We start from the raw sequence: 131,952 nt of genomic DNA, 5'->3' as shown, positions 1-131,952 counted from the left end.
CCCATTAGATTGGCAGAAATTTTAAATTAGTACTGTCTTAGGATTTTGGGATATGGAATTTATTTCTGGTGGAGGGATTTATTGGTACATCACTTAGAAGAATATATAATATTTAATAAAATTGAAGATACACATGTCCTGTGACTCAGCAATTCCTAATGATAATAAGAGTTGATATTCATTGAGATTTAACATGTGTCAGGCACTTTTTAAGGTTCCTTACATATTTCAACTCATTTAATCCTACTAACAATACCATGAAAAGTTACTTTATTACTTTCATTTTATAATTCAGGAAACAGACACAGACAATTTAAGTAATGTGACCAGAGTGACAGAACTAGTAAGTTATGGTGCCCAGAATTCAATCTCCAGTAGCATGCTCCAAAATCTGCCTTTTTTTTTTTTTTTTTCAGGTAGGGGTAGGAGAGAGAATCTCTCAGGCATGGAGCCCAATGAGCTTGATCTCATGACCACGAGATGATTACCTGAGCCAAAATTAAGAGTCCATTGCTTAACTGACTGAGCCACCCAGGGGCCCCCAGAATCTGACCTTTTAACCACTATGTTGCTGATGTTCACTGAAACACTATTATAATAACAAAATACCAGAAACAGCCTAAATGCTCAACACTGGAGAGATGGATAAACAAATTATGGTATATTCACACTCGGAAATATACAGCCAGTAAACGAATGAATGAAAGCTTCATATATTAGCATAGTAAACTGCATTTACCAACATTGATTGATTAGCATCTGTTGTGTGCTGAGCACTTTCCCAGGCAATAGAGATTCAGAGAACAACATATTCTAATGGACAAATGTGACTAAATATTGATGGGTTAGATCTAGGTAGTGGCTGCATGGTTTTCTACAACATTCTCTGTACTTTTTTTGGCATCTTTATAATATAAATAATTAGGTTTTAAAAAAGACAGGATTGAGTGGAGAGAAGGTCAGTCTATCTGTAGTGTGGTTAGAGACAGGGAAGATGGTGGAGACGAAATTGGAGAAGGGGAAAGGGCCAGATAATATAGGATTTTATAGCTCAAGGCAAGCAGTGGGGATTTAAAGTATGACAGGGGCGCCTGGGTGATCTGTTGGTTAAGCACCTGACTCTTGATTTCAGTTCAGGTCATGATCTCAGGGTTGTGAGATCTCGCCCCATGTCCTGGCTCCTCGCTCAGCAGGGAGACTGCTGGAGATCCCCTCTCCCTCTGCCCCCCCTCCTCTTGCTCTCTCTCTCAAATAAATACATCAATCATATAAAGTGTGACAGGTAACCACTGGAAGTGTTCAGTGGTTGTATGATATCTGATTTACACCCTTGCTGCCACCATATGCAGAATAGGTGGTGGGAGGCAAGAATGAAGCTATTATAGCAGTCCCAATAGTGAAGGTAAACAGATTAAGGAAACATTTTGGAAGCAGAACCAACAGGCCAATGGATTGGTTATGAGGAGTGAGGGAAAGAGAGGAATCCGAAATGGCTGCATGGGTTTTCGGTTGAATGGTTGGCAATGATGCTTACTGAGAAAAATGAAGAATTAGGAAAGAACAGTTTGGGGGAAAAGGGAGAGAGAACCAAGAGCTCTGGTTGGGACAGGTACAGGTTAATTTTAATTTTCCCACGAGACATCCAAATGGATGCACTTGGACACATGTCTTTGGAACTTCAGGGAGGGTAGGGCTGGAGATGCAGAGCCATCAGAGCATGTTCCCGCTCTAAGACGACAACAACAGAGAAAACCACAAACCTTCTTTGACTCCACCACATCCTCCTCTAGTTTCCGTCCCATTTCTCTGCTCTCTTTTATAGAAAAAGTTCTATAAAGAGCTGGCCAAACCCTCTGTTTGTACTTTCTTCTTATTCTCTCTTGAACACTTTTCACCCAGGCTTTCATCCCCACTCCTAACTGAAACTGCTTTTTTAATTTTTATTTTATTTCTTTTAAGATGTTATTTATTTGTCAGACAGAGAACAAGCAGGGGGAGCATCAGGCAGAGGGAGAAGCAGGACCCTGGGATCATGACCTGAGCCGAAGGCAGGCATTTAACCAACTGAGCCACTGAGGCGTTCCTGAAACTGCTTTTTAAAAAATGTTACCAGTAATTTCCATTTTTGTTGAATCAAATGGCAAATTATCAGTCCTTTATCTAGTCTCTTGGCAGCGTTCGGGCTTGTTGATCATTCCCAACATTGGATTTCACTTGGCTTTCAAGTCTCCACACTCTCCTGGTGTTTCTTCTTGGTTTCTTTTCTTGCTCTCCCTTCTCTTTCTGATTTCTAAATGTCTCAAGCACAGCCCTTCAAACTCTTTTTTTTTAAGATTTTATTTATTTATTTGAGAGAGAGACTGCGACTGGCAGGGGGAGGGAGAGGAGCAGAGGGACAGGGACAAACAGACTCCACGCTGAGCTCAGAGCCCAACACAGGGCTTGATCCCAGGACCCTGAGATCATGACCTGAGCCAAAATCAAGAGTTGGACACTTAACTGACTGAGCCGCCCAGGCACCCCAATCTCTTTTCTATCTGCATTCATTGCTATACTCACCCAGTTCTAATACCATTTACATATTTATGCCCATTAATACCATCCAAAGGCACTCTGCCCAGACAAAAATCTCTGTCTCTCTCTGTACACACACACACACACACACACACACACACACACACACTCTAACTATATTAAAGAACACAAGTTTCTCTATCTTTCAAGATCTAGCACTCACCACAAAGTACAACCCTAAATATTTGCTTTTGTAACTACCACTATTCAAGCTCCGGAACATCTTTTCCATATCTTTTGTTCTATGTCCTCAACTGAAAGGCACCAAAAGAATTGAAAGCAAGGATTTGAGCAGATATCGGTATACTCGTGTTCACAACAATATTATTCATAATCACCAGAAGGTGGAAACAACCTGAGCATTCACAGAGAGATGAATGGATAAACAAAATTTGGCATATATATATATAAACTCATGTACGGCATCCCGTATTGAGTATTAAGTTAGGAAGATAAAGAAGTTCTGGAGATGGATGTTGGTGATGGTGGCACAACAATGTGAATATACTTAATGCCACTGAACTGTACACTTAAGAATGGTTAAGTGGTGGGTGCCTGGATGGTGCAGTCAGCTGAGTGTGTGACTCTTCCTTTCCACTCGGCCTGATCCCAGGGTCATGAGATCAAGCCATGTGTCCGGCTCACGGCTTAGCACAGGTCTGCTTGGATTTCTCTCTCCCTCTGCCCCTCCTCCCCTCAAATAAATAAATCTTTTTTAAAAAATGGTTAAATGGAAAAATTTACCTTATGCGTATTTTATCACAATATAAAAAAACTGAGGGGTGCCTGGGCTGCTCAGTCGGTTAAGCGTCTGCCTTCAGCTCAGGTCATGATCCCAGGGTCCTGGGGTTGGGTTCCCTGCTCAGCAGGTAGCGGGCTTCTCCCTCTCCTCTGCCCCTCCCCCCTGCTTATGCTCTCTCCTTTTCTCTCTCTCTCAAATAAATAAATACAATCTTTAAAAAAAAAACTGAAAGGCAAATACATCCTAATACCTTTACAGTTTTGGGTGGAACCACTTAAGAGAAACAGGCACCGCTTTGCAGAACCAAGAGAATTTGAACAGCAGAAGTACTTAGGTAAGAGAAAACACAAATTAACTTGTCATACTCTTCCTCCTAGATAGCAAAAACGCAACATATTCTTGCATAACCAAGTATTATTTCCCAGTAGTAGTGAATGTTCCTTTTTAAAAATTGCCTCTTTTCCTGTTCAAAGTCATTTGAACTTTTGATGAGAAACAATTGATGAATTAGCACAATTTCCCATAGTGGCTGAAGAAAATTTTGCAATACTAAACAATTCTTTTGACCCTTAAATTTTACATTCATATGTATATTTGTCTACTGTAACATGGGTGGGGAGACTGAGTCTTTACATTGTCAATAGATAAACAATGAATTGGGAATGTATTGGGAATAACTTTATTTGTATAAAAATATTTAATAAGGCAATTTGGTTTTTAAAGGTTAACTTTCTATTTCCAGCATTGTTTATGTAACTTTGATTTGAAATTCTGATATTTTGGGAGGCACCTGGCTGGCTCAGTCAACAGAGCATGCAATTCTTGATCTCAGGGTTGTGAGTTCAAGCCCCACATTGGGTGTAGAGATGACTTACATAAATAAATCTTCAAAATTCTGATATTTTTGTATTTTATTTTGCATTTTAATAGATAATTTGAATGTTTTAAGACAAAAATAACATTTAAAAACAAAAAACAATTTTTGGCAGTTTATATATATGTATATTTTAAGATTTTACTTATTTATTTATTTATTTATTTATTTGACGGAGAAAGAGAGAGAAAGAGCACACAAGCAGGGGGAGCAGCAGAAGCAGGCTCTCCGCTGAGCAGGGAGCCTGATGCGGGACTCGATCCCAGAACCCTGGGGCCATGACCTGAGCCGAAGACAGACACTAACTGACTGAGCCACCCAGGCGCCCCCAGTTGTAACTTCTAAATAGCTAGACGTATGGCATGCGGACCACCGTTTGTGCTCTTGTTCCCGACCTGACAAAAAGAGTGAAACTGCCAACTATCGCCACTGTCCTGACAGTCTGACCCTGCCTTCTGTCCCCTCTATGTATCTAGCAGGCACGTCACACAAAACGTGCCCCAAACTTCTGCTTTCCCAGTAAATGACAGTGTATTCCTTCAGCTGCTTAAGCCAAAGACTTTGTGGAGTCATGCTTGTCTCCATTCTCTCACACACTCCATGCCCTAGGTTGAAAATATATTCTCAAATCAAGTCCATTCTCACCTGCTCAGCTCTACCCCCCCAGACCTCTTTACTAATTACCCCCCTCAATGCTGTATGGTGCACTGGGTGTTATACGCAAGGAATGAATCGTGGAATTTTACAACAAAAACTAGGGATGTACTGTATGGTGACCAACATAACATAATAAAAAATTATTATAGGGGCGCCTGGGTAGCACAGTCGTTAAGCATCTGCCTTCGGCTCAGGGCGTGATTCCGGCGTTCCGGGATCGAGTCCCACATCAGGCTCCTCCGCTGGGAGCCTGCTTCTTCCTCTCCCACTCCCCCTGCCTGTGTTCCCTCTCTCACTGGCTGTCTGTCAAATAAATAAATAAAATATTTTTTTAAAATTATTATAAAAAAAAGAAAGAAGAAACTTTAAAAGCTTAAATGGAATTGAAGGAGCTCTCCTAGGAAAAGTGTGAATCAAGCGTCACAAACTCATATTCTTTTTTTTTTTAAAGATTTTATTTGTTAATTTATTTGTCAGAGAGAGACAGAGAGAGCACAAGCGGGGGAGCAGCAGACAGAGGGAGAAGAAGGCTCCCTGCTGAGCAAGGAGCCTGATGTGGGACTCGATCCCAGCACTCTGGGATTGTGAACTGAGCCGAAGGCAGATGCTTAACCAACTGAGCCCCCCAGGTGCCCCCCAACAAACTCCTAGTCTTAAACACCTAAATGACCTAATGAATGAAGCAGGCTGGATAGCAGATGTTTGAAATAGTAAACTGATAAAGAAATGACCCAGGCACCAGGTACTCAGCTCCAGCAAATTATTGCTACAGGAAAATGTAGATTCCATTTTCTTAGAGCTTTGAATTCTCCCAGAGAAATTGGAAATCTAGGTTTTTAAACACAATTCCCCATTTTTAAAGCTGCAGGCCATATAATGTCCACCTATGCATTCAGTTTGGATGATGAACCAATAATTTGTGACCTCAAACATAAAAATGGAGAAGGGCCCATGATCACCCCAACACTGACACACAACAGTAGGATCTAACCAGCAAAAATGTTGAGAAGGAGCCACCAAAGAGGCGGAGGGCAAACCAGAAGGGTGGAATAGTCCCAAAGACAAAAGAAGAAGGTGGCAGGAAGGGAATAGTCAGGTGTGTAGACTGCTAACAAGAGTCTGGGTAAGATGAGGGCAGAAAAGTGACCGTTTGCTATGACATCACAGGTATTGTTAACAGCCTTGACTAGAGAAGTTTCTGTGGATCTCTGGTAGGGAAGCCTAACTGGAGAGGGCTGAAGAATTAACTGGAGGTAAGGAAGTGAAAAAGGTAGGATGGGGAGGAGAGGAAGTTTACACATTTGAGAAGTTTTTTTCTGTGAAAGAACATAAAAATGAGGCTGTGCTATAAGGGGATGTGAGATTTCGGAAGGAATTCTTAAAGATAAGGAAATTCTTATCTTACTTCAAAACAGTATGGTTGTACGCATATGGAAATGATACAAGAAAACAGGAAAACTTGTGATGTCGAAAAGAGGACAGGGGCACCTGGGTGGCTCAGTCAGTTAAGCATCTGCCCTCAGCGCAGGTCATGATCCCAGGGTCCTGCACTGGGCTCCCTGCTCAGTGGAGAGCCTGCTTCTTCCTTGCCCTCTGCCCCTCCCCCCACGCGTTTTCTCTCCCTCCCTCTCTCTCTCTCTCTCTCTCTTTTTAAAGATTTTATTTCTTTATTTGACAGAGAGAGAGAGAGAGAGACAGCCAGCGAGAGAGGGAACACAAGCAGGGGGAGAGGGAGAGGAAGAAGCAGGCTTCCAGCGGAGGAGCCTGATGTGGGACTTGATCCCAGAACGCTGGGATCACGCCCTGAGCCGAAGGCAGAAGCTTAATGACCGAGCCACCCAGGCGCGCCCCCCCTTTCTCTCTCTTTCAAATAAACTAATAAAATCTTACCAAAAAAAAAAAAAAAAAAGGTAGGGGGGACAAACTGAAAGAGAAAAGTCCTTGAAAAGGCAAGAGGAGACGGCATCCAGAATACAGGAAAAGGTTTGGTCTAGGGTAGAAATCAGAGACACGTTTTTATTTTAACAGGAGGGACGCTGGCAAAGATGGGTATGGATGCGGGGAGGTGTGGCAGTGCGGCAGTGGGAGGCTCTGGAGTCGTGGCCTGAATGCTTCCTCCTCCATGAAGTACAAGATGAAGTGCTGAGCTGACACTAAGGAGGTGGGGACAAGCAATATTGAACGTTGGAGGAGAGAAGAAACTTTAGTTAGAGCTGTTAGAGCAAGACAGGAGAGAATACTAACTAAATGTGTGCATGGAGACCGAAGGGCAGTGTTGGGGGGCATCCTTCATTTGTTTAACAAATACTCATGGCTGGTCTGCCGTTTCGGGTACTGTCCTGGGGCAGAAACAGGTCAGTAAACAGGGGCACCTGGCTGGCTCAGCCAGTAAAGCATGTGACTCCTGATCTCAGGGGCATGAGTTCAAGCCCCACACTGGGTGAGGAGCCTACTTTTAAAAAGAAGAAGCGTCATGAATAAAGGACGTCCCTGGGTTTCGTATTGCTTTTTTTCTTCCCAGAAGTTACAATGCAGTTAACTTATTTGCAACTTTCTTGAATCACACTCTGGTTCTACAGATACTCCCAGTTCTCCTTGATGAAGCTGGGTATTTCTCAATACACCACCAGCAAGACATCTGCAGTGAGGATTTAGGGTAGTTTCATTTTGCAGATTCATCTTTTCAGATTCAAAAAGCACTGTGGCCATCTACCGCAGTGGTGATAACTTCTTTTCAAAACAGGTGAAAAGCAGAGGGTTCTGGAGTTCAGTTTGCTGGGTCTGAACCCCAGCTCCGCTGCGTGTTCATTGTGAGCCTTCAGCTCATTTACTTTCTTTGAGCCTCAGGTTCTTTATCTTAGGTCGGACATAATATTAGCATGTGTCTACAGAGCTGTCATTAGGGGCGCCTGGGTGGCTCAGTTGGTGAAGCATCTCACTCTTGATTGTGTGACCTGATTCTCAGGTTGTGAGACTGAACCCTGCGTTGAGCTCCACACTCGGTGTGAGCCTTCTGAAGATTTTCCCTCACCCTCCGCCCCTCCCCACCTCTTAAACGGTAATAGTAAAATAAAATTTAAAAAAAGACAGAGATATCTTTAAAGTGACCAGAAGAGGGCTGGACACATAATAAGTGCTCAATAAATATGATTACTATTGTATCTATGAGGTTGAGTCTCAGAGAATAACGTTTGCTTCCCTTATGGTAGACTCCCACACATAGTGACTATGGAAACAGTCTATTTTCATGACTGTTGTGTGAGACACAAAATGATCAGAGGACAGACCTATATTGTGGATCATTAAAGTTGCTGATTAGGCTAGAATTTCCGATTTGCAAATTCAAGAACTTGACTCTATCATTTCACCTAGGTGGTGATTAAGTCACAAGAGCCCAATTTACTAATTCACCCTAAGAAATATAATGGTGTCCCTATAGAAAAGTCGACTTGGGAAACAAAATTAGCATCAGAAGGTTGCTTACGGCTGGTACCATGGGTATAAAGGGAGCTAAAAGATCTTGAATTCCCCTGTTCCACACCCAGGCTTCTTCATAATTATTTTTTATGTTTTAATTTTTATTTATTTATTTTATTTATTGTTTAAGATTTCGTTTATTTTAGGGAGAGGGAGAGAGAGAGGAGACAGAGAGAGAGAGAATGCAAGCTTGAGCAGGGGGAGGGACAGAGGGAGAAGCAGACTCCCCACTGAGCAGGGAGCCGCTTAACCTACTGAGCCACCCAGGCACCCCCATAATTATGTTCTATTCTCTCTTTTTCCTTTCACTAAGATCTAACCAGGTTAGATTCCAAATCCTATCCATTTGTCCTCAGGAAACTTTCTTCCATCCGTCTTTTCTCTGACCCATTCCCACTTATCCATGCCTGGGAACACATACAAGCACAGCATAATGTCCTCTAAAGGTCTAGGAAGAGCTGGCAGGGGGAGAGTAGCTACAAGGTGAGGGAGCAGTGTCTATACTCCAGAACCTCCTTTGAATGCTTAGCCCCCATGACTGTCACCACACCCTCCCATTCTCTCTCATTTGGACTCCTCACCTCCCTGGGATCCCAGGAGCCTAGCGTTCCATTCTGGGAGGCTTTGTTGCTGTGTTTTGATGAAGGGTTGGGGGTCCCAAAGGCAGAGAACCCTCAGAGGAGATGCAAACTCGAAAACCTCACAGATGCTGTTTCAGTCTTCCTTCCTACCAGAGATTCCCCCCCAGAGAACTATTCTTTGCTCTTCCTTTTGGGGGATTTTACATTCGTTGGATTTATGGAAGGACCGACTCCTTCCCTGTACCGACACCACTAAATAAGTCCTACTTTTCTTTCGCTTGAGCTATTGCAAGGGTATCCCAACAGTTATCCCTGCTTCTAGGTCACCCCACTTGTTCCCTGAAATTCATCTTCCTAAATTCACCTCCATGGCTTAAAAATGTTCAGCCCCTTCTTGCATCAAATAGAATCAAAATCTTCAGCCTGGGTTTTAAATCCAACCACTCACCACTTCCTATTCCTAAGAGCACAGGATTCTTGGCTAGCTCCCCAAACATGTCACCATCCCCCCTTATACAGTTTCCTACCTTTGTGTCTTTCCTCAATTTGTCACCTCTTCCTGGAACTCCCTGCCACTTAGACTAAACGGTATAAAGAGATAGTATTATTCAGTCACGGTAGACTGGCCCTTCCTTCAGCCCCTCAAACCCCAATCTTTTTCTTACCTCAAGGGCTTCCTATTTGCTGTTCTGTCTGGAATGTTCTTTACCTAACCAGCTCCTTCTCAATCTTCAGGGTTCTTCTCTTGAAGTAGGTCCCTTTCTTCTACCAACCTGTTCTGTTTTTCTTCCTAGTACTTACCAAAATCTGTAATCATGCATGTAAGTATTAGTTTATTTGTCTAAGACACCCTACCACCACCTCTCTAGATCATGAACGAGCTCTATTTCAGTGCCTAACACAGAGGCCATGGCAAGCATGAACATTTGCTGGATTGCCTGAGCGACCGAATGGGTTATAATGCATGGAACCCAGGGTCTATCATCAGCAAAACCGCCTGTATTCTCAGTCTCTTCTCCGCTTTAATTTACACCTGGGTCTCCCCTCCCTTCAAGCACTGTCTTTCCTCTTTCGTTTCCTTCATGGATTGGGGCGTGGCACAGAGTTGTTATTTAATTGCTTTTTGCTCTGTCCTTTCCCCCTCAGTCTAATGAATGGTCAGGAAGGATAGCCGGACAGAGTGAAAAGCCGTTAACTGTTTTGAAGTCAGATAGACTGAGATCTCATCCCAATCTTGCTACTGACCCGCGGGCAATCTTGACCACATGACTGACCTTCTTTGGGCCTCCAATCCTATGTAACAGAATTCTAACGTGGGCCCAGGTACCTTGTTAGGTTGGGCCAAGGTGTTAAGCTACACTGCCCCCTAGAGGGCTTTTGTTTCTGGAAAAGTGGACGCAGAATCCCAGGAATGTTGGAAGGTCTTGGCCAGCTACCCTGACCCCCTGCAGAGAGAGGAGAGCCCCAGGGCAGCCTTGCGGGAGTTGGCTCGCGCATAGACGCATAGACAGTGGGGCACAGATGAAAAGTTCAGTGGCCTGGAAGAGGGCAGCAATCCTTGAACAGCAGGGTGACAGTGGTAGTTCTACTAATTATTTTTGAGAATTGGGGAGGAGACCTGGTTGAAATACCAGATTTACTACCGCTTAAGCATTTAATGGGCTGCTTAGAGCTTAGAAATTTGGGTTATTGCTACATGTGCTAACCTATGATTAGATGAGGTTATGGGAATTTCTGAGCCACACATTAAATGAAGACAATAATAAATACCCACCTTTCAGGGTTGTTGTGAGGATCAAATGAGAAGATGGATTTGTGTAAAATGTGACTATGGTGCCTGGTACATAATAGATGCTCAATAATTGGCAACTTGTACTATCGTTCTTAGAAAATAGACAGACTTTCCACTTTTCTTTCTTATGCTAAATGGCAAATTCATTCTCTAAAAATAAAGAGAGAATCAGAAAAAATGGATTAAAACAAAAATACGGTCGGGGTGCCTGGGTGGCTCAGTCAGTTAACGTCTGCTCAGGTCATGATGCCAGGGTCCTGGGATCGAGCCCCATGTCGGGCTCCCTGCTCAGCGGGGGGCCTGCTTCTCCCTCTGCCTCTGCCCCTCTCCCCTGCTCGTTCTCTCTCTCTCTCTCTGTCAAATAAATAAATAAAATCTTTAAAAAAAAAAAAGAAAAACAAGAGTAAGCGCGCCTGGGTGGCTCAGTCGTGAAGCAGCTGCCTTCAGCTCAGGATGTGATCCCAGAGTTCTGGGATCCAGCCCCTCATCGGGCCCCCTGCTCCGCTGGGAGCCTGCTTCCTCCTCTCCCACTCCCCCTGCTTGTGTTCCCTCTCTCGCTGGCTGTCTCTCTCTCTGTCAAATAAATAAATAAAATCTTAGAAAAAAAACAAGAATAGGGTCAAACTATGTATTTTTTTGTAGGCTGTACTTTGCTTTTTGGTTTAATAAGAAAACATAGACATTCTGTTAAGTGTGTGTAATTAAATATATTTAAAATCCATTAATGGATGTAATATTAAGTAGTTGTCAGTGGCCAGGGATAGGGAATAGAAATCCGCTGAGAAGGGGCAAACAGAACCTTTTGGGGTGACAAAAACGTTCTGTATCTTGACTGTGATCATTGTTACATGTGTACATACATTTCCAAAGTTCATTGAACTGTACATTTATGTGGTTATTTTACTGTATGTTAGTTATACCTCAATAGAGCTAATTCTTTTTAAAAATCCAATCCTTTCAGGGCGCCTGGGTGGCTCAGTTGGTCCAGTGTCTGCCTTCGGCTGAGGTCATGATCCCAGGGTCCTGGGATGGAGCCCCACGTCCAGCTCCCTGCTCAGTGGGGAGTCCGCCTCTCCCTCTGCCCCCCCTCCATGCTCACACACTCTCTCTCTCTCAAATAAATAAATAAAATCTTTAAAAAAAAAGAAAAATTCAATCCTTTCCTAGGTTTTATTATTTTAATACTTCTTTTATTTATATTGATTCAAGTAGTATTTGAATTTGAAATTATTTTTACTATTCATTAACTTCTGCTTGACATTAAATAATTTAATAAATATTAATTTATCTTAATATCACGATAATATCATACTATCAGTAATAGTAATGGAAATGAATCAGCAGGAGGAAATGCTGTTTTTATTATACATACGAACAGGCTAGATGACGAGTCTGACCTGGATACGGTGCTGGGCTTGGCATACAAATTGAAATAGACATGGTCCCCCACTTCAAGCAGCAGCTTACTGTGTAGTGAGGGACCCACACATAAATAGATAATTTCTCTTTCGAAAAACTAAATACTTTTGCATAATTTAAATATGCCCTTGTTTTTTAAAAAATCTACACAGAAAAATAGGTAGTAAAAATAAGTCTCCCTGTGAGCCCTGTCTCAGTCCCCCAGTGTCAATATGGTATATGTATATGGTAGCTTTGCTCTCTCTTTATTCTGGTTCTTCTCCTTGCCTTTTTTTTTTTAAAGATTTTATTTATTTATTTGAGAGAGAGAGAGATAGCAAGACAGAGATAGCAGGAGCAAGGGGGAGAAGGAGAAGCAGGTTTCCCGCTGAGCAGGGAGCCCGATGTCCGGCTCAATCCTAGGACCCGGGAATCATGACCTGAGCTAAAGGCAGACGACCAACTGACTGAGTCACCCAGGCTCCCGCCTTTATTTTTTTAACTTAACACCTCTCCTCCGGAGATAATTCCATAACCAAACATATCAAACAGACATTTTTCGTTCTTTCTTTTCTTCCCCCATCCACCCACTCCAAACAGATAGTTTTCAATATAAGGAGGTAAAGATCATGATAGAGGGATGGGAAGAATGCAGTGGGTTCTGCAGAATACTACAGACTACCAGCTAGCTTAGGTAAAGCTTCCTGGAAGACTCATGGGGCCACCTCATCTCCTTTATGTGTCTTCTGGGATAAAAACACACGAATTCATCAGCTAACCAAACCCTCTGGTTGTATAGTAAACTGAGTGCTTCCGTCTGTAACTGTGGTAGTTGTTTGGTGGGCAGCAAAAGCAGTATGTGCAGACCAAGGATGGAGAAAGGGTGCCTCACAGGAAGTAAAACGGGGCGGGGGGGACACTCACCTGCACCTTTCAAGCACAGGTAGGAGTTGGATGGGGCTTGGTCCAGGAAGACCTAGAAGGCCAGTGTGTGCAGGGAAATCTGGAGTTACAGATCATGTTTCAGATGACACAGGGACTGATTAGGATTAAAGGAAGTTATTTGTAGTTCTCTCTCGCTAGGATTGCCAGATTCAGCAAATTAAAATGCGTCTCATCTAGTCAAATTTCCAATTTAGATAAACAACAAATATTTTTTTAGTATAAGTATGTCCCAGATTCAGACATAATTGGGCTTCCTGTATTTTATCTGGCAATCCATACGAATGAATTAAGTTAACTGCTCAAAACCGTGAGCTCAAAAACAATAGGGAAAGAGGCATGTTTAATGGGAAGAGAGACAAAAAAGGAAATGTGAGGAGCTAAAGTCAAGATTTAGCAGATAGTTTAGGGCTGATGGGGTCCAGGCTAAGAAGTCAACTCTGGTGGGTTGGCCTAGGCTGGCAGGGTTAGGGCTGAAGGGTGGCTTGAAAGGTCAGGACAGGTAGGCCCTCAGGGCAAAGGAGGCAGCTCTCTCCATCAGAATCAGTGGGGATGGGGCCAAGCATATGGCTCCCATGGTCAAGAGATTGAGTACGAAGTGAATGTATCAAGAATAATGGGAGCCAAGTTTCTCACTGTTGGAGAAGACAAATATGGAAATGGTAAAGACTAGAACAAACTCTGATGTAGAAATAGAATTAAAGATAGAATGGGGTGCCTGGGTGGCTCAGTCGGTTAAGCGTCTGCCTTTGCTCAGGTCATGATCCCAGGGTCCTCAGATCGAGCCCGGCATTGAGCTTCTTGCTCAGCGGGGAGTCTGCTTCTCCCTCTGCTCAACCCCACTGCTTGTTCTCTCTCTCTCTCTCAAATAAATAAATAAAATCTTAAAAAAAAAGAATTAAAGAAGCGTGAGCCCATGGTGTGTGTGTGCGCAAGTGTGTGCATGTCTGTACGTAGACAGAGATAGAGTTAATATTAACTATCATATATAAAGAGAGAGAGAGAAGAGTAGATGTATGCGTGTGATATATATGTAGTGATGTGCTGGTACCGTGGCTTTCTGATTAGAAAAAACCACACCGATACGTAGCCTTTGCTGATTTCCGTGGTATGAATACTCCTATTACGGCCGATTTCAAACCACCAGCAGTTTAACAGCTGCCTGCAGAATTCTTGAGTATTCCACACTGGGCTTTTGCAAGCCCATACGAGCTGACTCGGCCGAACACTTTAGAAGGCACAGGAACATATCTAGTTTGTGTGGATGTGTGTCCTTAAGTCTAGTTCCTAGCTGATGTCCTGCTTTCTAGTTCTACTGAAAGCACCTGCAAGAATATGTAGCATCTAAAAAATAAAACAAATGAACAAACAATAAACAGAAACAGACTCATAAGCACAGAGAACAAACTGGTGGTTGCCAGAGGGGAGGGGGTTGGGGGGGTGGGGCAAAATAGGTGAAGGGGATTAAGAAGTACAGGCTTCCAGTAACAAAATAAATAAGTCATGGGGATGAAGGTACAGCACAGGGACTATAGTCAATGATATTCTAGCAACTCTGTATGGTGACAGGTGGTAACGACACTTGTTATTGGTAATGTACATAAATGGTGTTCTACACCTGAAACTAATATAAAACTTGTGTCCATTATACTTCATTTAAAACAAAGGTTAAAAATAATTTGACTGTATACGCGAGGGTTTTTTCCCAGGCCTTCAATTCTGTTCCTTTGGTCTATGTCTGTGTTTATGCCAGTACTAAACTGTTTTGACTATCGCAGTTTGGGATTAGGTTTTGAAGTTAGGAACTGTGAGACATACGATATTGTTCTTTTTAAGATTGTTTTGGCTATTTGGGGTCCCTTGCAATTTGATATGAATTTTAGGAGGGATGTCTCTATAAAACCAAATAGTTTGAAAGATAATTTTCTATAGAAAGAAATGGTACACAATCTTATAATTCAAAGTTCTCCCTAAAATGGTCATGACTGGCTGGCTCGGTCAGAACATGTGACTCTCGATCTAGGGGTTGTAAGTTTGAGTCCCACCTTGGGTATAAAGATTAACCTAAAAATAAAATCTTTTTAAAAACAATTGTCGTGGGGCACCTGGGTGGCACAGCGGTTAAGCGTCTGCCTTCGGCTCAGGGCATGATCCTGGCGTTCTAGGATCGAGCCCCATATCAGGCTCCTCCGCTATGAGCCTGCTTCTTCCTCTCCCACTCCCCCTGCTTGTGTTCCCTCTCTCGCTGGCTGTCTCTCTGTCACATAAATAAATAAAATCTTAAAAAAAAAAAAACCAATTGTCGTGAACTGACCACAGATATGAAAATAAGGACCCTTTTGAGACATGTCATAATGGTACGGTTCCCTGTACGGAAAAAGTTGGAAAGCTTGAGACCACATTTTTTGAGATCTCCCTTCCCTGGTTTGTACCCGTAAGAAAGCAGGCTCAGTAACACTCTGGGTCCACTTTCCTAAGGCTATTACAACAGAAAAGAGAGCTTATCTCTCATTGGTTTGTTTGTTTCAAAGGCCTTTTCAGAGCTATGAGGAATTTAGTGGTTCTTGATAGGATTGCTTTTATCTTACCTCTGGAGAAAACTTTAACAAGTACTACAAAATCACATCTTTCATGGCCCCGTATCTCTTAGCGGCAGAAAGTGATCTCAGCTTCATTTGTGCAGACAATGCATTGGACATGCATTCACCATGACTTTTCTCTTTCTAAGACAAGAAAAATAATAAATAATGTATGTTTTACAAATAGGCTTACACAGATTCTAGTTCTGCACTCACTTGATAAGGCTCTTAATCTCTTTGTCTTACATCTTTAAAATGGAATAGTAACGGAAACTACATCATAGGGTTGCCCACGATCCAATGTATTCACAGATGCAAAATGTTTAGGACAATGTCATATCAATGTCAGCCCTTATTATTACTTTATCAGGTGTTGTGAGGATTAAGATAAATGAGAGAACCCTTGTGAAGGTCTTGGTCTGGTGTCTGGCACATGGAAAGTGCTAAATAAACATTATTGTTATAAGCCCAAGTTTTTGTGACTTCCTAGGAAGCCCACCCCTTTATTAAGTACATCTTGCCTTTCTTCACAGTTTGGACCTAAGAGGAATTTGTTATCATGACAAGCATTGGGTTTTTTCACAATTATTCTTCATCCAAGCAATTTCGAGGCCTATGGCTGTGTTGTTTAACATGGTAGCCTGTGGACATATATGGCTATTGAACACTTGAAACGTGGCTAGTACAAATTGTGATGAACTCTGATGATAAAGTACACGCCAGATTTCAAAATCTTAGCATGAAAAAAAGAATGAAAAAAATCTCAATAATCTTACATTGGTCACATGTGTAAATTATAATATTTTGAAAATATTGGATTGAATAAATACATTCTTTAAATTAATTTTACCTGTTTCTTTTTACTTTTTAAATGTGGCTTCTAGAAAATTTAAAGTTGCAAACACGGCTCACATTTTCTCTCTATTGGGCAGTGCTGCGTTGTTGGGTAACAATTTGTGATTATTTACTCAAGTCATGACCACAGCTTTAAGGTAGACTTCTCATAATTTGGCTTAATCAGTATATAATATTTCCAAATATTTATAAGCATACATGGATCATTTACCTCTACATTGCAATTATATTTTAAACCTACGTCACATTAAAAAACGAATGAAATAAAAACCAAACCTACTCCATGGTGAAAATCTCTTTTTTTTCATATCATCCTGGATTTAAGGCATTTTTACAGATTTAACTTGTTCCATTTGATGACAGTCATTGATTAACACTCAGCTTGTCATGTTGTAACTGTCCCTGAGCGCGAACATCTGCTTCTCACACTGGCCTGTTTGCTTCCTCCAACACCATGCATGAGATCCCCAAAGAACTGCTGTTTCCCGTCAGTAACAAGATGTACCAGGAGTTCCTCTGCCTGGAGATTTGGCACTGGCTGCCCTCCAAGAAGCCCTGGTTTCTTTTCATTGAGGAGAATGTGAGGGATTTAGGACCTAAGGCTGCATTTGTATGTTTTCAGTGACTGTGGGGTGTCAGCTGGCCCCGAACAAAGAAGATGTTAACCCTCTTATGGACCTAGTGGAAGGCTTTTAGTCATGAGTTCCCTTTAACCCTCACCTCATAATTTTTATCTTAGTCTAATACAAATCATAATTTAAATAGAAATTAAAATGCTACACAAAAATTTGGATCCTTTAACAGTGCGATTCCATCTCTCTAACATTCCCTCTTATCTGATCTATTTTTACCATGGTCCTTAAAAATTTCAATATACCTCTCTCAATTTTCACTTATTTTCTTATCTGAACTGTCAGCTGCTTAATTTGTAATACATGATATAGTCATACCATATACATTTTTTAAAGTTGTTACTTATTTATTTATTTAGATAATCCCAACCCCCTACATGGAGCTTGAACTCATGATCCCGAGATCAAGACTTGCATGCTCTTCCGACTGAGCTAGCCAGGCACTCCCATACCATACACATTCTTAGTATCATGAGAGAGAAAAGCAGCCCCTTCCACCTGGAGCTGTCCTGGTACTCACACCTGGGCCTTCGCACAAGTGGGAGCTGGCCTGGTATTATGGCTCAGGCACGGTGTTCTCTTGCTGAACATAAAACACTTTGCAGAACACAAACATCAGATAAGGCCACTGGGCCTATGACAGAGGCAGACAAAACAAGACCACTCCACGATCATGTGTGAGCAGACAAAAACGATAATGTCGTCTAAGTCACTAAAGTGACTGAGCACATGCCCTTCTCCCGGATAATATGACTGACTACTGTTCCTTACCAGTACAGCTTGAACTCTGCTTTGTTCCTTCTGACTTCTGGATAAAAATTATTAAGTTACTCTCTCATAGAATTATTCCCGCTTCCTGAAAGTATCCAACCCAAAGCAAAGCCACAATTCCTTAAACCCTTTCCCAAATCATCCAGCCCAAGCTCACGTTTTCTAAGTCCTTGATGACATCTTCTTACAGAGACGCCTCACTGACCCCATGGCTTGCTGTCTCCCAGATGGCAATGAGCCAATAAACCCTACTTTGACTACAGGCGTGTTCCTTCTGGTCTCCCACTGACAGACATTGACACATGCCACATACAGCCACACCAAATCATATGTTTAAATTACAATGCAACCCAAACCTTTAGAAACATTTATATTCCAATATAAAATATTCCATATTTTAATATGGCAGCTTGCTCCCTTTAAATTTATGCTATGACTATTCATTTCCTGTGGCAAGAGGCCTACTCCTGTAAGACTCTGAATTTAACTTTTCCAGTTTACTCAACTGCATATTAATATATTCATAGTTATTGGATTCAAGATACTCGCAGCAATATCAAGTTCACTAAAATTGATCTTATCTGAGGACATTATAAAGAAATATTCAGGGGTAGGTACATAGGATTCAATAGGATAATTTTTTAGACATTTGAACTAGTGTGTTGAGTCATTTGACAAACAAAATACATTTGATTCAAAAAGACTGCTACATAGAATAAGAAACATTGAAACACTGCATAAAATCTGTGTCACAACAAATGGCTGCCTATAAGCTAGACAAGGTCACTAACCCCGTGTTAAAACATAAATTGAGACATCCCTTAATTTACCATATACCTTAAATTGATGTTATTTTTACCATGTAAATAAAATCTTTTGGGGTGCCTGGGTGGCTCAGTGGGTTAAGTGTCTGCCTTTGGCTCAGGTCATGGTTCCAGAATCCTGAGATCGAACCCCATATAGGGCTCTCTGCTCAGCGGGAAGCCTGCTTCTCCTCTGCCTGCCGCTCCCCTGCTCGTGCTCTCTCTCCCTCTGTCAAATAAATAAATAAAATCTTTAAAAAAAGACCCTTTCATTTATTTTCCTCTCTCTTTTGAATTTTCATATCAAGGAGATCATATAAAAAAAACCCTACTTTGGCTATTTCCTGTCAAAAGGGGGAAAATGAGTTCCTTTGCTCATCATAAACAGCTTTGCCAATAATTTAATTTTAAAAAACACAAAAGAAAAAAATAAGCAAGAAAAGAAATAGGATTAATTTATGTAAATTACAAGTTATGATTTGGCTTTGCTGTGAATGACAAGTACACAGTCAAAACCATATTATGTTGTTGACTTTGACTTTTTGAGTCAACTTCTAGACAAGGCACAGAAGACTGAATGTAAACATATTCCATCTTGGTCACATAAAAGTAGACATACAAATGGTAGAAGTTGGCAGGTGAATGGGGAGAAGAACGCTGAAGGGAAGGAAGGTAGCTGATATCTGTGTTTTACAAAAATGTGGGTCTAGATATTTTTCTATGGTTGACTAGACATAAAACAAATATTTAAAATATTGATTAGAATTATTAATTAAGAAGAGACCTGGAGATGAGGTGTCTTTAAGTAAGCTAAACCTCTATCTGTCATAGCAGGAAGCCAAAAATACATGATAAATCAAGAAATAATGACATTGGGACGTCTAAGTGGCTCAGTAGGTTAAGTGTCTGCCTTTAGCTCAGGTCATGATCCCGGAGTCCCAGGATCGAGCCCTGCATTGCGCTCCCTGGTTAGCGGGGAGTCTGCTACTCCCTCTGCGTCTCACTCCCTCGTCCCCTCACCCCACTCTCTCGTGCTCTCGTTCACTCTCTCTCTCAAATAATTAAATAAAATCTTTAAAAAGAAAGAAAAGAAATAGTGACATAATGTATTATTTAGAAATATGAAGATAAGCACAAGGGGGAAAGCTTTTTTTTCTTTAGGATTTTATTTATTTATTTGAGAAAGATAGAGAGAAAGAGCAGGGGGAGGGGCAGAAGGGGAGGGAGAAAGACAAGCAGACTCCACGCTGAGTGCTAAGCCCAGTGCAGGGCTCAATCCCAGCACCCTAAGATCATGACCTGAGCCGAAATCAGGAGTTGGACACTTAACTGACTAAGCCACAGGTCCGTCAAGAAAGAGATTTATTAAGGAAAAGGAAAACCACAACACTATTAGAACTAATAAACAAATTGAGCAAGATTTCAAGATAACAAGATCAATATAAAAAAAATCAGGTTCCTTTGTATAATGAACAATCCAAAGATAGAATTAAGAAAACAAGCCCATTTATAATAGCATTAAAAAGAATAAAATACTTGGGAATAAGTTTGACAAAAGAAGTGTAAGACTTGTACGATGAAAACTAAAAATGTCTGGGCACCTGGGTAGCACAGTTGGTTGAGTGACTGACTCTTGGTTTCACCTCAGATCGTGATCTCAGGGTCCTGAAATTGAGCCCCATGTCGGGCTCTAAGCTCAGCATGCAGTCTGCTTGAGATTCTCTCAGCCTCCCCCTTTGCCCCTCCTGCTCATGCTCTCACTCTCTCAGATAAATAAATAAATCTTTTAAAAAAGGACGAAAATAAAAATGTTGTTAAAAAAATTAAAGATCTAAATAAACAAAAAGCTATCCCATGTTTGTGGATCATAAGACTGGATGTTGCTAAAATGGAAATACCCCCCAAATGGAGCTACAGATTCAGTGCAATCCCTATCAAAATCCCAGCCTGAGGAGCTGATCCTAAAATTCATATGAAAATGCAAGAGATCTCAGGGCGCCTGGGTGACTCAGTTCGTTGAGCATCTGACTCTTGGTTTTGGCTCAGATCATGATCTCAGGGTTGTGAGATCGAGCCCCACATAAGGCTCTGCACCCAGCAGGGAGTCTGCTTGAGATTCTCTCCCTCTCCATCAGCCTCTACCCCACTTACACGCTTTCTCGCAAATGAATGAATGAATGAATGAATGAATGCATGAATGAATGAATAAATAAATAAATAAATGGTTTTTAAAAAATGCAAGCAATCTAGAATAGCCAAAACAATCTTGAAATGGAAGAACAGAGTTGGAAGATTGACACTTCCTGACTTCAAAACTTACTACAAAGCTGGGGCGCCTGGGTGGCGCAGTCGTTAAAGCGTCTGCCTTTGACTCAGGGCGTGATCCTGGCGTTCCGGGATCGAGTCCCACATCGGGCTCCTCCGCTGGGAGCCTGCTTCTTCCTCTCCCACTCTCCCTGCTGTGTTCCCTCTCTCGCTGGCTGTCTCTGTCAAATAAATAAATAAATCTTAAAAAAAAAAAAAAACTTACTACAAAGCTACAGTAACGAAAACAGTGTGGTGGTGTCATGAGGATGGAAAAGTAGATCAATGGAATTGAAGTGCGAGTTCAGAAATAACTCTTATATTTACAGTCAATTGATTTTGACAAGGGCATCAAACAATTAAATCAGAAAGAGTGGTCTTTTTAACAAATGGTTTTGACTACATAACTGTATACTAAAAAGCATTGAAATGTACATTTTAAATACGTGAATTTTATGATATGTAATTATATGTCAGTAAACCTGTTTAACAATATGGAAGATGTCACTCCTCTGCTTACAACCCTCCAATGACTTCCCATAGCATCTACAGTAGTAGTTCTTTTTTTTTTAAAGATATTTATTTATTTATTTATTTATTTATTTATTTATTTATTTAAGAGAGAGAATAAGCTGGGAGAGGGGCAGAGGGAGAAACAGACTACCCTCCGAGCAGGGAGCCGATGTGGGGCTTGATCCCAGGACCCTGGGATCGTGACGTGAGCCGAAGGCAGACACTTAACCAACTGAGCCACCCAGGCACCCCCTACAGTAGTGGTTCTTGACCAGGGGGAGGAAGAAGGTTCTATTCCAGGGGCCATTGGACATTGTCTGAAGATCTTCTTGGTTGTCTCATTGGCAGGGTACTACTGGCATCTAGTGGGGGAAGCCAAGGATGCTGCTTAATATCTTAGAATGCACAGGACAGTCCTCCACAACAACGAATTGTCCTGCCCAAAGTGTCAACAGTGCTAAGACTGAGCCACTTTGATCTAGAGCAAAAAAAGCAAAGTCCTTAAAATGGCGTCTGAAGCCCTCCTTGATCTGGTGCTGGCTGCCCCTATTATCAGATCCCTGTTCCTTCAGGCACACTGGCCCATTCACTGTTTCTCAAACTCAGTAGGCACACTTCTGCCACGGAGACTTTGCATATATTAGTTCCTTTGCTTAAGGGCCTCTTCCCCCGAGAACCACATGGCTAAATTCCTATCCTTATAAAGTCTTTGAAAAAATGTCCTTTCTCGATGAGACCTACCTTGCCCATCCTATTTAAAATTACAACACCCTTGCAGGCACTAGCAATCCTTCTTGCCCTGCTCTATTTTTTAAATTTCATTTTATTTATCACTTTCCAACATAATTTTTGAGTTTGTTTATTTATTATGTTTATTGTTGTTGTCCACTTCCCCTACTATAAGCACCACAAGAATCTTTGTCCTGTTTGCTTACTCACCTATTCCAAGTGCGTGGAACAGTGCCTGGCATATACGAGCTGTCAATAAATATTAATTGAATGAATTAAATGGATGAACTTGATAATTTCCAAAGCCTTTTTTTTTTTAAGAGAGAGAGAGAAACAGTGGGTAGGAGGCAGAGGAAGAGGAAGAGAGAGAATCTTTTTTTTTTTTTTTTTTAAGATTTTCTTTATTTAGGGGCACCTGGGTGTCTCAGTTGGTTAAGTGTCTCCCTTCGGCTCAGGTCACGATCCCAAGATCCTGGGATTGAGCCCCGCGTCAGCCTCCCTGCTTAGTGGGAAGCCCGCTTCTCCCTGCTTGTGCTCTTTCTTGCTATCTCTGTCTCTCTCTTATGTATTTACGTATTTATTTACTTGAGAGGGAAAGAGAGAGAAAGAACGAGTGCACAAGCAGGGGGGAGGGGAAGAGGGAGAGAGAATCTCAAGCAGACTTTGTGCTGAGCGCAGAACTGGTGCAGGGCTGGATCTCAGGATCTTGAGATCATGACCCAAGTGGAATCCAAGAGTTGGATGCTTAACCAACTGAACCATTCAGAAACCCCAAGAGAGAGAATCTTTAGCAGGCTCCACACCCAGAAGGGAGCCCGAAGCAGGGCTTGATCTCATGACCCAGAGATTATTTTATTCTACAGCTTTGCCCTTGCTCTCTTGGTACCATATCCATTTCTCATAAGTTAAAAGAAGTTTCTGTATCAACCATGTATGGCTTACTAAAACAGATTTTTTGTGTCCAAACTCATAAAAAATAAAAATGTTTGAAGCCATTTACAGCAAGAACACATGAAATAAACTAGAAATCGAAATGGAATACCACATTCATGGAGAAGACCAAGCACCCAGCTTGCAGTTCTTGGACACCCTGACCTGATTTCTCTTCCTTCTGTTTCTCTGTTTCTCTTTCAATAGTGTATTTTACAGTCTCCTTTGGAGTATGGAGAATAGTCAGAAAATGTTCTCAGAATTTATCTCCTCTCGGTGTATTGCTAGACACTGGGGAAGGAAAAGCCTGTTACAAAGGTATCAGGCATTCTTAGGGGGTCCATGTGAGAACTTTACCCAGGCTTATGGGAAGGTGCTAGATGTTGCAATATTCCAAGATGCCATGAGAAGATAAGGCAGTAGGAACCGGACGTCTCCCCAGGATAACATCTCTTAATCTGGGACAAATGGCTTCTTCCATCCACCACTGTTTATATGCTACTGGTATGTAGGGCTAGATGGTGACAGAGAAGGGGAGCTGGACATCAGAGAATGGGCTAGCATGTGTAGGCTTAGATCATACAAAACTCTTTGTAAAAGTTGGTTCCTCAGAACTATGACTCCAGGATGCCACTGTGCCTTCTTGTGAGTTCTTAAGTCTCGTGAGAACTTGCAAGTCATGGATGGAAGTGAGGTTAGGTGTTTGGGCTCTGCAGTCAAAACTGCTAGCTTCAAATTCTGTTTCTTACTTGTCCTCTCACGTTGGCCTTAACTTCATGTCTCAGTTTCTTCAAGAGCAAATTGGGATGATTGAGCTCATTTCATTGGGTTGTTCTTGATTTAAATTAGATAATCTCTGATTTCGGTTCCTAACACAGAGCTCCTAAATCTCTTACAATTTCCCCAGGCAAAAGGAGTGTCTTTTGTTCTAACGAGGCAACTCTTGGTGACTCTTGGTAGACCCCTAGATAGCTTCCGGATGGGGCTGGTCACCAGAAACACAAAGCCATGATTAGGTACTTGGAACTTTCAGCCCCCACCCATCCTCTGGGAAGAATGAAGGGGCTGGAGATTGAGTTAATGATCAATCATGTCTCTGCAACAGAGCCTCCATAAAAATCCTAGAAGTATGGGGTTCAGAAAGCTTCTGGGTTAGTGAACACATTTATAAGCAGGGACGGTGGTGCATCCCAAATCCATGGACCTCGCCCTATTCTCTTTATCTGGTTGGTCATTCTTTATCATATAACCTTTAGAGTAAACCTTTATAATCAACCATTAAACATAAGGGTTTCCCTGAGATCTGTAAGCCATTCTAGCAAATTACCGAACCCAAGCAGGGGATCATGAGAATCTAGATTTATAGTCAGTTGGTCAGAAATACAGGTGATAACCTGGAACTTGATAGCATCAGAAGGTGGGGGCCGTCTTGTGGGACCGAGCCCTTAACTTGTGGGATCTGATGCTGCAGGGTCAGAATTGAGTTAAATTGTAGGGCATCCAGCTGGTGTAAGAGAATTGCTTGATGTGTGGAAAGCCCGCACATACGACATCAGAAGTGAAGCGTGGTAGTCGAGTGAGAGTAAAGAAAGACAGAGAGAAGAGTACATTTTCCTTTCTAGCATCTGACAAAGTTCATGGCTCATGATTACATGCTCAATAAATGTTAATGATAATCACTGGGCTTTGTCTTCCCCATGGGCCTCCCAGAGGCCATGGCTATTAACAAATAGATAGCTTTTGGGTACTTTTTTTTTTTTTTTTTAAAGATTTTTTTATTTATTTATGTGACAGAGAGACAGCCAGCGAGAGAGGGAACACAGCAGGGGGAGTGGGAGAGGAAGAAGCAGGCTCCCAGCAGAGGAGCCCGATGTGGGACTCGATCCCGGAACGCCGGGATCACGCCCTGAGCCGAAGGCAGACGCTTTAACGACTGCGCTACCCAGGCGCCCCCAGCTTTTGGGTACTTTTGATGTGACCTATAGAGGGTGTTAAGAATACCAACAGTGCAGGGCAAATTCTATACTTCCTCCTTCCTGGGGCCACCTTCTGTCTAAAATACTCTCCTGGGGACCCCTGGGTGGTTCAGTCAGTTAAGCGTCTGCCTTTCGTTCAGGTCATAATCTCAGGGTCCTGGGATCAAGCCCCGCATTGGGCTCTCTGCTTGGTGGGGAGTCTGCTTCTCCCTCTGAGCACTTGCTTGCCCACTCTCTCTCTCTCAAATAAATAAATAAAATCTTTAAGAAAATAAAATAAAGTGCTATTCTGTCCATCTCCCACTCAAGTTTTGCAAAGTACACATATCTTTGAGATCACAGCTCAAGGGTGACTTCAGTAAGAAAAGTCACGGACCTCCCAGTCTAGTCATATCCCCTTCCTACACCTTTTCTTTATGAAATTCACCGGAAGTGTAATTTTATGATTTTTTACATAGGTATTTCATTTGTATTGGCTTTCCAACAAAAGTGCGGGCCCCAAGAGGGCAAGGCCCTACTACTCTTTTTTGCTCACGTCTCTATCTCCAGGATCTAGCATAGTGCCTGGCAAACAGCAGGAATTTAAAAAACATGTTTTGAAGATGAATATCACTCATGGAATCATCCATAAATATAAGTTCTTTTTGTTGGACTTTAATATTTATGTATTTTTTAAAGATTTTATTTATCTATTTGAGAAAGAGAGAGAGAGTGAGAGAGAGCATGAGCGGGAAGGAGCGGGAGAAGCAGGCTCCCTGGCTGAGCAGAGAGCCCAAAGTGGGGCTCAATCCCAGGACCCTGGGATCATGACCTGAGCCCAAGGAAGATGCTTAACTGACTGAGCCTCCCAAGCACCCCTAGACTTTAATATTAAACAAATAATAACTTTGTAGTTGACAGATATGCTTTAATGTATTACAATAGACTTTTAATGGGTGTTGGCAGCATAGAGTGGAAGCTTGTGTTCTCTGGTAAAATCCTAGTACTCTGACCTTCTGATCTGCTGGCAGCAGTGACCTTAAAAAGTATGAGTTCCAAATAGAAGGTATATTTGAGACGAGCCACTCTCTCCAAGTTTCCTACCGTGCTAACCCTGAGGGCAACCAGCAAGCAATCAGGGATTGCTGACCTCCATATAGTTTAATTACCTTGTGTTGTCTGCAAATTTTGATAACTGCTCTTATGGTGAAATAATCTTGTGTGCACTTTCTATTTCACTTAGAAATAATATTTTTTAATTGTTCTAAGAAATGAACTATGTCCACTTCAGTAGGCTCTGTTTACTCTGATGGCCTAGTGTTTCTGGCTGATCTCCAATAACACGGAGCCTGAAGCATCCCAGTGCTTTTCAGAGCTAAATGGCTAGCCTTTTATTTTGCTTCTCAGCAGACAAGATTATCTCATCAAAGAGAATATTTATTAATAAGTTGGCATTTGTATTGTCCTAAATGGCTCCCAAATGAGCCAGGAGAATTAAAGATAGAAGAACTTCCAATTCTTTCTAATTCACCCACAAGAGACCATTGAATGGATCCTTCCTAACATGAGGCTATTAATAAGAGGGGGAACGGTGTTTATTTACTGGGTACCAGCAGACAAAGGAATAAGGAACAGCACCAATAACCTCATTCTCCCTAATTGCTCACGCTTCTCCCAGCAGTGTTCTCCCTCAGGATGGCGGTGGCTAGAAGTACTGAGAGTGGCCCCTCCTGACCTAAGACTGTTCCTGGGCTATTTTTAGAAGGAATAAAGCCACTGATTTATGTATGGTCTCAGGATACCATCTGAACAAGCAGGATGCACCAGCAGGAGCTCATGCCCAGAGCACCCAGTCTCCTCTGCCGCTGAACCATCCCCCTTTCCCACATAAACAAACTAACACTTGCACGCCCCTTCTCATCTCTCAGGGCATGACTATCACAAACAAGAACTTTCAGACTTTCTTAATGAAGGCTTGGACTCTTGTGAATTTGGTTATTGTGAGTCAACTCTCGGAGTCTGATCCTCTTTGGTACACTGACAGGGCTTAGACTTGGACTGGGAGGCCCCTGTTTGGGCATGTGACCAACTTCCCTGCATGTCATCCTCCATTTATTTAGATGCAACCATAACAATGACAACATTCTGTATATTTTAATAACCACTGTCCTGCTAGGAAAAGGTAGTGATGGTTTCTTTCCATTTGGAAATTTATTGTCTCTAAAAAGGGGGTCTTGTCAACCCAAAGCTATCCTGTGAGCACACTGTGGAATTGTTACCTGGAGTAGGCCCCTCAAAGATGGTTAAGAACCTTGCACTTCCCTGAAATAAGAACATGTTTGCCTTGGCAGAATTCCCAGGCCCAATCAGCAGTTGCAAAGATCAAGAAGAAAGGAGCATGGTTTCAAAGAATTTTCTTGTTCTGTCTTTAAAGTACATGCTCCAGATAAAATATTGCAGGTACTTCACGACAGAAGACTACGCTGGGAGAAGCTCTAGTTAATGCGAAGTTCCTCGGTTGATGAGGAAAATGGGTCTAGTGGAAGACTGAGGTGTTCTCTGCAGAGAAACAATGGGCCTCCTTGAAGCTCCCCCTGTTAGAGACCAGCCCATTCCTGTGACCAAATTAGATGTATTAAGGAATAGATTGTTAAAAAGGGATTCAGCTGCAGTAATTAAGAGGGCAAAGAGTTTGAAGAAGAGGAACAAATAGTGAACAATACATGCAACAATATTCTTCCTTGCTAGTAATCAAGAAAAAAAATTCCACAGAAGTACATTCCGTTTGACCCATCTCAAAAAAAGAAAGCTATATTTAAAATAATATCCTCTATTGCTGATGCGATTGTGATAAAATTGAGGTGAGAATAGAAATGAAGACAAGAATACCATTTGGAGGGGTGCCTGGGTGGCTCAGTCAGTTGAGCGTCTGACTCTCGATTTTGGTTTAAGCCATGATCTTAGGGTCATGGGATCAAGCCCCACATCGGACTCTGTGCTGGACGTGGAGCCTGCCTGGGATTCTCTCTCTTCCTCTCCCTCTGCCCTTCTCCCCGCTCCCTGAAATAAACAAATAAATCTTAAAAAAAAAAAAAAAAGAATACCATTTGGAAAAACAGAGTGGTCATAACTAGCCATAGTCATTCATTTAGTATACAATTCAATGGTTTTTAATATATTTACTGTATATGTAAAATGTTTATATTGTACAATCATTGCAACAATCTAGAAACAGTCTTGAAGATATTAATATCCTTGAAATCATTCCTGTGTCAGTAAGTAATAATACTAGTCATTATCCCCATTGAGTACTAACTCAGGACCAAGAATTTTACATGTAATGTATCTCTCAATTCTCTCAACAATCCTATGAGGAAGGTGGTATTAATGACCCTATTTTATTTTATTTTATTTTATTTTTTAAAAAGATTTTATTTATTTATTTATTTGACGGAGAGAGAGAGAGCACAAGCAGGGTGAGCAGCAGGCAGAGAGAGAGGAAGAAGCAGACTCCCTGCTGAGCAGGCCCCCCCCCATGCGGGACTCGATCCCAGGACCCTGAGATCATGACCTGAGCCAAAGGCAGACACTCAACCGACTGAGTCACCCAGGCACCCCAGTGACCCTATTTTAGAAAGGAAACACTGAGACAGAGAAGTAATTTGCCCAAAGTATCACAGATAGTCCTAGAACTAGTGTTAAAAAACAGCCATTCTCTTTCGAGAACCTGCACTCCTAAGTACTACACTGTAGGGTAATGGTACAATGGAAGTAAAATCTCCATGTAGGAAGAACCAATTGCAAAATTCTGTGAGGTCCAAAAATGAGTACATCATAGGTTTCATACATTGTGGTAGGCCTACCACCCATCCACAACAGGGAAAGTAGAGCCCGGAGAGTCAAAGAGAATGTTTCGGAGAGTCTGCAGCAGGGTATAGTGGCTATTGGATGAACCAATGAACCAGCAGAACCCGTGCCATGGTCAGTGTCTGATCCCAAAGGATCATCAGTTGCTTCATAGCCAGGGCCAAGCTCCATGTCTCCACTCCCAGTGCTTTCCCAGTGCCTGTGGGAAGCGAAGGCTTCTCCTCCCTGGGTGAGCCACAGGCAAATGACTCTAGAATCAGGCTCCATCTGAGCTGCAGACCTTGGCCTTGAAGTTGTTCCCCACGGACAAAATTCTGATGGTGCCTTCTGTGTTTGCAAAAGGTTGGAAAGACATCTGCATGTGGACAAAAGCTGGAAGATGGTATGCGAAAATAAAAATATTTGCAATGTTTGCTGGGAGAATTATGAAGTTACTTGTATAAAAAATTTTTTTCAGGGCACCTGGGTGGCTCAGTCAGTTAAGTGTCTGCCTTCAGCTCAGGTCATGATCCCAGGGTCCTGGGACTGAAACCCGCATCGGGCTCCCTGCTCAGGGGGGAAGCCTGCTTCTCTCTCTCCCTCTGTCTGCCGCTCACCCTGCCCGTGCTCTTTCCCTCTTCCTCTCTGTCAAATAAATAAATTCTTAAAATTTTTTTTTCAAGATTGTTATACTGACTTTTCAACAACATTTTGTTTTAAGAAAGGGGATCTTGGGGGCGCCTGGGTGGCTCAGTCGTTAAGCGTCTGCCTTTGGCTCAGGTCACGATCCCAGTGTTCTGGGATGGAGCCCCGCATGGGACTCTCTGCTCAGCAGGAAGCCTGCTTCTCCCTCTCCCTCTGCCTCTGCTTGTGCTCCCTCTCTCACGCCTCTCTCTCCCTGTCAAATAAATAAATAAAATATAAAAAAAAAAAAGAAAGGGGATCTTGACCTTCACTTTGACGTTCTTAAGACAAAAGTCAAATCAGTTGAGGCTTTAGCGCTGGCCGTACCCAACCCACACCCTAGACCTTGGCAAGAATTCGTCTTCTAGAGAATATCTTGGTTAGGACTATTTAATTGTTCTAATTTCTGGGGGTACAGCAAAGCATAAAATGAACAAAGTCCCTGTTCTCTAAGAGTTTACATTCTAGAACTGCATTGCCCAGTACAATAGCCACTGGCTACATGAGGCTATTTAAATTTAAATTAATGAAAAAGCAATACAATTTAAAATTTATTTTCTCTGTTGCACCAGCCACATTTCAACTGCTTAAGTCATTTGGCCACTAGTGGCTACTGTACTAGATAGCTTGGATATAAAAACATTCCCTTCACTGCAGAAAGTTCTATTGGTCAGCACTATTTTAGAGAAAGGAGTCTGACAATAAGCAAGTAAACAAGAATGGACAAGAATAGAAATTACTCTGAAGAAAACAAAAGACAATGATGCCATAGAGATGGATGGTCTTTGGGAAAGCGTCTCTGAAGAGCTGACATTTGAGCTGAAAAACTAATAAAAGGAAGGACCCAGTCATGCAAAGATCTGGGGATAGAACGTTCCAGGAGGAGGGAGAGGCAAGTGCCCATGCCCTGAAGTGAGAATGAGCTTGGGGTATTTTGAGAAACAGAAAGATCATTTTGGCCAGAACTTTGTGAGCAAGAAGGAAAGTGGTTCAAGATGAGTTTGAAGAGCTAGGTGGAGGCAGAAGCTGTGGGGCTTCCGAGGTCATGATGAAGAGCTTGGATTTACCCTCTGCCTGTCTTCAGAGGGTGGCTGGTCTTGAGGTTTACAGAGAAGCCAAGACACTTGGCTAGGTTTTTGAGGCTATGAATTGTGCATTCAGGCACCTGAGATCCTGAAGCAGAGCAGAGTTGCAGAGCCCGACCAGGGTTTTAGAAATGAGCAGCAGGTGGTGTCATGAAAGTTGGGCTTGCCAGGACAAACAGGAGTTGCGGGACCCGCTAGCAGCATTCAGAATCCCATTACTGGATCAGGTGCTGGACTCACTTGGGCAAGCTGGTGCTTTCATGGGGCCATAGAGAGATCCTCCTTGCCTTCCTCCTGAAAGGATGATAGATCTAAGGTTATACCCACTTAGTTGATTCCACCCTAAGAAAAAACCTTTTGGTTGTTAAAGGGACAGAGCATGGTTCAGGTGAGCACAGGAGAAGCTGGGAGTGGGGAAGGGAAGAGTCACATCCCCTCATCCTGAAGCATTCAAAGATACAACTATCTTCTACTGTTATCTGAGACCCATTCATCTAATCACTCAACAAATACTGTTTACTTATACTACTTGTGCCATAACACAAGTCATTGAGTGTTAGAGATACAGCAGTAAACAAGACAAAGTTCTTGTTCGTAAGAAGCTTACAAAGCAGGTAACTAATGGATATATAAAACAACAGGAGGAAAATTAAACATGAAAGGAGATAGACAGTGAAAGCATTTGTTTTGCATATATTGTTTGGGGAAAGCTCTGCACAGGTAATGATTGAATGCAGTTTGGAATGAAGAGAGTTTAAGCTAGGCAAATGCTTGGAGGAAAAGCATTCCAGGCAGAAGGAACAGCAGATCTCTGGAGGGGGAAATCTGCTTTGTGGGCTCATGGAAAGGCAGGAGGCCAGTATACTGGAGCCCAGTAAAGACAAGGAGAGCAGCGAGAGCTGCAGCCCCAGACTTGAGGCTGGAGACTAGGTACAGATAATGACAGACAACGATGGTAACAGTGGAGGTGGTGAGAAGTTGTCAGATACTGAGTGTATTTTGCTGATGGGATTGGATGTGGATTATAAGTGAAAGAGAGGAGGGAAGGATGACTCCTGTTTTTGGTCTCAACAACTGGCTGAATGTAACGTCATTTACAGAGACAGAAAACCCTGGGAGAGGCAGAGTTTTTTGTGGGGTAGGGAGGGTTGTGGTAGGTAGTTCATTTTAGACATGTTAAATTTGCAATGACTGTTGAGCAATCAAGTAGAAATGCTGAGGAGGCAGCTGAAAATACATGTTTGGAGTCTAGGGAAAAAGGCCTGGAAGCATGAATATAGAAGTGTTCAGTATAGAGATTGTATTTATTTCTTCATTTATTTTTTTAAAAAGAATTTATTTATTTGACAGAGCAAGAGAGAGAAAGAACACAAACAGGGGGAGTGGCAGGCAGAGGGAGAGGGAGAAGCAGACTCCCCACTGAGCAGGGAGCCTAACGGGGGCTCGATTCCAGGACCCTAGGATCATGACTGAGCTGAAGGCAGACACTTCACCAACTGAGCCACCCAGGCGCTCCCATTTATTTTTATTATGGAAAAATTTGAAACATATACAAAAGTAGAATAATATGATGAATATCTGTGTACCCATCACCTACCTTTATCAATGATTAATATTTTGTTATTTTGTCCCACCCCTCCTCATTCCTCCTTGGGCTAGAGTATTTTATTTTTTCTTATTTTATTTTTAGGCTTATTTATTTAAGTAATCTCTAACCCTAGTGTTGGGCTCTAATTCACAACCCTGAGATCAAGAGTCACACACTCTTCTTCTTCTTTTTTTTTTTTTTAAAGATTTTATTTATTTATTTGACAGAGATAGAGACAGCCAGTGAGAGAGGGAACACAAGCAGGGGGAGTGGGAGAGGAAGAAGCAGGCTCATAACGGAGGAGACTGATGTGGGACTCGATCCCAGAACGCTGGGATCACGCCCTGAGCTGAAGGCAGACGCTTAACCGCTGTGCCACCCAGGCGCCCCAAGAGTCACACACTCTTCTAACTGAGCCAGCCAAGTATACCCCAAGGCTGGAGTATTTCAAAACAAATTCTGGATATTTACTGTTCTCCCTGTAAATACTTCAGTATGTAATAGACTGTTTCTAGTTATGGGGACAAATGATATTACCCAGGGAATATGTATAAATAGAGAAGAGTTATGAGGACCAATTCATGACATTTTTCCTTTAGAAGTTAGGAAGAACAAGCTAAGGGGACTGAGAAGGAGCAGCAGGCAGGTGCAGGAAAGGTGTGGGGAGCATGCGGTCTTGGATGCCAAGTGAAAAGTGGGTTTCAAGAAGGAGGGTGTGATCAATTGTGCCAAATGCTATTGAGAAGCTGAGAGACATGAGGACTGCAAGGTAACCCTTGGATTCAGCAAAGTGGCAATTATCAGTGACCTTGATGAGAGCCGTTTAGTGGAGTTATAAGCATTTGAGCTTGATTGAAATGTGTTCAAGAGAAAATGAGAGGAAAGGCAACAGAGACTTGAAGTACATACAACTTTACAAGGGATCTTTTTTCCAAAAAAGAGGATCTGGGAAATAGGGCAATAACCAGAGGAAGGTGCAAAGTTCAAAAGAGGTACATTTTTATGATAGGAGAAATTACAGTCTATTTATACCCTCATGGAAACAGTCAAGTAGGGAGGGACATTCTGATGATGTACAAGTGAAAGGTAAGTCATGGAATAGGTAAGAGAAATGGGATCTAGGGTATGGGATCTAGGGTTTTCGATCACTCATTTCAGTAGCTATTGGAAATTCTGAAGACCCCAGGGCTTGCCTCTTGTGGTTGGGTCCTAGACAGAGGCATGCCCTCTTCCTTATCAACATTGGTTCCAGGGAATGAACATCTTTGCCTGGAAAATGGCTGGGGCTTGTTGTTGAGATAGACAGGTTCCTCTCCCACTAAGTGGGGTCATTTGGATATGTCCCATCCATTATGGAGTCTACATCTACCCAGTGACTCCCCATGCAAGTAGTTCCTGTGCCCAGCCCCAGCTATACAAGAGATGAGGGTTCCCCAAGAATTGGTAATACAGTAGACCAGATATTAAGAATAGAAAACATTTTTGTCTTCCTTTGTAGCATTCATTTTGTCCAAGGAAGCTGATTCTAACTCACAAGTGAAGCGTATCAGTATGTACTTAGCCACAGTGATAGGTCTAGGGGAAGGTTTGTGATCTAATACAATCCAATCATACGCTTTTTAGGAATGCTAGACCAAAGACTCCCAGTTTTCTGCAAGATGTGAAAGAGAAAGTGTGTAACCCTGAAAGTATAGGTATCAATGTTGGGACAACAGAAGTCAGGGTTTTTGTTGTTGTTTTTAAAAAGTATTTTTTAAAAAGTAATCTCTACATCCAACATGGGGTTTGAACTCACGACTTTGAGATCAAGTTGCCTGCTCTACTGACCGAGCCAGCCAGGCATCCCCCAAAAAAGTTAGTTTTAATGAAGCCAACATTTTAGAAGGCAGAGACTAAGGGATGACATGAAATTAGATCTTTGTTGAGCTGTTGGAAAAAAGCCTTGCCTGAAGTTCAATATCAAGTTTTAGCATAGCTCTAAAAATTTTTCAGATATGTGGGATAATACATTTCTTTTATTGCTCAAGCCAGTTCAGGTTGGATTTTCCATTACTTGCAACCAAAAGCATCCTGACTGAAGCACAAAGACAGGCACAGTCCTCTACTGGGTTATTCATTTATTAAACATGTTCATATGCCAATTTTCTATCAAGTTCATGCCATGCACTAGGAAACCCTTCTGTGAAAGGCTGTTGGCCTTTTGTTCTTTGTGTGAGCTCTAGTCTCTTATCTCTTCTCAGAGCTGCCACCTCCTGCCTTCACAGCATGGGACTTTCTCCAGCCAATTTTGTCTGAAAAGTAGGCTTACCTTCCCAGCTTTTCTTGTCTTGGTCACCGTGTCAGTTGGGGATCAGTCAGGGAAACAAACTACTCTAGATATTTTAAGCAGGAAAGAATTTATTTCAGGAAAACAGCTGTTTTACCAAACCATTAGAAGAGCTGGAGGATTGAAAGTCAGAGAAAGTTATCCTTTGCTCTCAGACTTGCCACTAGATTTCAGAGCCAGAAGTTTTAGGTGAGCAATTTGTGGGAAATTACCTGGAAACCACTGCAAAACCTCTTATCTCCTTGCTGCTGCCTGAGGAACAATCATGCATAGCTTCTGCTTCTTGTTTTCTACCCATATCTCTTCTGAATGCCTTTCATTGGCTGGCACTAACCTGAACTTCACTGGGAAGGGATTTTGGAAAATGTAGACTCCAAATTTCCAGTACTTATGATGTGGGATAGCACAGAGGAGGGTGAATTTCCAATAGACAATCTGGCAAAGGAAGACAATCCACCAGAGGAAGAACCCAACTGCTTCCTTCTAAAGGATTGTCTGCTAATGACAGCATAAGAGGATTTGCCTGAAGCAGGCTACTGGAGAGAATATTTAGCCTGACAAAAAGCAGATCAGTTCTGCATAAAAGGTAGTGTGGGTGGGGGAACAACAGCTTTGTTCAGGGATGATTCATGCAGTGTACTCCACCCTCAAAATGGAGTCAGTTCTGTCACTGGACGCCCTGCCTACTCCCCAGGCAACCTACAAAGAAGCCTGCCTGATGATATGATGCATACCTCCTGTTCACATGGATTCAAGGTTAAGGGACAGGTCTACTGAAAAAAGCACACAAGCAGAGGAAGCTCCAGTTAGCTCTCTCCATAGCGTATGAGTAGGCAACCCAGCATCCAAAAAGAAAAAAAACAAACAAGCAAACAAACAAAACAAGTTCTCCATAAAGGAACGAGACTTGTCATCATTAGTAATGACTGTCTTTAAAGTTGTGAGAAAAAAATTACTGGAACCCAGAATTGTCAAGGAGAAATAGAGCTGGACACTAGTTAAAGGTACAAAGACAGATTTTATTCAGTACTATTGCAATAGAGCAAAGAGGCTTCGGTAAAACAGGCGCAACTCCAAAGGCAGCAAAGAGAGCTGGCGATTTATGGGCAATGAGCAGAGCAAGGGGAGACGGTGGATGGAAAATTACTAAGAGAACCTCAGGGGATTCTTTATTCTTTTTATTTTCTTAAGATTTTATTTTTAAGTAATCTCTATACCCAACTTCAGGCTCCAACTACCCTGGGAGCAACAGTCGCAAGCTCTACTGACTGAGCCAGCCAGGTGCCCCGAGGGTAGGGGGATTCTTGATAAACTTGTCTAACAGGATTCTTTAGACATCAAGGGTGTGGAATGAGGAACTTGATCAAATATCAATGGTAATTGGCTATCAATGGGATTAAAAAAAAAGATATCAATGGAATTCTTGCCAAACTGACTAAGTAGGATTCTTGCTAAAACTGGACTGTGCAGGCAGAAGACAGATCCCAAGAATGAGGCATAGTCAAAAACAGGGATCAAGGGAGTCGGTCTGAAGTCTGGTCAGGGAGAGAAACTTTATCAGAATTCTATACCTAGCCAAACTGCCAACTGAATGTGAGAGAAAATAAGAAATGTGTAGGAGCTCAAAATGCTTAATATCGAATTCTGTGGAAAAAAAAATTTACTCATAGATGGTGTGGAGAACAAAGCAAAAGTAGAAACAAATTATATTTCCTTACAACTTGTAGCCCATTGATAAGTACTTGAGATAGGCAGAGTATCTCTTCCTCAAGGGGCTCAACTGCCTCAATGTTAATACTTTGCTAAGGGCAAAAGGCAGCCTTGGCTTGGACATTAGCCTGACCACCAGGATCCTGTGAAAATCCCTTTGGAAACTTCCTTTATCTCTACGCCCCAGGATATATGTTAGCAATCATCCTCCATGCATATGGCCCCCTGATATACACCTGTAAGGTCTCATGACAAAAGTTTTACTAGACAGTCATAAACGACTTGTCCTAACAACAGCTAGCCCCTCAAGGTCCTGGAAACCTTGTTTCCAAATTCCTTAGAGACTGACACTATCCCTATTGCGCTTCCAACATAATCGGTCACTCCTCACAATCCCAGTGCAGCTCTCTTCTGCCCACAGGTCCTGTCCCCATGCTTCAATAAAACCACCTTTTTTGCACTGAATATATCTCAAGAATTTTTTCTTGACCATTTGTTCCCAAACCTGCCAATATTTCACATCGATAGATAAACTCCAGCAAAATGTAAACAGAATCGAAGAAAGATGACCATGGGGGATTCAAGTAATAGAAGTATAAGACCAAAGTTAAAAAAGCTTGGGGAAAAAATAAAAGATCCATAAGATTCTGATACACGGAAGGCTCCCTTTTGAGTTGCAAAGTTTTAATGACCCAGGAATATATTTTCATCACTAAGGTCTAATCATACTACTTGATTCTACAGTTAATATTTATAAAATTATAATATGTTAAGTGTTCAGTTTTGGTTTTCAATTTTTAGTCAATCAATTCAATTTCAATACAAATTTAGTATTTAATTTAGTCACGAAACTAATATAAATGTTGAGGGGCACCTGGATGGCTCAGTTGTTAAGCGTCTGCCTTCGGCTCTGATCGAGCCCCGCATTGGGTTCCCTGCTCAGCGGGAAGCCTGCTTCTCCCTCTCCCACTCCCCCTGCTTGTGTTCCCTCTCTTGCTGTCTCTCTCTCTGTCAAATAAATAAATAAAATCTTTAAAATAAAAAAAATAATATAAATGTTGGGGCACCTGGGTGGCTCAGTAGGTTAAGCATCTGCCATGGGCTGCCCAGGACCCCACAACCGGGCTCTCTGCTCAGCAAGGAGCCTGCTTCTCCCTCTCCCGCTCCCCCTGCTTGTGCAGACGCATGCTCTCTCTGATAAATAAATAAAATCTTTAAAGAAGTGTTAAAAATAATATAAATGTTATAACTATTTACAAAAATTAACAAAAATTTAGAGGTGGAGAGGAAAAGTAGAAAGAAGGGGAAATTTGTTAATGTATCTTTTACTGTGGAGAGATACAGTTTAAAATCAACAAATTATACCGATTGAGGAAATCATGATTTAAGTATCCAGAAAACAAAGCAGCAGAAATCCTAACGGAATTGCCTCTAGGGAGTGAGACCTAATAAGAAATGGGGAGGAAGACACACCTTATTTTCTTTTTCCCGTCCTTTTTAGAATTTAAACATTGTGTGTGTGAGTGTGTCTCTATAGGACAAAAAATATCAAAAGCTTTAAAAGTTGTCTCAATGTTACAAAAAAAGGGGATACTAGTCTTTTCCATTGGGCAAGAAGAAAGCATTTTTCTCAAAAGTTTTAAGGTAGATGGCATGTCTAACACAACTTTTTCACTTTTATGAACCATTTTTGTAGCTCCTAATAGTGAATAGACCAAGAAATCTTTTTTTTTTTTAAGATTTTATTTCTAAGTAATCTCTGCACCCATCATGGGGCTCAAACTCACAAACCCCAAGATCAAGAGTTGCCTGCTGTAGCAGCTGAGCGGGCCAAGTGCCCCCAGATCAAGAAATCTTAGTGTTACTTTTCTCCATTGCTGCTACCAGGTCATGGTATCAAGATCTTTTCTTATGGCTCAGATAATGGAAATAGATGGTCTCTCAATCTGAAAGTATTTACTACAGGTGGTCACTTAGTGAAATCTCCGTTCATTTTAGTGAAAAGCCAGTAGACACCTAAATCTGGATTATTAATAAGCATGATGTGTTTTTAATAGCAAGCAATTTAATTAAAAATTTAATTTATATAAAATAGTTTCATCTCCTGTGTGCAAAAAAAAAAAAAGGCCTATAATAATAACAAAACACAGCTGAAACCTCTGAGCCTTCAGATAGTACTCCATGTTCCCACTGTTCCTTGTCTATTTGGGGAATAGATACATATCTTACTAACTTTCAGTACTCTTTGAAGTCACACTGGAATTCAGGCTTTTCAAGTTCTCACTTACTGTTACAGGATTAATAAGCTTCAGAGGCTGTTTATTAAAATAACAACTTGGCATTGACTTAAACTGAAAGAACTTCACTTGTCTCTCACTAAATGGTTCCTCTTCAAACCAAACCCAGAGGAAGTAAGAACTCTGTTGGTACTTTTCCACATGGATATTTTGAACTACTTGATTAAACAATGCTTGGGTTGGGGGTGATTGTTGCAATCTCTTTGTGGCTTTCATTTGCCTTTATTGTGATTACTTCAAGCCTTCTTTCCACATCAATAATTCCATTTCCAGCCATGTCTGGTCTACTCCTTGCCGTTTTGATGTATTTATTAGCTCTAAAATGATATTGCTTTGCTTTTGGCTTTATAGGATGTGCAATTTCCCTATTCATCTCTTTCAGTTGTTTAATTGTCTCCTTTTTGAGTTCTTACTCTACTGAGCTTATTTTCTTTTTAGGTTATTCTACAGCTCAAAGCACTTGGGGTGATGTTTTTCATTTCTCAACCTGCCTCCTGAATTCCTTGCTACTTTATCTGAAATGGACTTGGTTTTCCGAATGAACTGCAGCTTGAAGATTGCTATTTTATGTTGTATGCACTTTTTCTATGATTTATAAGCTTGTCTGAAAGAGAGGAGGGCAGAACTCCGGGGAAGTGGTATGCAGCCTTTGTTAGAATACCTACATTCCTCCATGTCTTCTGAAGTTCTAGAAGTCTATTTTAGAGTTCACTCAACTAGGGGTTGTTGTATCCCATTCCTGTACAAAAGAGTCTCAATCCTTGAAACCTCCCGCAATTTAGTATGCTTTTCTGGAGTCCTCACAGCCACCTAAAACACCTAGTCTATTCCCCACTTCTCACTTTACCTTCTCCCCAATAGTCATTTTTACTTTTCCAGAGAGCAGAGGTTGAAGATAAAGAAACTACTTAATTCTCTTTTCTCTTGGAATATATGTGCATATGTATGTGTTAATTCCCAGGATTTTGTTGAACCCAACAATATGAATTTTGATGGAATGGAGGCAGGATTGGAAGCCTTGACTTACTCCAGACCAGAATCTTCTATTTCTTTCCTGGACTGCCACTCGTTGACATTTAAGATACTGAGTTGTGACCCTTTGTTTGCTGTGGACAAAGTTTTTTTTTTTTTTTTAATTTGACAGAGAGAGACAGTGAGAGAGGGAACACAAGCAAGGGGAGTGTGAGAGGGAGAAGCAGGCTTCCCCGCTGAGCAGGGAGTCTGATGGATGCTGGGCTTAATCTCATGACCTGAGCCGAAGACAGACGCTTAACGGCTGAGCCACCCAGGCACCCCTGAAATTTTAACTTTCTTGGGTATTGGCAGAAACAGAGTCTATAAGAAAACTTATCAAGTACCATAATTTTTAATGTATATATACATTACACATTTTTCATTATACATTTGATGTATGTATATTTTAATTTTTTCTGATTATAAAAAGTTATGTACCTATACATATATCAAATAATTACGTTGTACACCTTAAGCTAATACAATGTTGTATGTCAATTATATCAATAAAACTGGGGAAAAAAGCCTGGGGAAAAATAAAATAAACGTTATGTATCTTTTGTTGTAAAAATTAAAACCATACAAAGTATAAAAAGTAAAAAGTGGTGGGGCGCATGGATGGCTCAGTAGGTTAAGCGGCTGCTGACTCTTGGTTTCAGCTCAGGTCGTGATCTCAGTGTGACATCAAGCCCGAGTCAGGCTCTGCGCTCAGTACAGAATCTGCTTCTTGCCTTCTCCCTCTGCCCCTCCTTCCCCCACTTGCATGCACGCGTGCTCTCTCCCTCTCTCTCAAATAAAGAAATAAATCTTAAAAAAAAAAAAAGTAAAAAGTGGTGCTCGCTTCAGCAGCACATATAATAAAATGGGAACAAAACAGAGGACATTAGCATGGCCCCTACACAAGGATGACTCGCAGATTGGTGAAGTTTTCAAAAAAAAAAAAAAGTGGGGATACCTGGGTGGCTCAGTAGGTTGAGCGGCTGCTTTCGGCTCAGGTCATGATCCTGGGATCAAGTCCCGCCTCGGGCTCCTTGCTCAGTGGGGAGCCTGCTTCTCCCTCTGTCTGTCACTCCCCCTGCTCGGGATCTCTGTCTCTCTCTGACAAATAAATAAAATCTAAAAAAAAAAAAAAAAAAAGAATAGTGAAAACTCTGTTTTCTCATCAGTGCTTTAGCCGTTCAGTGAAAATTAGAAATTCAGTGAAAATCTAGAATAGATGTTTTAAGAACAGCTGTATTATGGTAGGTTTTACATACAATAAAATTCACCCATTTCATGTGCATGATCCAATGATTTTTAGTAAATATAGAACGGTGCAACCATCGCCACAACATACATACTTTTTGCAAAAATGAATAGTAGCTTTCTTTGTTCCTATTTAACCTAGTCTCCCAATTCTACAAAAGGGGCGCCTGGCTGAATCAGTCAGTGGAGCATGCAACTCCGGATCTCAGGGTCACGAGTTCAAGCCCCACATTGGATGTAGAAATTACTTAAACACACACACACACACACACACACACACACACACACACACAAAAGTTTGAAGTGCACTTACCGATGCCCATAGCATGCTCAATGTGGTTAGGAGGCTACTATTGAAAGCTTTTGGGTAGTTCTGTTCCTGCCAGTTGAGCTACCTGACTACCAAATGTCAGTTGGGTTCATTCCACTTTCTTATATCAGTGAAATCTGCTATTGTAATTTAATTAAATTTTGGAAAATTTATGATATGCGAGCATAAAGAAAGAGATGTTTCTATGAAAACTAAGATGAATGCTTTGGAAAGGCTTGTTAAAAGCAAATTGCTAAAAACTTGTTAAATCAGGTATAGATGAGAATTCTAAGAACGGCACACATTTAGAAGAACTTTGCATACGGCTTGCTTCACAAGTGCCTTCCAGTTACTGCTCCACTTTAGAAAGAAATTATGGGTGATTTGTTAAAGGCAAGTACAAGTCACTCTAAGAAACATTTCAACCACTGGCCCCATGATCGCAGAAAAAGCCTGAGGCTATCTCAAAAGATTGATGACGCAATTTACATTTACAAGTCTTAAGTTTAAAGAAAACAGAGTGGCTAATAATACACCATAAACTTACTTTTCTTTTCTTTTTAAGATTTCATTTATTTATTTGACAGAGAGAGAGAACCAGAGAGCACAAGCGGGAGGGGGGAGGTAAAGCAGAGGGAGAAGGAGAGGCAGGCTCCCCGGTGAGCAGGGAGCCTGATGCGGGATTGATCCCAGGATACCAGGACCCTGACCTGAGCCGAAGGCAAATAAATGCTCAACCGACTGAGCCACCCAGGCGCCCATAAACTTAACCTTTCTTAAGATAAACAAAACCATATACTGTATAATGGCTTAAAATTCTGCATTTTAATAGATTTTTTTCAAGTAACAACTAACCATCAGGCCCAACAGCATCAGATAAAAGGGCTTTAGGTTGGTATGCAACCAGCTTTTCCTTTACAATATATTGAGGACATTTTTCTTTTTTTCCTTCTTTTTTTAAATAAGATTTTATTTATTTATTTTTGCAAGAGAGAGTGAGAGAACGATAAGCATGGGGGGGAGGGGCAGAGGGAGAAGCGGCTCCCAGCTGACCAGGGAGCCCGATGCGGGGCTCAATCCTAGGACCCTGGGATCATGACATGAACCGAAGATAGACGCTTAACAGACTGAGCCACCCAAGCGCCCTTGAGGACATTTTTCATGTAGCTATACAAAAATCTACCTTATCCTTTATAAAACTCGCCTCATAATACTCCATTGTATAGTGGGTACATCCTAATTTACTTACCAAATTCTCTATTTTGGTAATTTTCTGAAAAATATTTTGAACAGGGAATCGAGAGGATGAAAGTGGATTAAGATAATGAATCAGGCAACAGCACATTAAGTGGATTAAAGAGAAGGGAATGGAAAAAGGAGAAACGGTGAATAAGCAGCTCCTGCATTCATCCAGCTCTGAAATTAAACCAGAAAGTGGCAGTGGTTTACACATCCAAACAATGTTCTTGTCAGTCTGGCTGTCCTTCCATTTATAAACAAAACAAAACAAAACAAAACACCATTCTTTTCTACCTCTCCATCTTGGCTCATTCCAGTCCTCCTGCATTTCATCTTTGCCTGTCGAAATCCTATTTTTCCTTGAACATCCAGAACAAATACCACACCCCGTCATTATTAGCCCTGGCTGGAAATGATCCCTCCCCTTCCATTGCTAACAGGGAGCTGAATCTGTCCTTCCTTTCTTCCTTCCCCAGAGCATTTTTCGCTCCAAGGTAGTGCAGAGCAGTGCTCAGTAACAACTTTGGGCCCACCCACTTGCTATCTCTGTGAACTTCTACCTTACCCAAATTCTCAGTGCCTCAGTGTCCAGATCTGTAAAATGGGGAGAAGGATACGCATTGTTGTTATGAGGATTAAATTCGTTAACAGGTGTAAAGCGCTTGGAAGAATGTCTGATGTGTAGTAAGCGCCGAATAAACATTTTGATTGACGTTGGCGGGAGGTGTGGAGCGCGCGGTCCGCCCCAGCAAGCGCCGAGTCCCGGCCGCGGGGAGCGCAGTCACATGATTGGGTCAAGATGGCGTCGCCCAGCTTCTTGTGGCTCTTGGCCGTCGCTCTCCTGCCGGGGTCCTGCGCTGCACGGGCGCTGGGGCATCTCGACCCGGCCGCGCCGCTGCCGCTGGTGATCTGGCATGGGATGGGTGAGTGGGGGAGAAGAGAGTCAGAAGGGTTTGGTGACTCCCTCCCTTTCCCAGCCTGGGTTCGCGTGTGCCAAGTGCGAGTGTGGAGGGCGAGGACCGTGGTCGCACAGCGCTCGGCTGGCCCGACCTTTTAGGATTTGGGGGGCTGCTCGGCATTGGAAAGGGAGAAGGGGAAGGGACTGTCTTCTGGTGGGTGCTCACAGAGAGCCGTGCATTGTTCTTGTTTAATCCTCACGGCAGTGGCGTCAGGGTGCAGCGGCTGGCGCTTGGTCGGGCAGTCCTGGCTGTGGCTGCATGACCGGGGCATCCAACCTTTTATTCATTGACACATTGAATAGAGATTTGTTGGGCACCTGTAGTTCGATTTCACATTTAGCACGTAGTTATTGAGCACCTACTAGATGCTGAAGATACGACAGTGAACAGACCAAATTCTTTGCTCTTTCGGAGCTTAGTTTCCAGGGGGAGAGACAGACTATAAAGAAATAAGTAAAACATATACTAGGTTTAAGTAAAATGGTGGTAAGTGCAATGGAGAAAAATAAAGCAGGGAGGGGGATAGAAATGGGAGGTGGGGGCTTGCAATTTTATAAGCAAGGTCAGGAGAGGATTCACTGAGAAAGTGACATCTGTGCAAAGACCCGAAGTGGATGAGGAAAGATGCCATGTGGATAGCTGGTAGAAGGAAACGGTAAATGCAAAGGCCCTGAGGCGGAAGTATGTCTGGTATGTTGAAGGAACAACATTCAGATCCGTGGGCCTGGAACTGAGTGAGGAAGGAGAAGAAAATAAGGGTTTAGGTTGGGGGGATGCCAATGTTGGGCCTACTAAGGGAGTTGGCTAGAATTCAGGATGGGTAGTCCTTGGGGGGTTTTGAGCACATGAGTGACATGATATGACTCGCATTTTAAAAGGGCCATTCTAATCCCTATATATCTCAGGGTCGTGAGTTCAAGTCCCATGTTGGGCTCCACACTGGGAGTAGAGCCTACTTAAAAAACCCCAAAAAGAATAGATTGTAGGGGGTTACAGACATTTGCAGGGAGACAAGTTAGGAACCTATTGCAACCATTTAAACAAGAGGTGGTGGTGGCACGAAACAGTATAGTCACAGGAGATGCTGAGAAGTGGTCAAAGTTTGGATATCTTCTGAAGGCAGAAACGGTATTTATTAGCAGATTAGATTCAGGATGAGAGAGAAAGAAAAGAGTCAAGGATGATTCCATGGGTTTGGGGCTGGGCAGGTAGAAGGAAGAAGTTGTCATTCTACCAAAATGGGGAGGAGAAGATCAAGAGTCTGCTTTTGGACTTACTAGATTTGAGATGCTAGTTAGACATCCAGGAGATGTTGTAGAGGCATTTGGAGTTCAGAGTGTAGGACAGAGATACGAGGTGGAGATGTAAGTTGGGAGCCTTCAGCATATGGCTGGCATTTAAGGCCATGAAACTGGGCAGGATATTGGGGTGCATGAGCGTCCACAGGAGGGAAGAGGTCCCAAGATTGAGCCCTGAAGCACTGCCAACATTTGGAGGTTGAGGAGATGAGGTGGAACTAGCTGAGGAGACAGTGACGGTGGAGGAACGTCAGGAGAGCACATGTCCAGCAAGTCCAGTGAAAATGTTTCAAGAGGAAGGGAACAATCAGTTGTACGGAATTTTATCGGCAGGGCAACTGAGAACAGGTTATTGGACTTAGCAATTTGAAGATCACTAATGACCTTAACCAAGGCCGTTTGGGGAACATGATGAGGGTGACAGCCTTACTGGATTGAGTTAAAGAAAACTGTTCAAAGAGGAATTAGAGTCAGCAAATATAGACCGTTTTTTCAGCGCTCTGTGCTGGGCTCTGGGGCTATCACAGGAGAGTTAAAAGAAGTTATTATGAGAGAAATAAAAAATGCTCTAAGCCTTAGCTTTTTCCCTTAAAAATGAATTCTTAAGCTTCCTCTCAGGTTAGAAATGTGATGATTCAGCTCAAAATGGGAAATGACCTCAGCCTACTTCTCCAGCTGAGTGGCTGGTCACTTTGCTTCCCGTGTTTAATTTTGGTTCCTGGAAACAGGAAGCGGGACTGGGAGTAGGGTGCGGCAGGGAGGCCCCCGCAGTGCAAAATTTAAGAAGGCACTCACTCTCTAGTTTGTAGAAGGTTGGGGTCAGCACTTGTACGAACCTGCGCGTGAGTACCTGCCAAATTTGGTGTCCTAGGGGCTTCATTTGCCTTTCCCTGGGCCTAGCCCTCAAGTCGGAGTCCTGAGTGCTTTTGAGTCAGTTAACCCCAAATGTTCCAGGTGATAAGGGAGCACGTAATATGCACCTTTGCTTATTTTTCAGTTGTGAATTTGATGTCCCAACTATATTGTACGGGCTTTTGAAGTTTGTTATTATTTGATAAACGTGAGCAGAGCAACAAATGTTCTTTTTTTTTTTTTTTTAAATCGGGGTAAAACAAATATAACCTGCGATTAGCCATATTAAAATATACAGTTCAGTGGCATTTAGTGGATTCACAGTGTTGGTGGTTGTCACAACCACCGCTTCTCTCTAACTTCAAAGCTTTTTCATTATCCCAGAAAACACCAGTACCGCCTTAGTAATCGCGCTATTCCCCACTCCCAACACCCCCTGGAAATGTCCAGTCTGCTTCCTATCTCTACAGATTTGCCTATTCTGGATAGATATAGATACAGGTGTAATCATACGGTATGTGACCTTTTGTGTTTGGCTCATTTCACGTACAATGATGTTTTTTAGGTGCGTCCACATTGTAGCGTTTCAGTGCTTCATTCTTTTTTATGGTTGAATAATATTCCACGTGTGTCTATACCACCGTTGGTTTACCCACTCATCCACTGATGGACATTTGGGTCATTTCCACCCCTTAACTATTACAAATAACGGTGCTATGAACATTGATGTACAGGTTTCTGTGTGGGCATGTTTTCATTTCTGCTGGGTAGAAATCTAGAAGTGAAATTGCTGGATCATGTGGTAATTGTTAGGTTTAACTTTTTGAGGAATCACCAAACTTCTCACAGTGGCTGCATCATATTACACTCCCACCAGCAATGTACAAGGGTTCCTATTTCTCCACATCCTTGCTAACACTTGTTACTTTCCATCTTTTAATTAAAATTTTTTTTATTAGAGCCATCTTTGTAAGTATGAAGTGGTATCTCATTATGGTTTTGATTTGCATTTCCTGAATGACCAGTGTTGTTGAGCATGTTTTCATGTGTTTGTTGGCCATCTGTATATCTTCTTTGGAGAGAGGTCTGTTCAAGTCCTTTTTCCATTTTTTAATTAGATTAACTTCTTCTTGTTGAGTTGTAAGACTTCTTTGTATATCCTGGGTATTAAATCCTTATCAGGTGTATGTTTTGCAAATATTTTCTTCCATTCTGTATGTTTTACATTCTTAATAATGCCCTTTGAAGCATGAAACTTTAAAAAAAAATGTGTAGGGGCGCCTGGGTGGCTCAGTTGTTAAGCGTCTGCCTTCGGCTTACAGCGTGATCCCAGAGTCCTGGGATCAAGCCCCACATTGGGCTCCCTGCTCTGCTGGGAGCCTGCTTCTTCCTCTCCCACTCCCCCTGCCTGTGTTCCCTCTCTCGCTGGCTGTCTCTCTCAAATAAATAAATGAAATCTTTAAAAATAATAAATTTTAAAAAATGTGTCAGGCTGTTTGGCTCACGAGTATCCACCATTGTCTTTGTTGTCTAGGAGACAGCTGTTGTAATCCCTTAAGCATGGGTGCTATTAAAAAAATGGTTGAGAAGAAAATACCCGGAATTTATGTCTTATCCTTAGAGATCGGGAAGACCCTGATGGAGGTAAGGCCCTTCACAGCTCTGTTCCTTGGAAGGTTTGCTGACTGATTTCATTTCCTAGAATGTACTATTAAAATGCTTCGCCTTGCATTTTTAGCAGTGGGTCATACAATGATACTTTAACTCTTGAGTGGCTTATGTGAGGATTCCAACCTGAGTTAAGTTTGGCCTCTTAGGGAAGATGCTACTGGTGGTTTTCATCCCGTCCTTTCTCTGTGGCTCCTCTTCTAGGATGTGGAGAACAGCTTCTTCTTGAATGTCAATTCCCAAGTAACGACAGTGTGTGAGATTCTTGCTAAGGATCCTAAATTGCAGCAAGGCTACAATGCTATGGGATTCTCCCAGGGAGGCCAATTTCTGTAAGTCCTTTTCTGTTCAGTCGTACCATTTACATGGAATTGATTTTTTTCTTTTATTAGGTGGATCCATTCCTCGAATTCTTTTGAAGTCTTCGTCTATCTAGGAAGGAAAACTATACTCTAAAATATCTCCATGTAAAAAGCTTTATGAAACTTAATTTATTTTCTATGAAAGAATTAGGATTTGTGTTTGGCCATATTGGGGGAAAGCCTGTCGCTCCATGGCTTTGGGGAATCACAGAGGATGAAGTGGCTTCATCTGGGAAGTTGGTCATTGATGATACAATTTTATCTGACAGTCGGAGCTGATAATCATTTTTCCCCCCAGGAGGGCAGTGGCTCAGAGATGCCCATCACCGCCCATGATCAATCTGATTTCGGTCGGGGGACAACATCAAGGTAACTTTGGCCTCTTTGCCTCCTTTTGCTCCGTTCTAATCCATGTGACCACTTGATTTTAAAACATTCCACCAGTTTGTACAAGAAGTCAGCCATCCTTGGAAAATCCCGTTTTTCCGACTGATAACAAACTAGCCAGAATTGAAGAAATAGGAAGGGACTTAGGATTCTAGAAGCCAAGAACACAGGTGAATCAGGTTGCCATCTGCTTCTCTCCAGTTTAATTGATGTGATTTCCTGGAGGTGAGGTGGTTGCAGCTACGTGGCAGGTGGTGGTTGAGGAGTCAGGAAGGCCAACAGTTTTTCCTGTTTTCCTCCCTCCCTCCCTCCCTCCCTCCCTCCCTTCCTTCCTTCCTTCCAAGATTTTATTTATTTATTTGAGAGAGATAGCACATGAGTGGGGAGGAGGGGGCAGAGGGAGAGGGAGAAGCAGACTCCCTGCCGAGCAGGGAGCCCAATGTGGGGCTCGATTCCAGGACCCTGAGATCATGACCTGAGCTAAAGGCGGACTCTTAACAGACTGAGCCATCCAGGTGCCCTGCTTTTTCTGTTTTCTGACACTGGTGATGTCTTACCGAATTTAGGCTCAGGCAAACAATAGCATCTAAGCTTTTTTGTCTATAAAGTTAACAGTAGAAATTAAATCCTTTGAGAAACAATGGGTTTTCTGTTTAGACAGAATTATATACTTTTGGGGAAGGATATGTCTTTGGGATAGAACTTTGTCTCTGTTCTCATGGATATAGCTATCAGGTGGCATAGTATAGGGGCAGAAGGATTGGATTCACCCAATTAACTGTTGCTGATGGGCAAATAATTTGGTAACTTAGATTTATTTCTCTTTTTTTCAGAGAGAGCACAGTGGGCAGAGGGACAGAGGGAGAGGGAGAAACAGACTCCCTGCTGAGCAGGGAGCCCAACACAGGGCTCAATCCCAGAACCATGGACTCATGACCTGAGGCAAAGGCAGACGCTTTTGACTGAGCCACACAGGCACCCCGAAAAATACTTTTTAAAAACACAAGTAATATTAAAATGAAAGTTGGTAAAAACAACTTTATCATTCACTCAGTCAATAAATATTTATTGAAAATCTATAAGTAAGACAGACAAGGTCCCTGTCTTCAGGAAACTTCCATTCTAGTGGGGGAGGGGTAGGAAATAGACAATGAAGCAAGTAAATAAATACAGATGTGGGAACTATGATCAAGAGAAAAATAGGGTATAGGGTGCCTGGGTGGCTCAGTCGGTTAAGCATCTGACTCTTGGTGGCAGCTCAAATCTTGGATCTCAAGGTCCTGAGTTTAAACCCCGAGTTGGGCTCCATGCTGGGTGTGGAGCCTCCTTTACCAAAGATAAGGGACACCTGGGTTGCTCAATAGGTTAAGCGTCTGCCTTCGGCTCAGGTCATGATCCCGGGGTCCTGGGATCGAGTCCTGCATTGGGCTCCTTGCTCTGCGGGGAGCCTGCTTCTGCCTCTGTCGGCCGCTCCCCCTGCTTGTGCTCCCTCTCACTCTGACAAATAAATAAATAAAATCTTTAAAAAAATAAAAAGAAAAATAAAAAAGAGAAGAAAAAGAAAGATGTGGGCTCTGGAGCCAAACTACCTGCGTTCATATCATGGCTCCACACTTACTGTCTAACCTTGGACCAGGTATTTAACCTCTTTGTTTTGATGTTTCTTATCTGTAATAAGGGGCAAATAATAATTTCTACTCCATATGTTGGTTGTGAGGATTGAATGAATTACTGCCAGTATGTGCTTAGAACTACGCCTGGTACCCCTGAAAATGTTATTGCTGAGGCTGATGAAGATGGAAGGTATAACTGGGGGAGGGGGAGGGACAGGGGGTTGGGCGCTACCTGAGTTAGGGTTGTCAGACGTGACTTCCCTAAGCTAAGGCCTGAGAGCTGAAATGAGTCCGACCACTGAAGCAGTGAGAGAAGCACATCTACCAGGAAGAGCGGGTGCCAGGGCCTAGGCAGAAAGGCGAGTAGGAGCCCCAGGGGGAAGCTGGCTATGGTGTGAATTCTCGGTAGGTTATTTTCTGGAATAAATGAGATCCGAGGCTAGCTCTGGTCTGTTGTGTTGCTCACCGTGCCCGCACCCAGTAGCTGTTCAGTGCACAGGTGCTGAAGGAACGGATCTTTGTCCTCTGCTGCTGTAGGTGTTTATGGACTCCCTCGGTGCCCGGGGGAGAGCTCTCACATCTGTGACCTGATCAGGAAAACCCTGAATGCGGGGGCTTACAACAAAGCTATCCAAGAACGGTACGTATGGCTGGCTGGAAAGGGCGTAGAACGGACATGGCACGGACACATCGTGCTGACTTTCATGCCGGCAGAGTGGTGGGTGACAGACACATGAGAGGCTTTTCGTAAATATCTCTGTGCTGTCTACTCAGTTCTATTATAAGCCTGAAACAGCTCTAATATTAATTTTAAAAAAGGAAGGGAGGGTTGTTTTTTAAGGTTTTATTTATTTATTTGAGAGAGAAAGAAAAAGCATGTGAGAGAACATGAGCAGGGGGAGGGGCAGAGGGAGAGGGAGAAGAAGACTGTCCGCCGAGCAGGGAGCCTGACGCAGGGCTGGATCCGGTGACCTTAGAGTCATGCCCTGAGCCAAAGGCAGCCACTCAACCGGCTGAGCCACCCGCGCGTCCCAGGTGTGGAGTATTCGAGATGATAACTGAGATTTGGGATCAACTGGTATGGCTACAACAGCTATCCTACGGGTTTTCCAAGCGTATCATTCTTGTCTGATAAAGTTCTTCAATACAACACTTCCTTGAAGCCGTTTTCCAAGGCTCAGCCCTGCCAGTGACTGGCACGTGGAAATAATCAGCAGCTAGCTCCTTCTTCCTTTCTTACCCGTCGGCCCGCAGAGCCGCAGAGCTGTGTTAGGTCAGTAGTGCCACCTGATGGTCCGTGAAGGAAACTAAGATTCTTTTTTTTAAAAAACGATTTCATTTATTTATTTATTTGAGAGTGAGAGAGAGCAGAGAGGAAGAGGGATAAGCGGGCTCCCTGATGTGGGGCTCGATCCCAGAACCCTGAAATCATGACCTGAACCGAAGGCAGATGCTTAACCGACTGAGCCACTCGGGTGCCCCCATTGTTCTTTATTCTTTTCTCATTCTTCTAACTCTTGCCCAGCTGCCTCAGAAAAATTCATCCTTTTCTCTCTTTGTGTTTCCTTCGTGAACCAAGCACAACCCCTGGCAATCAGAATCATTAGTGACTAGAAATGAGCAGTTACGGGGAGGAGACAGTAACACCTAAGTACTGATCAAAAGGGGTAGATTGATGTGTTTGTCTTCCCTTCCTCCTTCAACTGTAATAATAACGCGGTAGCAAAAGAATGAAAAGTGAGAAAACCCACAAGGGCCAAGAGAACAGGAGAGGAGAGAGGGGGCATCAACAAGTCTTTGAAGGACAGAAAGCAGATGAATGAGTGATAACGGGTTCCGAGCCGAAGAAGCTGAAATCTTTATGTCTATAGAAGGGTGCCCTGAAAGAGGGAGCAGATTCACTTTTGACAGCTCCAGCGAGGGTCAGGAAATAGATGTAGAAGATCCTTTGCAAGGTAGAGATCAGTGCATGGCGCTAAAAACAGGACTTTTTGTTGGAAAAAAAATCATTTCTATATAAGGAATGATCCAACTCCCAGTTCCCGTACGCCCACATCCAAGGGACTGCTCCGCCCCCACTCTGACAAGAGAAGCAAAATTTATTCTCTGGAGCAGTTTAACTAGAGAAGTACAAGATGCCAAGGTAGTACGGGCAGGATGGTGGTGAGACACCACACCGGAAACCCACCCCCCCCCACTCCCCTTTCCTCCCTCTCGGCTCCCAGGATCATAGCCGCTAGGCTGATCTTTGGCGGACCTGTCTCTGGAAAACCTGACTGGCCCCAGAGGAAAGATCCACAGGTTGAGGTTTTGGAGTCCTCCAGGAAATCAGGACTCCTCTCGACTACCGTGACGTGGAGCCGCCAGGAGGTGAGCTCTGTGGCCTCACGAGGAGCCTTCAGTCAGCTTTGTAGGGCCTCGTTTCAGCATGAACTGAGAGCCAGGGACCCCCAGCCAGACATCTGAGGAAAGCTTGTAACATGGAAGACAGATCGAAACCCACAAAAAGTAAAAAGCAACTTGGAAGGATAAGGTGACCATTCAAGGTGCCAAAGAAAACGTTAAAAAAAGAAAGAAAAAAGCCTAGAATTATTATCTTCAGAGATGAGCAATTGCATCTGTGGCACTGGAAAAGAATGTGACTAAAACCAACAATCAGAGAGTAAGAGAGAGCTCCTGGCAGTTAAAAATAAGACAACCAAAATAAAAAATGTGAGAGCGATATGGGAATATGAACTTGAGGAAATCTCCTAGAAATGAGAACAAAAACTCAGAGGTTTTAAAAAAAAAAAAGGAGAGAACTGATAAAATTAGAGGAGCCGTTTTAGGAAGTCCAGGATCTGCCTGATAGGTGTTCCAAAAAGAGCCCAGAGAAAAAGGGTGGATTGGAATTATCAAAGAAGTCATACAAGAAAATTTCTCAGAATGACAGGACATGAGTTTCCAGATTGAAAGGGATAAGTGGTCAGGGCAAGGAATGAAAAAAGCCTCACACGGAGGTGTGCTCCTGTGACCTCTCAGAGCACCAGGAGAAAGAGCGGGCCCTGGGGAGGCCGCCCACAGAGTCCGTCCTCATGACTGCGCACTCCCGCCAGCACCACCGCCTGCTAGAATTTTCTGAGAGAAAGTGATTTCCATCCTAGAGTTTCATGCCGAACCTTTAAGTAGCAATTACTTGTGAAGGGAAAATAAAGGCCTCTTCAGACACACGCACACAAAGCATGACGCTCTTTCTGGGCGGGTGTTGGAGAGACTCGGTTCCACACCGTCCGCTGCGTGGCCTGGTGTGTCTTTGAGTCTCCTCCTCATCCCAGCATGAGGTTCGCTGTAGTGCTTTCCTGACGGAGATTCAGAGCAGGGCCTCAGCTCATACTAAGGCAGAGCGGGGCCGTTAACGCTAGTGGTGCTGTGTTTAAAGTATTTTTCAACTTGAGCTGCCTGTTTCCTTTATTTATAAGCATTGCCGTGGTTTTGTTTTCTCGGTCGCAGTTATAAAGTATTTCATTCATAATTTCATCCAGTGTTGCTCTGCACTTGCCAGGCCCTGTGGTGGGCCTGGCAGGCACAGCGGAGAATAACACAGTTAGGGTCCCTGCTCCCGTGAAGGAACATACCAGTGGGGAAAGGGGAGCTCCAAGCAGACAGAGGCACGGGCTCACCTCTCATCGTGCTGAGGCTGTGGTGGAAGTAAACAGTGCAGTGGTGGAGAGGAGTGGAGGTACTCTGGACGGAACGGCCTTCGGAGAACAGGGTCTGAAGGATGAGAAGGAGGATGGGAGGAGCTAAGGAAAGAGCCATCAGGCCGAGGGAGCAGTAGGCACGAAGGCCCGATCCTAGGACACATTTGGCTTGTTCTAGGCCCCCCGTGACAAGTTGAGTGATAGACGGGAGTTGGCCAGGTTGACACCCGCAGGGGCGTGAAAGTCACACCAGCAGTTCGGGTTTCCTTCTAAGCATCAAGAGAAGGTATTGGGAGGTTTTGAGCAAGGGAATAATATGGCCTGATTCATGTTTTTGGATGGTCTCCACTGCTTTGTGGGGAGTGGATTGAAAAGCGGGTAGAGGAAAAGCAGGGACTGTCACCGTGTCTCGGTAAGAGGTGATGGTGGTGTGGACACCGGGGTGGCCACAGGGAGGTGGAGAGAAGTGGAAAGACCTGAGATTAGTTTCATCATGTTGTAGCTGAACGAGAATCGACTACAGCTCAGCATTTATAACTCGGTTTCCCTGGGAAATGCTTTCTGAATTCTCAGTGGCTCCTTTACAGATTGACAGTTTTCTAGTTTTATGGAGTTGCTTTTTCTTTTTAAAGTTTCTTTGTAGTTCTGTGTATATCTCATTTTAGCAGACGGCCAGTATGAGATCTAAAGAAGCAGGTATGGGGAGCCTGGGTGGCTCAGTTGGTTAAGTGTCTGCCTTTGGCTCAGGTCATGATCTCAGTCAGGGGCCTGGGATCCAATCAGCTCAGCTCCCTCTCCCTGCTCAGCCCCCTCTCCCTCTGCCGCTCCCCCTGCTTGTGTGTTCACTCTCTCTCAAATAAACAGATAAATAAATAAAATCTTAAAAAAAAAAAAAAAAGAGGGGCGCCTGGGTGGCGCAGTCGTTAAGCGTCTGCCTTCGGCTCAGGGCGTGATCCCGGCGTTCTGGGATCAAGCCCCACATCAGGCTCCTCCGCTGGGAGCCTGCTTCTTCCTCTCCCACTCCCCCTGCTTGTGTTCCCTCTCTCGCTGGCTGTCTCTATCTCTGTCGAATAAATAAATAAAATCTTAAAAAAAAAAAAAAAAAAAAAGAGGCAGATAGCCCCAGTAGAGGCGGGAAGGGGACGGGGAGGGCAGAAAGGGACAGGAGGAGATCACATTTTCCTGGCTAGTATGGTCCTGGGCTGCCCTTTGTATCAGGGAGGATTCTGGTTGCAGGAAAATAACCACATCAAATCAAAGTAAATTTTTAAAGAAGTTCATAGTCTTTGGTACCCAGGGTTTCAGAGGGACTAGAATCAGGAAATGCGAGCCACCAAGAACTGCGTCTGTCTCTCCAGCTGGCATTGCTGCCTCTGTCTGCATGCACACCAGCCTCTCTGGCCACCCACGGGGTGAAGGTGGCCTTGCCTAGCTTCCAGGTTCTTTGTTTGTTTGTTTTTTAATATTTATTTAGTTATTTTGGAGAGAGAGAATGCTTGCAGGAGCAGGGGAGGGGCAGGGGGAGAGAGAGCATCTCAAGCAGACTCCCTGCTGCGCACGGAGCCCACCTTGGGGCTCAGTCCTGTGACCCCTGGGATCATGACCTGGGCTGAAACCAAGAGACCGTCACTCCACCGATGGAGCCACCCAGGCGCCCCCGCTTCCAAGTTTTTCATTGTGTCTGCTTAGGGTATTATCTCAGGAGAGAGAGGCTGGAATCTCTCAGTTCCAATCCAGATTCTTGGGGAAGGGACCACGTCCCAGCTCAGGTCCGATCTCCATCATTGACTGCGGCCAGAAAAGTGAGACCACACGGTACCAGCCATACCCACCCCTGTAATCAGAAGGTGGGCCCGGAAGGGTACAGTTCCCAGACAAGGGAGAGTTGATTTTGATTTAGGCAGAGACCCCAGAAAGTGTCTTCTGCACTGTTCAGATCATTCAACCTGAACAAAACAAATTTGATCTAGTCCCCTGGGAAGCCAGGGAGGAGGGACTTTCCAGCACCAGCTCCCGGCTCGGTGGGGGCAGCAGTGAGGAATGGTGAGTGTGACTGTTCTTTCTCACCTCGTGGATGTGAAATCCACCCTCTAGTTCCCCTCCGAGATCCTGGCAGCCCGTCCTGGAGTTCTTCCTCCAGTTTCCTCCTTGCTATCCTACTCACTGAGCCCATCTCCGCCACAGTGAATACAGCAGTGTCGCCCTGGCCGTGGCCTCTCCTCTTCCCCTGTGCCAGCTCTGCTCTCCCATGTGGCCCTGTCCTTGGTCCACGGCCCTCAGCCCTCCATGCCCCATGCTTGCGGGGGCCTGCACCCCCAATGGCTCTCACAGTATGCTTATCCCCAGGTGTCCCACTCTCCCCCCACCTTCGCCCTCAACTCACCGCTCCCCTTTCTGGAAATTTTGAGGCATCCACTTAGGCACTTTTTAGCTGTTCAGAAAAGTATAAAGAGTAATGTCATCTAAGACCTAAAATTAATATTTTGTCATATTTGCCTCAGATGTTTTAAGAACTGAAACATTTCAGATAATACTGAATTCTGCATATCTCTGCCAGGTTCCATTCCCTGCCCTCCCTCCATAGTGACAACCACTGTCAAGAAATGAGAGTGATAGATACTTTTTGTCCATTAAAAAAATGGTATATTTATGTACATATATATCTCCATCAACATGTAGCCTTATTTTGTATATTTAAAATGTTACGTAATGGCCATCTTGTGCATTTCATTCTGCAAGTGAGTTTTTCACTCAGTTTTACGTTTAGTAACATGTTGTTACATGTACATCTGGTTCATTCCTCTTCACAGCTACCCGGCGTTCTGTACTCCATGACTGCCACCGTGATTGATTTCCATATTGCAAACATTTCGGCACTTGTAGTTTCTCGTGATAACAAGCACTTTGAGGGAACGTCCTTGTGTCGAAAAGCCCAGCCTGTGTTGCTGCTTGTGTCCTTTACTTTTACGCTACGCCTGTACTCACACGGGACACTTCACTTCCGGTCGCCGAGAGTGTGGAGGTTTCCCACCGAGGAGTTCTCTGTGACACCAGCTGGGGGTCCTACAGTTTAACTCAGTTCTGACACTGTCTACCTGGAGAGAGCGTCGCATCCCGCAGATTAAGAGCTCAGTCCCCCAAGCCTGCCCTTCTCCCCCACACGCACACGCCCATCACCCATAGTAGGTCCCCAGGTTCCCCCCAACTTCTGTCCGATGTGGCTGCAAGGTGGAGGTTCCCATGACCCTCTCCTCAGGTATGATTAATTTGCTAGAGTGGTGCACAGAACTCAAGGAAACATGTTTACCGGCTTATTAAAGGGTGTGATAAAGGACACAGATGAGGGGCGCCTGGGTGGCTCAGTCAGTTGGCTGCCTTTGACTCCGGTCATGATTTCAGGGTCCTGGGATCGAGCCCTGCAGCAGGCTCTGTGCCCAGTGGGGAGTCGGCTTCTCCCTCTCCCTCTGCTCCTCCCCTTGCTCGTGCTCTCTCTCAAATACATAAAACCTTTAAAAAAAAAAAAAAAAGACACAGATGAACAGCCAGATGAAGAGATACGTTAGTGAGGTCTGGGAGGGTCCTGAGCACGGGAGCTGGGGTGCACACCCTTCGGGGTGTGTCTGCCAACCTGGAAGCTCTCTGAACCCCTACTATTAGGACTTTATGGAGGCGGCTTCACATAAGCACGATCAGTTACTGACTCCATTTCCAGCCCCCTCCCCTCTCTGGGGAATGGGGAGCAGGGCTGAAAAGTCCAAGCTTCAGATGGAGGCTTGTGCTTTCTGGTGACCAGCCCCATCCAGGAGCCATCCAGGAGCCCACCCAGCGCCACCGCAGTAGAACAAAAGGTGCTCCTAGAGCTCTTATCACTGAGGAAATTGCAAGGGTTTGGGGAGCTCCGTGCCAGGAACCGGGGTTGGAGAGCAGTGCACGTATTTTGTATTACCTAGCAATCCCTGAACAAGAGTTTATCTACTAGTGGAGTTCACGTGTGGACGCGCAGTTACTTATCGGGTAATTTGGGGAAAGCTCCCTAACCACTCTGCCTTGGTTTCATCATCTGGAAATTAGGGCAGAAGTTGTACCTCATGGGTCGTAGAGAAGGCTAAAAGAGTTAATAGCTGTAGGGGCGCTTAGAACAGTCCTTCAGTGCGTGTTGGCTGCTGCGATTACCGTGACAAGCATGTGCCGTTTAGACTTGACTCGATATCGCCAAGGCAGTTGTACCGATTTCTGTTCCACCAGCAGAGTGTGAGTGTTGCCGTTTTCCTCCAGTCTTACTCACTTTTGATCCCGCGTCTGTTTCACGTCGGCCGGTCAGACGCGTGTGGGATGCTTTCGCTTTCCTGTCTGCGCGTTCTGTTCTGTTGGGCAGCTCGAACACCTGTTTGTGTTTCTTGGCTACTCGGGTCTCTCTTTTCTGTGAATTGCCTCTTCATCGCCTGGTCTAGTCTTTGCCTGTGTCTCTGTGGGGCGCGCCGTCTTTTTCTTACTGGTGTAAGTATCGTGTACACACACACGCATCTATATTACGATTATGAAGCCTTGTCTTTGTTAGGGATGTAACTCCTCCCAGCCTGCGGCTTGTCTTTGAATTTTATTTATGGTGTTTTCATTCGGTACAGCAGATTTGTTTTAGACAGTTTTACTGAGATCTGACTGACAGAGCATACGGTTCTGTCGTTTAGAGTGTATAATTCATTGGTTTAGGGGCATATTACGGTATTAATTTTTTTAAGTTGTGGTAAAACATACATATGTTACATATGAAACAGAATCTGCCATTTCAGTCATTTGGAAGCGCACAGTCCGGGGCACTGAGTACATTCACAGTGTCATACAACCGGCATCAGCGGCCGCAGCTTCTCATTTGGACTCAGGCCACTTCCTCCGTCCTCGGGACTGAAGCACAAAGCCATTCTCCGATCCCGCATTTTCTTCTCATTTGTTTTCAGGTTTTGTTTTGCTTCTCACGTTTTTCGTCTACCTGGCGTTTTCGGTGCTCGGTCTGCTTGTGGGCTGCGCTCCCGCTCCCTTCATGTCTCTGTCCCCACCCCGCGCACACTGCCTCAGTCGGGACAGCAGCTCTTACGCGGCTCTTCTTCAAGTCTTGGCTGGTCTTGCTCTCGTATTGTTTCATCCGGAGTTTAAAATTAGTTTGTCACATAAAATAGAATAAGTTCGTCAGATTCTGCCAAAAATCATCTTTGATTTAGATCAGAACGCCTTAGGGTTTGGCCATCACCTCAGCACATCTGCCTCTGCGTCTCCTTTCCTCCCCGTCAGGCTCTGTTCCGCTCACGCTAGGCCTGGGAACAGCACCTCCGCGCGCAGACGGTCGTGGCCGGATGTAGAGCGGGGGAGAGGACGGACAGAACAGCATGGCGACGGGCCCGTTAGCACGCCCTTTGGGGGGATTTGTGCCACGAGTGGACACACGCGGGAGCTGTACCGTTGCTCTTTAATTCTCGGGACAAGCCTGGAAGACTCCGGCTCGGAGAGGCAAGCCCCCGTGCTTCCGGCCCAGGGCTGCGCGCCAGGACGCGGGTGCTGTTGGCATCCCGCGGGCAGCAGAGGCAGGAGGGACGTGTGGGGGTTCAGAGCAGGGCTTCTGGGGCCGGACTGGCTGCCGGGCCGTTCGGGCTCTGTTCGCTCCCGGCTGTGTGACCGTGGGCAAGCTGCTGAGTCACTCCGGGTGTGATTGCCTCATTTGTAAACGGGAGGCTAATACTAGTCCTTCTCCATGGAATTCTTGTCAGGATTAAGTGGGCTAATGTATGTGAAGTGCTTAGAATAGGCCCAGTAAGGGCTCCACGTGGGTTTCTCGGATTCTCTCTCAGCCACGGTGGCTAGAGCAGGCCTCAGGGGAAAAGGTTCCGGTTTCTGGGGAGCTGACTGCCCCTTGAGCAGGCCGCATCTGAAAGAGTGTGGACTTGGGCAGATTTAGGCTCCTGTCTTACCTTGCCTGCGACCGTGTAGGGTTTGTTTTTGGTTTGAGATTTTTTTTATTTATTTATTTATTTATTTATTTATTTATTTGGTGTGCATGTGCACAAGCAAGCAGGGGGAGGGGCAGAGGGGGGGAGAGAGAGAGAGAGAGACTGCCCACAGTCTCTCCCCGATGCGGGGCTCGAGCCCACAACCCTGAGAGCACGACCTGAGCTGAAACCAGGAGTCAGGTGCTTACCCGCCTGAGCCACCGATGACACGACTGTGGTGTTTTGAGAGCGTTACTTAACCTCCGAAATTGGCCCTTCGCTGGTGCCAAGGAGAGACTAGTACAGACCCACGTTTCTTCTCTGCCTCCCCAGCGCCTCCAGCTTCTGCTCATCCTCAGGTCCTTCCCCTTGGCCGTCCCATGTGCACCAGGCTTCTCACAAAACAAAATGCCCTTCGTTTCTTCCTGTTGCCCCTTCTTAGCTCCGTTTCCTTGTCACACAGAAAGGTGACCCGTGACTCCTGCTTCCATTGGGCTCCCTGCTGTAATTCTGGGTCACCGGAACCTGGTCCGACAAGATCCAGAGACCTTTGTATTTATTCACTGGACGTGTTTTGAAGGAACTTTGACCACCTGCGTGAACACGTGTGTGCTCAGTGCTCACCACTTCTGAGCATTTGAAGCTGTTGACCACCCACTGCTGAAGCTGCTTCCCTTGTTCTCCTCACCGTGCTGCCTTCCCTTCCGCTCACATCTCCAAACCCTCCCCTCCCTCAGTGCCAGCCGACTTCTTTCATAGCTTGTCTGGCATCCCTGAATCGGTCCCTTGCATTCGGCAGAGCCTCCGGCTGGGCGTCTGCTGTGTGCCCGCGTCGCTGCCAAAGGAGCTTGTAGTCCTTGGGGGACAACCGGGGAGCCGGCTCGCACCCGGTGAGCGACCGCAGGGCTAGAACAGAGGGACAAAACCAGTGCCAGTGTCAGTATTTTATAAAGGGTCAGAGTTCATCACATTTTTTGGATTGTTTTTGTGTTTTAAGATTTTACTTATTTATTTGAGAGAGACAGAGAGAGAGAGAACACAAGCCGGGGGAGCAGCGGAGGGAGAAGCTGACTCCCCTCTGAGTAGGGAGCCTGATCAGGACCCCGGGATCACGACTTGAGCTGAAGGCGGACACTTACCCGACTGAGCCATCCAGGTGCCCCAAGTCCCCGCCTTTTGTCCTTAAAATTTGTGTGACATACCAGAATCCCGAAAACTCGTGTCATCACTCAGCATAGGAAAAATGCTTTACGATTGAATGGGTAGACCGCCCTCGCAGCCTGAGGATGGCCGGATGGATGAAGAGAGGGATGGCTGGATGTGCAGGTGGTGATATCGGAGCTGAGTCTTGCAGATGAATAGAAAGCAGAGGAGGGGGAAGGAGGTGGGGTTGTGGGTGGGGACAGCATGTGCCACCGTGATCCGGAGGCAGAAGTGTGAGAAGGCTCAAGGCCATGGGGAAACTGATACTGATGCGTCCTTTTCCAAATCTGTGGGACTCAGTGCTATGCTCAAAGCACCGTCATGCCTCCGGCGTGTCATTAGCAAACTATTTCGTCAGTGGAAGTCTTGTCTGCCCTACAAGGCCCGGGGCTAGGCGGCTCTGATCTGTTGTCCTTTTGAAGTCTGTTGGCGCACGGTCTGCTCTACACGGACATGCCGGGGGCGTGCTGACGGACACGCAGCTTGGTCACCTTCATTCCTTCGTCCTTCCCGCAGCCTGGTGCAAGCGGAGTACTGGCACGACCCCATCAAGGAGGACATGTACCGCAACCACAGCATCTTCTTGGCAGATATTAATCAGGAGAGGGTAAGCACCCATCCCTGGGCTGCCGTAGCTGTGCGTTCGTGTTGCTTTCGGGGCGTCACAAACAGATCAGCTGTGACGGTTTACCCAGCATACCCGGGACAGACCCTGGGAAACAGAAGTTCTGTTTTGGGGCGGCAGTGCTTGTGAGCTTCAGTTCCTTTTAGGAAGGCTGAAATTCATTTGGCTTTCTTCCCGTAGGTCCTTTTCCTTTCCTTGTGTTGAAGAAGCAGGGTAAGCTCAGTAGGTTGCTGGCTGGCTTAAGTGGAACGCAACAGCTGCCGTCTTGCTGAGGGATGCCTTCCTAGTGGGTCCCTTGGGGTCAGATTTTCTCAGAAGTGAGATTGACTTTAAAGAGAGACTGCAGAGGGGACTGAATATGTCCCAGGCACGAGCTTGGTGTGGGAGATTCGGGTAAACTCAGTGGCTCAGTTTATATTGGGCCTATCTGGAGGCTTTTGTTTTTGTCTTTTAAAACAAAATTTGAGGGGTGGTAGGGAAGAAACAGAACACTGTAGCAGAACCACTCAGAATGTGTGGTTTCTCATTTTGCCTTGGCTTTCTCTGGGTAGTCGCCTTTAACCTACGTGACAGATGCCTGTGGAGTGCAGTGACGGACTATGGTTGGTGGGGGCATTGCCAGTCAGATAGGATGGTAAGAAAAGGCTGTACAAGGTATATTCTGGGCCGGAAGCTGGAAAAGCAGCCCATTATCATGGGGAGGAAATATGGCAGCCCAGGCTGGGGAGACCAGAGCACTGGAAGGCCTTAACATCCCTCCTGGAACCTGACGATGTTGTCCCTGAAATACTACTGGCCTTTCCTCCAGGGTGTCAATGAGTCCTACAAGAAGAACCTGATGGCCTTGAAGAAGTTTGTGATGGTGAAATTTCTCAATGATTCCATTGTGGACCCTGTGGACTCTGAGGTGAGATGCTGCGTTGGCAGGCCACGCCATGCCAGGAGACCGAAGGAGTAAATGGCATTGAAATCCAGCTGCCTGCTGGGGAAAAACCTTCAGTCCCTTCCCCCAACTTTTGTGTAGAGCAGAGCTTCTTCACCCAAGGTCTACAAATGGGACACTGGGGGCTGTCACCTCCCTAACACCCGAAATTGTTTGCAAAATTATGTAATTGCAGTCTCTGAGAAAGGGTCTATAACTTTTACCACATTTTCCGAGAGACCTGTGACCCAGACCATCAGCCCAAAGTCTGTAAATCCCCGAGGCTGGCATTCAAGGTCTGACTTATCTTTCCAGCCTAATCTTCCTTCATTACCCCTTCATATACTCTAGGATCAAGGCTTGAAATGCCCCAGACTGGACATATGTTTTTACTCTTATGTCCCTTTGTTCGTGCTTTTCAGTCTCTAGAGTGCCCTTCCCAGGGTTGCTTCACCTGACAAGCTCCAGGTCATCTGTCAAGGCCAAGCTCAAGTGTCACTTCCATCCAGGATGCCATTCCTGTTCCAGGCAGAGTTTGCTCCCTCTTTTGCAGAATCATCACCTTATGCCAGGCCCCCAGGGACTAGCACACGGCACCTGCCGGCCAGGTCCAGCCCACCATCTGCTTTTGCAGGGCCCGTGAACATTTTTTAATGGTTAGAAAAAAATCAAAAGAATATCTGATGACAAAAGTTACATGAATTCAAATTTCAGCATCCATTAATGAAATTTCATTGGAATACAGCCATATTCATTTTTACTTTTCTTTTAAAGCCATATTCATTTTTTATATATTGCTTGTGGCGGTTTTTGTTTCGAGTGGCAGCATTGGGTAGTTGCACCCGTGTGGCCCTTAAAGCCTAAGATACTTTGTATTTGGCCTTTAGGGAGAGGTTTCTGCACCTCGCTAGACCAGAGCTGTAGAAAGCAGGGACCACATACATATTTATCTTCAGATGTCGAATTTAGCACAAGGATTTTCACAGCATAGGTGCTGAATAATTGTAGGAAACAGGAATTCGGCGGAATTGGAAAGCTCTTTGGAAAGATTAACTCATCCCTCAGGATCTACCCTTAAAAAGAGATGACTCAAGATGTACTCTATTTTTACTCTTTGCTACAGCTTGGTGATACTGTTTGTTGGTAGTCTTAGCTACTAGCCGGTCTTCGTTTGACAATATGCGCTCCGTGTCTGATCTTCGTTCTCCCTCCTCTCCTGCAGTGGTTCGGATTTTATAGAAGTGGCCAAGCCAAGGAAACCATCCCCTTGCAGGAGACCACTCTGTACACACAGGTAACCGGAGAGAGGTGCTGTCTTTTTCAGCTCCTGGTTCCCGAAGCTCCTGGGTTCTTTGGTGATAGAGCCTGTCCTGCACACCCCAGAGCAGTAGGTGCCTAGAGGCATCTGACTTGGTCTGACACGGGTGAGGCCTGTTAGGGTGCTGATTGTGACGCCAGCATTATCAGGTGCTGGGTTTCAGGAATGTACATCCTGAAGGATGTAGGACCTGTACCCCATGGTTTTCAAGTATGTTGAGGTCACCTCATCTCCAGTTTCTGCTTCTGATAAAATCCAAGAAGCCCCGTGCATCATGAAAACAGAGGAGAGGTGTTAACTTTAAAACACGAACAGATGTGAGGTCCTGTTTTTACCTTAGAGCACTGATGAGGGGAGCTGCTCCTGCAGGAGCCCCAAGAGGAAGCACTAGGCCCTGTCTCTCAAGCAGAGGTTGCACCGTTTCACTACCTCTGCTTCTGGGGCCTTCCACACTCTAAGGAGTGGATATTGGAGCTGGACCCTCCCAGACGGCACAAGTGCTATGTGCACCGCTTGCCTGATCTAGAATTCCTCCGAGTAATTCTGCAGGCCAAGTGTCTCCTCTCTTGGCTTTTCTCCGGCATTTGGTGCCCCACTTTGGGTGAGATCAAAGGAAAGGGAAGCTCGGGTTTGTTGAGTTTTGGAAATTACAGCTAAGAACTTCCCTCTCGTGAAAGTCAGACTGAGGGTAGCTACGGCAGAAGCAGCACTCCGGCACTGTCAGCTGCCCGTCCTCCCCGCCATATTTGTTCTGTGGCACTGTGGGTAATGCCGTTCTCAGCTGCGGGTGTGAAAAGTGAGGTGTGTTATTGAAGGGTTAGATATGTTTTAAGCTAACATTTTTCTGTCCTTGGCTCTCACTTGACTGACCTTTTGAGGCAGTTTTGTCCATGGCTTGCCCACCCACACAGGTGGTCCTCCAGAAGCTTTAGAACACTTTTCAGAAAGCCGAATATAGAACTCTGTAGACCACAATCTCAATTACATACGTTTTGAATGCTCAGGAAGAAAACCGGGAGGTACCCTTTTTGGCATTTTCAACAATACACCTAAATTTTACTACTCAGGGAAAAGGCTACGCTTTGAGCACAAAGCTCAAACGAACATTGTTTCTTTACTTTTTAACCGTAGAACTTTTCATAAGGCCTCTTAATTATGGTCTTTCTCTCTGCAGGACCGCCTGGGGCTAAAGGAAATGGACAATGCAGGACAGTTAGTGTTCCTGGCTGTAGAAGGGGACCATCTTCAGCTGTCTCAAGAATGGTTTTATGCCCACATCATACCCTTCCTTGAGTGAAACCCTTGTGGTCTGCGGCAGAGCTCAGGGAGCCCCTAGTGCTTCTGAACCAGTAGGAGACTGTTCCCTCCATGCCCACGCCTGAGCTCACATCCAGCTTGCAACTAATCCTCCCTTCTAGTTATCACCTAACATGCCCTGCTCAGAAAGATCTAAGATTCGAATCTTATCCTTTGCCTCAGCATATGGTGTTGAATGCAAGTTTAATTAGCTAATAACCATGCACGGAGATTATTTTACAACCCCTCGATGTGGTCAGGCTGTCTTAGGAAACAGTCTGCTGCAGATCAGTGTCGGAACTGTGCCCAGAAGAGGCTGAAACTAAAGCAATTAGTCTAAGGGCAGACACCTTTTTCAGGAAAGCCTAGCCACATTTCAAGCCAACAGGCGGCCGGTATCCAGGCCTGAGGTGACCATAAATGCTTTCTGTTTTGCTGGTGGAGATTCAACCAGTGCTTGTGAAAGTATTGTTTAGATAGTGTTTCTGCATAACTCCTGGAGGCTACCCTCTTTTCTCAGTAGTTGTCTCCTGTGGTGTCTTAGCATTGACCTGTTCTGCTGGGCCACCATCTTGTCTCAGTAGCACCCTGTCTCTTCAGGTAGTGATGAATTAGTTGCTCTGTCACAAAGGGAGGAAGTAGCACCCAACTGGATTGCTTAAGGTGGTGGGGGTGGGGGGCGGAGTACATCTTGCTTAACTTAGGGGAGTGAAGAAAACTGTACAAGCGGACAGAACACTGTATGTCAACTATACTTGAACTGAACAATGTACAAGCAGAAATTGTGAGGACGCAGTTGGTCCCTTCTACTCCACCTGTCCCTTTCTCAGTGTAGCCCGTGATCTGCCTTCTAGAGTCACTCTGCTGCTGGTGTTAGCAGACAATGGCAGGAAGAACGGGAAGAGATCAGGCTTTCTAACTCCCATCTAAAATACTGTACTTACAGTACACTGTAAACTTTCTGATGTATTTGATGAAAAAAGGATTTGCTCAGAAAGGTTGGGGAATATTGCATACCCCTTTTCTCCTGTTGGAGATCAACTCACTTTAGAATACGAAGGACTGAGAATTCCTGTTACAATGAAGAAAACTAACCTTTAGCTACTATTTTCCCGCACTGTGAGCATGGACATCTTAGCCCCCCACTCCCTCACCCTGAGAAAACCTAACACTTCCTGAAGGACTACTGTGCAGAATGCCAGTGTGAGACGACAGCTGTGCAGAGGGAAGCACCTTGTTAGTGCTGCTAAGTTGACCCCTTTTTCTCTGATTTTTCTCTCCCCTCTCTCAAGCCTTATTTCTCAACTAGAAGATGAAGATGAGGATTAAGGGTAACAAGTGGGGGGATGTGAAAAAAATTTTATGATGTTGTCTAAAATAAAGAATAGTTTCTTACCCTCGGTGTCCTCTTCCTTCTCAGTATTCTTACATACATCTCAGGGCGCCTGGCTGGCTCAGTCGCTAGAGCACGCGACTCCTGCTCTAGGGATTATGAGTTTTGAGCCCCATGTTGAGGTAGAGTTTACTTCAAAAAATATTCTTACATCTCTATACACTAAACATCATAGGTAAATACTAAGCAAGTTTGGTATTAATTTTATTCTATTTTCTGTATAACTTTAAGTACATAAAGGTTTATTTCCACAGGCCTCAGGAAATGGGTAGAAGTCACAGGACAGTCTCTCTTCCCACCAAAAAAGTTGCATATTTTGGTAAGTGTCCTAGAGAGAAAAACTGTCATTTACATTAGCAGTGCTGTGCGAGATTCTTAATAAGACCTAAAACCAGGCTGCAGTGGAGATTTTAGTCCTTTGTTCAGGTGCCCGGACAGAAACCAAAGCAGATGAGCACGACAGGGCAAAGGAGGCAGTGAAGGTGGAGGGCAGGCACCTAGCACGGAAGGAGGAAGGAATTCCAGATTCCTTGGAATGGTGTGTTTTCTTTTCTTTTTTTTTTTTTTCTTGTTTAAGTTGTCTCTGTAGGAAGGTGCTGGGCTGGGATCCCAGTGAAAGGAAGGGGCCAAGACTCCTTTAACTGGCCTGGGTGCAGGGCGCTGCCACAGCGGCTGACGCAGGAGAACTTACTCTCAGGCTCAGGCCGACCCAGGACGGGATGCAGAATAAAAGGAACGCTTAGAGGAAACCATTTTGCTTGGAATGCTAGCTGGCCAAGCGTCAGCCTTTGGTCCGGTGCAACCCCTGCCTCACTTGTCCACAATGAAAAATTAGTTTGGTTAGAAGAACCAGCTAGAATCACACCAGCCTCCGCTACCTTCATGCTCATTGTTAGAAAAAGATGAACTTGTGGGAACATTCTGATCTGTTAATCCCTGGGGACTGCTTTATTCTTCCCAAAAGACTGTTGGTCCCATGGCCCCCAAAGGCTGAAAGCTAGAACACGCCAGTCCTGGTGGGCGGCTCCTTAAGGACGGACTGGCGGTGTGGTGTAGCCGGGAGGGAAAAGCCGCACCTTCCCGCAGAAGATCAACTGACCTGCGCTCCCGCCCCAAATCTCAGCCTGAGGTATATTTCAGTGAAGGCAGGTAGCTGTGCTTCTCAAAGCAGAGAAGCAGTTTAAGAGCAGAAAGGTAGAGGAAATCTAGAAAAGAACCGTCTTGATACAGATTTATCCCATGGTGTGAGGGAGAGGGCAAAGAAGCCAGTGGCACTTCGCTTATCCAGCAATTTCTGTCACTGTGGTGACCAACTTCTGCCCATTCCATAGGGTCTTGAACTGCTCAGGGACTGGGAATTCATTCTGAAAAAAACAAAGAAACAAACAAAAACCACACACACACACACGTTTAAATCCAAGCTACAAAATAAATTGGGGTTAAATCTTACAATTTTCCCCCAGTGCTTACTCCACAAAACTCCTGGAGCAAGTAGGATGTCGACAGAGTGAGAGAGAAGCACCTGTAGCAGCCTGGCTGTGTAACCGGCAGCACATCTTGTACTACCCACCTCCCCTGCCACGGACATAACGAAGGGCGCTGCAGTGTAGGAATGAGAACAAAGGCCCCAAGGCCAGAGAGACAGAGAGGTGTGAGTCTGTTTCCTACTGTTCCTGGATCAGCAATCTTGGACAGACAAACCTGGGAGGCACAGATGAAAACGTATATGGCTGCATGGCACCAGTCCCATAGGGGACTATGACACAGTCCCATTCCTTGTTACTACCCTGAGCGTCCGCTCAACCTAAGAAAGGAAAAACCACCTTCCTTTGGAGCTCTACTTCATGAGACTATCTCACACTCATGGGTGGGGTGTTGGAGGTGTGTATTGCTAGGTTGGACCCACTCAGTGCAGAATGGTCATGAACTAGCTCTCTCCAATGCAAGAAATCTTTAGTCCCTCCTGTTTTTAGGGCATTCCACCAAAGAGATCAAGGAACTTACAAAGTCACCGCCTTCCGTAGGGATGAGGACATTCATCTCAGAAGATTTGGCACTGACTATCTCGCAATCCAGGGAATTCTTGCTCAGATAAACGTGGCAGCCATCTGTTTTGTTGATGGAAATGGTTGGCACTTTACCCATTACCTGCAGAGAAAACCAAGAAGCTGAGTCCCAGTAGCTGAGGACAGCAACAGTACATTTCAGGAAAAAGCGTTCACGGTTTCATTGATTCAGCAACTACATGAAAAGCTTCACAGGCACACAGCAGATACTGGATACTAGAGGTGGGTTGGGATGGGTGCTGGAAAGGGCTCCCTGTAAGAGCCAACTCTTCCTGCCACCAAAGCAGCTCACCTTACAGACTCAGTAGAATCAAATTCCCACCACAGCAACATCTGTGGGTCAGCCGTGTCTTTCAATTAATTCCTCAGGACCAAAGGAAGGAGCCAAGAGATCAAGTTACCTGAACTTTGACATCCCTACTATTGATTATCTCCACAATGCCCACCACGTCATCGAACACCAGACCGAGTTTCTTACAGTTATCTAGAAGAAAGGGAGCAGATCAACAGTATAACTTTTTCACTAGGCTTGCACTCACGACCCTGAGATCAAGACCTGAGCTGAGATCAAGAGTTGGACACTTAACCAACTGAGTCACCCAGGCGCCCCATCAACAGTGTAACTTTAAAGGAAGCTACTGTCATAACTTTAAGAATCTTTAGGAATAGGGCAGGTATGGTTCCAGCCTTCTCAGACTCTAGGACAGAGCCTGCCTAGGACAATGACAAAAACTCACCTACTGTAATGGAGTTAATTTTGCCCTTGATTTGCAATGTCGTGTTGACACACTTGTATATGTAAGCCACCTGTTTCAGCTCTGTGTCATCAATCACCAGGTTGGGAACATTCTCCTGATTTTCCTGTTAAAGAGATAGGGGACCCTTTTCAGGAACCTCATCACTAACACACTGTTCACCCAAACCAAGCTGTCCCAATTTTTGTTCCTATAATCCAAGCCAGAACCCTGCACTCGCTTGGCTCTGCTCCACTTCAGTCCCGTCTCCACTTCTTGTCCCCCCAAGTCCTGGCATTTGTAACTCACCACTCGCCACTTCTTGCCCTCCAGTTCAAGTACAGCTGGCTCCTTCTTCGTGGTTGGTTTGGGGGATGGGCTGACTCCTGGTTTAGGTGCAGAGAACGGTTTGGGGCCACTTCGTACTGGACCACTCTGGGCCTTCAGGGCGGGGTTCTTGTGAGTCTTCATGTCATCAGATACGTGTTTCAGGGCTGCAGGAACGACAGCTACCTTGTGCCTGTCCTTCATGCCACGGCTTTGGGCTGAGGCGATAACTGACTTCTGCTCTCAGTTTTAACAAAAACTTTTAAAGCCAAAAGCCAAGGCCTTTGAGATGTTCTCTCACAAGCAGTTTTGGAAAAGTGCTTTTAGAATTTCCCTTCTACCCCAAGGTTCAATTATGCAGTTCCATTAAAGAAAACAAACAAACATGGAATGTGTGTGTATGAAAGGAACAGGTATGTGAATGCACAGAAAAAGACCCTGACAGACACATACCAAATAGATATTCACAAACTATGTACGGTTTTTAAAGCAACAGAAGAAAAAGTAATATGTGATAAAGAAAATTTGGTAAAAGGAAAGAAACCGCACCCACAGCTGACCTACCACGCCCTCTACTCAGTGTTTACATCTGAAATCTCATTCCATGCGTTTTCCTGCTGATAAAAGCTTTGTATTTAGTTATAACCATACAGTGTGTTAACAAATTTGGTTTAACGAGTTAACACTTAAAAATTTTCTCATGTTAACCTATAGTTTCTAAAAATGTTTTTTTTTCTTTTTAAGGAAAAGATTCCATAATCCCTGCTGCAGGCTGATACACTTCTTGCTTTTGAATATAGCCCAATCTAAATAACCAATACTGACTGGCCCTTTCAGCTCCATCCCTCCTTGTGGCTGGAAATACTAGATTTCTTCTTCAACACTGCATGGTTCACTGCCGACGGAGACTTAATGGCTGCATAGTGTCTTTTCAGGAGGACATGCACATTAAGCATTTCTCTTATTGCTGGATATTCAGCTTGTTCTACCATTTTTAGCTACTACAAATAATACTATATAATACTTGTTCTTTTAGATATTTTTATAGGTAGATCCCTCGAAGAGCGTTGTATAATTTAGTTTTCTACCTGCTGTGTATAAGGTATCTACTTTCTCTATACCAACACTGGTAAATCTTACGCAAAATTTCCATGACTAATAAACATCCTCTGACGTAGTTAACCCCCGCCCCCCCCCGGCACACAATGACTTCCCAAAGAGACCATGTAGTAACACAGAACAGGCTCTAGGGTAAACCGCCAGCATGAGACCTTGGTACAACGGGGTACTCTATAGATGCCACTTAATATGAAATAACTTTCCTATGGGGCAGAAGGGTTCCCTCAACTATAAGCATCACCCATTTCAGTTTCCATTTAAGCCAGCTTTGAGGTCCCTTTGGGCAACCTGAAGGACAGTGACACCCCAATGAAATCTCCCATACACAAACCAGCGTTCTGGTTTATAGATCGTCAGGTCTCTAGTTGATAAGATCTGGCGCAAACAACTTATTCTTCCAACTTTTCTTGCCAACACATTCACTTACCATGTGTGATGCTCTCCCCCTGATTAATCTGCGCAAACAGTGCTGAGCGGGAAGCAGACTCATCTGAGCCCGAACTGGTGGGGACTGGTGGGGGAGGTGGGCCTGGTGGGGGAGGAGGAGGACCGGATCCAGCAGAGGGTCCAGATGGCAATCCACTCAGTTCTTTTGCCACAGGCCCCTGGAAGAATAAAGGCAGGTAACACAGCCATCCTCTCTTCCCCTCTGTACCCTTCCCAAAGGGTCTACATGTATTCAGGGACATGGGGTTTCCATTGTCGCCCTCAATGCTTTGATTTGGGCTCCCTATCCACACCCAACTTGGCTTTATTCCCTTTTTACCCTTTCCCAAGGATCCAACCCAGCTCCATTTTTCAACTTTCCCATCGTTCCTTTGGCCTCTAATTCCAGCTCTAGCCCAGCTCTATAAATCGACTTAGTGTGTCACCAGTACCATAGCCTCAACGACGCCAAGACTGAGGTCATCTCCTGCCTGCTCCCCTACCTATACAATCACCCCTTTGTTTCTATTTCAGTAAAAGATGCTGCCATCCAAGCTTGACTGTTCAATCTCCTGGAGTCCTCCAACCCCCTTAATTCCATCAAATCTATTATTTTGGTTATAGTTCTCGTAAGTTCTTCTGTACCAGCCCCTAGCACCATGAGAGCACTTCCACAGTCGGAGCGTAAGCCCTCATCCCTGACCTGTAAATTGAGACTCTCTTAAGAACAAGCCTGATCATTATCACTCTCTTGCTCAAATACCTACGACATGTACTTTTCACCTAATATTAAGTCTAAAGTCACAGTCAACGCTCCTTTCCAGCCTTTTCTCCTAAATATCTGACCCTCTCCTTACTGAAGCCAGAGATGACCAATCTCTACACTTAACTCTACATGTTACATGTACTCCGTTTAAGCTATGCTGTTTGCTAGTATCCCCATTTCTCCCACTTCTCACTGTTCTATACTTGAAAAAAGTCTCAGATCAGAGTACACCTGTTCAAAGTACAATCTCTTCCAGTGAGACTCATGCTCCCTTTTACTCTGTAGTGTGTATCTTTAGTATAGCATTTAGCTTGGTGATTTGTACTTAGGATTTTTGTATTTCTATTTTTAAGCTTCTGGAGGGTTGGGATAATGTAACTCATTCTGCTGGCTGCCCTCTAGCCCAACCCAACCATAGTCTCTGACCCATGTGTACTGAAATTGAACAGAACTGAGTATTTCTCTCATCTTTGCTTTCTACGCTCTTTTCTTTTTTCCCTTCTATCTCCCCTTTTTCTTTCTACTCTCCACTGAAAAGACTAGCTTCCTTCTTGGACCTTGGTAGCAACAAAGTCTAAGAAACTTGTGGACCCTGTCCCGGAGGGATAGAGGGAGGAAGGGAAGACTCACTAACCGTTTTGCTCCAGGCCAGTCCGGTGGTATGGAACTCCTTAATGTAAGCCTGTAGCTCTGTCCATATACTCAAGTAAGCTTTGACCCAATCCACATGCTTCTTATCGCTGGGAGAATTAAAAAGAACTCATCACAGAGGGCCAGGGTACATTACAATAGTGATTCCAGAACCCCTATCTGTGAGCTGGTATCCTCCTGGCTGTGGCATGGCTCTGCTCTTTGGCAGCTTTTCTATATAACTGAGCTTTACAGGGCGCCTGGGTGGCTCAGTTGGTTAAGCGTCTGCCTTTGGCTCAGGTCATGATCTCAGGGTCCTGGGATCGAGCCCCACTGAGCCCCACATCAGGCTCCCTGCTCAGCGGGGAGTCTGCTTCTCCCTTTCACCCTGCCTTTGAGCTCTCCCCTCTCTCGCTGTCAAATAAATAAAATCTTAAAAAACAACAACAACACTGAACTTTACTATTCTTTTTTAACCTATTCTATTACCCTAATTAGACTAAAGTCCATTTAGATAGGGATTCCAGATCATAGTTCTTCCTATCTTTTATAGCAGTATTCCTCAAACTTTTTTAAGTGTAACAAAACTGTTTTTTCTAAGTAGACCTTAGGCAGAACATAATATACAAAACTAATAAAAGCAGACATTCTGTGCATGAAGCTATAGTGGAAAGAAGGTTCCTTGGGCATCACTGCGGAACCCCAGGACTTCAAGAAACAACTGCCTTATAGCACAGTGCCTTATGTCAAGATACGCCCCTCCCACCAAAAATTTAAAACTTCCCTGGAGGAAGTAATCATTAGATTATAGAAAGAGCACTGCACTATGGTTCAAGTCTCCCCTCTTCTTATATATTAGCTGGAAGACTTTATGGCTATTTAGCATAAGACCTAATTTGCATCAACTGTAAAGTGTGGAGTTTTAATGGTAGGGTAAATCAAAACACTGCAATGTTTAACTCCAGGCTGCTGGAAGGATCAAGGAAGTGCCTGGTGTTCTGAGACATACTTCACACACATGAACGCTATTCCTTCGGAGTTGTTACTCAACAAATGATTGATGGAAGAAAGGAAGGGTTTGGGTAATTATGCAGCTGAGTGATAGCTGCCTGCAGTCACTCCAGCTCAAAACTAGCAATGGAGAAGTCAGTTAGGACTGGTGAACATATGTGGTTAGACATACAATGACCACCCCTACTTGATACCTGTGCTTTGCAAAACAGCCTTCCTCTCATTTTACCTAGCAAATTTCCTAGTAAATCTTACTGAACCTTTTGTCATGGGGCCAGTTAGAAATTCTCAACAAAGGAACAAAATCCACCTTGTCCAAAAAGGCAAATTAAAGGGCATTCGTGGGGATGCCTGGGTGGCTCAGTCGGTTAAGCATCTGCCTTCAGCTCAGGTCATGATCCCAGGGTCCTGGGATTGAGTTCCACACTGGGCTCCTTGCTCAGCAGGGAGCTTGCTTCTCACTCTGCCAGCTGCTCCCCCTGCTTGTGCTCCCTCTCTGACAAATAAATAAATAAAATCTTTTAAAAAAATAAAGGGCATTTGTCTATTTTACCTCTAGCAAAACTTCCTAAACCTGAAAGGGTAAGGATTAGAAGACTAAAAGGGGCTCTACAAACCCTAGAAAAAAAGCAGAAGTGAAAACAGAAACACTTCCTGCTTGCAAATGCAGCTTCTATGAGCCAGTATCTACCACACTTTCCAGAAAGTAGCCCTGGGGTACAGAACCTTGACCCTTTGAGAAAAGGCCGGACTTACACATCTTTGTACTCCTTGAGGACTCGGTTTGTATAAAACATGGCAGCATCATTCATTTCTTTCACATAGGGACCAGGCTTGGGAGCCTAGAGAAAGAGAAGCTGTCAGTGACTCAGAGCCTCTCCAGCCATATCTCCTTACCTCTTTCATTCCATCCCTTCCCTTCCCTCCCATGGAAGTTGCACTGCTCACCACAGCCACCCAACCCAGGGCTTGGATACTTTCGCTGACAGCTGACAAGTGATTGAACAACTTGCTGCCTCGGTTCTTCTCCCGGAAGGTTATTACTTCTTGGATCTGCTCTGAGATGGGTGCCAACAAATCAGAAAGCTTATTCTAGGGAAAGATGAAGGAAAAGATTCAGGTTAGTCTTTCTGCAAAAGCTTTATGTGTTGGTCAACTCTGATTCTGCGGGCAAGAATTCCCCATGGGCTATAATGAACACCCAAATAAACTTTGTATTCATCCTTCACAGACTCATAGGGCTAAAATACTGCTCGTCAGCTCACTCATCTCAGGCTAGATTTGGTAGTTCTTCAGGATCAGGACTCAGACTCCAGCTACACCACAAAATTCTACCATTTTAGCCACTTGTCTCTTTTCTGTCCCACTAGTAAGAGATACTAGCTCATTTCTAAGGCTTTACTCATGGTGGTCTCTTCTTTTTCCATCTACCCAAATGTTTCTCATGCTTCATGAGGAACAGCCCTCCAGCTCCAGCCACACTGGCCTCTTATAGCATCTACTGTCAGCATAACCAATTCTGGCACCTTATCACACATCAGCATAAACTATTAATGGACCCTTGTTGAGTATGTTTTTCGAAATTTCTCATGAATTTTTCAAAGACAAGGGCTTTGTCTCAGCCTTCTTTTATAATCCTTATAGTCCTCAATACATTGCTAGCCATACAGCAGCTGCTGAGCAGAGATCTGCTGAATCAAATGCAATTAGGGGGCTTGGCATTTGAACAGACAGCTTAGCAAAATGGATGAATCTTGTGTTTCCATGTTTTATCCTTTCAGCTCAGTTTCCTGAACATGTCAATTCTCAGATCTTAGCACAAAAACAGTCTAAAGTAGGAGTCAGCAAACTTTCTCTAAAGAGCCACACAGTAAATATTTGTCTCTGCTTCTGACATATGGTCTCTGCTTCAACTTCTCAACTCTGCCATTATAGTGCACAAGGCAGCAACAGACAATACTTGAAAGAATGGGCACGGCTGTGTTCCAAAAATCTTTCATTTACAAAAGAGATGGCAGGCCAGATATGGCCTGGAGACTGTAGTTTATCAACCCTTAGTCTAAAGCTCGGGAAATATTAACAGTGTCTCAGCTGCCTGATTTGTTGTGGAAAGTGTGGGTTTGGATAAAAGGTATAGACCAAATGCTTTAACCATTCAAGACAGATTAAGAATTAGAGTCTAATATTTTTAACATTATCTTATAATATTTTTACATTATTTAGGCATGCTGAGGGTCCAGGGACTTTCCTGCCTAGGAAAGTCAAATGCAGAAAGAATAAATAGAATAAAACTAAAATCTTCGGTTCTGAGAAAAATCTACATTTTCTCTGATTTTCATACTTTGGCAGCATAAAATTTTGAGGCAGGAGTAAACTTAAAGGGAGATCCCAACCACAGAAGGATGAGGGGAGAAGCAATACTTTAGGGGTTTTAGGATCGCCACAGCAGCATTACTAAAGCCCAGTCACAGGGAAGCAAGAGAACCACTCTCTATGACCCAAAGGGCTCAGGGAACAATATGATGAATTTGGCCTCAGCCAAGAGGTTAAAAAAGGCTGTCTACTGAGAAACGCAGCAAGGTCCAGGAGTAACTACGGTCCTAAGTAAAATGACAGGAAAAAACAAAACAAAACAATACCCTCCAAACCAGTAGAGTCCAATAAATACTCAATGGGACATTCTGATGCACTTTAAGTCTATTTCTGGTACTTGGTGTGAATGTACATGAGCCTGGAAGGTCTATTTTAGCATGTTGTGATATTTAGCAGAAACCTCTCAACTTGTCCTGAGCATCTAACCACAAGGAAACCAACTAGCAGTGAACTTACGCCTGCTGGCTGCTGGCACTGAGAGGCTGTAACCAAGAGAGCTCGCTCCAACTTCAGACCTGTGTGGACCATCTCTGCCTGCCAGAAAGAAGAATCACTTATCAGTGACACATTACAACCGGAGAGGGTCCTGATAAGAATAACCTGAAACCTCCACTTCCACATACTCTGGTAGCAAACCAAACACGTCATGTTGCTTTCCTCAGGTACTCCACATTCCAGGGAGTGACGGCAGAATTACATATACCACTGTTCCTGTTGGAACTCATCAGGGATACATATCCAGGACATGAAGATAATCAGGGTTAGCCTTAGATGAAATCAGTCAGCAAATGGACATGCAGTGTGATATGAAGTGCACAGAAAAATCCCTCCTGTCTCTCATCACCGAAAAAGCTCTTCTCTCAAAAACTTGAGGCAGAAGTAAAGGCAAAGGCCAAATTTATGCCTAAATTCTCAAGGTATTTACTCCTTTAAATTACAACTATTTCTCAAAGGCTGGGTCATAACTCATTTGGATTAAAAACAAAAAAGAGCACAGTACAAGCAGGAGAAACACTGCTTAATGAAACTTATGACCAGTTAGAAATACATATTTTTACTGATAGCACTGGTCAAAAGAGTTTAAGAAACTTGAGGCTATAAGCACTATCTAAACACAAAAATTCAAATAAGGTAACCTATTTTTTCTAGATTTGCATTTTTAGAATATACAAGTGATACATGTTTTTAAATCTTTGTAAATGTTACACACTGTATAAAGTAAAAATGCAAGCCCCCACTCTTGTATCTAAGTCCCAGTCCCACTCACTAGAGCTAATACCACTGCCAACAGATGGCACATGAAAAACACTCAAAATAGATCTTCCAAAGACCAAGCAACTGGTCTTGCTGAAGGGTCAGGAAGATCCTGAACATGGTTTTTGCTCACAGAGGATCACTCAGAGGACAAGCAAAAAGATTTTGGGTCCCAAAGAGAGATTCAGAATATATATTTGAGTGTGGGGGTGGTGACAATGGAGGTGGCAGCACATGAAACGAGGTGGGTGGAGAGGCACCTGTCATTGTCTACTTCACATTCCTGCTGTGAGCTAAGTGTGAAAATAACTCACATTAGCATAACTAATAACTATCATGCATAGTTTTATAAATGCTAAGTCATAACTATGACTCCTTTGAATAAGCCACCCTAGACTTGGTTATATAACATGTTGGGATCAAAATGGTAAAATGCTCTCACTATAAAGACAACCAAGCCATCTTTTAACTTTTTTTAACAGATCTTATTTACTTATTTATTGTACACATGTGGGAGGAGGGGGAGAAGGTGAGAATGAATCTCAAGCAGACACCTTGCTGAGCATGGAGCCTAATGTGGGACTCGATCCCATGACCCTGAGATCATGACCTGAGCCAAAATCAAGAGTTGGATGCTTAACTGACTGAGCCACCCAGGCGCCCCCCACCAAGCCATATTTTATGCACCAAGCAAGTTATCAGTATAAAAGAAGCCCATGCAGAAAATGTGATAAAAGCAGAGGGCCTGGAAAATTCTGAGGAACTGTTCCAGTGCATGGAGAAAGCTCCTCAATGAAGAAGCCAGGAGCCTCTCAAGGGGCTCTTAAACCAAGGAGTAGGATTTGAAGATAGTCACCAGTCCTTAAAAGAGGGAAAAAGGGACAAAACATCCTTACATGTTTCTGCACATCTCCCCCAATCTCTTTACTGATCTTCAGGTACTCTGCCACAGGACCGGCAAGCAGTGAGTCGAATGCTTGCACATACGGAGCTGCTCCTGCTAAAGAGAGACACACCACAAAGAGTCAGTCATGCCCAGAAAGATGATCTGTTAAAAAGCACTTCCACATGAAAGTGGAGAAGAAAGGTTAATACAGTAAACAGAATACTGGAACATGAGCCCGGTACCACCACTAATTGACTGTGTGACCCCAAGTTCCTTTTCCTCTCTGAGCTTAATTTTTTTTACCTATAAAATGAAAACTTAAAAAAAAATGATCCCCCGAGTTCCCTTTTAGCTCTAACATTCTATGATTCATTTGGTGCACATGCAAAATGGTTAATTTGCCAATCATTTGGACAGAGGAAATTTTAATATCATTTGTCACTCAACTCACACTAGAGTGGTTATGCTAAAGAAAGAACAGGAAGTATCACACAAGCAGGAAGTTCTTATGTTAAAATAACCACAGGCCTCCCTACACAAGTCACTTCCTCCCTTAATCTGTTCAGAGGCCATGAACTTAGTAGATTAAGCGTTTTGGGAAGTTAACTCCAAAAGAGAGAATACACTGTGATAGAAAAATTTCAGGCCACGGCACGGAGTCTTCATTCAAAGTATTCTGCTGCGCTGGGCACTGCTTACCCTTTGGAGCACCGTCTCCATACCCACAGTGCATGTCAGAGGCATGGGATACTGCCTCCAGGCGGCCCACAGCCCTCTCCAATCTTTCTACCAGATTTTGCATGTCAGCCATAATGTACCACCTGCTGAAAGAGATCATACGTCACTCGTTATTTTAACAGTACATAGCACCTAAGGAGAAAAGACAGAATACTCATGGGGTGAGGAGGATGCTAAATCTGAAGAATAGAATCAGTTAATAATAAAACAAAATGAAAAATAGACTAACATATTTGCAAAATCATAAAGACTTCATTAAACAAGAGAGCTACACAGAAAAAGGTATTCACTGAAAGCAAAGAATTACTCATTCGAATACTTAATATTTACTATGATACCACGAAATATTTGTGCTAGAATTTAGAATTTATTATAAAGTAGTACAGTCACATATCTCAGTTTGTGCCTACCAACAACTACTCAGGAATGGAAAGTTAATTACTACACTTTATAGAGAGAGGAAACTTAATTACAGTGAAGTTAAATGACTTGCCTACAGTCACACAGCTAGTTAATTAATAGGAAAGCCAGCGCTCAAATTTAAGTCTTCTAGCTCTAAGTTCAGTGTTTTGTCCTACAACATCCTGCTGCCTACATATGGAATGTCCCAAACCAAGACGAATAGGTACTTATTCTGCCCTCAATAACTTACAGTCTAACAGTGGGTACTTGACATGTATTACAACAACTACAAACAAATAGAAAAAAATGTTAAGGTGATAGAAGAATGTTGCAGATAGAGCAACAGAATTTCAGAAAGGACAGTGTATCAGCTGAAAGAATCAGATGAGGATAGCATGGACATGCTGCCATCTGAGCCAGGCTTTACAAATGATAGCATGATCTGGACTTGCAGTAGGAAAACACACATCCAGAAGAGCTTTTTTCAGATCTTTCACAAGTACTAATTTATCTGAAACTAGTCTCACTCGATGTCTAAATCCTAAAGAAAGTAAGCTCTACCAAAGAAAGGAACTTCTCTGGCTTGTTCCCTATTATACTCTACCATCTAGACCACTACTTGGCAAGTAGAAGGTGTCCAAGTAAAATATTTATGAAGTTAATGAGCCTGAAGCATAGTGTCCCAAAACTCCAGAGGGACAAGTGTTCTGAAAGCTGCCATACTATACATATAAATAATCATTAAATGTTTTCAAAACACATTCACATGAAATGTTTGAGAACATAAGTGATATCACAAAAATAAGTCAGTGAAATTTCAGTCAAAGCCTTGACTTGGGAGATCCCACTTCAAAACAGTAATTAGTTCAGGTAACTGAAGCTGAATGAACTCAACACCCTTGAAATTGCCTAAAATGACCATAGCAATTACAATTTCCTCAAAGATGATGACATGTCAGAAGATCTCAACCTAACACACTGTCCTCCCTGTGGAGGCGATAGGCAGCTTACAAGACTAAGTAAGGAAATATTTTTAAATTTTTTAAAAAAGATTTTATTATTTATTTGAGAGAGAGAAAAAGAGAGCACGAGCGGGGGTGGAGGGGAAGGGGCAGAAGGAGGGAGAGGGAGAAACAGATTCTCCAGTAGCAGGGAGCCCAACACGGGGCTCGATCCCAGGACCCCAAGATCATGACCTGAGCCGAAGGCAGACGCTTAACTGACTGAGCCACCCAGGCGCTCCAAGGAAGACAATATAATCCCTGTCCATTCTTTTCTGTGTATAGGCTCTGGGTCTCTCTGGGCCTAGTGACTTACCAGAGAATGTTTTTTTTTAAAATCATAGAAAAAAATTTATTTAATAGTATCTTTCACTGCCATGACATCTGAACAGGCTTTCAACTCTTCAAGACCGACCTTAATATAGCAACATCACAGAAGATAAAATTTTCATTTTTAAATAAGGATAGTAAAAAGTAAAAAAAGAAAAAAAAATTAACGCCACATTCCTTAATATCCATGAAAAAAATTTAACTCAAGTTTAAATACTTTTGATTTTATTAAAGAAAGTCTAAGATAATGAATTCTACATTTTTAAACACTATTATTTTAAGAATCACTTATTTCTTCATAGTGCCAGCATGTTTGCCATACTTCCACATATTTTGACATCTTGAGAATGTTTTGTTTGTTTTGACTTATTTAAGTAATCTCTACATCCAATGTGGGGCTCAAACTCACAACCTTGAGGATCAAGTCGCATGTTCTTCTGAGTCAGCCAGGCAAGCCAAGAATGTCATTTAAAAGACAATCAGAGAAAAAAGTGAAAATGTGAACCAAATAAACCTTTTCATTCCCTGGCCTGGAGAAGTAGCAGAAGTCTACAAGTCTCTGCTCTTCTCACAAATGAAACAGACTAGAAGCAACCAATATATTCTCCCTTATGTTATGCCACCATCACCCGAGTACCCAAATTACTGACCATTCTGGATACTGTCCAGGAACAGATTCATATATAATCCACCACAGTCGATAAGTCTCAGGGGAAAAGGCAAGGAATTCAGTAAACTCCCAAGCTATCTTCCATTAATAGATAACACCCATTCCAGGGGCACCTGGCTGACTCAGTCAGTGGAACGTACAACTCTTAATTTCAGGGTTGCAAATCTGAGCCCCATGCTGGGTGTAGAGATTACTTAAAATCTTTTTTCCCTTCATTTTTTTTTTTTTAAGAGAGAGGGAGAGAGCACATGCTCCCAAGTGAGGGGGGGCAAGAGGCAGAGAGAGAGAGAATCCCATGCAGGTTCCATGCCCAGTGCAGAGCCTGATGCAGGCATTGATCTCATGACCCTGAGATCATAACCTGAGCCAAAATCAAGAATCAGATACTTAACCGACTAAGCCACCCAGCACCCAGGCACTCTGTTAAAAATAAAATCCTAAAAAAAAAAAAAAAAAAGATACCACCTGTTCTGTTATAAAACACATCCTTCATATACAATGGATACTACAGGTTGAGGCTAGTGTTAACATGGAAAACATAGTACAAATGTCTCTAATGGCTGCCAGGATTAGTGAACACTTGGCCATCTTAAAAGCTTAGTAATTCATCTTCATGAGATTTTGGATCCTTTTTTTCTGTATTTCACTTGGACCTGTAAACTTCCATTGCTAAACAAGCTACAGTTCTACTGCCTGATTTGAACAGAATATAAAAGGATAATTTAGCTATCACTTACAGTAATCTCATTCTACCATTAACCAAACAGGAGAACAGTACTTAGTTTTTTGTTTTTGGTAAAGGCAGGGTGAAATTTGAGATGCTATAGGAAAGAATATCCAGAATTGAGGGACCAAAAGACACACCTTGTCTAATTCTCCATCCCCACACACATATTCATGTTCTTCAGGTGGTCATGTCCATTCCAAAGCCTTCAATTAGTATTACTGCAGTATCATCCAGTCTGCTTCCAGAATGGCACCACGACAACCATCTAAAGACCAAAGACTCCCAAAGCAGCATATCCAGCTCAAGCCATTCTTCTGAAATTTATAATTTTAGATCCAGCTTCCTTCTAGACATCCCTACCTGAATGTTTAGAAACCATCTCAAACTGAAGTACCCAAAACAGAACTCATCATCTTCCCACACCTCCCACCCCCAGTGTCTCAGAAATCCAGCACTATCAATCACTTGATTGACCAAGTTAGTAACCCAGGGACTATTAGGCAACAAAGAGTGGTTAAGAGCATGGTCTTTAGAGAAGTCAGACAGTTTGGGGGTTTGAATAACAGTACTCACTGGCACGTGACTATGAGTGTTATCAAATTTTCTGAGCCTCAGCTTCCTTATTTGTATAATGGAGAAAACAGTACAAAATCTAAAGAGCTGAAGTCAGAATAAAGGGGAAATAGACTTGACCCTTGAGCAACACAGGTTTGAACTGCGCAGATCCATTTACATATGAATTTTGCACAATACAGTACTGTAAATGTATTTTCTCTTCCTTTGATTTCAATAACATTCTTTTCTTTAGCTTATTGTAAGAATATAGTATATAATATATATAATATACAAAATATATGTTAATCAACTGTTTATGTTATCATTAAGGTTTTCAGTCAACCCTATGCTATTAGTAAATCCGGGGGGGGGGGGGGGAGTCAAAAATTATATGCTGATTTTCAACTGCATTGGGGAGTCAGCACCCTTGACACCCATGTCGTTCAAGGGTCAACTGTACATGTAGCAGGACTGGATCAGTGCTGAGAAACAGCAAGGACCCCTTAAGTGTTAACTAAATTATATTGTTCCTTACTCCCCCAAATCTAGTCAGTCATCAAAATCCATAGGCTCTATCTTGCTTATCTCATGAGTAGATGCCCCTTGCCTTCATCCTGACTGTCAAAAATCAGGTCTTCATGACTTTGCCTAGATTACTGCAATAACCTCCTTGCCAGTCTCTCCTAATTACAGTAATAAACCTTGTTTATCCATTCTCCATACTACCACCATAATCTTTTTCAAATGCAAATGTAATTATGATAGTCTTTTACTTAATATCATTCAGCACTCTCCCAGGGCATTCAGAGTAAAGTCCAGATAAGGGTTTCCATAATCTGGTCCTGCTTTATCTCCTACTACTCTCCTCCAGTTTTACCTCTTGCCACACCCTTTCTAAACACACTAAGAAAGCCAGGACTGCCTGCATTTCCAGAAAGAATCATGCTTTCTCTCACTTCTGAGCCTTCATGCGATCTATTCCGCTTGGTTGTTGTTTCGTCTCATAACTCCTACTTGCCTTTTTAAGACTCAGCTAAAGTGTTACCTTCTCTAGGAAGCTTGTCCAGTTTGGTATATTTTTCCTTTTCAATCTGCTCCCTCTCTAGAATTCCTACTGCCTTTTAAGACTCAGCTAAAGTACCACCTCCCTAAGAAGCATTTCCAGTCTGTGCTCCCTTAACATTGTACACTTATCTCTACCACGCATTTAATATAGTGGTTTAAAATCATTTATTTAATAGTTAATAGGCAACTAGCCACCCTAAGGGAGGGACCATGTCTTTGTAATTCCAGTACTATAATTGTAGTAGGCACTATAAATACAGTAGGCTAATAGGGTCCTTTACCCTTTTGCCCCTCAAAACAAGTCTGGCTGTCTCTTCTGACAAATCTGGGGAGATTTTTTCCCCTTTTTTTCCCCCCTCCTTGCCTGTCTGCAGGATCTTACAAATACCCCATCTGTCAAATAAATGCTACCTTCTGGGGCGCCTGGGTGGCACAGCGGTTAAGCGTCTGCCTTTGGCTCAGGGCGTGATCCCGGCGATCTGGGATCGAGCCCCACATCAGGCTCTTCTGCTATGAGCCTGCTTCTTCCTTTCCCACTCCCCCTGCTTGTGTTCCCTCTCTCGCTGGTTGTCTCTCTCTCTGTCAAATAAATAAATAAAATCTTTAAATAAATAAATAAATAAATGCTACCTTCTTGGGCACAAATCACAATGATAAAGAGATCTTCAAACCAAGTAACCATAAAGAAAATAACATTGTTTATTAGATTATATAATATTAATTAAAAATATTCCTTTACACTTGTAAGTGCTTTACATCATCAATCTGTTGCTTCTTTTGAGACGTAATATAATTTTATGGGGTCTGTTATGAAGATACTGATCCCCACCTTTATTTTTTATTTTTTTAAGATTTTATTTATTTATTTGACAGAGCTATAGAGAGACAGCCAGAGAGAGGGAACACAAGCGGGGGAGTGGGAGAGGAAGAAGCAGGCTCCCAGCGGAGGAGCCTGATGTGGGGCTCGATTCCAGGACTCTGGGATCACGCCCTGGGCTGAAGGCAGACGCTTAACGACTGAGCCACCCAGGCGCCCCTGATCCCCACCTTTAGAATGAAGAAACTCACAGAAGTTAAAAAGCCTGCCAGATATGGATCAACCGGTGGCTAGAGAACCTAGGCTCCGTGCACAAATTTTTGAATCCTAGTCTGAGGCTCTTCCCACCACTCTACATGGCTTTTAAGCAATTAAGTGACCATGTGGTTCATCACAGAATCCAGCCCCTACCACTTGCTGAGCACAGCCCTGTGGGCTTGAGGCCTCTTCATGGTGTCCTTAGTTACATTATTAGCAGCTTTTAATGTACCTGCTTTCAATTTTCTTCATGGAGGCCAATATTTCTTCATAGTGTAGATGACACATATTTGGAAAGCAAATGTTTAAAATAAGGCTTTTCCACAAGAATTTAGAAGTGCCAGAGTAGAAAACTATAGCTCTGCCTGATCTTGTTGTCATCTCTGATTGACAATAGCCAAGAACCAAGTGTAAGCCTCCATAAATGAATGTGCAACTATCTAATCATTCATCATAAAACCTTCAGAAAGAGAGGCAGTCCTAATCACAGAAGTCTAAGGAAAAAAACCAGGATTCAGGAGACCAAGCTTTGAGTCCCAACTTTGCCGTGTATTCACTGTCTAACCAAAGGACAGTCATTTAGTAATGGGTCCTCGCCTAGCACATAAGAGATGGAAGGATCAAAGGAGATGAGTTGTTCTGGGAGCCATAAAATGCAGTTCAATGTAAAATGTTATCGCTGCATGCAGTGTGCTAGAAGGCAGGTTCCAGGAGGACGGGAATTTATCCACTCTCCTCCCCCAACCCAGCTCCACCAATTCGCAGCACCTAGAACAACCTGGCACACAGGAGATGCTCGTAAAGTCAAAGAGCTTAGCACTGTACTTAGCAGCTACTACAGACACAGAAGACATGTGGGCCCTGCCCTCCGGAAACGTTCATTCTAAATAGGAAGGCCAACACAAATGAAAATGCCAATGGAATAAATAAGGATGACATTTTCTAAAGTTCTGTTAGAGATTAGGAAGAGAACTTTTTCTAATTCCACATAGATGAGGAAAAGTTATAGTACCAGCCTATATACTAGGGCTTTTTCTTTGCAGAAGTTGTATGGTTCTGAATGAAACAGTATAAATGACCATATGCTCTGAGAGTTGAGAAAATCAGTGAGGACTGGAGATGGTCCAGTGTTAGGAGGGAAGCGGGGCATCTTGATGGAAAAAGTAAAAGAAAAAGGGGAGACACTCCAGAGCAATCAAAGGCTATGTACATAAAGTGTGAGGTTAACCTGCACAGAGCATTGAGTATCATGAAAAAAAAGGCTGGATAAGCAAGCCAGACTAGGTTATGAAGGGCACTGAAAGCCAGACAGTATTTGAATCTGATGCTGTGATAAATGTGAAACTGTTTAAGCATTTTGAGTGAAGGAATAATAAAAAGCAAAATTTTCACAGATACTGTCTGATTAACAGAATGCGATTTGGAATGGGGAAGATATTAAGGTATAGGTTAGGTTGAACTAGGAAGCTATTATGGTCTAAGTTAGGTTGAAATGCTGCTGTTCATCCAGCTATAAAGTAAGAGGGCTATTGAAAAAGTATTTTTTATATTTCAAAGGAAAAAAACCCACAACATTTAGTGTCTAGCCAGATACAGAAACCAAAAGAAAAGAATCAATTAACCTACAAGTAATCGGTTTAAAGTAACTAAGTGACTAGCACCTGAATTAAGCAGGAATATAAAAGAATGGTAAAATAGTTTTCCTGTCCCAAGAGAATCTAGCAGGAGAAACAAAGCTACCTTCCCTTGAATTACTGGCTGTCAGGATTAGGAGGGATTCTAGAAATCATCTTGTAAAAACACCATCTGATGCCCAAACAATCCCTTCAACATTCTCAGCAATTAGTCAGGTAACCACTGTTCAAACACCTTCAGTGTAGAGAACCCGAGACCTGTGGAGACAGCCCATTCCATTCAGACAGCTCAAAGTATTTAAAAGTTCTTCCTTATATGGAGGCAAAATCTGCTTCCCTGCAACTTCCACCCACTGATCTTGGTACTGCCCCTGGAGGTCATACAAAACAAGTGTGCATTAAACACAGAACAAGTACTAACTGTGTGGTACTGACTACTGAGTACTGTAGCATTCAGAGAAGGGAGTCAAAGACGACTCAAATTGCAAATCCAGGGGACCTACGAGAATGATGACACTAAAGGCAGAAACAGGTTTCTGGCACGTATTAGGGCAAGAAGATGAGGTCAGTTTGGGATAAGCAGAGTCTGAAGAGGAGATGAAGCTTCTAAGTGGGTAAGTATTTAGAAATCAAGCTTGGGGAAGGATCAAGGCTGGAGACTGACTGCAAGTTATCAGCAAAGAAGTATCCTGAAGTCATGAGAATGGATAGGCTCTTGGAGTGTATCACGCAGAGCAAAAAGAAAACTATGAGGTTAATTCTCCAGCAATTTCTTTTGTGGTCTGAAACCAAGAAAAATCAGAAATGGCTAGTGACTCTTGCCAAAGCTGCTTCACAGGCTCATCATTCTAACAGTTCAAACAATCCAATTCCTTCTGCCTATTCAAGGAAGTTGTTCAGAAGTAAATGGAACCGGGTTACTCCTCAAGTTCTTGTCTCATCTCACCAGGCAATTAAGCCGGTGGTATGAATGTCTATTGAGTTGAAAGTTGCTATGCTTAAAGTGTTTTCTACTGTGTCTGTTGCTGATCCTCTAAGTCATATCCTTAAGTAAAACTGAAACGCAGTTATCCAAGTCAGCTCGTACACTATGATAGCACAACTATGACAGCCCAACTGATCTGCTTCAAAATGCTTCATTTGGCCTTGACTTTTTAATTCTGTTCCTGAGATGGCATCCTAAGAAAATTATACAAATGTGGGAAAAGTGATAGGCAGATGGATGTTCACTGCAGTATTAACTTAGACTTCTACTGGCGCGCCTGGGTGGCTCAGCTGGTTAAGGGTCTGACTCTTGATTTCAGCTCAGGTCTTAAACTCAGGGTTGTGAGTTCAAGCCCTGTGTTGGGCTCCATGCTGGGTGTGGAGCCTACTTTATTTATTTGTTTTTTTAAAGATTTTATTTATTTACTTATTTAAGAGAGAGCACACACAGGGTGACGAGGGGCAGAGGGAGAGAGAGAATCTGAAGCAGACTCTGCACCAACCACAGAGCCCAATACAGGGCTTGATCCCACAACCCTGAGATCATGGCCTGAGCCGAAATCAAGAGTCAGACACCCAACTGACTGAGCCACCTAGGTGCCCTGTGGAGCCTGCTTTAAAAACAAACAAACAAACAAACAAACAAACCTTAGACTTCTACTTACAGGGGAATAGCTAAATGTACTGTGGAAAAAGACTTGAAGAGAACACAAAATTTACAGTATTTGTCACATTAGACGTGATGGGGTTTTGGACAATTTACCCATTTTTCAAACCTCTAGCAGAATTTCTTTATAATAAAACAAAACAAAAGCCAGCTCCACTTGGATATCTCTCCTAAGGTACCGCAAAGCTATAAGGCATTAGTTAGTTCTACTCCTAACAATATAGATTTTGAGCCTAGTTCTCATCACTAGGCTCTAATATGTCACAAAGCAAAACCCAGACATGCTAACAGGAGATATTTATGAGTTGGTTGTTTTAACCCAGAAACCAAAGAACAGATACCACTTTGCCCCAGTAAAGATGCCATCAAATCTAACCCAAATCAGGAGCCACTGTTCTTCCCCAAGCATTTGGTTTCACTGAGGGAACCAATGACATTTAGTGTCTGACTCATTGCCATCTGAGGTTTAGATTAAAAGAGAAAGGCCTATCTTCTAGGGAGGGAAAGAATCCAATCCAGTATCAGCACCTATCTCCAGTTCTGTCCCCTATCTGAAATTCCAGGAGCGAGTAAGGCTAGTTAGAATATGTAAGGTGAAGTCAGACTTAGGGACTAGCTGTTTCAATGGTTGGGGCAAATAACCAACTTTATGTGGACATGGGTTCCCCTCTCTCTCTTATATTTAAGGAATGTTATGAGCATTCATAAAGCATTCAGCAGGCATCTTTTACTTGTATAAGGAAAAAGTGCACTGGCTAAGATTTCAGCTGGGTAGCTGCATAAAGATGGATCCAAGAATGCCTTTTGTCCCCAGCCATGATTCAGCTACAGCGAGAGATATGAAAAAGATATGTGACTGTAAGTCTACAATTAAACTTAAGTATAGGAATTTTAAATGACCTCTGCAGGAGAAAAACAAAAAACAAAAAAAGCAAGCTCGCTCCTTCCATGAAATATTTCAGCTATATTTTCCAGTCAAATGGAAAAGTTTAACACTACAGGTCTGATAATACAAGGCAAACAAAGCTTTTTTATAGCTAAGGAATATTTTTAGAGTTTTGATTCTTTTTATTAAGTTTACATAATGTATCAAAAAAGAAATAGTTTCATGGTAAATGCTGTAGGTGCATTAATTTAAACATGAGTCAACTCTAACAGTTTTATCAATCAAAATAAACAGAGTACTAACATCATAAACTATAAGCAATTTAAAATAAACGGTAATCCCTGTTCACTAAACCAAGCTGTCTAAATGCAGGCACCATGAACATAATAGGAATTTATATATCCGATGTAAAGGATATGTGTATCTGCTGACTTGCACTGTCAACTAACCCAAAGCTTTCTTCTAGTGAGGGCTTCACGAGAGGCATCTCTACGAAGATCACATCCTCTGAGGAAAACCAAAAAGCAAGTCCTTCAAGTACCACCCAGAAATTCCCTGAATAAACAATAATTCTTGATGCCTCAATGAAAAATGATTCATTCACTAAAGGATACCCAGTGCTTATCATGTGCATACACTGTGCTAAGCATGGCCATGAAACCTGCCCTAGAAAATTTAGTTGGAGATAAGACGCTACACAATCATAGTTATGATACTTTCTAATGCAGTGGTTTTCAATCGGGACAATTCTGTCCTCCAGGAGACATCACGCAATGTCTGGAGACATTTTTGGTAGGCACAATTGAGCAAGTGTTACTGGCATCTGATGGGTAGAGGCCAGGGATACTGCTAAAATCCCACAATGTACAGGTAGGACAACCCCACAATGAAGACCCATCCAGCCTAAATGTCAATTGTGCCACGGTTTCTAAGAAACCCTGTTCTAGTATAATAAGGAGCAAAAGGTATAAAAAAAAAGTTAATGTAGTAATTTAGGACTTTCTAAATTAGAATGTCTATCTGCATCATCTAATGAATATTAAGGTAAGACTCCAACTGTGGAGAATTTTGTGAACTGGACAATGGAGTTTAGATTTGATTCTTTAGGAATATGAAGCCAGGTTAGGATAAGAAGATGAAAATGGTTCTTTTTAAAAGATTAGTCTGGTTATGGTAGAGAAGGTGAAATTTAAGTATGAAAACCAGGTTAATAGAAAGTAAAAAAAGAAACTGATGATGACATTTCAAAGGGATAATCACTAGTACTGGGTAAGATATGGCTTGAGGATCCTCAGATTTCAAATCTCAGGATTAAATTTCCAACCAGAGGGTTCAACCTCCAATGACACTTTGCATTTGCTCGTTTAAGTAAAATGCATCTTTGACTCACAACGCTTCACAGAAAACCAAAAGGAGGAAGTCACTTTTTAAAGGCTTAGTCCCTGGTTAAAAAAATAATTACAACTAAACATATGTATGTACAACCAAGAAAAGGGGTGAGAAAAAAGATCGCCCCTCAAATTGGAAACAAAGCATTTTACAAATTAAATGGCTAACCTTCTCAGCAAAAACATGCTCACTGAAACTTAACAATGCCACCAATTTTGCTTTGCATGACAGGTTGTGCTTGGCAAAGTACTTTCACCACTACCATTTATTTAAACTCCTCTCAGACATAAATTATGCCCACCTGATTGAGGAAGTATTTCTAGTGAAGAAAATGTGGGAAATTCCTACAGAAATTTCTTTATGCTGGACCAACACAACTCAAACAATAAGCAAACTGACAACCACAGAATAAAACCCAAACACATTCAAACAAGGCATCAAAAGCCCTTCCCAACTTGGCAGCCATCTATCTACCTTTTTTTTTCTGGTCTTATCTTCTGCTGCAAACTCAAGGCAAACTCCAATACTCCAGGTACTTCACTGAATGTAAGCCCTTTCCTGCCTCCACAGGTTTGCTCTTGGTTTCCTCTAGTTGGGATACCTTAGCAGACATCTTTGCTTCAATGGGCTGCAAACATCTCAAATTAAATATGTCCAAAATTCATTTTCTTTCCATGCCACCTCCCCAACTGACTCCTCTCACATTACCTACCTCAGCAAATGGTACCACCCAGTTCCCTAAGCCAGAAAGCCAGGCATTCATCCTAGACTACTCCTATTTCTTCATTTCCATAAAAAATTAGCCTCTAATTCTACAGATTCCATCTTTTAAATACTGCTCAAATTTGATCCCTCCTCTCTTTCCCACTGTCAGGGTCTTAGTTCAAGCCAGGACTATGGTAAAAGCTTCCCAACACTGGTTTACTTCACCATCATGTCCCTTCCAACTCGACAAACTAAACTTTCTAAAACATAAATCTGACCACATCATTTTCCTACATAAAACCCTTCAAAGCCTCCTCACAGCTTTCCAAGTAAGATCCACATTACTCAGCATGATTTTACAAGGTCCTTCATATTTGACCCACCACTTCCCACTTCCTTCACTTCTCCATGCGTTACTGGAATTTCAGTCACACTGAACTAGCCGTGGTTTTTCACAGGTCCAGATCTCCATGTCCTTGCACTCTTCGCCTGTAAACCCCTTTTCCAGATCCACCATATGGCTAAATAAGTTCTGCTAGACTTATCCTCCATTTCCTCCTCAAAGCGTAGAAACCGACTCAAGTATTTCTCCTCTATTCTTGCATAGCCTTGTGCTCACACAGAGCATTATGACAGGGTAAGCCATCCCTGATTGACCGAGAGGTCAATTGTCTGCCCCCCCCCCCCCCCCACTAACAGCAACAACTATACTCCTAGCCACCAGGGCCAAGCGCCTCATTTAATATGTGCTTCAAACATACTAAGGGCTCAATGAATCAGTGGTGAATGATGAATATGCTGAGCTGTCCTGTTTTTTTTACTTGAACAGGGATCCCTACAAAGAGCTTCAACTAACACAGTTCCGCTACTAACCTCTGCCTTAAAAGGTTCTCATCCTCTCTTCATCAAGCTTATTGCTATTTATCCTGCAAAATTAATCTTAAATTTTGCTCTGCAGAAGGGGTTTTCCTGAGCCCCAAGTTATGTATTTCCATAATACCCTGTTCTTTCCTAACACTCACCACATTTATAATTACTTCTTAAACGTCCCTGCAAAAACTGTTAGCTCCACGTGGGCAGGGTCTGGCTTGTTTTGTTTCAAAACTGTATTCCCTGGATATGGCAGTGCCTGAGTGAGTAAACAGAATTTGTTACACTGAATTTAATCCTGTGAGGTAAGCACAGATCTCCACTTAAAAGATGAAAAAAATAAAGCTCAAGGAAGTTAAACAATGCATCTATGGCTACAGATACTTAGCAGTGGGGCCAGACCAAACCTGAGCCATCTGATTTCAGGTCCAGAAGTATGCAACACCTGCAATAAAGTTAACTAAGCTTTTCAGAAAAGGAGCAACAGACCTGGAAGAATGAGAGGCTATCTGACCGCAAATACGAAGACTGGCCCCACTCTTTTCTGAAAAACTCCCCAGGCATTCCAAACAGGTTGCATTAAACAAAAAACAAAACAAAACCAAAAAAACACGCAGCGGGCGGTCTTTAACCTGCAGCTGCCTGCGAGACGACACCGACCGGAAGACCACTTAAGAGGTAGAGAAAGGTTCCTGGGAAACAGTCGTGAGAAGGATCTGGAACTGATGATCTAAGGAATTAAGGTCTTGATTCCAATTGTTTCCCTCACTCGCTGTAAGATCGCAGACCAGCCTCTTCGTCCGGGGATCAATTTACCCATCCGTGCAATGGGGACGAGATGGGGGCTAGGGAAGACTCTAAGGTGTCGCTGGTTCCTTAGGAATGGCTACGTCTGGGCACCTTAGGAATCAGGCCCCGCTGAGGCTGACAGCCAGGACCGAGAAATCCAGCGGAGGGGCCTCCCCAGAGGAGCCCGGCTCAGTTGGTCACCCTGGCCCCACCTCAAGAGACCGCGCCCAGGATTCCGGGTCGGCCTGAGGGCCTCCGCTCCGGCCCCTTCAGTAGGGCTCACCATGAGCGCACACGCCGGAAGGGCCATTCAAAACGCGAGGGGCCGGTGGGCCGCGGAGTGGACCCCAGTCCCCACCCGGCCGCGTACCCTCACCTCAGAGTTCCGCCTCACCTCCCGACTGCGATCAGCCGCTCTCCACTTCCGGCAAGAACCGCCCAGCAATCTTCGCGCGACCCACTTCCGGGCCCTCACTGGGCGCGGCACCCCCACCGGAAATGGACGGCCGCTGAAACGCCGAGGTGGAGGAGAGACCGGGAAGGAAGTCTGGCCGCCCCGCTCGTGGCTCCGCCCCCTATTCTCCACGCCCGGAAGGGAGAATCCTCGCTAGCCCTGAGGGCACATGGGAGAGAGTCCCGCCCCCAAAGCGAGAGCGGCCCGGGGAGCGTGCTCAAGGGGAGGCCACGCCTCTCCGCCCAGTGGCGGGAGCCGAGTCGTCCGGACCAATGAAGGGCCCAAATTACCGGCTAAGCTCCACCTCCGGAGAAGGAGGACAGGTGAGTGGCTAATTAGTGCTCCTATCAGTGCGGTCTCAATGGCAGAGCACCGGCCTAGCGATCGGGAAGGGGTCTTGAAGGGACCAGGAGGCAGGCTTCTCTGAGGGCGGGAATCCGGGGCAATCGTCTGCTTTAAAGGAGAGCGAAGCTAAGCTCCGCCTCTTTGGGCGTGCGTACCTCAGTCTCCCCGTTTGTGACTTGGAAAGGCCGTTGGTCTGGACAGTGTTCTGGGGGTACCTGCGGAGGCTGGCGTGGCGGGGGAGGGGGTGGGTCGGTGGGGCGCGTGGGCTCAGCCCTGGGTTTCTGGGCGTGCCCGCCATCGCTCCGCTCGCTCTACCTCCGGGCTGGGAAGGTGGAGGCTCGCCCCACTTCCTGTTTGTTTCGCGTGCTCTGTGACCATAGATGGTCAGGTCTGGGGCCGCGCGGAAGCCTCCGCCCCGCGGTTTTGCAGTCCTTCCTCCCCGCGCGCTGGGTGTGGTCCCCGAGAATAAGATGAGCGGAATTAGAGAACATCCTGCCCCACTCCGTTAAAACCCAGCTGGTTGAGGCCGCCTCGCCCGGAGCGGGGCGTGTCCTGCCGCCTGCCACTCAGTCCGGGGGACGTTCCGCTCGGCGGCTGCAGCCGGCGGGGGAGAGAGACTTCGCTTCCGCGCTCCCGGGGTCTGGGATCGGAGCTTTGTTCCTTCAAGCCTCACACTTTCCAACCGGTGATTATCCTCCCACAAAGATTTATTTCCAGAAAAAATTGGCGAGTGCTACCGTGCCCACTCCTTCAGCTGAGCTTCTGTGACCGCTCCAAGCTTCAAGTTGAATGCAGGCGTTATATGCCAAAGTCACTCATTCAACGAATACAGTTCTTATAATAACAGCTACCATTTACTGCGTGCTGACAACGTTCCAGGCCTGTGCTGAATGCTTCAAGAACATTTTCATGTAATCCTAATAGGAACGCGCTGTGGAAGGTACCATTATGGCCTCCAGTTTTCAAAAGAGGAAGCTGAATTACTTGCTGAAGTCACAGAGTTACTTGGAACTTTGAAGATAACACACCTATCAGATGAAATCCCATGAATTTAACCCTTACCATAGACCATACCAAAATAACATTTGGCACAGTTTCGAGAAGGTGATGCCTCTGGATGGGGAGACATCCTGGGTTCCATTCCTGGCTTGGGCACTTAACTAGAGATTAGATTGGCCAGATTACCCAACTTGGTTGAATCTGGGCCTTTTTAAATTTTATGGTTTCCAGTATGTTTAAAAGAAAAATGACTACACGACAAAATATGGTACCAAGAAAATGTATATTTTAAATATTTACATTTAACAAAAACACTGTCTCTCACACATACACACACATACAACACAAAAGCTTTAACTTTATTCAAACATAACATCAAATGGTTATATTTGAGTGCTTCATGTATGTGAAGCCTATGGCAAATATCCTCTCTGGCCCTCGTTGTAAACAGCTCTACACTTAGCCCTAAATCTCTTTCTGAATTTAGAGACAGGAAATACCTAGACATGCATCCCAGAGGAAGGGGAAAGAGAGGAGGAAACAGGAAAGAGAAGAAAGAAACGAAGAAAATGGGGATAATGATGTGTGGGGTTAAAATGAGAAACAGAAGCAATAACCTATACGAAACCACACTGTAAAGTGATTCTTTGTAAAGAGCACACACATGAGTTAAGTCACACCCCGGCCCCTAAGGAACTTCTCATCTTTTAAGGAGTCTAACCACATGTACTTCCAACTCCAGTGGAAGGCAGTTTAAGAGCAGTATCTATCACTTTTATTTATTCATTTATTTATACACTGAAGAAATACTGAGTTCTTCCTCTGTGCTAGGCACCATGCTACCTTGCACTAGGCACAAGGAGGAGTATGTGAGGGGACAGGTCAGACTCTCTCACTGGCCTCATGGAGCTTACGATCTAATGTGGAAACAGGTGTTGCCATTTGGGGCAGTCGTCAGAAGTGCTGACTATTGGCTTTTAGCTTTTTCCTCCTCACCGATCTTGCCTAGTTTCTCATCCATGGTAGGCTCTCATCAGATACGTGGCTAATAAGTGCCTGGAATTCAGAATAGTCATTTCCTGGGCTGTGATGGGTGGGGAGAACATTGAAGAGCAAACATGAGTTAATAGTAGTGGAGGTGGAGTCTATGACTAGCTCAGGTGAGAGGTTCCTATAGGAGAAGAATAGGAGATGAGGGTGAAGAGAAAGGTTGAGCAAGCTGTGCCAGATGAGAGGTAACACCTTAATGTGAAAGCAAGGAGGAGTTGGTCATTACATTTTAGAAATATAACTCTAACTGCGGGGTAGAGCATGGGCTTCAGTGGGAGGGACAAAAAAGGCAGGGGGATCTGTTAGAAAACAGGTACAGAGGTAGCAAGGGTCTGAATCAAGGCTGTGACATGGGGATGCAACAGAGATACCATTGTTATAAAGGGGATTGTAAGGAGGAAGATGACAAGGAGAAAGGCAAATGGCAGTGGGATTATCTGAATATGAACCTTCAGGTTAGATCTAGTTCCCTAGGGATACACTCCCATTGAATATTACTTTCCCCTTTCTGGCAGGTATCACAGTCCTCATTAAATAATTATCTGTACACTTGTAATGTCTTCTTTCCCTGTAAGTAACTTGAGGTCAGAGCCTTTGCCTCTATGGCACAAAATTGATAATAGACATTTATGGAAAAATGTGACTAAATTGAAAAGGGTGAGAGGGACCAAGGTGGCTCTGAGACGTGGAACATGGGTTATTAGAAAGTGGCAAGAAGACTGGATCAGGGTTTGGGGGTTTTGAGCCTCAGACTTCAAAATCATCCAGCCTAGGAAGAGAAAGGAGTGCAGTGAATCATTTTGCAAGCAGAATCACCAACAGAGAGTTGATTGATTCTCACACAATTCCCCTCTTCATATATTTTACGACTTTCATATTTTGCCTGGATTTCAGCACATTCTAAACCTGCAGAATTGCTTTGTCTCTGAGGGTGCCACCCAAGATTCTTCCTTATCTCTCTGAGCTTCAGACACAGAAGTCTGGCGGTTCATCTGGAGCGTTTCCCAGCCTGGCTCAGAGGATCGCCTGTATCTGCAGCCTGGCTCAGAGCCCGTCTGCATTTGGGCAGATCCTGTATCCCCCTGCCAGAAGGGACTGATAACAGACAACAATCTCTGTGAGCCCATATTTCTTCCTCTCCTAGAATAGGGCCCCAGGCTCCAGCCTGAGTTAGGGCTTCAGGTCCAAAAATTACAAATCAGCAAAAGAAATATTGGCAATATAATATAGTGGTTAAGATCTGGCTTTGATGTCACTCGGACCTGAACTTGAATCCCACTCTGCCACTTATTGTGTGATCTGGGTCAAATCAGTTAACCTCAAAGAAGGATATTAATACCCATCTTTAATGGTTAATATGAAGATTAGGAGAGAATTTATAAAACATCTGGCTCACAGTAAATACGAATGAGAAGTAACAATTATTATTCAATACATAGAGTCTATTGTCTGTGTTCCTGGTGAAGGCCACCAGAAAGCAAAATAAGGTCTGGATGATTCTATCAGAACCACTGCTGTTACTGCCCCATCACCAGAAAGTTTCCCCACAGTGTCTGCTTCTGTACATTGCTACCTTTTGATTCAAAGTCTGGTCCTGTGCCCTTGGCTGCAAGTAAGACTAGATAAATCAGTTAGGAATATGAATGCTGGGGCACGTGGGTGGCTCATTCAGTTAAGCGGCTGCCTTTGGCTCAGGTCGTGATCCTCCCTCTACCCCTACCCCCTGCTTGTGATATCTCTTGCATGCGTGCTGTCTCTCTCTCTCAAATAAATAAAAAAAGATTTTTTAAAGAAAGGAATATGAATGCTTTTGGCTGTAGATAATAGAACACATGAGTGTGGTGACTTTTTTTTTTTTAAGTGTATTTTTCCCAACACGAATGGAGGTAGACAGTTTTACTGGCTCAGTAAAATCAGCTGATATCTCTCCAGTTCAGTTAGACTTATCCTTAGAGTTGCAAGTTGGCTGTCATAGCCCAAGCCATCACGTCACGTTTAAGGAAAGAGGAAAAAGGAAGAGGAAGGTACAACATCTGAAATTGGAACGCTAGTTTTCTGAGGAACTCCACAAAGCATACCCTGCTTTCTGTCTCAAAGCCAGAACCAACAGTAAACAAAAGTTACAGCTTCCTGGTCCCTCAAAGGGACACTTCCAAGGTGCACATTTCACATCATTTCTGAGGGTCCCCAAGAAGGACTAAGCCCCAGTTGCCCACAGCAGTAACCCACTCATTAATGAGCCCTTTCCTGGCTTTTCTCCCTACCCCAAGTCACTTGTCTCAGGGAACCCAAACTAAAGAGAAGGGGATTGGCTGGCTCCGCAACCCTAGGAAAGTGATGGTGAGCACTGTCGGCTTTGATGCTGTAAGGTGCACTCTCTGTCTGGGGTGTTACCCAGACATATGAAGGGGTTGCAGATGCTGAGTGTCCAATAGGAATGATAGATGTCCACTATAATAAATCCTGGGAATGGCCCAACATCAACATGTATCCTTCTTTCTATACGTACACTTCAAAAAATGAAACAAAACAAAACTCTTCACTAAAACAACACCTCCTTTTATAATCTAAGTTGTCATCACCTTACTCACCCCCCTACCCAAAAAAAGGAATCAACAAAATTCATCAGTCACTTCATCCAGTTCCAAGTCCAAGATCTCCAAATAATGTGTGTCTTCTGCCAGTTCCATAATGATGCTTCATCATATTCCTCAGCCTATGGACTGATCTTTAAAGTCAACCACCACAACATAGTACATCCTGTATATGTTGGGGGAAAAGGAGAAGAAAATTAGATACAATATGTAACTATTGAACTGACATGGCAAGAAACCTTTCTATAGCAATCACAGGTCTTAGTTGATAGTTTTTTGTTTTGTTTTTTTTAAAGATTTTATTTATTTATTTGACACAGAGAGACAGCCAGCCAGCCAGAGAGGGAACACAAGCAGGGGGAGTGGGAGAGGAAGAAGCAGGCTCCCAGCGGAGGAGCCTGATGTGGGGCTCGATCCCAGAACGCCAGGATCACGCCCTGAGTCGAAGGCAGACGCTTAACCGCTGTGCCACCCAGGCACCCCTTAGTTGATAGTTTTGACTTCATGACTTTACATATCCATTACCCATTCCATATTCTCTATCTTCAACCAGCACCTCAGTTCATCAGGGTCACAGCGATTGGAAAAGAAAGAGGGCATGAAGGAAGCATGCTACAGTCTTCAAGGATATGATCAAGAAGTGGCATATATCACTTCCACTACATTGCATGAACTACAATATAATCACATAGCTTGTAGTTGGGGCTATGAGGCGTATTTTTTCTTTTTTTTCTTTCTTTCTTTTTTTTTTTTAAGATTTTATTTATTCATTTGACAGAGAGAGAGAGACAGCCAGCAAGAGAGGGAACACAAGCAGGGGGAGTGGGAGAGGAAGAAGCAGACTCCTAGCAGAGGAGCCTGATGTGGGGCTCGATCCCAGAACGCCAGGATCACGCCCTGGGCCGAAGGCAGACGCTGAACGACTGAGCCACCCAGGTGCCCCATCTTTCTTTTCTTTTTTTAAGTTAAGCCCATGATGGGGCTTGAACTCAGGACCCTGCGATCAAGACCCAAGCTGAGATCAAGAGTCGGGTGCTTAACCAACTGAGCCACCCAGGCACCCCATGCCTATGAGTTTTCTATAGGTAACTCAGACCTTCTCTCCTAAGGGATTGGAGATCTTGCCTTCCTGCCTATAAAATATTCTCATAACTTTCTGCACTGAACATGGCAGGAGTAGGAGGACCTCTAAGGATCCCCTGGATTGTATCCATATTCCTCCCTCCTATAGCATAGTGACAGTTCTCCTTTGCCTTGATAATAGGTTCATTCACCCCAGCCAACCATCATAATCCAAAACATGCAGGTAAAGTTTAACAATAGGCTCTCCAGTCCTGATTTGTAGCATTTGCCAATTTCTGTAGTATAAATACTCCCACTGTGGCCAATTTTGAACTAACTGTGTCACTAAGTGTAGAGTTGAGAAAAAGGCACTGTAGTATATGGAATCATGGCTCTCCAAAAATGACCACATTCTAATTTCTGGAACCTGTGAATATACTATCTTACATGGCAAAGGGACTTTGCAGACGTGATGAAATTAAGGATATCGAGGTGGGGAGATTATCCAGGTAGGCCCAATAAAATCAACGTGGAACCTGATCAGGAAAGAAGGAAGCACGAAGTCAGCGTTAGAAAAAGAGATGTGACAATGAAAGCAGAAGTCTCAGTGATATGACCAAGGAATATAAGCAGCCTCCAGAAGCTGGAAAAGGTATGCAACCAATTTTTCTCAGAGCTTCTAGTAGGAACACACCCATGCTAACACCTTGATTTTAGCACTAGAAGACCCACTTCCGAGTTGTGATCTTTCAAACTCTAATGAATTTGTTCGCAGCCACTAAACTTGCGGTAATTTGTTACAGCAACAGTAGGAAGCTGACATGAGCTCCCAGACAACTCCTGCAAACCTGTGTGAGCTGCCTCTAGAACACCACTGAATTCACTTTTTTTCTTTTTTATGTCTCACCTAGTGACAAGACAAGCCCAAATTGGCAAATGGCAGCCTTAGTATGCAATGCAGTACAACTATTTTCATGTCCTCTGGTGGAAGCATGCCTTCCTTGGGTAATAGAACTTGTGAAGAGCCATGCTCAGAATCATAGACACATGAAGATCAACATTTAAGAGTCAATTAGGACAGAATTGCCACTCCATATTTACCCTTTCTTCCTGCGCTCCATCTATTTTGGTTCTACGTGAAAAGCTGCTGCACATTTGCTCACCGGTTCACAACTCACAGCGCTTCCTATAGAACTTCACTCTCGCGACTTATGGCCATGTATTGGGCACCTTTGTGCCCATTAGTGCACCTTTCTACTCCAGCCATTGCTGTGACTACCAGGTGCTTGCAGGTGTGACCTGACAGTCCACAGCTTCCACTGCTTTCTCCAAGTATCTCGCTTTCTGCCCCAGGGCTACTTTCATGGACTTCATCTCATGGGTTGTCTGTGGGAACTTGCACCATGATTTTGACACACGTGTCAACCTGAAAGTGCCAACTTGAGAGTGCAAAGCAGTTAACCAGCAGTTGGAAGCCCTTGACCAATGAAGGACAGGAGCCGGTGAATAAGTATTCCCTCTTCCTTCCCTGGTTGGACAATTATGAGGCACACTCTACAGTGCTGCAGAGTATCTCCAGCAGAATCGAGACCCACACGCCCAAAGCAGTGACCTTCTGGATCATTCATTCTTGGATTGGCTTTCCTGGTTTCCCTGTTTTACCCTTCCTAGTCTCTGACTCCTGTTTCTTGGGATCACTCCTGAAAATAAACTACCTGTTTGCAAGCCCTTGTCTCAGACTCTGCTTTTGGGTAAAATTAAGTCTAAAAGATCTGGTAGTAGAAATGACCCTAGAAAGCAGATTCTCAGCATAGGATTCTAGAACTGAATTAGACCTCCATGAGCACCCCATTCCTGGTGATTCATGCAGTAGTGATAACCCTTGACAATGCAGTAGCCTCATAATTACTAAAATTCTTACCAGTGGCATACTATAATAAGGTGTATAAGAAAGATGAAGCATTGACTTAAGAGACAGAGGTAACATTTGAATGGCTTGTGGCAATGGTGTTATAAGGAGTATGGTGTCAGCTGGCTTTAGTTAATGGCTTTTGAAGTCTGGGGAAAAAAGTTAACAGGTTATTGACATAAATATCTATATCAATAGCTATATATCTATATATTTCAAACCCGGCTTGAGTGTTGCACTGAACTGAACTTACTCACTGCTTCTCCTTCATCAGTCATTTCTTTCTGTCCCTTTCCCAAACTTCTCTGCTGCACGTGACAGTTCCTAAAAGTTCATTCTTAGGTTCTTTATTCCTTATTCTTCACTGATGAATTACCCTTGTCTCAGGTCTTTAGTCATTATTTAGTTTCGTGTCAGTGTCTCTCTGGTGTGTCTCCCTCCTTTTATTTAGCTTTAGGTTCTTGAACATCTTGCTTCAAATGCGCTAAATGACGTTGGACAGTGTGTCAGGAAATCGCCACAAGATGGCAGCCTTGCTAATTTTGGCTGCGTGGAACAGTTATCCAGTCCTTCAAGCTAGGGAGTAGGGGCTTCTAAAAAGACTTTAATCTTATTTATTTAACATTTGTTGAAAGCCTGCTCAATACCCGATCTTTTAATATATTAGTATTGGGTTTTAAAAAAAATTCGCAAAAGTTAAGTATAATCCCCTTTGCAGGTGAGAAAACTGAGTTGAAAATGGTTAACTTGCCCAAAGTCAGGACCTAAGTTTGAAACCAGTTTTCTGACTCCAAACCCAATTCTTTCCATTACGTAAGTGAATCTCAAGCTGCAACGGTATTATTTAGGGGTTTTTGTTTTTGTTTTTGTTGTTGTTTTAATTACAAGTAACTGAAAACCAACTCGAGCCAGCTTAACAACACAATAAAGCTTTTGGGAATGCCTCGTGGAAGCCTAAAAGAAAATGATGTCCTGGCTTTAAAAGAGAGAATAGAACCAGGAATTGGAAAGCCTTCAAGACTTAGGGGAGGAAGGACAGAAAAGTGGGGGAGGGGAAGAGAAAGAGAAAGAAGGGGTGGCCTAAGAGATCAAACTCTGCCCCATTACGGATTCAACTAGAATAGTTCCATTTTTTAATGCATCTTACATATTGGGGCCCCATGTCAGGTTCTGTTTGAGAAATAAAGATTAGATATATTAGTACTTTTAAACTACTAGTGTAATGTCCCATAGTATTGGATATTTAGGGCTGTTGAGGTTTTCCTAATTTTTTACTCTAGTGAGTAAAATTGTGATGCATATTCTTTCATATTGTACTAGACAGTGCATGAAGCCATCTAGTACTTCCATTTCTCCTGGACCTTACAACTTCCCTTAAGGAAGGAAAGGGGTGAGGAGTGTAGCCTTAGGCAATTCTAGCCTGTGCCCAAAGGCCAGTGCTACTTGGGCCTTCCCTGATGGTCAGCCAGTCCAGAAATACTTAGTACACATCTAGCTATGTGCCAGGTACTACTGAGCACTGTGGACACATGGTGAATAAAATTGGTACAGTCTGTCATCATGGAGCCTAGTAGGGAAGACAGACATGAAACAGTCCACTAAATAATTATAAGAATCAGAAGCAAAGTGCTGCGTCAGAGAAGTTCAGAAGGTTAAGGAAATACATAGCACAGTGAGCTGACCTAATCTTGGGGGCAGGTCGGGGGCGGATTAGGGCAGGCTGCCCTGAGGAAATGTTATTTAATCTGAGATTTGTGAGATGGAGCCCCGTGTCCATCTTCACACTGAGAGTGGAGCCTGCTTAAGATTCTCTCTCTCCTTCTCCTTCTGCCCCTCCCTGCTCACACATGTGCTCTCTCTCTCTCTCTCTCTCTCTCAAAAAAAAAAAAAAAAAAAAAAAGGTGGGGCGGGGGCAACGGAAGGTACACAACAGAGCCAATATGAAATCCAACAAGCATATGTTGATCAGAGCTTAGTCTAACTGCCTGAGACTCATTCTTTTTTACTGCGGTTTTTGGCTCCAGTGTCTGGGCTCTTGGTTCCACCCTCTGAATCATCCTTTCTTTCTCATAAGAAAAGTCAGTTAGCAACTGGGTAGCCTCAAGGCCCTTCCAGCCCTCTGTCATGCAGTTCCAAAGCCAAAGCCCATGTTTTAGGCTTTTGTTATGGCAACACCCGTACCAAACTGTTTCATTATTGCTACATAGTGAATCACCGCATAATTTAGAAGCTCTACAAATTTGAGTCCTCTCAGAAGCAGATGCCAAGGATGGAATCAGAAGTCCAAGGAGGCAATGCCTGTGAAAGATAAAGATGAGAGAAAGCAGGAGCAGACAGGGAGAATTTTCAGACGGTGATGTGGGACTGACACCTGTAACAGATTGGGTAGAAAATGCTGCAGAGTTGCATTTTCTGAAGCAGGGCAGGGAAGCTCTGAAGAGGCCTTGGCCAGGCTAATTTCCCATTACAGCCCCACACGAGGGAGGAAGAGCCTAGCTTCAGTATGCCCATTGGGCTTAATCATCAGCTGGGACTAATCCAGGGAGAGTGTGCCTTGGCATAAATGCTGGGGCAAATCCCAACAGTATGGCAGCTGGCAGATGTCAGCTACCTATGCTCTTCACAGCAATTCTTTTCTGAAGGTAAATCTAAGAACTCAGGCACATGGTCCATCCCTTGCACTGCTCAGGATCCAATCTTCCACACATCTTTGGAAAGCAGCTCCTCCTTCCAGGCCTCTCTTATTGAAGGAAAACTTAGAAGAGGGTGGTTAATGGGATGAACTATAGCCCCCATTGGTGCAGATGGTTGAATTATCTTTTTTTTTTAATTAATTTAGAGACTCATTATATATTACAAGTACTAATCCCTTTTCAATTCTATGCATTACATATGTTTTTCCAATTCATCCTTCGACTTTGTTATCTTTTCCCTTATTAAAAAAAATGGATTTTTGAGGTCAAATAAAGCTAACTTTTCCTTGATCTTCTGAGCTTTTTTCTTGTTTAAAAGGTCTTTCTAAATCTTAAATTATATGTTTAGACTCTAAAATATTTTCTTATAATTTTAATTTTTAAAAAAATTTTTGACTTTAATGCACCCAGAATTTATTTCTGAATGTAGTGAGTTTGGGAGTCCAATCTTATTTTCTTTCTGGTCGATGGCTAATTGTGCCAGTGCCATTTATTAAATTTATTAAACAAACCACACCTTCCTCACTGAATTAAAATACCATTTTGTCATTCCTAAAATCTTCATGTACACATGTACACATGTCTGAACTCGGTCTATTTTTATGCTAACATTTACTTTTTCATAATCAGTTTTTTATTATTTTTTTGATGATCAGAACACAGGCACTGTAAACTATTTATACATAATTCTAAATATTGAAAATCTCAAAGTTACATGACTGTAATAATTTTTTATGGCTGTAATAATTTTCTAAACAACTTTGCAATGTTCTAGCTTAAAAAATTGCAGTCAATTTCTTCATATAAAGGGGATATCAAATACCAGTATCTTAAAATACTGATAAACTATTAGGTGTAAAACTCCACAAACTTATAGTTAAAATCAGGCATAGGGGCGCCTGGGTTGCGCCTGGGTCCCTCATTGGGCTCCCTGTTCAGTGGGGAGTCTCCTTTTCTCTCTGTCCCTCCCCCTGCTTGTGATCTCTCTCTCTCTCTCTCTCACACATAAATAAATAAAATATTTTTTAAAAATATGATATATCAAAACTTGTGAGATGTGCTTAATGCATAACCTTGAGTGTTCATATTAGAAGATAAACCAATTACTTAAAAAGCTGAGCATTGGGGTGATGGCTGGCTCAGTCCGTAGAACATGCAGCTGACTTTTGATCTTGGGGTCGTGAGTTCAAGCCTCACGTTGGGTGTAGAAATTGCTTAAAACTGGGGCACCTGGGTGGCACAGCGGTTAAGCGTCTGCCTTCGGCTCAGGGCGTGATCCCGGCGTTGTGGGATCGAGCCCATCAGGCTCCTCCGCTGTGAGCCTGCTTCTTCCTCTCCCACTCCCCCTGCTTGTGTTCCCTCTCTCGCTGGCTGTCTCTATCTCTGTCGAATAAATAATAAAATCTTAAAAAAAAAAAAAAAGAAATTGCTTAAAACTAAAATCTTAAAAAATTGTTTAAAATAGATAAATAAAAAGCTAAGTGTTAAATTCAAGAAGTTAGACAAAGAACAACAGAACTGATCCAAACAAATAGAGGTAATGACATATAAAAATAAGAGGAAAAACTAAATAAGTAGAAAACAAATACATGTGATTAAAAAAAGATTGGCATAGGCAAAAGCTGATTCTTTGAGAAAGCCATAAAATAGACAAGACTCTGGTGAAATGATGAAAAGGCACAAAAAGTTTGAAGTAAAAAAGGAAACATACTACAGATAAAACAGAGACTGATGGAGTAACATATTTAAAACTATTTACCAAAAAAACCAAACAAAACAAAAACCCTGTTTATCATGGCTCACCCTCTAGCCAACATACCTCACATCCATTGAACATGCAAAATACATTCAACCTCCTGCCAGGACATTCTCATCACATTATGGTGTCAGCTCAATGTACAGGACCTCAGCCTCTAAATGAGGTCAAGTTGTAGATGAGACTTTTCAGATGTGGCTCCTTGGATGTGGTTCCTCTTCATCGGGAGATCTGTGAAATGAATAATCAAGTTGTCTGCAACACAAACACAGTATATGTTGGTTTTATGAAGTTAGGATAATTGCAATAAACATTGAAAGATGGGGGGGTGGATTGGATACAGTCATGTTTCATAGCAATTCTGAAACCCCCTAACCCCATGAATATGTTTCTGTTTCCTTGATTGTCTAGTCCTGCTTCCTGAGAATGATTCTTTGTGGCTCTGAGCTGCTTTGTGGATTTGTGATTCTTCACTTTGAGTCATCCTTCCTTCCTTTTTTTTTTTTTAAGACTTTATTTATTCATTTGAGAGAGAGAGAGAGAGAGAGAAAGAGAGAGCATGGGGGGGGGGCAGAAGGGAAGGGAGAAACAGACTCCCTGCTGTGCAGGGAGCCTGACAAGGGCTCATCCCAGGATCCTGAGATCATGACCTGAACCAAAGGCAGATGCTTAACCCACTGAGCCACCTAGGCGCCCCTCATCCTTCCTTTCTCATAAGAAGTGGCTCATATTCCGCTGGGTGATGTATGGAATTGTTGAGTCACTGTATTGTACACCTGAAATTAATACAACACTGTATGCTAACTATACTGGAATTAAAATTTTAAAAAGGAAGTGGCTCATATTTGCTGCTGTGTAGACTTCACAGACTGTTTCTTGCCCATAGAAAGTTGGGAGTTTCCAAGGCTCCTTTCATTTTGAACTGTCCTTTTCACTTGAAGCTGGTGGTGTTTCCACAATGTAGTTCTCTTCCATTTTTGTGTTTTCTCTGAATTTTATTTGGGTTCTCAAAAGCCACACTTAAGATTTCTTAAAGAAAGACCCCTTTCTGCCTTGGTCTGAGATTCAGTAGACTAAAGGAAAAATATCTTTAAAGATGTTCTTTTTTTTTTTTTTAAGGCTTATTTTATTTATTTTAGAGAGAGAGCACACATGCATTCTGGGGGAGGGGCAGAGGGTGAGAATCTCAAGCAGACTCCTTACTGAGCCCAGACCTGTCGTGGACCTTGATCCCACCACCTGGAGATCATGACCTGGGCCAAAGTCAAGAGTCGGATTTTCCATCACCTGGGCCACCCAGGTGCCCCAACACCCTTAAGATTCTTAAAAGTTCTCTTGTCTAGTAAGAAAAAGAGTAAGGGGGGATTTTTTTTTAATATTTTAATAAATTTTTTTTAAAGATTTTATTTATTTATTTGACAGAGAGACAGCCAGTGAGAGGGGGAACACAAGCAGGGGGAGTGGGAGAGGAAGAAGCAGGCTCCCAGAGGATGAGCCTGACGTGGGGCTTGATCCCAGAATGCTGGGATCACGCCCTGAGCCAAAGGCAGACGCTTAATGACTGAGCCACCCAGGCGCCCCTAAATATTTTAATTATTTTATTTATTTTTTAAAAAAAATATGTAGTTAAGTAATCTCTACACCTAACATGGGACTCAAACTCACAACTTCAAGACCAGGCGCCAGCCAGGTGCCTCAGTAAGAGGTATTTTAACATTCTTAGAGGCCACTTCATTTACTTGAGAGGATATATGAAACATGTGCGTAGAACTTTCTAAAATCTTAACAAAAAGTCTTAAAACTGCACTGTCAACTCCATCTTTATCTTAAGAGTATTCTCCCTTTGAGAATATTTTGATGGCTAGAAAGGTTGGCCTGAGCCCTTCACATACCCTCTTAATTCTTTGAAGCTAAACAGTTCCCTTTTTAGCTTATCTCTTTCTTCCTGTACCTTATCATAGACAGCTAAAAGAAACCAGTTGGCACTTAGAACATTCTGCCTAGAGATCTCCTTAGCCAAATTCACCCATACATTAAGTGTACTTTCTATTTTGTGTTTCACCGTGGGTGACATTCTTATTTATTTATTTATTTATTTATTTACTTACTTACTTATTTTGAGAGAGAGTGAGTGAGCACGTGTGTGGGGGGACAGAGCGGAAGAGGGAGAGAGAGAATTTCAGATCTCAGGCAGGCTCCACACTCAGCAACAGAACCTGACGCTGGGCTCCATCTCACGACCCTGAGATCATGACTTGAGCCAAAACTAAGAGTCAGACGCTTAACCTACTGAGCCACCCAGGAGCCCCCAGGTGACATTGTTCTGAATGTTTTACTACTGCATAACAGAAGCTGCCTTTCTCTGGCCTCCAATGACAACTTCCCTTCTTTCCTTCAAATTGTCACTAGCAGTCTCCTTGAGGCCCTTCCAGCTTCCAACCACTACTGGTCCCAAGCCATTGCCACATGGTTTAGGTTTGTGTCACAGCAGCATAATACTTCTGGTATCAATTTCTGTTCTAGTTATCTATTAATTCATAAGAAACCACACCAAAACTTATTAATTAAAATAATAAGTTATTATCCTTTATGCTTTGGTGGGTTGACTGGGCTCATTTGGGCAGTCCTCACTTGGGGTGTCTCATGTGATTACCATCAGATGGTAGCTGGGACTAGAGCCATCTGAAGGCTTGACTGGGCTGAATATCCAAGCTGACTCATTCGCATAACTGGAAGTGGATGCTGGCTCTCTGCTGGGAGCTGAGTTGGGTCTGTCAATCAAAGTGCCTACAGGTAGCCCATACACAGGGTTTGGGTTTCTCTCACTATTTTGCCTGGGTTTTGAGAGGGCCTATTTTAAGAAAAAACATTCTAAGATTACAGATGAAAGCTACAATGTTTCTTATGATCGGAAGAAGTCCCAGAACAATACTTCCTCTGGTTCTACTGATTAAGCAAGTCAGCATTCTGTTGATTGAGTCGTTAAATCCATTCCAGGTTCAAGGGAAGGGATAAAGCCAGAAAGGTAATGAATTAATCATGTTCATGCCTGGAGACTACCTACAAAATCAATTTTTGTACCATAAGGGCAGGAAGAAAAATTTTTTAACTCCAAAAGTTGTAACTTGAGTGGATTAGATTATATTAAAATCAAAACCTTTGTTTCAGTGGAGGACTGTGTGGGCAAAGTGAAAAGACAGATGACAAAATGAGAAAAGATACTTTTAATGTATCTAATGCCAAAAAGAGATTTTTATCTAGAGCAGAGTTCAGCAAACTCTTTCCATAAACAACCAAACAGTGAATATTTTAGGCTGGTTTTGTGATCCATTTGTTCTCTGACACTATTCAGCTCTACTGTTGTAGCTGGAATGTGGCCACAGGCAGAAAGTAAATGGGTGTGACTGTGTTCTAATAAAATTTTATTTACCAAAACTGAAAGTGGGCCAGATTGGGTCTGTGAGCCGTAGTTTGCTGATCCCTGATCGAGAAAAGACAAGGAACTCCTGTGTATCAACAAGAAAAATACATTAACTCCAATTTTAAAAACAGAAAGGGATGTAAGCAGGCAATACACACAAGAGGAAACCCAGAAGGGTAATTAAGCATGTGAAGAGACATTTAAACTAAATTATAATCAGAGAAATATAAATTAACAATGAGATATTATTTTACATCTAATCAGACAGCAAAAGTTAGGGAAATGATGGCTAGCTTTGTCAAGGAAATAGGGACTCTTCATGATGGGAATAAAGACAGGTGCAATTCTCGAGTGCAATATGGTGGCACATAGTTTAATAGTGTACGTGTATACCTCATAACCCAGCACACCTGCTCCCAAGTCTGTATCTCAGTGAAATTCCCACACAAGTCCTTAAGGTCATGAACTAGAATGTTCATTGCAGCATATTTGTGGTGCAGAGAAATGGAGACAATCTGAATTTCTGTCATCTGAAGAGTAAATACATAAAATGTAGTGAATGTATACCAAAGAGTACTATATAGCAGCTGGGGGCAATGGACTAGATATACAGTGCTGTTTTTAACAAGTCAGAATAAGTTATAAACACAAACCACTTGTGCAAATGTAAACTATATGGGCACAAAACAATATCTGTTTTGCAAGAACACAAACACGAGGATATATATCAAACGCACACGAAAATTACAATGGTTATCTATGGAGTAGGAAAGGAAGCGATTATGGAATGAAAGTGAATATGTCTATGTCTATATCTATAGGGAACATTGCACCCACCAATGATGATAATGTGTCATGAAATGAGGAAAATGATTAACTGCATCTGAGGTTAAAATGAAAATAGCAGAAAATATATAAATCCAGAGTTTCAGTTTTTCTTTTGAAGGAGTAAAGAAGGCAACTCCATAAGAAGACGAAGCTCAGTAAGAGCTGTGAACCCCCCATTCAATTCTTTTTACTTGGGATTAGCCACACCGAGCCTAGCATGTGTAAGAGTGTACTGGGTAGCGTCTGAGCCAGCATGAGAAACATCTGGATAATAGTGTGCGATGTCTGTTTGAGGTTACCAAGGTTCGAATCTGTGTATTCCAAATTCTGAATGTATATTGATGACAGTGGAAGAAGTGTAGGTTATATCTGAATCCACCTACCCATGCATAGTATCCAATATGCATAGTATGACTCCATTTTCATAAAAAAATACCATTTCACGGGTGCCTGGTTGGCTCAGTCAGTAGAGCATGCAACTCTTGACCTTGGGGCTGTAAGTCAAGCCCCACATTGGGTATAGATATTATTTAAAAAAATAAAATCATAAAAATGTACCATTATTTATTAATACATATATACATACAAAAGACGTTGGAGGACTTTGCTCTAAACTGTTGACAGAGGTTCCCATGGGGTAGGTGTGTCAGAGATTGGTCAATAATTCACCAAATCTCTTTCCTCTTCCTTGTGGGCACTCATTAGGTTACATCTCTCAGCCACCCTTGCAGGTAGGAACGGCCATGTGCTTGAGATCCAGCCAATAGAGTTGACAATTCTCCATGCTCTTTCTCCTTCTATGGCTACTTTGGAAGGTCTGTGTTCAATATGGAGACACAAAATGAAAGGAGCCTGGGCCCCTGAATCATTGTTTAGAAGAGAGCAGTTTAGTGATCAGAAGGGAAAAATTACTTTCATTTTATTAGGCATCTGAGAGCTCAGGGTTTGTTAAACTACTAGTATACATTAACTCATACAGCAGAATTTAGGAATCTTTAACTTTCTGTATTATACATTTAGGTATTGTTCGCATTTTATGGAACTATCTTTTTTCTTTTTTTTTTCTTTCTTTCATTTTTTTTTAAACCAGCAAAAATGGGTTTAGTTGGGAATAGCAGAGAATTGAAATCTAGGACAAGCAAGCTACAGCAAAAAATCATAGGCAACTTCTTACATTGCATTTATAATTAGCCTTCTATCCAATATAGATTTTTTAAATTAACATTTCATAATTTATAATCTACTCTTTTTCCTTGTTCTCTGAGTAATTCCTTAACATTTTTGTAGTAAATGCAAAGTTGAATGGTGTTACCAGATGGCTGATTGTCCAAGGTGTAGAAGTATAGAAGTCAGCTTGCTATTCTTTTTGGTTTTCTTTCTTTCTTTCTCTCTTTCTTTCTTTCTTTCTTTCTTTCTTTCTTTCTTTCTTTCTTTCTTTCTTTCCTTCCTTTCCTTCCTTCCTCCCTTCCTTCCTTCCTTCCTTCCTTCCTTCCTTCCTTCCTTCCTTCCTTCCTTCCTTCCTTCCTTCCTTCAGATTTATTTATTTGAGGGGCACCTGGGTGGCACAGCGGTTAAGCGTCTGCCTTTGGCTCAGGGCGTAATCCCGGCGGTATGGGATCGAGCCCCACATCAGGCTCCTCTGATGGGAGCCTGCTTCTTCCTCTCCCACTCCCCCTGCTTGTGTTCCCTCTCTCGCTGGCTGTCTCTCTCTCTGTCAAATAAATACATAAAACCTTAAAAAAAAAGATTTATTTATTTGAGAAAGAGAGAGAGAGCATACACACACACATGGGGGGAGGAGCAGAAGGAGAGGGAGAGAGAATCCCAAGCTGATTCCGTGCTGAGCACGACACAGGGCTGGATCCCACGACCCTGAGATCACAGCCTGAGCCGAAACCAATAGTCAGATGGTCAACCGACTGCGCCACCAAGGTGCCCCTCTTTTTCATTTTCTTTATTAAGATATAACTCACACACTATAAAATTCACCCTTCTAAGTATACAAAATTCAGTAGTTTTTAATATATTTATCAGGCCTTGCAGTCATCACCACTAATTCCAGAACATTTCCATCACCTCAAAAAGAAGCCCCATGCCCTTTAGCAGTCCTCATTCCCTATGGCCCCCACCCAGCATCTGACAACCACTGATCTACTTTCTGTCTCTGTGAATTTTCCCATTTTGTGCATTTCATATAAATGGAGTCTACAATAGGTGGCCTTTTGTATCTGGCTTCTTTCACTAAGCACAGCGTTTTCAAGGTTTATCCATGTTGCATCATATGTCACTACTTTACTCATTTTATGCATATTTCATTTATGGAGATACCACATTTTGTTTATTTATTCATCAGTTGATGGACATTTTCGTTGTTTCCACTTTCTGACTATTATGAATAGTGCTGCTATGAACATTTGTGTGCAAGTTTTTGTATAAACATATGTTTTCAATTTTCTGGGGTATATACCTGGGAGTAAAATTTCTGGGTCATATGGCAATTCTCTGTTTAACTTTTTGAACAACTGCTAAACTATTTTCAGCAGTAGCTGTATCATTTTGTATTCCCACCAACGATGTATCAGGGTTCCAATTTCTCAACATTCTCTCTAACGCTTGTTTTTACGTGTCTTTGATTGTGGCAATCCTAGTGGGTATGAAGTGGTATTTCGTTGTGGTATTCGTTCAATTTGCATTTCCCCAATAACTAATGTCTTTCTATTTTAATGTGTGTGTGTGGGGAGGGTGTGATGGTGGTGATGTGAAATTACTTTCCTATAGTGATAAGGTATTTATGGATTATATGTTAAAACATAAAACATAGGAAGAGTTGGTTCTATTCTCTCCCATGTTTTTCATTCATCTGTTTTCCACCACAACAAACAAAAAGACAATTCATTTTAACTTCTTTATGTAGCAAGGTAGCTAGATGGGACGCAGTTTTGGAGTCAGTGCGTCTCATGAGTGAAATTCATTAATACCCTTCTCTCCACCTCCACATATCTATTTAAAGCTTCGTCAGCTCAGCCTGCCTTAACAAAATACCATAGATGGGTGGCTTGAAAAACAGAAATTAATTTTCTCACAGTTCTGGAGGCTGAAACATCTAAGTTGGAGGTGCCAACTGATTTGGTTTCTGTTGAGACACTTCTTGGCTTGCAGACAGCCATCTTCTTGCTACGTCCTCACATGGCCTTTCCTCAGTGCATGCTCTTTGGGAGGGAGAGGGGGGAGAGAGAGAGAGAGAGATAATGCGAGTACTCTGGTGTCTCTTCTTATAAGGACACTAATCCTAACAGGTCAGAAACCCATCCTCCTGACCTCATTTAACCTTAATTACTTCCTTAAAGGTTCTATCTCCAAATATAGCCACACTGGGGGTTAGGGCTTCAACATATGAGTGGGGGGCAGGGGACACAAATATTCAGTATATTCGTTGATTTCTCAAGAACCTCCTAAGAAACAGAGTGTTGATTGCTGTCCACTATTTGATTCAGACACATCTGAATGCCATTTGATGGATCGGTATGGCCCTGACTGACCAGGGAAGCTCAATTGTGCACTTGAGGGAAAATTCGAGAAGGCGGCTGCATGAGGCTGGCACAAAAAGCCAAACCCAGCAACAGGGACCACTAGAGGGGAGTATCAGGTCACCGCACTGTGCCACACCAAGGGCACCATTCATTTCATAATCTCTGTGAATGGCACTCCCTGGAGTTTTTTGTAGTGCAAAACCTCTAAGGCTGTTCCCTAGGTAGTGGTTTTGAATATGATGGACCAGTAACTACTGATACCCTCCTGGAACCATTCCCATCCAGATATTATGGAGGTAGTCTGGGGAGAAAATTGCTCTATGCATGTGTTGAAGAAGCTAGATCACTAAATCTATCTTTTGGGGGGTTCTCTTTGCTATCTGTGGTACTCTTTCAGAGTTTAGAGTCCTTTTGCTATGGGTCCCTCCTAACTGAGCTTAATGCTAAGGGATTAACTACTAACTAAAGTCCTTTGTCTACAAGCAATGAACACTAACTGGCTAACTTAAGGGGGAACAAGAGGAACTTATTGAAAGAAAATATGAAAATTCACAAAATCAAAAGACAGTCTGGGGAACCAGGTATCAAGATACTCAGAATCAGGGCAGTTCTGGATATGTAGTTAATAGAAAGCCTACTGAGGATGCTGCCCCAGAATGAATCAGCTCTAACAGTTGTCTGTCCTCCTGTCTCCCACTAAAATATTCTTCCAGAAAAAACACTTCCCAGTGGCCTACTTGGGATTCGATGCTGTCCTCTGACTAGGGAAGTGTAGAGAACCATGACTGACAGTCCACCAAGCCAGCAAGCAGTGGGGGAGGAGACACTCTCCAAAAGAAGGAGCTAGAATGCTGATAGAGAAAAACAACAGATGTCCTTGCATTCCAACCACGGGTTGCCAAGCAACGTCCTCCCACTTTTTTTCATACCATACACAATTTTTTAAATGCCTCTGCCTAACATAATATAATTATCTCACATGTAAGCAAAAAAAACCACACTCAACTCCTTCCAAAAGGATACAACCCAGGTCCAGTTATGGCATCCATCCCTTCCCTGGTTCCATCAAGATCCCCCTCCATACTTTGAAACTTGTGGACAAAATGACAAATTTAAACATTGCCAACAAACACTGTACACAATTCTAGGGGAAGGGAACAGAGAGGAGAAGGATAACTACTTTTAAATATATCTGACTTTCTGTGTATTACTGGATGTAAGTTAAAGAAGGAAAAACTCCATCTTCCTCCTGCGTTTCCCCTTTACTCTCACATGACTACCACACTCACAGCACTTCTGACACCAGATGGGGGGTTTTTCTGCAACACTAGCTGAGCTTCCTCCAATTTAGCTCCATTCTGATGCTCTCTTCCTGAAAATAGTGTCAGATCCCACAGGTTAAGTGCTCAGTCCTACAAGACTGCCTCCCATCCTTACTTCAGATGCCAGTGGCAAACCCAGGTTGTCACCTGTGCTTCTGACCTACTGGCTGTAAATCAAAGGTTCCCATGATTCCCTCCTCAGGTTCAATTAATTTGCTAGAGAGGCTCACAGGACTCAGGAAAACCATCTACTTACTGTGTAATAGTTTATTATAAAAGGTGTGGTAAAGACACAGATGAATATCCAGATAGAAGAGATGTGTGGGGTAAGGTATATGGAAAGGAGTACGGAGTTTCCATGCCTCTCTGGGCATGGCACTCTCCCCACACCTCCACATGGTCACCAACCTGGAAGCTCTCTGAACCCTACACTATTGGGATTTTTATAGAGGCTTCCTCACATAGGCATGATCAATTATCAACTCCATTCCTAGCCCCTCTCTCCTCACTGGTGAACATTCCAAGCTGCTGCTTCTTTTTTTTTTAAGATTGTATTTATTTATTTGAGAGAGAGACAGACAGAGAGAGAGAGCAAGTGAGCACAGGAGCAGGAGAGAGGGGCAGAGGGAAAGGGAGAAGCAGGTTCTCCTGCTGAGAAGCGAGCCCAATGTGGGACTTGATCACAGGACTCTCGGATCATGACCTGAGCTGAAGGCAAATGCTTAACCAACTGAGCCACCCAGGCACCCCAAACTCCAAGCTTCTAATCATGACTTGGTTTTTCTGATGACCAGCTGTCAGCCAGGAGCCCACCAGAGTCACCTCATTAGAACAAAGATGCTGCTATCACCCAGGAAATTCCAAGGGATTTAGGGACTTTGCATCAGGACTTGAGTTAAAGACAAAATGCTAGAACAAAAGATGTTCCTAGTGCTCTTATCACTGAGGAAATTAGGAGGGTTTTAGGAGCTCCGTGCCAGGAACCAGGGGCAGAGACATATATATATATATAGAGAGAGAGAGAGAGAATATATGTATTTATATACATTCTATTATAGATATACATATAGGATATATATATGTGTGTGTGTGTGTGTGTGTGTGTGTGTGTGTGTGTGTGTATTCTATTACCTCACAAAGTTATACCTCAATAAAAGAGAAAAAAAATATACATGATACAGTAAGGAAGGAAATCCAAGTAGAGGCAACAGTCCTCACTTATGGAGCTGATTATTGTTTTTATGACTTCTCTCCTCCCCTACCCATCCACATTCTCTTGTCATTGGCCAGCACCCTGTTGGTCTAGTGCTTTGCCAGGTGGGTTGTGGTAGACAGCCTTCAAGGTAGCACTCAGTGATTCTCAACTCCAGGTGTTCATGCCCTTGTATAGTCCCCTGCCACACTGGATAGATCCTAGAATATTTTTGATTATTGGGATTAAGTCCACCCCCAGGGTAGCTACATCATCTGCTCTTATGCTTACTACTCTGGTTTTCAGCTCTCTTTCCACTTTGGACCCTTGAGATTTCTCTTTCGTCTTACCAATTCAGTTATGAGTTTCCTTAAATTTTAGTCAGCATTTCTAAGTGTTTATTATACGAATGTTTTCAGTTTTTCTAATGTTTCAGATTGCTGAACTTGGAAGTCACTGTGTGTTTACTTTTCCATCTCCTCCACTAGACTGCAACCTCCATAGGGACAGGGAGGATGTTTGGTTCATAATTATGTTCCCACAATCTAGCACTGTGCCTGGTCTATAAAAGACATTTATCACATGTTTGTTAAGCACATGAATGCAAGCAGGGAAGGAATGAATGCCATAACTGGACATGGGTTTCTCCTCTTGGAAGGTGTTGAGTGCATTTTTTGTTTGCATGTGAAATTATTACATTCATTAGCTAATCAGTTAATTAATGAGAAGTTATATAGAAGACTTTCCTCCTTTCACAAGATTCTCTTTCAGAACCGTTTGTTACTGATAATTAGACCTCAAGACTTCCCTTTTTGATTACCAGTGTTTGGCCTGCAAACATGGTTGTCATTTGAGTTTTACTTCTTCTTATAATTGTTTTTTTTAAAACCTTCAAAGTCTCTGGAGGAAGTGGAATTTGGTTATGCTGACCTACTGATAACACGGACAGACATAGACTTCTCCATGTCAGGCTAAAAGAAACATCATTTATTTATATAAACACAAATTTTGCACTGATATTTGTAGACTTGTTCTTTAATGGATGGATATTTCAGTGGTTGAAAATTTGCATTGTTTAGGGGCACCTGGCTGGCTCAGTCGTTAAGCGTCTGCCTTTGGCTCAGGGTGTGATCCCGGCGTTCTGGGATCGAGCCCCGCATTAGGCTCCTCCGCTGGAAGCCTGCTTCTTCCTTTCCTACTCCCCCTGCTTGTGTTCCCTCTCTCGCTGGCTGTCTCTAGCTCTCTATCTCTGTCAAATAAATAAATAAAATCTTAAAAAAAAAAAAAAAAGAAAATTTGCATTGTTTAGAATAGGTGTCCCCTGGTCTGTAGAGCTTGACTTAGTCAATTACATGATCAAAAGGAAATTCTTGATTCTTTTTTTCCAAACCTGCACTTGCCCCCATCTTTCCCTTTCCTGAAATTTTATCTAGTATTCAGGCCAAAACCTTAAGAAACAACTGACGAATCCTCTTTTTCTTCCCATCCCCCAGCTCTCACACTCCAATTCATTAGCAGTCGTGTTGACTCCCCTTTCAAAAGATTTCAAGGGGGTCCTGGGTGAGTCTGTCAGTTAAGTGTCCAACTCTTGATCTCAGCTCAGGTCTTGATCTCAGGGTTGTGAGTTCAAGCCCCGCATTGGACTACATGCCTGTGGAGCCTACTTAAAAAAATTTTTTTTGAGAATCCAACCTCTTCTCTGAAGCCCTATCTACCAAGTCTAAAGTCCCATCATCTGTTACCTAGCCTACTGTGATAGCCCCCAAACTCATCTGCCTGTTTTCACTCTTGTCCCCACTATCAGTTCTCCACTCAACAGCCAGAGGGAACTTTTCCAAAATATAAATCAGATCCCATTAGATACATATGCGTAGTCCTGGGCTAATGTAAAAGGCATCTGGAAAACTTAGCCTCTTGTGTCATCCTTGGCCACACTGTAGGTAGCCATGGACCATTTCATAAAAATGAGTGATGTTCCATTCCTAGGAAATTAAAAAAAAAAAAAGGAGGGAGGTGTTGCTGCTATAGGAAGTTATAAATAGCAAAGCTTGACCCAATCATCTTGGCTCTTGTCCACATTTCATTGAGCTGCCAGTGCAAACAACCTCTGAGCAATCAGCATGAGAATGTTGGAAAAATTGTCATAATAACCTGATGTTTTCCAGATAGATTCCTGCTGTTCTACTTGCTTCTTTCGTTACAAAGTTGACCTTTGATGAGCTAGTGAAAGGCTCGTTCCTATGATGACCCAGGGTTGCTGCTCTGACGTTATGCCATCACCCAGAGGGAATGAATATGGTAGATTTTGATCCTTTTGCATGATGCCTTCCAGAAGGACCAATTGCCAGAAATACAGTGGGCAAAAAAATGTTTTCAAAATCTCAGGTAGAGAGGCATACTTACCGTGGAGCTGATAAAGCTTAAGATTTAGGACCCCTTCCTTGCATGAGTCCCTTCGAAGGGTCTAATTTTGTATTCATACTTACATATTATTTTTCTTAAAAAGAACCCCGCCGTTTGCAATCGAGTTTACAACCCCTCTTCCCAGGTTTTGTGGCAGCTACCAGAAAAAGGAGATTGAGGATGTTGATAACCATGAGGAGCTGGGAGGAAAGAGCAGCAAATGCTGTGTCCCTGGGACCTTCTCTTTTGCTGATCCCCTGAGAAACCTTCTGAAACCTACTCTTTCCAAGTTACTCAACATCCACAGCCTTGACTCAACTTTAATTGCTTTTTGCCCTTCTGAAGAATCCTGGCAAATTGCCAACTGTGTGGACCTCCATGAGATCCTGCTGAAAAAATGATCCCAAATATCTTAACTATGAAACTATATATCGGCTTAATCATCTCTTCTCCACAGAGCAGCAAGAGACCAGTTTGTAGTAGGTAGTTCCGCTTGGCCTGCCTCTGTACCATCTAACACAAGAGCTGAGATTCACCCAAGTCCTGGCGGGATGTATTTGAACTTCTTGGAACACTGTAGACTCTCTGACTTATTAAATAAACTGAACTAAAAGTGAGACCCTTTGCTTTGATCTCTGCCTCCAAGTCATGGATGATCAAATCACTCTGGATTTGCATCGACTTAGGCAGCTACATCTTGAGGCAAAATTGCACAAAGTAACTGAACGAGTGTTAGCCGTTCCTGGGTGTTGCACCCTACTGCTTCATCATCTCCAAAGTCGAACATTGAGTCTTGCTGAGTTACAGCCTTAATAATAATTTTTAAGTGTTTAAGAACCACCATTTTAAAAGCACCCCATAAAACTATATAATCCTCAGACCCCACAAAACCCAACTGTATCTCTTCCATTCTTCAGGGAGTGGCAAATCAAAAATTTTATTACTTTCTATTTATTTATTTTTAAAGATTTTATTTATTTATTTGAGAAAGAGTATGTGAGAGAGAGTGAGCATGAGTGGAGAGGGAGGGGCAGACTCCCACTGAGTAGGGAACCTGACTCAGGGCTCGATCCCAGAGCCCTGGGATCATGACCTGAACTGAAGGCAGACACTTAACCGACTCAGCCATCCAGGCACCCTTCATTACTTTCATTTAAAGATCAAGTTATTTCGAGATCAATATATTCCTGACTATACTTAATGAGAATTTCCACACTTCCCAGCAATGTGAAGGTCAAGGTAACAACTCAAGTTTTCAATCTGGCTAAAAAATCACTTTGCTTCTAACTTTACTTAATATTCTATGCCTCCTATTTATTTATTTATTTATTTATTTATTTATTAAGATTTTATTTATTTACTTGACAGAGATAGAGACAGCCAACGAGAGAGGGAACACAAGCAGGGGGAGTGGGAGAGGAAGAAGCAGGCTCACAGCAGAGGAGCCTGATGTGGGGCTCGATCCCATAACACCGGGATCACGCCCTGAGCCGAAGGCAGACGCTTAACCGCTGTGCCACCCAGGCGCCCCTATGCCTCCTATTTATTAAGCATCACATCATCCAGGAGGTTTACCAGGAAACTTCATGGTCAAATAAAGCTAACACTTTTTTCCCCTTAGGTTCTTATAATTGTATCATATATAACAGTATTATAAGAAAGATGGATTCCAGGGCACCTGGCTGGCTCAATCAGTGGAGTGTGTGACTCTTGATCTTGGGGTCGTGAGTTCGATCCCCATGTTGGGTGGAGAGATTACTTAAAAATAAAATTAAGAGAGAAAGAAAGAAAGAAAGAAAGAAAGAAAGAAAGAAAGAAAGAAGGATTCCGTTAACTATAAGACCCCCACTCGATAGGTTTAGATATCCGTGTTGCATATTCAAAATTGATAACTAAATTGCTCTGCATAATAGAGGAAGACAAATTTGGAGTAAAGGCAATTCTAGAGGAAAGAGGAGATAGGAAAAGGAGATGGGATCCAGCAAAATTCTGAAGGATTGGGTGTACAGGGGGTTAAATGTCACTGAGAATGGCAGGATAACTGAAGAGAATTTTCTTCATAAGTTTAGTTTTATTTTTTTCATTTTGCAATCTTTATTTCTGTATTTATCCAGTAGCATATTAATTAATCAACCAATTAATATTTTAACTTCTTAATGTAGTTGCAAGCATATACATTTGGTCAAAGGTTAAGAGCAAAAAAACAAACAGATCTTCCTAGTCACAGGGCACCTGGGTGACTCAGTCAACTCTCCCTTGTCTGGGAACAGCACCCTTCCCAGGCCCACCTTCTGGTTACAGGGGTGGGTACAGTTGGTGTCGTGTGGTCTCACTTTTCTGGCTTATCCAGTGATGGAGATCGGACCTGAGCTGGGATGTGGGCCCTTCCCCAAGAATCTGGATTGGGACTGAGAGATTCTAGCCTTGCCTGAGATAATATCCTAAGCAGACACAACGAAAAACTTGGAAGCTGGGATGCCGGGGTGGCTCTATCGGTTGTGCATCAGTCTCTTGGTTTCAGCTCAGCTCATGATCTCGGGGTCCTGATATTGAGCCCACATCTGTCTCTGCACTTGGAGGAGTCTGCTTGAGATTCTCGCTCTCCCTCTCCCTCTGCCTCCCCCCTGCTCTCTTTCTCTCTCTCTTAAATCAATCACTCTATCTCCCTAGTCATTAAGTTGACTTCTTTTAAACACTACCTAAAGAAATAACTGAAAAGAATTTCAACATTGGAATTTTCTCTTATGCAAAGTTTAAGTGTACATCACTTCATTGTAAATACTTCCTTCACCTTCTCCCTGCTCCCCAGCACCCTTAATCTTCTGTAACACCTACTACTCAAACAAATGCTTGACATGAGTAGTTTTTGTGAAGCTTGGAACCCAGAAGGATAACATGAGAACATAATCCCTGGGAATTCACAGGGTTCTTAAGGAGTCTGTGGCTTTCCTCCAGAGGGTTTGGGATTGGAGGGTAGAGGCAATTCTAAGTAATTTCAGAGGGTAGGGATCTGGGCTATATATAAAACCTGTGTGCTTGGCCTTTCCTTTTCTCATCCCACCAGGTGTGTCTTGAGATGGGGACAGTCCTGGGCCTCACCTTTGCTCTGTCTCTGTTTAGGTCTGCTCCTCTCAGTAGATGTCCCTCTCAGCCTACTAGTCTACAATGAGGGCTGACACTCGGGGCCACTGAGCATAGACTTAGAGATCATTCAGGGCGTAAGGGACGCGGCCCACACTCCACTCACCAAACCCTGCACACTGGTACAGAGCTGCATCCACTCAGAGAGGGGGCACCATTTACTAACTTCCTCTAAGAGACCCTCTGGGATAGAGAGGGCCCTGCTGCCGCCTCTGGCCGTGTCAGAACAGGAAGGAGAAACTGACTGCTCCCATACTTGTCCTATATAACGTTTCCTCGCCTACCTCCTCCTGGAGGCTTATGCAGTTCTCCACTCTTGGGTTGCACTAATCGTTCTGCCTTGGTTACCTCACTCCCTCTACCCCCGTAATTTACAAAGCTGCCTCTCTCACAATGGAGTGAGGACTTCTATTTGCAATGCAGAACAGTTTTGTTTCTTTCTTTGATCCTTGGCCTTCCAAACTATGTTCTCTTGGGCCTGCTGGGAATAATGGGCAGGCCTATTGAAGAGTCAGGTACCTCTTCATAGCTTCTCCCATTTCTACACAAAAACACAAAGGCCCTGCCAAAGCTTTGAAACTAAACCCTTAGACTCCTCCAGTCTGTGCTTGTGCGCGTTACATAAAAAGGAGCCTGGTGAAAGAAAGAAGGGACAAAGAGTGTGGTTTTCTTTTTCTAGTCACAATTGTTTGCATTTTCTGATTTTTCTGCAACGAATACACAGAAGCTCAGGGAGGTTATATAATTTGCCTGGAGTCACGCAGCTAGTAAATGGGGGCCTGGAAGTTCATCCTGTCCCAGGACTTCAGAGTGCACAGAGGGCTCTTTCCACCACAGCCACGCCGTCCCTGGAAGGTTGAGACTGTCTGCTAAGCCTAGAGTAGAAGAGGTTTTCTCATAAGGAGAGAGACACATTACTGTCCCTCAGCCGGTGGAAAATATGATAAAGGATGTAAATGTGTCTACGGTCGTGAGAGTTGAAGTACCACCCCCTGAGGTGCTGCCACCTCACCCCTAAGTGGGCAACCCTGTGTACCTAGTTTGTGCTACAATCACTTCCTGGTTCTAGCTGGGCTAATAGGATCTCTCTCTCTCTCTCTCTCTCTCAGAAATCTGTAATTAGAATCAGGAGGCGTCCTGTTCAATCTGGGAAGGTCTCTTGAACAGAGGAGAAGTATGCTTGAGTTGTGTATTGGCCATCTTCTACCAGCTACATGGAACAAAAACCTGAGCAATGATGTTGAGAAAGAGGAAGAATGACGTATGTGAGAAAGAAATAGAGATTCCTGATGTCTTTAGATCCAGTAAATTCCTACTTTGTTTAAGGACGCCAAAGAACTTGAGACAGAGGGTACCACATCCCAAACCAGTCAGTTCCAAACTACAGAAACTATAAATCAATGGTCATTTATCCCATATTTCCATGTAACAAGAGGCCAGTAGTTTAACAGCCAAAACCCCAACAAGCACACAGACCTCCTGGGTGACCGGGGCAAGTTTCACAATATCCGCTTTCCCAATTGTAAGATAGAAATAGTACTTTTCTCGTATGATTTTTGTGATGATTAAATGAGTGGTTATATGAAAAGTTCTCAGAAATGATGACTGGAACATAGAAAACAGTAAGTAAATGTTAGCTATTACTCATTGTTGTTTTCTTCTTCTCCTTTCTCCTATTTTATACGTGGGGAAACTGAGACCCAAAGGTCCAAGGGTATTAGCCAAGGTCATGATGCAATTACACAGTAAGGCTGGGCCTAGAACTACAGTCTTCTGATCCTAAGTTCAATCCATCACCCTAAATACCCCTCAACCAGCCACCTGTTACAGAGTTTCCTTGGAGAAAATGTTAGAACCCAGGCCCTGAGGGTCTTATGAGATCTGATTAGGAAGCAACTCCCTGCCTCTGCTCCTGGTTGGAGAAAAAAGCTACTCCAACTTGGCCTGCCCAGGTGGACCTCCATGCCTGTACGATTGAGGAAGAGGAGGAGAGTTTAGTAATGATAATGTAAGACCTTGAGAAGTGTTTTGCAAAGAATCTTGCAGCCGAAAATGTCTGCTAATATTTAGGAAATCACAAGGAACGAACATCAATGATCTCAGCTACCAGAGATACCAAAGTGGGTGATTCACAGGAGGATGCCTAAAGCTGCACCCAAACCTCTGTCTGCTGTCTGCTCTCTGCCAAAGCCCAAGGCCCGTTCACCACTGATAGAATAATAATGGCCTCTCTTTTCCTCCTGCTTTCCAAACTCGCATGATCACCTCTTATTTTCAAGACACAACCTAGAACTCTGCTGTCAAGGGAATCTGGGAAATGTAGTTTTGAGGCTTCCAGCCCCCAAAATATAGGGGAAATCATAGAAGGTAGTGAAAATGGTTCTGAGCTGACAGTATGGTAGGGTCCACCTTTTTGTAATTCATATACATTCTTCTGTCCATATTTACATTTCAAACAACATTACTGTTCCCATAATACGATGCAACTATCCCTTAAATAAAGACGTTGTTATGGGCTGAATTGTGTTCCCCCCAAATTCATATGTTGAAGCCCAACTCCCAGTACCTCAGACTGTGACTGTATTTGGAGACAGAGCTTTAAAAGAGATGATTAAGTTAAAATGACGTGTAAGTGTGGGCCTTCATCCAATCTGACAGGTGTCCTTATAAGAAGAGGAAATTTGAACACACAGAGACACTAGATGTCCAAATTTCCCTAACAACCTTGCAGGGTTTTGAGTAGAGGCATGAGACAATCTAACTCACATTTTTAAAATGATCACACCAGCTGCCATGTTGCAGATAGAAAATAGGGAGTAGGGTAGAAGCAGGGAGATCATTTTGGAGGCCGTTGTAACAGCTCAGAGAAGTGATGATGGCTTGGACCGAGGTGGTATTGATGGTGCTGGTAGTGGTGGTTAAAAGTGATCAGATTGGAATACATATTGAAGGCAGAGCCAACTGAATTGACTGGTGAATCAGATGTGGAACATGAGAAAAAAAGAGGTGTCAGAGATGATTCGAATATTTTGGGCTTGAACAACTAGGAGATGTAATGGCCACTTACTAAACTAAAATAAACCTGGGAGAGGAAAGGGGTGGGGGTAACTATATTGGGGAGTAGATTCAAGGTTTTGGTTTTGACATGTAAATTTTGAGATATCAGTTACTGATGTAAATAGAGACATCAAGTAGAAATTGAATTTACAAATGTGTGTTCAGGAGAGAGGATGAGGCTGAATGAATAGTTTGGAAGGCATCAGTATATCTAAACCCAAGGGACCAGGGGAGATGACCTAAGCCAATGATTTTCCACTGGAATGATCCACCAGTAGAGAAGACAATTAGGGTGGGGACCACTACAAGGCTTTCGCGTGTGGGATCGGGGCTCCTAGGCATCCTGCAATGCACAGAATAATCCCGCACAACAGAAATTGTTCCACATGCCACATAATTTTCAAATGGCCTATGGTCTGATTTCACTTGATGGAAAGTATATGTATTATTTATCTCCACCTAGACGCTAAATCTATTTTCCACGTGTATAGTTTTAATATATACTGAGTTTCCCAGGAACACCACTTCCGTGTAATTAATTGATGGAAGAGGGGGCTTTGTCTTGTTCAGAAAATCAACCCCACAGCTGCTCTCTGTGTTTGAGGTGCCAGTCCAGTTCTCCTGGATCAGTCTGCATGTGCAGCTTTGGCAGGCACAGCAATTCTAGGAACGGCTGCAAGCATCTGATGATTACATGAGGGCTTCTGGTGAAGTTGTGCATAATTTGTACATGTTCAAATATATAACACTTTTATGCACTAGTTTCCTCTTATTTCTCCCTATAAAACAGGGAGTTAAGTTCATTATTTGGAAACTACACGTATGGATCGGTGTGAAGGGTATTCTCCATTTGACGTTCCAGATCTGATCCACTCTCTGCTTTTCTGTGGCTTGCTTCCTGCCCCAGGAGGCAGAATTTAATGAATGGTATCAATCAGCTTCGTTGCCCAGTGGCTTCCTGTTGAGTTCAGCCAAAGGGAAATACTACTGCCTCATCTTGGCCCTTCAGACCTAGGGATGGCAGACAAATCCCTCCAGTGCTTCCTCATTCCTTGTTGTTTCCCTTAACTTTGTCCACATCTTTTTCAATAATCCCTTCATTAAACTGGCTTCAATTGGACTCAGCTTGAGTGTGCCATCTGTTTCCTGCCAGGCCCTAACTAATACACTAGTTACATTATTTCTGAATTTCATTTTAGGACAGTAAAGGGCAAATTACAAAAGATTTGTTATAAAAGGGAGTAAATCCAGAATGTGGAACATTCTTGAGGACTATTGAGCTGGTTTCTGCAATAAGTCAGCAGAATGAAAAATAAAGGGAGGGGGAGGATTGCTAGAGATTAAAAGAATTGAAAGGGCACTACAACAAAATGTAATGTGTAGACCTTGTTTGGATCCAAATTTGGACAAACCCAGTGTAATAAGGCATATCTGAGACACAAGGGAAAGTGTAATTATGGACTGGATTTTAAATGATACCAAAGAATGATTTTAAATTTTGTTAAGTATGGTTATGGCATCATGGTTATGTGAGAAAATAGCCCATGTCTTTAAGAAATGCATACTGAAATATGTAGGAGTGAAATGACATGGTGTCTGGGATTTGCTTTAAAATACTTCTGCAAGGAAAAAAGAAAGAGAGAAAGAGGGATAGGTAAAGCACCTGGGGGAAAAGGGGATAGATAAAGCAAATTCAATATTATTAAATGCTGAATCCAGGTAATAGATATACGGGGATGCATTGTACTGTTCTCTATACATTTGTTTGTATGTTTGACATTCTTTATGGGAAACCATTTTGAAACTAAATTAGATTAAATTAAAAAGGGACATTTTGTCTAATAGGGGGCATCAACCAAGGCAGGAAATGAGAGAAGAGAAGAGATTTGGATTGAAACGGGAGTATATCCAGGCAAGATCTATAAAGGAGAAAGGGGGCAAGAAGGTAATGATAATGAGACCATGGACCCTAAGGTAAATAGATAAGGTGAAGGGTAACAAAAAGGTAGTAGGGTCAATGGGCTGGATGTACTGAAAACATTGAGAAGTTACTGGATTCAGAATACCAAAGAGATTAGCCACAAAGATAAGTGGTGACGGTCAAAGAAGGGAATGCTTAAAAATAATCAAAATACTGGGGCTCCTGGGTGGCTCAATCGGTTAAGCATCCCACTCTTGATTTTGGTTCAGGTCGTGATCCCAGGTCCTGGGATTGAGCCCCATGTTGGGCTCCCTGCTCAGCGGGGAGTCTGCTTCTCCCTCTCCCTCTGCCTGCTGCTCCCCCTGCTTGTGCTCTCTCTCTCTCAAACAAATAAATAAAATCTTAAAAAAAAAAAAGAATGCAACTAGGAAAGGTATAGACTGACAAATCATATCCAGAACATACAAAGAACTCCCACAAATCAGCACCCAAAACACCGCATTCAGTTAAAAATGAACAAAGGATATAAACGAGCACTTCACAAAAGAGCACATTGGAATGACCAATAGACAAATGAAGGAGTGCTTAAAACATTATCTCATAAAAATAAAATAATAGCTCATCCAAAATACGCCAACTAAAACCACGACATAATACATTCAGCAGAATGACTTTTTAAAAAACTATCATTATCAAGGATTGCTGGAGATGCGGAGAACTGAAACTCTCACATGTTGCTATTTGGCATTTTCTTATGCGCCAAACATAACCCTATACCATGACCCACCAATTCCACATCCAGACATGTACCCAAGAAAGATTAGTTCAAATGGCCGTCAGAAGACTTGTACAAGAATGTTCATAGCAACTTTATTCATTCACAACAGCCAAAAATTGGACAAAATCCAAATATACAGAAGGAGAATACAACAATTTGTGGTATATTTGTAAAATGGAATTTTACCACCAACAATCAAAATGAAAACAATGCTAATATACAGAACAACCTAGATGAATCTCAAAAGCATTGTGCTAAGACAAAGAAGCCAGACACAAAAGAATACATACTATATGATTCCCTTCATAAGAAGTTCAAGAATAAGCAAAACTGGATTCTGATGGAGTTCGGAGCAGGCTTGCCCTAAAATATGCTACTTTGGCATACTGATTATTTTGAATTAAAGTTATTTAAGAAACAGCCAGTGCAGAAAGGACACTCTGACCCTCCTTTGTACCCGTGAAAGCAGGAAATAAATCTCTTATGTGAAAGATTACCAGGAGGTGAAGAGACATCCTTATCATCAGAGATGGGAATTCAGGGCCAAAGCCTATATAAATACACCTTGTTACTTTTACTAATTCACTACAGAGCCCAAATTCTGTTTAGAATTCCTTACTAACTGAAGCTCTCCAATGTAAGTTTTCTTTGTCCTGCCAACTCTTCACAGATTTATGTTTCTTTGTCTAAAAGGTATAAAAGCTGCCTGCTTTGGTCACTTCTCTGAGATTCATATCTCTATGAGCTCCCATAAGTATGAATTAAATTTGTTTTTCTCTTATTAATCTCGCTCATGTCAATTTAATTCTTAGACTAGCCAGAAGAACCTTGAAGAGTAGAGTAAAATTCCTGCACCCTCCAAAAATTCCATCTTGCTTCTGCTTCCAGCTGGCTGCGTGACCTTGTGCAACTCCTTTGCCATCTCTGAGCCTGGGGGTCAGGCTGGGTGGTTCCCCTGCCTTCCTCTGTACAGACATCATTTGAGGCTGTATGGGAGTTCTAAAGTGGAAGGTACCAGGATGAGTGACTGCTGTGACCGTATTGGGAAACAAGAGTAAGAGAGATTCCAGGCCTAATTCCCCATCTCTTTTTTTTTTTTTTAAGGATTTTATTTATTCGACAGAGATAGAGACAGCCAGCGAGAGAGGGAACACGAGCAGGGGGAGTGAGAGAGGAAGAAGCAGGCTCATAGCAGAAGAGCCCGATGTGGGGCTCGATCCCATAACACCGGGATCACGCCCTGAGCCGAAGACAGATGCTTAACCGCTGTGCCACCCAGGCACCCCTAATTCCCCATCTCTTAAACTACTGTTAAAGCAGTCCTGCCCCCTCCCGGGTTCTCTGGCCCAGGGTCACCTGCAGGACATCCCAGACTCTCCCACAAGCTATCCAGCCCATGTTAGATCACCTAAAGGTGGGGACCCAGTCCACCACCCTAGGCCAATTTCAGCAGGAACTCTGCCAGACAGAAGGCAATTTCCTAGATGATGAGCAATCAGAGCTCACTCTGGGCTTGGCCTGTTAAGGGCTTGGGCCTCACCCCGGAAATGGCCTTAGGCCATAGCAATCAGGGACTTCCTTGACTGCCCTGGAGATGTGAGGCCCACCCAGCTCTGCCCAGCTGCCCTGGACGAAAAGGGGAAAGTCTGGATCTAATTGAAAATACCCAGACCTAAACCTTCCCTCACTCTCCACGTCTTCTGGCATTGCTTCTGCTTTCTTCTCCCCTCCCTGTCCTGCCTCCCTCCCTCAGGATACAAATAAATTTCAGCAAGTAGGCAATTTGCAAATACAGAATCTTCAAATAATGAGGATCAACTATATGTTGTCCTTGGGAAGCCTGGAGGAATTTCTGACTCAGCTGCAAGAGTCAGAGAAGACTTGCAAAGAGATGCTACTTTGGTTATTCCTGTAATACAGAGAGGTCCAAACAGGTGGATTGTGACCACAAACTAAGTCGTGTGGTTTGACAAAGGGCTATTTCTTTCCTACTCATTTGTAAGTATTTTGTTGCTCTCATAAATGTGGTCTTCTTTTCCACCATATCTTCTAACTCAGCACTGAACAATAGAACTTTCTGTAGTGATGGACTTCTATAACTACACTAATACGTAGCCACTAATCACATGTGGCTATTGAGAACTTAGTGTGACTAGGATGACTGAGAAACTGAATTTTAAATTTTACTTAATTTTAGCTATTTTTAATTTAAATTCAAATAGCCACGTGGTTATCATGTTGAACAATGCAGTTTTAACTGATTGCAATTTGTATGTATAAAGGATATTGATTTTTATATATTAATTTCATACCCCATTTCGTTACTGAATGTTGTTTATGGCAGTTTTTCGGTTGATTTAACTGGGTTCTCTCGGAATACAAACATATTATTGACAAATAAAGATAATTTTACCTACTTTTTCCCAATTTTTATTTCTTCTTCTTGTCTAATTACATCAGCTAGTACCTCCAATTAAAGGTTATATAGTAATATTGGAGAAAGTGTGTGTTCTTGTTCCTGACCTAATGGAATTTCTTTGTGTTTTTTTCTTTTATATATATATAAAAATGATACCAACAGGTGACAAACTAATTATTCTGTCCCCCTAGCTTGCTCCTCCTCCTGCGCTCCCTGTGCTACTGAGTTGATGTGCTGCTGTTTTCCAAGTTAGAAATCTAGGTATCACTTTCACTTTCCTCTCCCTCTCCTCTCCCTTCCCTTTCTCTCCCCTTCTCCTTCCTTCCCTCTCTCTATTTTCTAGGCCAACCAGCTGCATCAGGCTCCGTGCTCAGCATGGAGTCTGCTTCTCTCCTTCTCCCTCTCCCTCTATCCCTCCCCTGTGTGCACACATGCACACACATGTACTCTCTCTCTCTCTCAAGAAAGAGGAAGGAAGGAAGGAAGGAAGGAAGGAAGGAAGGAAGGAAGGAAGGAAAAAAGGAAGAGGGAGGGAAGATTAGAAGAGCATCTGCTACATTAGTCACCTTGTTTCCACTTTTACTTCCTTCAGTCCTTTCTCCACAAAGCAGATGCTATGGTCTTTCTAAACTCTTGATCTGTCAGATGGCTTCCCCACTTGAAACTTGTCAATTGACTTTTTGGCTGTTCTCAAAATAAAAATCAAACTTTTACTGTAGGCTACAAGGCCTGGATGGTTTAGTTCCTGTAGGCCTTTCCAAATTCACCTCATACCACCTGCCCTCTCATTCACTACACTTGGGCTGCACTGTTTCCGTTCAGTATTTCAAATACACCAAGCTCTTTCCTACTTTGGAGTCTTTGCATTAGCTGATTCCTCTGTCTACAGTGCTTTCCCCCAATGTCTGCTAATTCTCCTTCTTTGTGATTCAAGTCAAAAGGCATTTTCTCAGAACATTCTTTCCTGAGCACTCAATTTAAAATAGTCTCCACAGGGGCACCTGGCTGGCTCAGTCCGTAGAGAGTATGATTCTGGATCTTGGGGTTGTAAGTTTGAGCCCCATGTTGGGTGTAGAGATTATTTAAAAATAGATTTTTTTTCCTTTTTTGACAGAGAGATAGAGAGAGAGCATAAGTAGGCAGAGTGGCAGGCAGAGGGAGAGGGAGAAGTAGGCTCTCTGCTGAACAGGGAGCCCGATGTGGGGCTTGATCCCCGGACCCTGGGATCATGACCAGTGACAAAGGCAGCCGCTTAAGTGACTGAGCCACCCAGGCACCCCTAAAAATAAAGTCTTAAAAAAAAAAGTCTCCACATGAATTCCCTCTATAACATCACCCTGCTTCTTTCATGGTGCTTATTACAATCCAAAATTATCTTATTTATATACCCATTTATTTGTCATTAGTCCTCACTGAGCATGTAAACTCTATTTTATTCACCACTCTATCCTCAGAGCCTAGCCAGTGCATGACACGTAGTAGGCCCAATACAAATATTTGTTCCATAGATGGATAGCCAACCTCATAGACTCAAGGACAGAGCTGGAATTCCTTCTTTGCAATGTTGAAAGTTATTACTCCTTTCTTCCAGCAGGTGGAGCCAAAGCCACACCTGTCCCATAGCAGGAGTTGGGATGGAGTGCGTGATTGGCGTGGCTGAGAACAGAAGGACAGAGTCAAGAGGGAGGCAGGGTTCTTTGTAGTAATGCTGGATCCAAGCATAGAGGAAGTCAAGATGGCACTTCTCCCAAAGGATGGGTAGGTATGAGCTTTCCAGAAGGCACATGGAGTCACTGGTGACCCAAGGAGTTTCTGGGACTCCAGGTTGTTTTCCTACCCATCCCCACCCTCCACCATATCATCCACCAAGAAATCAGCAGATCTTTGAGGAGAACAATTTTCTGTGAGCATGAAACTGAAGAGAAGGTTTTCCATTCCAAATCCCCATTGCACAGTTGGGGGAAACAGGACAAGGGAGACCCATCATGGTGGGTCAGTGCCGGTTGGGTGTGGCTCACAAAGCCTTGTTATAGCTCATGTTTAAAAACTCAGCCGCATAAGCCCCAACCCACCCCACCATCCATGCCTGGCCCTGGGCTCAGTATGGGAAGCCACAGTGGAGGGGGCACGGACTCTCAAGAGCTGCCCCAAAGAAAGAGGGGGGCATGAATGGCTTTAGAGAAGCATTCTGGAACCGAGGACATTGGACCAGTGTCTACCAGATGGACCAGGGGCCAGAGGTATATTCCAGGGCTAGGCAGGTGGCCTGTGGGGCTGGGGAGATCAGCAGGCGTCTCAGACTTCCTCCTGAAGGCAATGGTGACTCATAGAAGGGTTTCTAAATAGGAGGGCTACTTTGGTTATCTTGGAGAGTTTGCAGAAGGAATGTGAGGAGATCAAGTCAAAGACAGAGACCAGCAAGGATGCTGGTATAATCATCCAGGTGAGAGACCTGGTAAGTAATTGCAGGGATGGGAAAGAAGCAAGCTTGAGTGGTTTAGGAAATTTAAAATAACTTTTATTTTTAAAGACAGGATTTGGTGGTTATTGGAGTAGAGGGAGGGGAAGGTAGGAGTGGGCCTCTGCAAACATTATCTGAGTTCTTGAACATTCCAGCTACAAAGGTCAGCACAGAGCCCAGGGGCTCCTGCCCTGCCCAGGCAGCCTGACCCTGCGATGGAAGCTCTAAAGGCAGCGGGACCTGGCTTGGTGGTGACAAGACTATCGGTTCACATAATAGCCTAAAGTAGTGGGTAAGAGCACTGGTCCTGTAGCCAGACAGCCTGGCTTCAAACATCAGCTCCTCCGCTTACTGTCTGATGACCTTGGACAAGTTACTTTTTTGTGCCTCGGTGTCCTTATCTGTATAATGGGGGTAATAATGTACTTACCTCTTATGGGAATTATGCATATAACCATGCCTGTTAGTAACATTTGATACATTTATGAAAGTGCCTTGGCAGAACTTCAGAGCAAACATGGAGCCTTCCCCA

The 131,952-nt window shown here is 43.2% G+C and overlaps 2 protein-coding genes, 1 long non-coding RNA gene and 1 other non-coding gene across 13 annotated transcripts; 3 read left to right on the top strand and 1 right to left on the bottom strand.

Moving 5' to 3' along the window:
* Nucleotides 1–40,491: 40,491 nt before the first annotated feature.
* LOC113268629 (U6 spliceosomal RNA) lies at nt 40,492–40,598 on the top strand. The gene has a single exon (XR_003321166.1). It is a non-coding gene; the product is annotated as a U6 spliceosomal RNA (small nuclear RNA).
* Nucleotides 40,599–43,212: 2,614 nt separating this feature from the next.
* On the top strand, nt 43,213–66,008 carry PPT1 (palmitoyl-protein thioesterase 1). Its single transcript, XM_026516574.4, has 9 exons — nt 43,213–43,375; nt 47,096–47,205; nt 47,434–47,561; nt 47,890–47,960; nt 50,129–50,231; nt 60,969–61,059; nt 61,886–61,984; nt 63,222–63,293; nt 64,492–66,008. Exons 1-9 carry the CDS (start codon nt 43,252–43,254, stop codon nt 64,612–64,614), a joined length of 921 nt encoding a protein of 306 aa, XP_026372359.1. The 5' UTR covers nt 43,213–43,251; the 3' UTR covers nt 64,615–66,008.
* A 185-nt stretch (nt 66,009–66,193) lies between these two features.
* Nucleotides 66,194–92,774, bottom strand: CAP1 (cyclase associated actin cytoskeleton regulatory protein 1). Of its 9 annotated transcripts, none has more exons than XM_026516570.4 (13): nt 92,462–92,774; nt 78,298–78,419; nt 77,609–77,712; nt 75,915–75,992; nt 74,034–74,177; nt 73,842–73,927; nt 72,079–72,184; nt 70,680–70,857; nt 69,116–69,300; nt 68,810–68,933; nt 68,474–68,556; nt 68,011–68,154; nt 66,194–67,370 (listed from the first exon to the last, which is right to left on the bottom strand). In XM_026516570.4, exons 2-13 carry the CDS (start codon nt 78,407–78,409, stop codon nt 67,287–67,289), a joined length of 1,428 nt encoding a protein of 475 aa, XP_026372355.1. In that variant the 5' UTR covers nt 78,410–78,419; nt 92,462–92,774; the 3' UTR covers nt 66,194–67,286. The 9 variants fall into 9 exon arrangements, with proteins under 9 accessions (XP_026372355.1, XP_026372358.1, XP_026372356.1 ...); XM_026516573.4 differs by having other exon boundaries at nt 92,480–92,698; XM_026516571.4 differs by having other exon boundaries at nt 78,298–78,422; nt 92,480–92,569.
* Nucleotides 92,711–100,314, top strand: LOC130542321 (uncharacterized). Of its 2 annotated transcripts, none has more exons than XR_008956805.1 (2): nt 92,711–92,862; nt 99,501–100,314. It is a non-coding gene; the product is annotated as an uncharacterized LOC130542321 (long non-coding RNA). The 2 variants fall into 2 exon arrangements; XR_008956804.1 differs by having other exon boundaries at nt 93,590–100,314.
* The last annotated feature ends 31,638 nt before the right edge of the window (nt 100,315–131,952 follow it).

Source organism: Ursus arctos, unplaced genomic scaffold (assembly GCF_023065955.2).
Source record: "Ursus arctos isolate Adak ecotype North America unplaced genomic scaffold, UrsArc2.0 scaffold_32, whole genome shotgun sequence".
Lineage (NCBI taxonomy): Eukaryota > Metazoa > Chordata > Mammalia > Carnivora > Ursidae > Ursus > Ursus arctos.
Note: the sequence above shows the minus strand (reverse complement) of the source record. Positions and strands in the feature narration are given on the sequence as shown.

Coding starts and splice junctions, on each gene's coding strand:
- PPT1 (XM_026516574.4), top strand. CDS start 43,252: ATGGCGTCGCCCAGCTTCTTGTGGCTCTTGGCCGTCGCTCTCCTGCCG. Junction 43,376..47,095: donor GGTGATCTGGCATGGGATGG/GTGAGTGGGGGA, acceptor TTTGTTGTCTAG/GAGACAGCTGTTGTAATCCC. Junction 63,294..64,491: donor AGACCACTCTGTACACACAG/GTAACCGGAGAG, acceptor TTCTCTCTGCAG/GACCGCCTGGGGCTAAAGGA.
- CAP1 (XM_057305452.1), bottom strand. CDS start 88,819: ATGCCTCTCGTGAAGCCCTCACTAGAAGAAAGCTTTGG. Junction 75,993..77,608: donor GGGGAGATGTGCAGAAACAT/GTAAGGATGTTT, acceptor TCTTTCTGGCAG/GCAGAGATGGTCCACACAGG. Junction 67,371..68,010: donor CTACGGAAGGCGGTGACTTT/GTAAGTTCCTTG, acceptor TGTTTTTTTCAG/AATGAATTCCCAGTCCCTGA.